The 144,179-nt window shown below is 42.1% G+C and overlaps 1 protein-coding gene and 1 long non-coding RNA gene across 4 annotated transcripts; both read left to right on the top strand.

The window, feature by feature from the left end:
* The first annotated feature begins 30,817 nt into the window (after positions 1 to 30,817).
* LYPLAL1 (lysophospholipase like 1) lies at positions 30,818 to 90,550 on the top strand. Of its 3 annotated transcripts, none has more exons than XR_013997267.1 (7): positions 30,824 to 30,949; positions 37,239 to 37,338; positions 50,890 to 51,059; positions 61,289 to 61,404; positions 62,471 to 62,587; positions 86,929 to 87,020; positions 89,901 to 90,550. XR_013997267.1 is itself a non-coding variant. In XM_081114383.1 (5 exons), the coding sequence occupies exons 1-5, from the start codon at positions 30,856 to 30,858 to the stop codon at positions 62,708 to 62,710; spliced, it is 720 nt and encodes a 239-aa protein (XP_080970509.1). In that variant the 5' UTR covers positions 30,818 to 30,855; the 3' UTR covers positions 62,711 to 62,898. The 3 variants fall into 3 exon arrangements, 1 of the variants encoding a protein (XP_080970509.1); XR_013997268.1 differs by having other exon boundaries at positions 89,155 to 90,550; XM_081114383.1 differs by lacking the exons at positions 86,929 to 87,020; positions 89,901 to 90,550 and having other exon boundaries at positions 30,818 to 30,949; positions 62,471 to 62,898.
* Positions 72,966 to 84,157, top strand: LOC308535473. The gene is made up of 3 exons (XR_013997269.1): positions 72,966 to 73,028; positions 82,334 to 82,432; positions 84,043 to 84,157. It is a non-coding gene; the product is annotated as an uncharacterized lncRNA (long non-coding RNA).
* Positions 90,551 to 144,179: the final 53,629 nt, after the last annotated feature.

Here is a 144,179-nt window from a genome sequence, read left to right as displayed (position 1 = left end):
CTTCCCAAGTCATCTCATGAAACCCAATCTGCCCAAACTTCATTCTTGTGAAAGGTTTTTCTCTCCGTATTGCATCACCTAGCCAAGACTTTGAAGTAGCCACAAATCTTTATTCTCAGTCTTCTTAGCCTCCCTGACTCAGAGCATAACTAGGCCCTTTGCTCCACCTAGGGGACCAGGAACTTGAAGCATCTACCTTATCCTTCATCCCCAATCTATTACCTGATTTCATTCATGTCAAGGAAAAGGCAACTGGTAGCTTAAGGTTCAATATCCTATCAGGAGGTCACTGTTAGGGTCACCGAAGGAGGAAGGCACAGGCCGAAAGGGGTGAAGAATTGTGAATTTATTAGGTCATCTGGAAAACCAGATGGGCTGAGCCCCAAAATGGCGCCAGCAATGAGGGACAGGGAGACAGAGATTTTAAAGGACTCTATGCGGGCTTTTTCTGGGCGGAGAATTCTCTGGGCGGGTCCTGAGGGGAAAGATATTGGTCTTAGCAAGAGGAATGTGGTCTAAGCAAAAGGGAACATTGGTTGTGAAATGATCTAAAGCAGTGGTTCTCAACCTTCCTAATGCTGCGACCCTTTAATACAGTTCCTCATGTTGTGGTGACCCCCCAACCATAAAATCATTTTCGTGGCTACTTCATAACTGTAATTTTGCTACTATTATGAATTGTAATGTAAATATCTGATATGCAGGATGTATTTTTATTGTTACAAATTGAACATAATTAAAGCATAGTGACTAATCACAAAAACAATATGTAATTATATATGTGTTTTGCAATGGTCTTAGGTGACCCCTGTGAAAGGGTTGTTCGACACCCAAAGGGGTCGCGACCCACAGGTTGAGAACCACTGATCTAAAGGTTAGTTCCCAGGGGAAGGGGGATCCAGTCAATTATTTGATCAGACCTAACAGTAACAGAGCTAAGTCTTACATTTAAAAGAAGAGAAAAAAAAGACACTAATGGCAATCAAGGGTATTTCCCAATTAATAGAAGGATTTTAATATAGGTTTAGGAGAAAGATGGATAAACATCTAAAGAATCCATCTCTCCATTTAAAGGTGAAGCTCAATGATCTGTAAAGGAACACATGTAATGCAACTGTCTTTTCAAAAAGTCTTAAACCACATCTTTTTCAAATAAAATAATTCATAAAGGAATAAATTGGTATACCCCATTTCCACCCCCAATGCCATTAACTCAATTCAACCCATTAACACGTAGCTCTTAGTAAGGCAAAAAGACTCCTGGGATTCCAAGTTTGCAAGCCCTCCATTGCACCACCAGAGTCGTCTTCCAAAAATAAGTACTATGTTTGTTCACTTCTCAAACTTCTTCAAAAATTACTAGTTGCCCAAACAATAAAGCCTAGATTTTTCATGATGGCACAGAAAACCCTTTGATTAATATCAGCACAGCCTCTTTGGCTCCTATTCAGTCACAGGTTCCAAAGATTTTTCACTCCAAAGTCTCAATCCTGCTCAGGTTTGGAAATGATCCTGCATGAGCTAGTCATATCTTTTGGGAGGATCGGGCCCTTGGGGTCTGGAACTAGCCCTGTTGCCCTAAGATTGGCAACTGGTATATGTTGGTTTAACCCTCCCCATGTTACAAGCCCACCAAGAATCAGCCTTGTCAATGACCTCCCAACATTTGTCTTATACGTATGACTGTATCTAGGCTTTAATTTCCTATTTTACCCTACACTTCTACCACCAGGACTCCAGCCTTGTTCAGAAGCTCATCCTATTTGTATCGGCCTATAAAACCCTATAAACCCAAGGCAGATGCTATATGACCAGAACCATCTTAATCATCACCTTACGAGGAACTTGGTTATCACCATCTTGAGACTCCAGTGCTAGCCAATAGGTCCAATTCTTTAGCATGTCAATGCTAACCCAGATGGCACCAAATTATCTTTTTTAAAAAAAAAAAAATTCTTTATTGGTTAAGGTATTACAAATGTGTCCTCATCCCCCCATTAACCCCCAACCTACCCCCCCCCTCCCACTCATGCTCTCATCCCCCTGTTGTTGGTGTCTATTGGTTTGGCTTATATGCATGTATACAAGTCCTTTGGTTGATCTCCTCCCCTTACCCGACCCTCCCCTACTTTCCCTCTGGGGACTCATAGTCTGATCGCTGTTTCTCTGTCTTTGGATCTGTCCCTGTTCATCAGTCTATGTTGTTCTCTCCAAATGATCTTCTGAAGCCGAAAGTATGGTGAATTTTCTGAATCCTAGCCCTACCTGCACCAGGCTGGCTCCTTAGTTTATACCTAAGAGGTCTCAACATGCTTTCTGTGTAATCCACATAAATGATGGCTCTACAGTCTAGCCCAGGGGCGGGCAAACTTTTTGACTCGAGGTCCACAATGGGTTCTTAAACTGGACCGGAGGGCCGGAACAAAAGCATGGATGGAGAGTTTGTGTGAACTAATATAAATTCAAAGTAAACATCATTACATAAAAGGGTACGGTCTTTTTTTTTTTTTTTTAGTTTTATTCATTTCAAACGGGCCGGATCCGGCCCGCGGGCTGTAGTTTGCCCACGGCTGGTCTAGCCACTGATCCTTGAAGACAACATGATGGTCTTTTACATCAACCCTGGTCCAAGTGGTTTGTTCTGCCTAGACTTTTCTTACCTTTGTCCCATCATCTGACTCCTACCAGTCTGTCACACGCCACTCCTAAGAAGTCTTCATTAAAACCCTCAAGTTTGCTCCCACTTGGCACATGCCTTGATTATAGAACTTCTCAGATAACATTGTAATTTTCTTTTTTTTGTTCTCACATATGTTTACCCCAAAAAGATTGATACCTCCTTAAGGACCAGCTTAGCCCTTAACAGCTCCTTCCTCACTCACAGCTGAGACCATATGTGCCCTGTAAAAACGTCCCTGGGACAACTCCAACTTTTCCTGGAGCATGTCCAGGGTCCGCTCCCACTCTCTTGTCCAAATCCCTTGTTCTAGGCTAGTACTCACTCGCCTCCTAGCCAAATGCCTTGTTCCTGGATAAGCGGGTGGGTTCTGCCCCTCTGGCCTTGCCTCTTGAGGCTGAGCCTTTAAACTTTCTTCCTGGCTTTGGATTTCCATTCCATCCTTGGATCTCCTTGAGCAAGTTGCTCTTCTACCCACTGGCCAGAAACACTCCAGCCTGCGTCCAGCCCAGCCTCTAGGGACTCTCACTTAGGTCCTGCTTGTCCAGGCAGAAAGTTGGAACAAAACAAATAAACATCTTTGCGGTTGGTGAAGCTCTTCCTAATGAAAGAGAACAAAGGCTTCCTTTTCATAAGAGTATTGATTTATGTCTTGAAAAGCAGAGCAGATATCTGCAAACCATGATTTCAAGCCAAACCATGGGCTAGAGGCTCCATAGATGAAACACAAGGGATATCAGGTGAAAACGAAGACCATTTCAGATATTAATTTATTCAGTGAAAAAGATGACCACAATATGAACAGTCATGGAAATACTTCATCATTTCATCCCTCATACTTCCTACCCTGCATACTGACTTTTCTAAATTCCTTGAACATGTCATGGTTTTCTCATGCTGTTGAGTCTATTAAAAACCCTCCATCAAACAGTCTTGCCTCTACCATTTTTCCCCTGTTCGTATCATTTTCATCTTTCAGGTTTCAGGTAAATACCCTCTCCTCTTAGAGTCCTTTTCGACTACTTTATTGCACACAGTACTCCTCTCATTAAATACATTCCTTGTTCATTTGTTTGCAACTCCCAATAGACTCAGGATGGGGGTGGTGAGTCTAGATACAAGAGCACCTAGCACAGGTTATGGCATTTAGCTCATGTACAATAGGTATTTGTTGGGTGAATGAATGGAGATGGACAGCAGTCATTGCTATTTCATATCGAAAGGGGCTGATCACAGGAGGAATAACACTTGTATACAGATGTAGCCAAAACAGATTGAATGTGTTCACTACAGGGGAGGAACATGGGAAGGGGAGGGAGAAAAGACAAAGGCCATTGATCAGGTGAAGACATTGAGCTGAGACTGTGATGTGTGGCACATGTCACGGCCAGAGAACGGGCTGATGTCGCCACTGATTGTATGGCTTATCTGTTTGTGGCTTTCATCTCTCTGACTTTTTGCAAAATTCTCCTCTTAACATTTATTGTTGCCCTAACTGGTTTGGCTCAGTGGATAGAGCATCGGCCTGTGGACTCAAGGGTCCCAGGTTCGATTCCGGTCAAGGGCATGTACCTTGGTTGCAGGCACATCCCCAGTGGGGAGTGTGCAGGAGGCAGCTGATCGATGTTTCTCTCTCATCAATGTTTCTAACTCTCTATCCCTCTCCCTTCCTCTCTGTAAAAAATCAATAAAGTATATTTTTTAAAAATAAAAAAAAAACATTTATTGTTGTTATTGGAGCCAGACAGAGGAAAGAGGGTATACGTAGATATATATGTCTTAGTATTTGTCCCAAATCAGGGTCTAGCTGAATCAGTTTGAGAAATTAGCCTTTGAGGCAAGCCTCAGTTTCCTCATTTGAAAAATGGGTTAGCCCTAGCAGGTTTGGCTCAGTGGCTAGAGCTTCGGCCTGCGGACCAAAGGATCCTGGGTTCAATTCCGGTCAAGGGTACGTACTTTGGTTGCAGACTCTTCCCCAGCCAGGGCCCTGGTTGGGGCTCATGAAGGAGGTAACCCAGTGGTCGGCAAACTGCGGCTCGCGAGCCACATGTGGCTCTTTGGCCCCTTGAGTGTGGCTCTTCCACAAAATACCGACTTCTGCGCATGGGCCACGAAGTTTCAATCGCACTGTACATGCGCGCCCCCACGTGGTATTTTGTGGAAGAGCCACATTGAAGAGGCCAAAGAGCCGCATGTGGCTCACGAGCCATGGTTTGCAGACCAGGGAGGTAACCAATTGATGTGTTTCTCTCACATCGATGTTTCTCTCTGTCTTTTCCTCTCTCTTCCATTCTCCTTAAATGGGAAAATAGCCTCAGGTGAGAATTAACAAAACAAAACAAACAAACAAAAAATGGGATAATTACTAACTTGCAGATAATAATGAAGATTAAATGAAATAATGTGCACAGGAGGAGAAATGATGCCATGCGATTTTTGCAGGAGTGAAAATAACAGGATAGTAGAGTAACCTCCATGGCCAATGAAATACCAGGATACTGACTTCCTTAAAGAAACGGAAGGTTTCTGTTGTTGCTTTGTTTGTTTGTTTTTTACTATGGAGATCTTTGTAGTGAAGAACAAGAATATTTTCTATAATTTTAAATTCTTTAATCATACTCTTTCTTGGCTTTCTGTTTTTCTTAGCCAGAATCTGATGCCCCATATTGTTTGGAAAGTCGTCTATAGTCATTGTTCTCCCAATTCCTTTGTGGGAATATAGTGCTTTATTTTAGCATGAGATGTTTTTTATTCATGTCTTTTTTTTTTTTAACATTTTGCCTCATTTGCTTTACCCTTTATGTATGTCTTCTTTCTTTCTTGTCCTTGTTTTCTCTCTCTTTCTCTCTCTTTCTCTCTCTCTCTCTCTCTCTCTCTCTCTCTCCTAATGTTTTTTTTTTTTCATTTTAAAATATCTATGGGATAAAAGATGAGCTCAAATATTTTTTATATAATAACATTTCAGAAAGTCATGGTAACAACTAGATTGAGAAAATACAAGAGTCCTGGTTTCAGAGGCCAAATTTTACATTATATAAAATGTATTTGAGGACAAGAAACCACAAGGAAAAACAGAAAGAAACATTCACGTATTTTATCCAACTTTCAGGAGAATGTACATAAGATGACTAAATATGAGTGCAATAGCCAGCTAAGAATATGACAGGAATCAGCAAAGAACTGGCTTTGAAAGAGAGACAAAAGCACCCTGATTAGTTTTTCTGAGAGCTCCTGGGACACATACTATAAAAAATTTTTTTAAAAAAAGAAATATAGTTAAGAAACTGCTAAAGATCCAGCCATTGAAAATGTTTAAAGTTAAAACTCACCAGAGTCGGAATAATGCAGGCCACTACAGTAAAGTGGAGAAAGGGATATAAAACTTTTATATGCAGAAAGCCTTCAAAAATATATAGAGAAATTTAGTACAAGGGGCTTGGAGGTGCCATGTGTAAAAATAAGCAGGAGAAGGAGAGATTTTAGCGTTAGCCATGAGTGAAAGGGTTATAAGCCAAACCACAGGGAAATATTTCAGTGGAAAATAATGGGCTCTTGAAATATATTTTCAGAATAAAGGAGCAAAGGTAAAAGTTATCCTCCTGACAAAGCATTAATGAGAAATTAAAGACGGGAAGAGAAATGACAGGGATACTAACCCCAGGGATTGTTACTTCCCTGAGAAGCAATAGCAAGAGGAGAGCTGGCCAGCACTGGGAATCCATTTCCTGGAACAACTGGGGAAATGTTTTAAAGTAAGAGGGTAGAAATGAAAGCAGCAGTGAAAAGGCTAGGAACTGATAAGGCCACATATACACCAGGTCTTGATAGTATATCATTGTTATTACAAGATTAACAGCACGCTGTTCCACTATATCAAAGCCTTTTGTGCTACAGGATCATATAAAAGGATCAATAAAACAACTCCTTAAAACAATAAAGCAAACATATTCCATATGTTTTAGAGGAAATGAAGAAAAAATTAGTGAAGATTTAAGCTTGTTTAGGTCTCTCTGGCCAGGTTAGATTAGTAGAAATTCAAAACAGAAGTAAACATTATTTTTCTAAAGGTTAGGAATTTAAAATCAAAGGAGGAGCCTGGGCGGTATGTACTGAAGATCGGGCAATTTTCTGGTTAATTTGTTTAATGTGGAGAGCCTCCAAATGTGTTTTTTTTTAACTGGTCCTGTTAAAATTATTTTTCCATAATATTAACAATGTATTGGCAAGTTTCCCTTTTGTTCTTCATGAATAGCACGAGCATGGATGTATAATTTAACATTTTTCAGCAATATTTGTACCAATAAATTATGATATAAATATATATTATACAAATATTCTGTATTAAATCCTGTGGATACAATATGCATGAGAGAATACTTAAACATCTAAGTCCTTTATATTTACGAATTTATTCATTCCTTAGAAAATGCCTATAAGGTAAATTTTATTATCATCCACATCTTATAAGTGAGCACACAAAAGCCCCCAAGATTAGAGTGAACTGCCCAAGATCACAGAGCCAGGAGCTTAGATTTGAATCTAGGCTGTCCGGCGTTCCTGGTCTCTTAAGGCTGTGTTATGTAGCCATCAAACAAACAGGGAGGTCTATATACTTATGAAATCGCTCTGTTAAAAATATGAAAAGCATGGCATGAGAGCAAAGGAAGGCGTATCTAACGGCATGATGGGAGGAAGGGAGGGTTGGGAAAGTCTTGCTTGAAAGATAAGTAGGAATTCTCTTAGGCAGTCAGTTGGAGAAGGACACCTCTTGTCAAGATATAAGTACATGGTGTGGAAGCGAGAGCATGCCTTTGGAGAAGGAGGGGTTACAAATGCTTCAAAGTCACTAGTACACAAAACTGAACCATGCACATTCACTAGTTTATTTTTACAAATCTGTGGCACACAAAGAGAGTTTTCAATATGCTCAACTTACCCTTCTTAATCTGAAGCCAAAAAAATGTATTCCCTTCAAGTGAAGTAGACTTTCCTGTTAACTTAGAGCAGTGATGGCGAACATATGACACGCGGACTCATTTTTTTGGTTGAGTTTTCTTTGTTAAATGGCATTTAAATATATAAAATAAATATCAAAAATATAAGTCTTTGTTTTACTATGGTTGCAAATATCAAAACATTTCTATATGTGACACGGCACCAGAGTTAAGTTAGGGTTTTTCAAAATGCTGACACGCTGAGCTCAAAAGGTTTGCCATCACTGACTTAGAGAGATGATATCGATTGGTAGGCTGAAGGTGTATGATCAGGATGATGAAGGTGACTGGCTAATCATTTTAAATCCCAAGTACTGTGATTTTCCCAAAAAGCAAAATAGATAAAACATTTGATTCAGTGTACTGGTCAGTCTAAACTGTAAAGAGACAGATCATTCCAAAAATCGGGGTTTTTACATCCTATCTATGGGATCCAGCCTTCCTATGGAACACAGCTCTTTTTGTTTCCATTAGCATGTCTGTTTTTATAGTCCCTGTTTTCAAATTATTCAAGCATTTTTATAAAAATACCACAATACATTCTATTTTTCTAACAGAAGCTTTAGTGAAATCAGAATACAAATAATGGCAACAATATTATGAAGTAACTCCCTATGATTAAGGTAGACGAGGCTGCTATATTTGAAGTCTTTCCATAAAATCATTGGGGTCTCCTTTCTTTACTTTTTAAATATTGAATCATATTCTCAATAAGATAGGCTTCTTGGAATGCTTTAAAATTTTCTCTAAGAAAAGACTTCATGTTTAATGCTCTATACGTAACTGGTGTCCCCAATAAACAGAATTGGACAGTTAATTTTGAGACTGACCAAATTTCACTTCCACTACTCACTAGCACCCCAATGCTCTACTCCCACTCCCCTCCTGTTTGAATTCTTTGATATTTTCCTGAAATGCAAGAGGACCTGAATTTTGAAGCATGACTGGGCCTCTTATTTCCTGCCACTATTTCCACCATTCCCCGCTCCCACCCCACCGCGATCATCCTTCCGCGGGCAATGACTTATTGAGGTCTTCCTCATTGACAATACCCAGCACACCCTTGTCAAAAACCAGACCTCCTTCAAGATGCTGCTGCTGTCCTTACTCAGACCCACGGGTAAGATCTCAGGTATGGACACCAGTTAAGCCAGAATCTTCATCATGCTCTTGAGAGAGCTCCCAGTTTCTGCTACACACTTCATCCCCCAACTGCCTCCAAATGTTAGTGCCATAAAGCCCTCAAATCATGCACTTTGTAGCTGAACACGTACTGATAATGAACAAAACACTCCCCCCTACTTGACTTCCTGTGCAGACTGAGAGTGCTGGGGCTCTATTCCTGCCCCCTTCAGAGTTGCCTCCCCACCCCCCACCCCCGGGGCCTGGAGTGGCTCCCTACCTCCCTACTACAACCTGCTTCAAGCCAGCAGCCACCACCTTCGGGTTTTGATGACAGCCATCCCTCCAATGCAGTGGTTCTCAACTTTCTGGCCCTTTAAACACAGCTCCTCATGTTGTGACCCAACCATAAAATTATTTTCATGGCTACTTCATCACTGTCATGTTGCTACTGTTATGAATCGTCATGTAAATATCTGAGATGCAGGATGGTCTTAGGCGACCCCTGTGAAAGGGTCGTTCGACTGCCAAAGGGGTGGAGACCCACAGGTTGAGAACTGCTGCTCTCTAATGGGATGGGACTCAATCAGATCATACAATTGCCTAGACACCAACTCATGGCAGGGGCCCGAAACTACCACAGCCCCCAAAGAGACTCAGTTTTAAGGAGTTGCCTCTATCAAAGGCCACTGGCTGATGGATACTGTCAGCCTAGGATGTTGCCTTTTCCAAGAAAAATGAAGGACGAAGGTTTGGTCTCTTCAAGACAGCTAGAGAGCCTGAAAATAATGAACAGCATGACGCCTGTATGTTGCAGCAGAGGTAAGCACTGCCGTGCATATATCCATCAGTGTAGATGAGTAATATAACTTAATGAGATTTTTTTTTTAGAGTTATCATGTATTGCTTTCTGACACTTAAAGTCTAGTTTTCCCCTACAGTCTTTTCAGTTGCTAAATTATGGTCCTTAGTGTGTTGTTGTTGTTTTTATATTGCTGTTAGAAAGTAAACAGGAAGTTAATCTGCCTTCTCTTCATTATGCATTCACTGTTCCATTATGTTCTATAGTGAAATTAGACATAGTCACTGGATGACTCCAAAATGCCAATGACAAGAATACAATCTAATTAATCCAATATTCTCTTTCACTCGGGGGAATATTAATAAAAAACCAGATTATCTTCAAGAGTTTCCAATAGAGGGTAATTCCCACCTCTTTTTAGAGTGAAAAACGATTTACTTGTGGCGTATGCTAAATTACATGACCATTAACTGCATGAATTTCTGTCATCTCTGCACATGGGTAATGGACTCTTCCCCGCTTTTATAAGAGTCACTTTACAAAGAAATCTGGTAAAATTGCTTTAAGCTGTGTAGTAAGGAAAACCATACCTCTGATTTTAGGATAATTTAGCATGGGCTGTAACAGCCTTATATATTCCTTAAGAGCATGATCCATGTCTGTTTTATTTATTTTTCAAAATGTGCCTGTCCCCAAACACGAAGGGACAGTGCCTTAAACAATGTGAATGCTGATGGAGGAGTTAAAATAATTCATGTACTTGAAAGGATTCGGTTCAATATATTATATAATTTGACTTCACCATTTCACAATTTAGCTTCTTTGTAATTGGTCCAAATTCCCTTGAGTTTTGAACATAGTTGAATCATTAGCTGAGCTAATCTTCACTACTTGGGATTAATATAAGTAAACAGATTGGTAAATTCACTGTAATATATTATTTTTATTTATGAATCACATCACCTAAAGATTTAGGTTTAAAGTAATTGAGAAAACACACTATTTGAAAAAAGAATAAACGGGAACAGACTCACCAGAAAAATGTTCAACTATTTTGGTGGATTTTGGTTTTGCTAAGTTCTTAAATATGTTTGGCCTAACACATTTCCCTTTAATTCCCTTAATATACCCTGTGGATTTCCACAGAAATGTGAACCGTATGTTTCTGATTCGGTTATACTTAACTCATCAACATGTTTGCTAGGAGTGATCTGAAGCACAGAGCCTCGTGAACAGTCTTCGTGGGCTCTTTTATTTTAGTTAGTAAACAACTGGAACCTGAACCCAGAAATCTTGGGGCTTCGTTTAATACTCAAATTCCGTAACGAATGAGAGCGTTCTTAACTGGACCCGGCACACTCTGACTTTGCCGGTGCCTCACTCCAAATCTCACAGCTGGGAGGAATTATTTTGATCGTTCACTCTATTTCTTGTCACTTTTACTTTAGAGAATATAAGCCTTTGATGGCACAAAACTTGTGAGTCAGGACTAGATGATACCTCTCCAGTTCTGTTTACATAGACCTGGGTAGGCAGGCGCTGTAACAGTCCCAGGAGCCTGTCCATCAAGGCACTCTGAAAGGGTGGCTCTCCCTTCCCAGTCGGAAATTAAGAGGATCGAGCATCCTAATTCCATAATCTCTCGAGACCCACCCTCTACAATTTGTTTATTTACTTAGAAAGACAAATGTTTACCCGACTCTCCCCAGGAAGTGAGTGAACAAGTATAAAATTATCTATTTCATGCCTACGTTCATCGAGGTAATTATGCCTTAGTTTCCTAGTCTAACCCTGGCATCTTTCACGAAGCTTAGGGACACATCCATTCCCTTTCCCTCCCAACGTGAGAAACATACATTAAGGTCTGTGCCTGAGAAATTAATGAAAGATGCTTAGTCCCAACATAATGGCTAGTTGCTCTCTGCCATTAGTCTATCAGCTCATGGGGTTTTATGTTTCTCATTGGCATGGCTGACATCTCCTCTTTTGGGAAACCAGCCACCACACCTCCCAGCAACCACACCTCCTCTTCCTCCTCCTCCTTCAAGGGCATTCCTCCAACAGCTGTCAGATGCCGGGTTTCCCTGTGGTTTGTATTTATAAAGATCCTGAACACGCTGCAAAACATTAGAGATAATCTGCTTATGTTGGTGTGGACTTTTCCCTCCACTCCCCCTGCCCCCCACTACCCCCTTCATTGCCGAACCCCACAACTTCCCTGTTATTTCTAAGGACTCCTTTGGAAACGAGATCTTAGGTCTGGAGGCATTTCTTTCCATCTGCTACTCACTGCAAATTAGAAATAAGAATCCCCTGGCTCTGAGATATATGTAATTTCTGCAGAAGAAACTCAAAAACAGAGGATTAGCCTTCTGAAATAAGAACAATCCGAAGGAAATTCCTAAAGAGAAAAACAGCTCTCTCACCGGCTCTCTCTGGAATTAAGGAGAGATGAAATAGATATGTGTGGTATTTGCAGGGGGGAAAGCATAAAAATCTACCTTCTGAGCTTCATAAACATAGGTCCTGGTTCTTTTGCTTTTATCAAACTAGAGTGGCATAACTTATCAGAAAAAAAAAATACGGTGAAAGAAATCTGTTCGGAAATGGGTCCTGAACTACTCATTTAATAAACATTCCTGGACCAAGGTGTTGTGGAAAATAAGGCTCAAGGGATGGAAGTGTGTCACCCCTCATTTATAATCATTAAGGACTTTTTATTTCCCTGTTTACATAAATCATTCCACCCTATTAAGATAAAAGTCTGAGTGGCCCTGTTCCAAAGAGGGGAGAGGAAAAACATTCCTAGGATGTCCATTTATTATTTATTTTTAACTTCATCCTTTAAATTTTTCGTTTAAAAAATCTATGGTATGACATGAACAATACACTAGTTTAGTACATGGACATGTCTTACAGGCAAATATACAGATGTTGGAAGAACAGACTCAAAATTCCGAATTTTGTTTTAAGCATGTTTTAGATTTATGTATTCAATCTCCACATTAACCCCTATGTATTAGGTTTTGTTATCTGGTCCATTTTGCGCGCGCACGCACACACACACACACACACACACAAAAGGATATGTAACTTGCCCATGGTCACACAGTTAGTAAATGGTAGAGACTGGGTTCAAGGGTAGGCAATGTGGTTCTAAAGCCCAACCACTTAACCACTAGGCTACACTGCAAAGGAGTGGTCGCCAACCAGTGGTCTGTGGACTACTGGTGGTCGGTGATGTCCAAAAGGTTGGCGACCGCCGCTGTAAAGGACAAAGGTCTAAGGCAGTGATGGCGAACCTATGACATGCGTGTCAGAGGTGACACGCGAACTCATTTTTTTGGTTGATTTTTCTTTGTTAAATGGCATTTAAATATATAAAATAAATATCAAAAATATAAGTCTTTGTTTTACTATGGTTGCAAATATCAAAAGATTTCTCTATGTGACACGGCACCAGAGTTAAGTTAGGGTTTTTCAAAATGCTGACACGCCGAGGTCAAAAGGTTCGCCATCACTGGTCTAAGGAGTTCAAGGAAGAGAGAGATCAGAGTGCTGCCATCAAAAGAAGCCTTTGAGAAAATAGCAGTGATGTGCTCTGTGTCTGTGAGTTATTAAAAGCTGTTGTGAAGATATGATTTAATAGCCTTTTTCTCAACAGTTGCTTGGCTCTTCTCACCCCCTCTACACTCCTGTCACAAATGTCATTCTTGGAGTTGGTGGCTCTGGTTGATCGTAGTATGAGTTGTCATCAAGGAGACTTGGGTTCTCAGGGTGGGGGAAGTCTAAGAGTTATAGGAATTGATATCTAAGTGGCACCTGAGGATTCCATATAGAACATAAATAAAAAGGCAATTTTAGGGGAACATAAATTAACATAGTCTTCACTGTGGACACACTAGAAAATGGGAGCAAGGCATTTATTTGCCTGGCTGCTGGACCAGGTTATGGAAGATTTATCAAAAATGCAAAAAAACATGGAAGTATAGACTCCAGACCAATTCAACCTCACCAGCCTGAAGGTTGGTGGAGAATGCAATTTCCTGGGGTTGGGAAGTCACTGTTTGGGGCTAGGGCAGTGGTCGGCAAACCGCGGCTCGCGAGCCACATGCAGCCCTTTGGCCCCTTGAGTGTGGTTCTTCCACAAAATACCAGCTCTTCCACAAAATACCGGCTCTTCCACAAAATACCGACCTCTGCGCATGGGCCACGAAGTTTCAATCACACTGTACATGTGCGCCCGCACGTGGTATTTTGTGGAAGAGCCACACTGAAGGGGCCAAAGAGCCGCATGTGGCTCGCGAGCCGCAGTTTGCCGACCACGGGTCTAGGGTAATTGCACAGCCAGAGTAGGTGCCAATAGGCCTCTAATACTTTAGTTGCCTCTGAATAGGAAGGGCTGAGATGTAGTCATTGTTTCTCAGATTAAGGCGAGACAGTTCTGGTTGTGACACCCAACTGTCATTGACAAGAGGGATATAATATCAAATACATCCTTCCAAGGCGGCTTCCTGATGCGCCGATTGCTCTTAACAAGACACGAGGGACTTTGATCTCAGTGGTCAGAGGAAATGGATCCGTTTAGAAGAGGTCTACGATAAGAATTACCTGTGTTATGGAGATCGACAAACGCTTTAAGTCAGTGGTCGGCAAACTGCGGCTCGCGAGCCACATGCGGCTCTTTGGCCCCTTGAGTGTGGCTCTTCTGCAAAATACCGACTTCTGGGCATGGGGCACAAAGTTTCAATCGCACTGTATGTGCGCGCCCGCACGTGGTATTTTGTGGAAGAGCCACACTCAAGGGGCCAAAGAGCCGCGTGTGGCTCGCGAGCCGCAGTTTGCCGACCACCGCTTTAAGTCATCAAGCATTTTTTGAAGGCCTGCCATATTCCAGGCATAACACTAGTCTCCAGTGGAAGAATGTCCTACAAGTCACATGGAAGAATATCCAATAGGGCAAGAATTGATGGGAATAAGGCAGGTTCTGGTCACTACATCTAGTCAACAAACACAGGAAAGGACATAACATACAGCATTTTTCTGAGAGATAGCCTTGAACGCTGATCAACATTTCATGGTAAGATTTATTTCTAAAAAATTATCTTTCTCTCAACAACATAGGATGATTTAAAAAAAAAAAAAAAAAGCAAATCCTAAACATAAAGTTGACAAAGGGGAAAGTTCTTGGGGAAGAAAGAATATGCACCAAAAAGTACTTTTCAGCATTTGTATTTCAGTATAATTCACCCTGCATTGAAAATGAAATGTGAATTATTCATTATCAAGAAAGTTCAAAGCCCCTTCAACTGAATTTGTTTGACCTGCTTGGCAGCAAAATAAATCCGGTGGGTGGTCTGACTCAGGCACCTGTCCAAGTGCAGTCACATTACATTTTCATAGTCTCAACATTTACAAGCCCCATCCCTACTGCATCAGTAACAGCACATGGGAATGTCTCCGGAACACACGGCACCCGAAACGTTACACAAACAAGTTGTCCAGGAGCCAGAGCCTGTAGTTTCCCAGAAAACACAAACTCAGCAAATGAAGAAGGAATTTGCATGTGACGACGCCTCGGAGCTCTACCAGTTGAAATCCATCACGTGAACTTGGGAGTGACGATTCATCTCCTTAATAGTCAGGACGCTTGGCAAGAGCCTGGACATCCTCCTCCAGCTCAAATGGCAGAGAAGAGCTTACATGCAAGTTTTCTTTCTTTCTTTTTTTCAATTATAAGAGAAAGTTTATTTAGAAAGTTACAGAGGCAGTAGAAGTGAGCCAGCTGGGCTGCGTAGGCTCAGGAAACAAGTTAAAGAAGCAAGAGAAGCCCTTTGGGAGCTTAGGAGAGGGAAAGGCAAAGGTAAGGCACCTGGGGGAGGGGACGGGATGAAGAGGGGAAGGGAAAGGTGTGCGCATGCTCCAGAGAAGGAGGGCACACCAAAATGCAAGTTTTCTGACTTTTAAATCAGTATATTTTCCATGACATGGGATGCTTCTCAGTTCAGTTTTTCATATCACGGAAGCCGGAGATAGAGTTACTGACTATCCATCAACTTTTTCTCTTTTCCTTTAATACGTGTGGTGTGGCCTGTAGGTCGGATAACCTAGACTTGGATGCATTACTCTGACATTAACTCTGTGTACCTAAACAAGTCACCTAACTTCTCTCAAATTCATTGTCTACTGACTATATCGAGGGCCTTTAAGATAGTCATAAAAAGAGTCTTACAAATTGTAAGTACCATACAGTAGTAATAATATGCATCACCTCCCTGAGGTTAAGCGTTATGTATACTTAATCCTTAAGTGTACATTTGTTCAACTAAAGTACCTTGTGTATAGTAGTACTAATTGGCCATTATTAAACGCATGCTATGTGTCAGATATTGTTCTAAATACTTGCATAGATTGATTGAATCTTTGCCACAAGTCTAAGAGGAGTTACAATTATTATTCCCATTCTACATATGAAATATTTGAGGCTTGAAGAAATCATCGAGGAACTGAGATTCTGATCCCAGAAGCCACTTCATGACCACTAAGGCATAAGGCGTATGATATAATCCATAGCATAAGCCAGCATATCTTCGCTCTGCTTCTGGTTTAGGGACCTTCTAGCAGAGCCTCCTTGTTCACACAACATTTACTGAACTTCTTACAGATGACCATCATGTTCTTTCTCAAGTCTCTGAATCCTACCTCATCCACCCACCTCACTGAGAGGAGTGAGGCGCAATGAGAACGCAGGGGTATGAGCAGTCTTTGTGAAGACACAAACGATAGCCTTGAATAGACAGCGAGTCTGGTTGGCTACACTCTAGTCTAGCACATGGTGAATTAGGCTTAGATATCAGGATAGAACTTACTGATCATGCTCCCAGAAATAGAAGAATCAGGAGACTTTGGAAGATTCACACAAGGCCAAGGATCTTGCTGTGAGTTCATCCAATAAACCCACCCTGGAACATGCAAGGCCCAAGGGATGGTTGTACTGCCAGATCACTTCCTGTGCTCTGTCCTGAGGCCTCCACAGTGTCAGGCACTCATCCCCGGAGGCCCTCCTCACTACAGCTGGTCGGGCCGATGTGAAATAAGGCAAGCATGAGACCTTATTATTCCCACGTTTAGTGGGCTGAAGATTGTCATTCCCCCCAATCTGATGTCTATCCAGAACTTCAGAATGTTACTTTATTTGAAAATGGGGTCTCTGCAGATGTAATCAGTTAAGGATTTTAGACAAAATCATCCTGGATGTAGCATGGACACTAAATCCAACTATTGGGGTCCTTAGAAAAGAAAGGAGAGGGAGAGTTGGGAACAGAGACACCTAAACACATGCCGGAAGCTGGTCCATCCTTGCTGCTTGACACAGTCGCTGCAGGGAAGAAACATCTGCACAGCATATGTTTCAAGGGACCTGGCGTCTATGGCATACTGTTCTTAATATGTTTGCTCCCCTTCTTGGCTCTATGTGTTTTAACCAAAGTCACCTCTCCGAGAAAGGTTGTTTCTCCAGGTAGGGATTTTTCCCTGAAGTTAGGGAGGGAATAAAACCCCTTAACTAAGTGCCAGGTGGGTAGTTAATCACTTTAACTACGAACTATCACACTTAAGCTACATAATCTTTACTCCCTGGAATAGAGATAAGAAATGTCCTAACCTTTGGAATAGAAATTGATAGGTTTAAAATCAACGGGTATAAATACAGATGTAACAAGACAATAAAAGACAGAACTTGGCTAGAGAACCTGGCTGGAGAACCTGGATGGAGAATCTCACTATGCTGATCAACTGAACACTGTCTCTGTGTCATTCCTTCTTCGCCAACTCCGTCCACACCTTTGGGAACCCCTGGACCTGCTGGGGCCTGACCCAACAGGAATACAGGGAAGAATGTCACATGAAAACAGAGGGAGAGATTGGAGTGATGCAGTACAAACCAAGAAAGAGCAAGGATTACCTAGAACCACCAGAAGCTCAAAGAATCAAGGAGGAATACTTCCCTAGAAGCTGAGGAGGGTCAATGGTCTTGACCACATTTGATTTTACACTTCAGTCCCTCAGAACTGTGAGCGAATAAACTTTTGCTTTTTAAGTAACCCAGTTTGTGCTAATTTATTATGGTGGCCCTCCGGAGCCAACATACCACACCTATGGCTCATTCTATAAAGAGCTAGAAAAAGTATCTCAATGACTTTAGAATTCACCAAAGAATCAGAGATCCTAAATATAGAAGTAAATGAAAAGTTCTGTAAATCACACTCTAGGTGGGGAAAAATTCTGTTAATCACACTTCTCATGGAGAAAACACAAGTCATTACTGGCAACATTTACTTTCACTTTTGATGGTTTAGTAACAAGAACAAAACCCACTTATAGTCGAGCGACCTTTTTGCTTTGTGTAGCACACTTCCACATAATTATAAAACAACATGCTCTTAAAAAGCATGTTCCATAAAAATAAACTTAAAGGAAATATTTTAGAATGAATTCCAAAAATATAATAAAATACTGTCATATTTCTGCCATCAAACAACCATTTCAAGGAATATTTTTTATTACCCTTGGTTACTACTGATCTAGCCCAGTTTGAAATCTATTACACAGTAAAGTTCATTTAAAAGAGTCACTAATTCACATTTTTCCACAACCTAAATAGCTAGGGTCCATCTAAGATCATTTTTTAAAAACATACTTAGCTGGGTCCATTTATGCACTTTTGACTATTTTGTCATGGATTATTACCCAAATGAATCATAGAAGAGACCCCAAATTTTAACTTATTAGGGAGAAAAAAAAAGCCTATAAAAATTTTATGCTTTGTAATCAAAGGTAGGGCTCCCAGCATGGTGCCTGCTACCCTGGTGCAGCTGTGACCGAAAAAAAAAAAAAATCAAGGTGTGATTAAATGGTCTTTTTCATATTATCCTCTCTTAAAGCTTTTGAAATTGGAATGAAGCCATCATTAACAGAGCCAGTTCCCCAGAAATCTCTGCTCCAAGGGACGAAAGGAGCCACCCAACTTCTTTTTTTATTTAGCTTTTTAAAAAAATATGTTATTGAATGTATTGGGGTGACATTGGTTAATAAAACTATATAGGTTTCAGGTACACCTCTTCGTGCCAGGCTAATGCCTGCTACTGTCACCTCTCCACCGTGTACTGCTCTGTCGCATGCCAGTTTTCATGAAGAAAATACCATGCTGATAAGTTCATATAATGAGTTCTTGACATCCTGTAGCTTCAGCAGATTTATTTTTTTCACATCACAAATAAGCAGCATTGGGTGGGCCCTAACCAGTCTGGCTCAGTGGATAGAGCATAGGCCTGCGGACTGAAGGGTCCCAGGTTCGATTCCGGTCAAGGGCATGTACCTTGGTTGCGGGCACATCCCCAGAAGGGGGTGTTGCAGGAGGCAGCTGATTGATGTTTCTCTCTCATCCATGTTTCTAACTCTCTATCCCTCTCCCTTCCTCTCTGTAAAAAATCAATACAATACATATTTTTTTAAAAAAAGCATTGGGTGGATCCTCTTGGGTGGAACATTTTCCCCTGGCATGTGCTACCTTACACACTCTTTTGTCCAGTGTCCTCACATCCCTCACTGGTAGCGTTATTTTCTGGAGCCCTGGCCTGATAACTTTAGAAGCGCCGTAGCTCTTCCCTTCTGTATGTACCCTGCCATCAAATGCCATCATCTCTGAACTGGTGCTGTCTCATTCACGGCATTCCTCCAGTTCTCAGACCTCCCATCTCCTGGCACCTGAGCCTTCCAGGTGACCCTCTTAGGCATGGATTCTGTCTCTCTGAAATCCCTTCCACAGTCTCCATCCAGGTAAATGTGCCTCAGACATTACTTTCTTCATGGCATTCCCCTGCTTAATATCTTTTTCTTTTTTTAAAAAAGAACATCTGTCGAAATGACGGAACTTTTTAAAATATATTTTATTGAATTTTTTTTTTTTTTTTACAGAGAGGAAGGGAGAGGGATAGAGAGTTAGAAACATGGATGTGAGAGAAACATCGATCAGCTGCCTCCTGCACACCCTCTACCTGGGGATGTGCCCGCAACCAAGGTACATGCCCTTGACCAGAATCGAACCTGGGACCCTTCAGTCCTCAGGCGGCACTCTATCCACTGAGCCAAACCAGTTAGGGCCCTGCTTAATATCTTGTTATGGTTGCCAGTGGTCCACTAGATAAGAGCCCTAATCCTATAATGGATTTTCAAACCCTTCTATAATGTAGGAGGGCTTGAAACCCTATTTAGAATCCATCTATCCATCTATCTTTTTCTCATCATCTCCACTACAACTTCTGTTCCAGACAGTTGGGTGTTCATTCTGCTCTTTCCAGCTAGACCTCCCCCTCCTGCTGGCCTCATGATTACTCTTTCAGCCTGTCCCCACTGCTTTTTTTTTTTTTTTACTTTGGACACAGAATGTCCCCTTTCTTCCCCACCATGAGAACTCTACCAGTTCTTAAAGATCCTGCTCAATCCTACTTCCTCAAGGTGTCTTCTCACACTGCCATACTCTACATGATAACAGTACATCTTGGATATGATTCACTCTCCATGTCCTTCATTGTATGTAACTTCCTGTCCTTCATCCCTCTCATTTCCTGCTTCTCACTAAATTGGCTCACAGACCCCATTAAAGGTCTGCAGGCTTTATCCTCTCATTGTCTTCCCGCTCTACCTGTCCTTTCTTGCCTTACTTCTTTCCCTCCACAGTACTGCATTCTCATCAACAATGCCCCTCACCTTGACCTTCTGTCCTGCTATCGACAATACAAAGTCAAAGAATTGTTTATTTCTGCTGTTTCGATTCAGTCGCTACTGGTACAAATTACATGACAATGTAGATGAGCTCCTTTAAAATGTCTATATGCATTTATGGCTGTTTAGCTGTTCTTCCCCATGCTTACTCGCTTCCCTTTCCTTTGTAAGTCCTTCATCTTTTTTAAAAAAAAATATATTTTATTGGTTTTTTACAGAGAGGAAGAGAGAGGGATAGAGAGATAGAAACATTGATGAGAGAGAAACATCAATCAGCTGCCTCCTGCACACCTCCTACTGGGGATGTGCCCGCAGCCAACGTACATGCCCTTGACCAGAATCAAACCTGGGACCCTTCAGTCCACAGGCCGACGCTCTATCCACTGAGCCAAACTGGTTAGGGCCGTCCTTCATCTTTTTTCCCTGAGTTGTCAGGTTAGCATGTTGCCCCTTTTTTCGTCCACACTCCTATAGCTTCTTGCAACCTACCCGATATATCATCCCTGAAGTTATTTCTATGTTGTCAGAGCTAGTCTGTGACACACGTGACCATGTCACATATATATATATATATATATATATATATATATATATATATATATATATATATATATATAAAATCAACTCTGAGCTGAGAGATGTTTCTAAAAGCTAGCCTTCTTTTGTGTCTTCCCGGGTTAAAACAGGGTGTGTACAGAAAGGCTGGTGAAGACCTGAGTATAACTTTTGCCCATGTGGCTGTTAATTGAGAGATGGTTCCTATTTTCTCCCACTGTTCAAAGCACCAGGTGCTGTCAGTGAAACCGTTTCTTCCTCTTGCCAAATGCAGTTCCCTCTGCTCCAGGTTGGGTCTCTCCATATGTCCATCGCGACTCATTTGCCTGCTGCTGCAGTTTCCTGGGACCTCACAGCCCTGATTAAAAGATGGGATTTGGGCTTCAGTGAGGTTTCTTAAAGATGCCTCACTTATTTCTACACAAAAGTCTCTTCACTTGGCAGAAAGGTTAATGTCACCTTTAGAAATGCCTGCTGAAATGTCCAGTGTCCTGGCTTTCCATCTGGGATAAGATGAGGAGTCTGAGGTTTAAAAGAACTCACCCTGTTGAAGATCGCCCTGGATTTTCAAGATTTTAGAAGACTTCATGATGGTTACTTTGCATGTGACATGTGCAAACAAAGCCATGAGGCCCATTCAAGCCACTGCTAGTTTGCTCTGAGCACACGAAGACGCTTTACCTGCTGGCAGGGCCAGCCTGGGCATTATGCAAGCCCTGGCGCATGGGTCTGGCTGGCTGAGAGAATCTGGCATATTTTCCAAGCCTTGTTCAGGATTTGGAAAGGCTCTTCCATGCTGCCTTCCAGTGTGAAGCATGGAGAAGGCTGAAAGCCTCATTGTGTGTTGACTTTTAAGCCTTTCACACAATGTAAATACGAAGAGCTTTACGTGAGTGTACGTGCCCTGTCTCACTCACAATGGATCTTGGAAAAATGCTCCGAGAATCTTCCCTTTGCTTGTCACGTGTTCGGGTGTGTGAGAGAGGCCCAAGGCAGAAGTCAAGGATTCCGTTTGTTTATCTTACAATTTTTAGCCTGTGGTCAATCGTTTCATTTGAATGAGCTACATCATGCCGTGGTAATTGTTTTAACCCATTTCCTCCCGGCAATGCCAAACCTTCTGGGGCAGCAATTTCATTCTGTATTTTTGAAACTGCTTTCCAGAAAACAAGGAGAATAAAGAACTGAAGCCAATAGATGAATAATTACATCTAAATCCAACTATTTAGGTCGATTTTGAGCTTTTATTTTTCTCTACTGGCCCAGTGTTGAGCATACTTATCAAGCAGGGCATATAAACATATCTATTTTGCAGGAAATAAAAACACTTAGATTAAATGGGTCAATTAATTCATCAAGTAATTCATTCAGTAACTTCCTGCTTCACTTTTCCCCTATTACATAGCTGTTAATAATCGTGGAGGAGAGCCAACGCCGATACACTGATAATCATTTCCATAAGGCACTAGTTCCTGTTATACAAGTTTTATGATGCAAAATCACACAATTATAATGTCCTTTAAAAGAAAAAAAAAAAAAAGGAACCCTTCCCCCACCCAAAAGAAAAGGTATAAATTTAAGCTAATATAAACTTGTCAGAGTTCTCCCTCTCAATTTCACACCAGGGCGTGGTGCGACACAGCTGGGGAGCTGAGCTAATAAGTGTTGAAAAATGAAAAATGCTGCTTTATGGCATCACATAAACTGGCAAAACGAAGACTTTTACCTCCACCCCATTTTTTGACAAACAAATGCCAAAATGTAGATGCCGTAAGAACGAAACTTTATGGTATGAGGCCCGTGGGGCAAACAGAATTGCCGTGGGGGATTTTCTTTTTATTGAGGACTATGTGCAATCAGGAGTGGCATAACATTTATAACATCTAATCACTTTTTGTTCCTTTTTGAACCTCAAAGGGGTCATTTCTAGGAAAGCTGTGGGAAACCCTGCGTAATGATCTATTTATCCAGTAGTGAAACAGGATTATCCCTTTTACAAGGAGACTGAGCTTGCCCTAACAAGATAAATACATAATATGAATGCACAAATGGAGGATTTTGAGGAACATTACGTCCCACAAATATTTATTGAATAACGATAATCGCGTTCAAAGAATGATGCAAAGTGTTCTCGTGTAACTTATATTAAATAATAGAATCGGGATCCAGCTGTTTTTCTTGGGCTGGTTGGCTTCCTAGCTGATCGCCATTCATTCCTTCTCTCACTCATCTACTCACTAGCCATTCATTAGACACTCAATCGGAAAAAACATCTATTGCAAGTTTACCATGTCCTAGTCACAGCGACCTACTAAGTCATGCAAACTACACCATTACAGCAAACTGTCATAGGTTAATCATGAGAAGAAATCTCTTTATCAGGGCCTAGATATTAACTGGATAGAGCCAGAACAAGTTTAGCAAGAGAGGCAATTGTGAATATTCTCTATCACTTGGTAGAATAAATGACTTCAATAGACTCAACCATTATATAATCAAATACTCAGAGTGTCAGATATTTATTAGAATAATAAACAAGACAAACATATAAGTGCTAATTGAGAAAGTGAAAAAGCACACCTAACATTTGGAAGAAGTGCCATTTGGGTAGTCCAAAATCCTGTGCCAATTACTAAGTAATAAGATGAAAAGGGGGAATTCTGATGAAAGCATTTAAAATGTGCAATTACTGTGAAAAGTAACCTTTTTCAAACTCCCCAAAGTATTTGAAGTGTATTTTATTGGACACAATTAAGGGCTATAATTACAGGAGCTGGGTTGTGTTACTATTTTTATCTTCCATAATTTAATAAATGCTTCACTGAAGTATTTTCCTCTTAAAGAAATGCAAATCCTACAAATGGCAGATGATTACCAGGAACAGATCTATTTCCCTATCAATAATATTACTCTAATGTTACTACTCAATTTCCCTCACAAGAAGCACTTGGTCAACTGTAATAGGTTCTAACTATGAAGCAGACAGCCTTAAGATGCATCTTTTCTCTCATCGCCCTGTGGCTATATTTATCCTCTGAGCTACAGAAAGCAAATGTACATTAAGACTTGCTGCCCTGGCCGGTTTGGCTCAGTGGATAGAGCGTCAGCCTGTGGACTGAGGGGTCCCAGGTTTGATTCCGGACAAGGGCATGTACGTTGGTTGCGGGCATATTCCCAGTAGGGGGTGTGCAGGAGGCAGCTGATTGATGTTTCTCTCTCATCGATGTTTCTGGCTCTCTGTACCTCTCCCTTCCTCTCTGTAAAAAAACAATAAAATATATATTTAAAAAAAAAAAAGACTTGTCAATTATCTTGGTTCTAGTCCTCAGGTTATAGATGGCAATCCACCAGTGCTGTTAACATTTTAACTTACTTGCTTACGCTGAATGAAAAGTTCCCCTTACCAATCCTCAGGTAGCAGTTACTAGGCTGATACCCAGTTGAACTTCTTGACTCACAACAAAAGGCCATAATACCCACATCATCTCTAGGAAGCCAATGCTAATTCCTGACTCTACTCTGTATGAGAGGGTTATCATGATTGCGTTTACAACTCGGACATTTGAGAAATAGAAATACTGGACCATAGTACGTGAACTTGAGACATCTGGATACGTGAGAAGTCACCGATTTCGTATCATTTGCCGTGAGATATCTTTTTCATCCATGTGAATTGAAATGCTGGCCATCACACAATACGGCTTCACTGGGCTAGGCACACAAACCCCAAAGACTTAAGAGAACTTATGGGAACCAACTGCCAATAGCCAAGCCAGACAGGAACACTCTTAGAGACGCAATCAAGCATTCTTTCAAACAGTGTGGGAGGTGAGCAAGAAGCTTCTGCAGAACATCTTGGAATGTAGTAACGAGGAATGTGGTGACATCTTGAAAAATGGATTTAGCCAACCACAGGCCCCAAAAGGCAATAATTATAAACAATGACAACCTCTGGGAACAACAGTCACAGCCACAAATTCAAGCTCTCTCTTCAAAGAGCTTCATTTGAAGCTTCAGATCCCCAAATAATTGCCATGATTAGCATAACCTTTGAATATAAAAGCTTTTTTTCCTAACATATGATATAGACCATTATTTAAAAAAATATATACATATAGGGTGTCCCAAAAAAATATATACACACTTTGAGTAATTATTAAGTGAGGTTTATTAAAATACATTTCACTTTTAAAATGTAATAGAAATCAGTTCTTAAAGCGGGCATACATTTCTTTGGAGACACCCTGAATATTGGTTCTTCATAGTATTGTGGGCCGTTTGTACAAGCACACACAAATCTTTTTTTTTTTTTTAATCTTTTAAATGAAATCCCTAGAGAAGGTTCTTGCATTGACCCTATTGGAAAAGCCTGAGAGATTTGGGGAACATGGTTAAGAAATGAGCGCTGTTGTGTACAAAGAGTAGGGTTGGACTTTTCATATCACACTCTATATTTTTCTTCTCTCTCTCTCTCTTTTTGTCAGAAATGAGCAAGTCCCCTTAATGATGTTATAAGGGAAACAGGGTGCTTTACACAAAGTACAACTTGTAGCGGGAAAATGCATTCACCTTGTGTTTATGGCCAAGGCCAAGGGTCAACATGAAACTCATGTCCGGTGTGAACTGAAATAATCAAGAGGTTGCATGTGCAGTGCATTTTTATGTTTTCTGGAAGTTTGTTGTAAGACAAAGAACATGTTTATTAACAGTTCGGTCTTTTCAGGGGACTAAAGAAGGGCTTAAAGACAATGATGAGATTTGTGTCTATGTGTGCGTATCAAGGGAAACACTGAATTTGCCTTCTCGACATCCGTTCTAGTATGTCTTTTGCTGAACAAGCAACAAATTGGTGGTAGCTATTACCCCGAGTGGCTTCCAGATGTTAGCCATGTGACTGAGCAGAACTAGTCCCTGACAAGAGTGGCAAGAGAGAGCAATTGTTAGTATATTCAGCGATTTTAATAACCATGAAATACTCTTTCTCGTCTATCAACTCCACCTGCACAATGTAAAAAAAAAAATAAAAAACCTACATAAATAGCAATTTTTTTAATGGGAAAGGGGAAGATTTAAATCTATATAACATATGTGAATCTACTCTTTTTTAAAAAAAATAAAAAATAAATAACTAAGTTAATGTATGCTGGTTACTATTTATTTTCTAATGTTTTCATTTTTTAGATTTTTAAATTTTATGTCTATGCTGGATAGAAAGGAATAAACATTCTTATAGTCTACGTTAAGATATTAAAAGCCCTTTTAATGTTTTACATAGTTTAGGTAAAAACTGTCATTAAATTGTTTTCAGCCTGAGTTGAACATGAGTGCATTTTTTGTGAAGTAAAACAAATAATTCATACTTTTGCAAGTAAAGGTATGTACTTTTTCTGGCTTTCTTGAAATTATATTTCAAGTGCCAACATACTTCATGGGTGGCATTCCTCACTGAGAAGCAAGACAGGAATTGATATTTTTACTACAGTCAGACCCACTTGTCTTCGTAAACAAGATATTGTTAATGTTTGTCCACTTAGACTTCAATGTTAGCAAGAAGAATACGTAAATTGTTAGAAGAGAGAAATAAATTACACAGTTTTTTAAAGATCATCATTGGTACAAACTGAAGCAAGAAGTTGAAATAGTCAATTGTGGTTCCAAAAGCTGAGGTTTCATGTGTTCTAAAAAATGTAAATTATTCAGTAGATGGTTTGTTCATCTCTTGTACTTTTCCTATTGACACAGGTGTAGTTAGTGATATTTCTGAACATCTTTTATCTATTATGCATCCTATAATGACCATGTAAATATAAACTAGTGGGAAACATGGGAGAAAAATTACGTGAAAATTATCTTCACACACACACACACACATCTGCAGTCTGCTTTCTAGTAAGAGAATACTTACTAAGGAATAAGCACAGTGGCAACATTAAAGAAAAACTCCTTATTTTTTGTTGATTGTTTTAGGCCCATTGTATGAGAGTGGGGAATGGGAAAGACAGAAAAGTAAATGATCAAATGTACAACTGTTGTAGAGCAGGTATAAAGGGCATTTGAGCCCAGATCAGGAAAATCTTTAAGATCCCAAGAACAGAGGCAATGGCTATGTTAAAGTTTATAATCTCACATAACCATTCCTTTCTAAAGCATTTAGTTCTGTTTTATACTAATTCAGGACCTTTAAGTTTTTTCCTAGTTGGTTTTCACAAATGGACAAGGGGAATGTATAAAGAAACTTACGTTGTCAATTTATAAAATTTTTAAAAATCTAATGCTGGGCATTTTACCCAATGTATACCTATTGTTTATGCACTGTCCATGTGTTTCTCTGTCCCTTTGAATAATGCAACAAATAAAAACCAATGGCCTGGCTGGCGTGGCTCAGTGGTTGAGCATTGACCTATAAACCACAAAGTCACAGATTGGTCCCCAGTCAGGGCACATGCCAGGGTTGCAGGCTGGATCCCCAGTAGGGGGCATGCAGGAGGCAGACACCTGTTGATTCTTTCTCCTCATTGATGTTTCTATTTCTCTCTCCCTCTCCCTTCCTGTCTGAAATCAATAAAAAAATATTTTTTAAAAGAACAACCAATGGAGAGGATACAATTGGATGCTCAAAAATGAGTAAAACAACTAATGGATAACTGTTCAATGTCTGCATGACTAACGTGATTTCATTTAACTGCAGTCATTTGAAAATACCAAACATTTGCTATCTAAGTGGCTAATATTTCAATAACTTTTTTAAGGCAACAAGTGTGCCCTAAAGGATTTCTAAACACATAGTATAACAGCAAACTAAACTCTGACCCTGACATTTATATGTTTAGATCCCAACAGATATTGAAACTTTTGCAAAAAGGGAGACTTTTCTGTTTTGTTTTTATTTTGTTTACTTGATTCTCTGAGTTTAGACATTCAAGTTAGCAAAAAGAAGTGCATCCATAATGGGCACACAGACTGGCTGAAAGCAAATGAGCAACAACAAAATAATTAAAAGATACACAAAGAATAAAAGAATGTACCAATAAAAACCTTCCAGGGATAATTTTCCCCCCAAGTTCAACAGGGCAAAAGATCCACTATAAAAGAAGCAAACAACCATCCTGAAACTTAATTACATTTCAAAGTACTGCAGTCACATGAAAGGAACAAAACATTTTTGTTCGATAGTTTGCCTACCAGATGGCATTTCTAAATATAGTCATCTAAAACCTTCTGTTTGTTCTATAAATAAAGATGAAAGGAATAGCAACAATAGCTAAGCATTTAAATCACTGGAAATAAAAGAGCACTTTGATTAGTTTGGAAGAATCTGGCTTGATGCTAATAATGATCCTGAACCTGGGAAGGCTCAAGTTCAAGGTGAAACTCAGAATCTCAACCTTCAGGTACTGCTCAAACAGGTGGTCTCTGTGATGCAGGAGTAAACCAGGAACTAACACCAGGAGAATTGGGGACATCTGAAGAAATACAGGAACTCTTAATCGACAGAGATTCTAAAGGGCCACAGTCCAAATTCCAGAAGCTTTGTTTTGTTTTTGTGTTTAAATAACATAGTTGGGACGTGTCTTGTCTTATTTTTGTGAGCTAATGTGTAAATGCGGGTACCAGTGAAGGACCTGAAGTCTGGAGTCAGATAGGCCCAACGTGTGGAGTCCAGACTCTACAAAGGACTGGTAGGATGACCCTCAGTCAAGTTCTTTATCTCTCTGAGCCTCACTGGCAAAAACAGATAGTGATAGTTCAGAGTTTTATGGGATTTTACTTAAAATGCTTCTTGGCACCTTGAATATGCAATGAATGTCAGTTGCTTATTATTAATACCAGCAATCATAATACACACAGCTGTGAGGGAATTGTTTCTGATTTTTTGTTGTCTCAAAGGCATGGAGTCATGCACAGCAAGGTTTGCCGGCAGTAAACAGCGTTCTAAGAGTAGAACTTAAAGCCTTACCTGGCCTGTCTCCACGTGGCCTGAGTACAGCACTACCCTCTTCTCACCTGGCTGTTGGAGGTTAACGAGATCCACGTGGGGAAGGCGGGTCTAGAGAGAGAAGAATTGTTGTAAGAATTCATCATCAGCGCTCAACCCAACCCATCCTGTCCTCCTTAATGACTTCACTCTCAAGATCTGTAGGTTTTAGTGAAAGGACTCAAAAAGCTCCTTTTTGAGCTGGGTATCAAATGGCATGTGGATTCCCATCCACAGCATTGGTATTGTAGTGGGATAGCATAGAGCTTATCTTGGCAACCCACCCAGGATGATAAGCAGTTCAGCCACTTGGGAGTAGGGTGGTCACCTTTAACCAAATAGGTAAGTTTTAACTGCTTAAATATGATGTAGATGATAATGAATGGAAGTCAGGTGTTTAATAGCACTTAAAGTTCCACTGGGTTGTTTAGAATTTTACACAAGGTAAGAGCCACCTGCTAGGCGAGGGCTACAACACTCAATATTAAAAGATGTCTGTGGTTAGATATTTACATAGAAAGTAATTCTATTTGGGGGGAAGGAGTGCTTTTATAAAATATAATAATATATACATAACATTAAATTATCCATTTGGCCCAACCATTGTGGCTCAGTGGTTGAGCCTCAACCTATGAACCAGGTGGTTATGGTTTGACTCCCAGTCAGGGCACATGCCCAGGTTGCAGGCGCAATCCTCAGAAAGGTACGTGCAGGAGGCAGCCGATCAATGATTCTCTCTCATCATTGATGTTTCTATCTCTCACTCCCTCTCTTCCTCTCTGAAATCAATAAAATATGTATTTTTAAAAATTATCCATTTGGACCATTTTTAAGTATATAGTTCAGTGGCTACAGCCATTAAAGAGTAGCTCCCCATTCTTCCCTCCCCTCAGGCCTTGGTAACCACTACCTTACTTTCAGTCTTTTATAAAACTGTCTACGCTAGGTACCTCATGTAACTGGAATCACACAATATTTGTCCTTTCGTGACTAGCTTACTTCACTTAGCGTAATGTTTTCAAGGTTCACCTACGTTGTAGCACGGATTAGAATTGCATTCCTTTTTAAGGCTGAATAATATTCCATGGTATGTCTAAACCACATTTTGTTTTCCATTAACCCATGGACGGACATTTGGGTTGGTTATTGTGAATAATGTTGCCATCAACACCGGTGTACACGTATCTGTTTGCGGCCCTGCTTTCATGTTCTTTGTGTGTGTTTTTCTTTTTGTTTTTACATCTCGAAGCGAAATAAGATCGTATGGCAATTCTGTTTAACTTTTCGAGGAGCTGCCAAACTATTTCCATAGCTGCTGCACCATTCTGCAATCCCATCAACAATGCGCAGGATTCCAAGTTTTCCACACCATGGAAATGGCCTACATTTATTTTCCATTTCTTTCAATAATCCACGGGTGTGAAATGGCCCCTCTTTAAATTAGATTTGCTTTGTAAACTATTTTTTTAAAACTATACAAAGGGTTATTATTACATGGCTATTGTATCCCGAGTATAAATAGCTAGCTAGCTTCATCTTGTTCAAGCTCCAAAGTAGAAGGTAAGATATGCGGATACCTGTTCCATTTTAAACATATGAACACCGATATATTCCCAAACAAAACAAAACACACAAAAAATCCTGAGTTTAGGATTTCAGCTTAAAATCCTACAGCCAAATATATATATATATATACATATTCCTTGCCCTCACCGAAGCTGTCTCCTTTATAAAACCATTCTTAGCCAAAAAGCGAACTCACAGCATCCACAGAACTGCTGGCTGCAGACTTGACCCAGAGGCGGGACAGCGCCAGGCCTGCCGCGCATGCGCGTTTGCTGGCGCGCCTCGCCCCCAGCCCCGGCGCGTGCGTGCGTACGTGCGCGCGCGCGGGCACGTCGGACGCCGGAGGGGCGGGGCCTGCAGGACTCGGGGCGGGGCTGCAGCCATGGCGGCCGTGTCGCGGTCAGTTCGCCTGCAGCGCTGCGTGGTGTCGCCGGCGGGGAGGCACAGCGCCTCCCTCATTTTCCTGCACGGCTCAGGTGGATCCCAGTTTTACGTCCTTGTTTCCTGCCCCTTGGGAGCACCCTCCCCGCGGTCCCCCCACCCTGCCCCCCAGTGTTGCCGCCGCCGCCGGAGCCAGCGCCGGGCCCGCTCCCCCATAGGGCCCGGCGGACTCGGAGAGGGCGGCTGCCCCTCGGTAGCCCCGCTTCCGTGGACACACGGGCAGCGTGGTCACCGGGCCCCAGGAGCCCCCCTTTGCCTTCCTTTCTTCCCTGTTGGGGATCACCGGCCCCGCGTCCTGGCTTCCGGCCTAGGCGTCCAGCCATCCGTCCGCAACACGTGTCCGCGAGGGATTGCGGGTTCCAGCAGCAGTGGGTTCCCTGCCAGGTCTCCCTCCGGCCTCCCACAGGGATGTAGGCCATTGAGAATCACAGTTTTCGTAAATAATTTTTATTCATCTCTTTCCTGCTCCCCTCCTTCCTTTCCCAGCCCCTTCACCCCCCCCCCTTGCTGTCACCAAGCACCCCAAGGTATAGCACAAAGCCAAGTCCGCCTGCCTTTGGCATCGTGTCCTTCATTCTGTAGGTTTCTGAAACTCCTGGGTAATTCACACTCATGTCTGTCCTCCCCTCTGGATGCGGAGCTTTTCGGGGAGTAAGGACCCTTGTTTTTAGTCTTTGCGTCCCTAGTGCTTGGCCCAGGGTAAGCTCTTGGGAGATGGTATTTAGTTTTGGGGTTTTGTGTTTTTTGGGGGTGTTTTTTTTGGGGGGGGGTTGTTTAAGAAATGAGATGCAGCCATGCAGGCAGTGTTCGCAGGGGGCCGCCTGCCTCAAGTTAAAAAAACAATTCAATTCGTTTGAGTCAGCTGTGAAGGTGGGAGGGGGGAGGTGGCACAAGATGGTGCGTGGTTTACTGCCCAGGGAGTTGCGAGGGGAAAGCTGCGGGTTGGCCCTTTTTTAAAGGCTTTTGGAGGGTGAAGGGCTCGTGCGATTTGGCTGGGAACGTGGCCTTGGAGCTGAGACTTGGGTCGCCTTCAGGGGGATGGTGGCTGGATGGCGGAGGCCTGGGAACAGGCCGGGGTGCGAAGGCTTGTCATTTTGGAAATGAGTCTCAGGTGGTTGAAGAGCTGGCCCCGGGTCACCTGGATGCTATCACCTTTAAGTAGTGGAGGAGCTGGGGCTCGAACAGAGAGCTGGCTGGGGCCAGGATCAGGGTACTGGAGAGGTAAGGTGAAACACACACACACAGAAATTGAACTAGGACAGTGGTCGGCAAACTCATTCGTCAACAGAGCCAAATATCAACAGTACAACAGTTGAAATTTCTTTTGAGAGCCAAGTTTTTTAAACTTAAACTATATAGGTAGGTACACTGTTCTTAACTTCACTAGGGTCCTCCTAAGGCTTAGGAAGAGCCACACTCAAGGGGCCAAAGAGCCGCATGTGGCTCGCGAGCCGCGGTTTGCCGACCACGGATAGGATGTTTCCCTTTGGAAACAGAAAAGGGCCCACGACATTTAAAGGGAAAGATTTGACTGATGGAGCATAATTAGAAGGTGAGGGGTCTCAAGGTAACAGGTGGGCGACTACTACTAATTTTGCTCAGGGCTCCAAGGGTATCCAGGGATGAGCACCCAGAAACCCCCCAGCACCGTACTCCTTTCCGTAAGTTGATTATTTTACAGTGTTTTTAGGTCACGCTCCTAAGCTTTGGTTCTGTTTTTCCTTGGGCCAGTTTGCTTAAATGAACTATTCTTAGCTTTTTTTTTTTCAGTTTCAACATTGATGACCTTTTAAAAACTTGTAGCTTTATAGCTCTGAAAACTTGTAACTATATAGCTCTGAGTTGTCCATTGTGTGTGTGTGTGTGTGTGTATGTGTGTGTGTGTTTTTCCCTTTGTACTTAAATAATTGATCCAACGAGTTCTGCCCATTTTACAACTAAAATGCAATTTCTGTACATTTCGAGCTCCATTTAGCGAATAAAACTCTTATTAGGAGTATGATTTTACATTGAACTTGGGTATTTGTGGTTATGGGATAGGAGATGTTTGGCTTCTGGTTAATCCAAATATGGGTAAACCAGTTTTAATAGCTTTACCATGCTCTTGGAATAAGGTGCTGGCTTCAAAGGGGGACTTGGCGACTGGGTGGATGGGTGTTGTTCTGTAGCATTTAGCTTTGCTTTTCAAGGTTGATGAAAAGAGTTTAGAGGCACATTTCCGGTGTTTTGTTTTGTTTTAAGAGTTGGAGGTTCTCTTCTAGAATACTTATGGCAGCCATAGAAGGAATGGGAGGGAGTGGAAGTTCTATAAAGCCAAATCAATTTAAGCCTTTCCTGCTGCTAAAATACCAAAGAAGTACTTTTTCTCAGGACGATGAAAACAAATGATAGTTTACTAGCTTTGTTCAGCTTCCCAGATGACATTAATACACTGTTATGTATTTCCTTGGGACACTGTAGTTCAGTGGTGTTCATGATATTCGTAATGACCTAATTTAATGTCTGTACTCCACACTAAGTTACAAGGTTCATGCAGGCCCAAACTGTGCATGTCTTGCTTTCCCCACATATGGTCATGTTACGTCACTGAAACCCCGGATTCTTGCCATCTCCCGGGAGAGAGAGCACCAGAAAAGAATGCAGAGCCTGGTACATTGTCTGAGAATTGAACCCAGGCCTTCCCGGTCACAGGTGAGAGTCCTACCACTCTCACGCTGGGTTCTTGTTATTGCCCAGAAGAGAAATCAGAAGAGCTCACCGGAAACCAATGTAGAGAAAGGAGGTTTACTTGTGCACAAGGAAACCAGCACCGCCAAGGGAAAGAACACGGCTGCTCCTCCTCCAACAAAGGCAGGGAGAAGTTTAAAGGGGCTTAGGTGGGGAAAGTGACGGCTAAGGATGTAGAGGCCAGGTTTGTCTGGGGCTTGTGCAATGTGACTACATGCTTCTTTATGTGTCACATGTCTCGGTACCATGTTATATCTCCACCCAGGGGTATTTTTCTTTAGCAGTTCAATGAGGGGAGGTCAGGAAAGGATAGTCTTTCTTGCTAATGTTCATGTGTGAACAAGGGGGAAAAAACTTAATTTCCGCCCCCACCCCACCCCCTGCCAAAAAAACCCCACACAAAATAAATGTTACAGGCAGCAGTGTACTTCAGTCTGGTGATGATTGGTTGCAAGGAGAAGGGAAGGTCTTGGCTTCCTGCCAGCTGGGCCCAGGGCGTACTGCCTATCTCAGTGAGCCTTGGCCAGCCGATTGGGTTGGCTCTTCAAGGTGCCAGTGTTGCTAAGTAATGGACATTTTTCAGCCTCCTCTTATTTGAACTGTCAGCAGCATTCGGCTTTCTTGAAACGCTGTCCTGGTTCTTTCTGCCTCTGTTCGCTTCTTCTGGTTTATTTTGCAGCCTCGTCCTCCTCTGGCTATTAATGTTGAGATGCCTCAATATCTGGTCCTAGGTCCTCTTCTTGTCCTACATTTTTCTCCCTGGGCTAACCTCCATGCAAGCCCACAGATTCTACTTTTACCTAAATACAGGAAGCACGGATGTGCATCTCCATTTTAGGTCACAGTTGAGCTCCAGACATGTTTCCCCAATAGCCTAGTAATCACTCGTTCGTTAATCCACTCATTCAAGAAATAGCTGTTACATGGCCACTCTGTGCAAGGACTGTTCTCAGCTCTGGGCGCACAGCAATGAACAAGGCGAACAAATCCTTGCTCCCCTGGAGTTTACAGGAGGAAATATATAGTAGGAGATAGTACGTTCTATGAAAGAAAAAAAAAGCGCAGGAATAAGGAGTAGCTGCTCCATGCTTTTCCTGTCTCTGCACTATATTGTTCACCAGGTGTCCTGGCCAAAAGCCTCACGGTCAGCCTTGAAACCTTTCACCATTGACATCCGCCCCCCCTTATCTTGCCAATTTCTGTTAATTTTAGCCCCTAATATCTCTAGTTCCTAATTCTGTATACTCCACTGCTGTTCCCCTCGTCTAAGTATCTGTCACCTGAACAGTAGCCTCTGAACTGGTCTCCCCCATCTCCTTTTGTCCTTCATTTCTGTCTTCACCGTTTCCAGGGTGATCCTTAGAGGCAAGCCACCCTCCTGCCCAAAAATATGTTAGCTTCTCTATGCGCTCAGGATTTGTCAGGTGCCTTCAACTTCTCTAGCCGCATTTATTTTCTTATAATTACAGCTTTATTATATGGTGTAAGGATACAAGTTAGAACCGGCCAAAAGAAGAGCCGTATTGGAAAAGCTTGGGAGGGTTCTAAACCTGAATCTTTTGTCATCCTCAGTAATGAATTAAATCCCAGCGCTGAGGCATGACAATACTCAAAAGAATATTGTCACAAAGGGAGCTTCACCTGAGCTTTTTATCCAGAGTTTTTATTTGGGTTTTATTGCATAGACATGATTGATTTGGCATTGAACTCAAATCTCCAGCCTCCTCTAGTCCCTGGAGGTCAGACTGATATCATATGGTTCAAAGCCCCAACCTTCTAATCACATGGTTGGTCTTTCTGGCTGGCCAGCTCCCACCCTGAGTCATCTTAGTGAAACTATCCTGTGGTTTGGGGGCCTTTCCATGAATAACAAAGACACTCTAATCGCTCAGGAAATTCTAAGGGTTTAGAGGTTACCTCTCTCTTAGGAACTGGGGACAAAGGCCAGCCAAACTCTTTATTACAGTTATTTTTAAATGGGTGTCTCTAACCTCATCTCGCATTCACTGCTCTTCCTTTCATTTCCTGCTATTCAGTGCTTAGATGTCATACTGCTCCCTCCTACAGAGGCTCTTCGCGTTGGCCTTATGCTGTATCTGAGATGCTCTTGCCACCATCCTGTAGATTTGAGTTCACACCATTCCACAACCTCCCGTGGGACGCCCGGTTTGTGTCTGTCCTGTTGTAAGCATTAAGTGAACAAATGACTCGGTGGATAAAACGCAGAATGAACCTTGCAGAGCTTGTATTCCAGCGAAGTTACTCCTGAACTCCTTAACTGGGTCATTTCTGAAGACCGTAAACCCTGGCAGCACCACAGGTCTCGTTTTTGCAGTGGTTACATGTCTTTCACATACATGTATATGATTATTGGACTAATGTCTGTTTCCAACACTGAACTTACACTCCAGGAGGACAGGGGTTCTTTCTCCCCTCACCTTCCCATCACTGCCTCTAGCAGTGAACACAGTGCCTGACACATTAATAGGTATTCAGTAGGTGTTTTTTAAATTGATGTCTTACTGAATTGATTGATTAAAAAATTAAAGTTGTTACCGTTTCAGTTTCCTCTTCAGGATAGTATAGGGTGTCCCAAAAGTCGCGCAAGAAGTAATTTTGATAGAAAACACAGGTTTATAATTAAAAATTGAAAATTTTTTATTGATTCATAAAGTATACAGTATAGGGGTATGTATGGAAAAGCACATCGGGTAAATGGCCTCCACGGCTTTGCTGGCACAGATGCAAAGCCGTGGTCTTCATTGGTCTTCATTGTCCCTGCTCCTGGGCCATCATTGGTACTTGGTCATGCTTATCAAATTGAAGGGATTGAAATCAAAGGGCAACAGATATTAGAATCTGATTCAATAAACCAAGTAAAATTAGGCTTTTATTTTTTGTTGTTGTTGTTGTTAATGCTCACGCAAAATTCAAATCTTGCGTGAATTTTGGAACACCCTATATAAGATGGGCTATATTCATTTTTTTAATGGATATACACATACATTTATTCTTGCATGAATTTTGGTGATTTTTTAGCCTTGGAACATATAATCATTATTTTAGGTCATGTAAACATGTTCTCACAATTAAATTCTGATTTCTTGAGTTTGAAAATACAAACATGCTGAATACCCCGTTTGAAGGATTTTATTATTTTAACCAAGAAAATAGTTTTAGGTTGTTCCAACTATAAAAGTTTATAAGCACTTTAGGGATTAACTATTTTTAAGAGTAAAGATAAGAAATGGCTATTTAAAGTCAGAAAAAAATAGAATTTTTATATAGAAAAATTTGTTTACTTCACTTATTTGTTCCTATTATAACCTTTAAACAAATGAGGAAACTTACAACTCAAGCTTAAATAAAGTCTTTAAAGTGATCAATGGTGAAGTTAGGAGTAATCAAAATTATTCCTACCCATTGATGCCTGATGAGTTCATATTGATAAATCAGTTTCTGCAGTTACTTTTATGGAGATTTTTTTTTTATTCCTTGTTCCATCCTCTGTATGACATGAAAGTTTTAGACAGTTTTTAAATACACCGTATTGTCAAAATGTTTTATCTTAATCTAGATGTTATTTTTATTCATCAGGTGATTCTGGACAAGGATTGAGAAAGTGGATCAAGCAGGTTTTAAATCAAGATTTAACATTCCAACACATAAAAATTATTTATCCAACAGCTCCTGCCAGGTAAGTACTAATTGATCTCGATGCTCAGGATAGCTCTTTAGCATACAACATACATATGTAGATGTACCGGCTACACATTCTTTAAGCTTAATTCTGTATTTTAAATTGGGATACATTTTTTAAAAGACTTTATTTATTTGGTAATTACACTATCAGGCCAAGTTTTGAGAGGTGAGTAATTTATTCCCTCTTTGTAAGGCATTCTCTGGAGCTCTTATCTTAAACTTTGTCGCAAGCATGGCCTATAGGACTCCACTTCTTCTGGCTCTGCAGATTGCTCCCCTGCAGCTGAGATTTCTCCAGACCTGCAGCTGTTGTGTGCAGGAGCCCAGCCACCCCTTCCCCATTGGTGCACTTCCTACCAGTCTCCTTGCGGTCTCCACTTTCCGTCCTTGGTTATCAGGTTTCTCTCCAGTGAATCTTCAGCTGAATTTTCATGGTGGTTCTTCTGTATTTTAATTGTATTTCCAGTTTGATCCTGGGAGAGTGTCAGAGTAGCTTCCACTTACTCTACCGCCATTTTGGAATATCCTAAGTTGTTTTATTAGGTACTGAAGAATGGGTATTAAAATCTCTAATTATGATTATAGATTAGTCTGTTCCTTCCCTTAGTTCTTTCTCTAGGTATGTTTTTAAGTGATATTATTAGGTGTGTGCCTGTGTGGGATTATTGTCTTCCTCATTAATAGCTACTTTTATATTATAAAATGGGAATTTTTATCCCTACTAATACCTGGACATGGCATGTACTTTGTTTAATAATAATATAGTATATATCTGCCTTCCTATGTTACACTGTTTTTCCATCCTTTTGCTTTCCTTTGAGGAGTGTTACATAGTATGTATTTCTTTGTCTTTTTACCTTTAACCTATCTCTATCATTATATTTAATGTGGGTTTCTTATAGACAATATTTATTTGGGCTTTATTTTTTTCTTTAACCAATCTAAATAGTCTCTGTCTTCTAAGTATTTGTTTAGACCATTTGCATTTAATGTAACTATTAATATGTTTGCATTTAAGTCTGTTTTTTTCTGCTTTTCTCTTTCCATTTTCTTTTTTTATTATTTGAATTTTTTTAATACTCCATGTTCATTTATGTATTCTTAATTTTTTCCTTTTTGCTTAAGGGGTATAAGATATTTATCAAAGCTTTTACCTATTTAGTGTTGTTATTTTAATCACTTTACATGAAATATAGAAACCTTACAGCCATACAGGATCCTTTATCCTCCCCTCTTTATGTTATACTTGTCATATGTATATCATCTGCAAACTGAAAACTGTATCAAACAAGGTTATGATATTTGCTTTCAACAGTGACACATACTTGAAAGAATTTAAAGAGGAGAACAGTAGCATATTATATTTACCCCGCTGTGGTCTATTGAAGCATATCAGTATGTTCTGATTAAATTGTAAAGTGCCATTTAGTTTTAATCAGCTCAGTTGGGAGCATATTAAGTAAAAGTCAGCAATTAGCTTATTGTGTTGATTTAAATGGAAAATATTGCTTCATTTTTTCATTATGTTAATTTGGACTCTATTTAACTGAAGTGCTCAATAAATATTTTTATTTCTGTGACATACTTTAATTGTATTTGTAATTAGAGTTTTTCTTGGTTTGAGTTTATTATTAGAATTTCCATTTAAAAAATAACAATTTTTTAACAAGCCATTAATAATTTATATGATGATATGTAGTTTCTCTTGGTGTTTTAAAAAATTTTTTAAGTTACAAGTTTTGCATAGTGCTTCTACTTTTTGATTCACTTTTTTTTTCACATGAATTGCATGTTTATATTTTTCATTAAACATGTTTTCCAAAACAGTGTTAGGCACTTTTGATTTAGGTCCAAAACAGCTATTTTGAAGAAATAGTTTTACTTGTTTGGTTAGTAAACAGCATATTTAAATACTTATTAGTATGTAAAAACTTGTTTTCTTAGAAACATGTTCTTTTTTGAAAAAGCAACAAAAGAAAAATTGACCTTTTCCTAGAAATTAGAATATGGATTTTAGAAGAATTAAAGGGAAAAGAAATTCAGAGCAAAATAAAAGTTTTAGATATTTTCTTATTTTTAGTTGACACAAATTATCCAAGTGACATGAATGATTATTGACATCCATTATTCAACAAAGACTTGTTCTTGGCACTGGGGATATCCCTGTCGGAAAGAAAGTCCCCACTCTTAGGGAACTCATACAGAAGTAGAAAAAAAGAGAGAGAAATTAAGTATATTAATTTCAAATAGTGATACATTCTGTACAGTTAAGTAGGATAATGGGATAGGGAGATTATATGTCTGCATTATAGGGTGGAAGGGAGATACACTGTAAATTGTAGAGTCAAAGAAGGTTCCCCTGCGGAAGTGACAGTTGGGTTGAGCCCGCCAGGCAGGGATGTGGCGAAGAGCATGCCAGCTAAGGGAAGACCAGGAACGGGCTGTCCTGTTTGAAGGACAGCAGGAGGGGAACGTGGACACTGGGCAGGCGCCGTGAAATGAGGATAGAGAGGAAAACTGAGTCAGATGACATCATCTTAAAGGTTATGAATGAACTTCTGATGTCATGACTTTTAGGGAACGCAGATCAAAACAGAACTTGGTATCAGGCTGAATGTCAACTCGTTTTCTGTTGCTGTTAACTTTGGGCATTTTATTCCACCTTAATATTTTGCCAGTGTGTAATAGTTGATTGATTGATTGATTGATTTAGGAGCCACACAGATGTTCTGTGCCTAACATATTTATTTATTGTGGTAATGTCTGAGCTCTTTTATACCAGCTAATAAAGTGATTTATTTGAGGAAGGTAAATGAGTATAACATATGTACCAGTTTGTTAGCTGTTTTAAAAAACAACCTTACTTTTATGCTTTATGTAACAGTTATTCTAACATCTTAAGAGAATTATTCTTGATTACGTTTTCACAACAGAAAAGTTCTAAAGTATTCCTTGCCTCAGTAAATTTTACCATTATCTTCTTTGAACAGAATTTTAATTTTCTTAGATAATAGAACCCAAAGCAACCATATTAGTAAAACTTACATTGGCATTTCACCTCCAAGGAGCATCAATCCCTAATTAAGTAAGGCACTGTCAGAGACAAAAAGTTAAATGAGTGTCATTTTTTCTATTAATGGCTGAGTTCCCAGAATGATTCATATCTTAGCCTATGATATCATCCTTACTTAAGTGCTTAGGCAGACAAATAAACACTTAGAGAAAGAGCAGAATAAAATGAAAAGGGAAGTAGAAATAATTCAAGCGAATAACCGTCGAATTCACCTTTAAAGTGAGTGATATGTTCAGTTTTCATTCAGAAGATCACTGTGGTTTTCAAGACAAATTGAATCCAGTCTGGAATTTCATTTTGTCTGGCAGTGACGTTAATACGAGGTGGAAAGTACCTGCCTTCATTTTCAGAGGACTTGAAAAAAGTTAATCCTGAGAAAGGGATTCTGGGATGTGAGAGGCTTGAATGTTTTTGATCTTCTCTCCCCTTCTGATTCCACTTTACTTACCTCTCTTGAACAGAGGCTTCTGAGGTCAGGAGGGTTGCAGGAGTGTGAGAGAGTTTAGGCTCCATTGGAGCCCAGTATGAGCCAGTGCAGGGTTTGATCTCTGTACCACTGAGAGCCTGGGACCGAGGCAGGAGGACCTTTAGATGAGGATCAGAATGGGCCAGTCCTGGGAGAAACTAGGCTGCAAAAATCTCCCCTCTCAGACCTATGTCATAAAATGCAAATTCCCAGGCAATCATGCAAGATTCATTAAAATCCCACAAGGATTTTTTTAAGGAGAATTATTTTAAATTATTTTAAAATTAACTAAATATTTGATAATTTTTTTAGGTGGGTAAAGAAGAATGGATGCCTGAGAATAGGCAGGACAAGTCAGGTGCTGATGGTAGGAGAGGGGATCTACATTACCCCCTCAGAGCATACTGGGAAACCACTGAAACGTAGTCAGTAGGACTCTAACGCAGTGTAGGTAGGTAGAGCAGTAGAACAGCAACAACAAGAATAGAGCCTTCTCAATTCGTGTTTTCACCTGAATCTCAGAACACAAAAAAATGATTTGAGTAACTATTTTCTTGGTTTTCCCAAGGATAGTATGGAACTAGCACCATTCTAGATGCATTAGAGAGAAGCCATTTATTATACATAGTGTATGTATTAAGCATCAGAGCTTAATTCTCTCATAGAACCTGGGTGAGAGAGACTAGCTAACTCAGAACCATAGAATTAAATAAATAGCAAAGATGGAATTTTGCCTTTGTGAGGGAAGGTGTTAGTTTTTTTCTTTAATAGTTGTACCTATAGGCCCAATTGACTATCCATATAAAAGATTAACTTGAACATTTTATGCACACATATATTCCAGAAAAATTCAACACTTAAATGTAAAAATGAAAACAATCAGAAGAAAATCTTGTGTTCCATATGCCCCCCCTCACCCCCCCGCCCACCTTCCCTTTGAGATTCCACAAGATTCCACAGTCTGTTCCATGCTTCTGTGTCTCTGGATCTGTTTTATTCATCAGTTTATTTTATTCACTAGATTCCACATATAAGTGAGATCATATGATAGTTGTCTTTCTCTGACTGGTTTATGTCACTTAGCATGATACTCTCCAGGTCCCTCCATGCTGTCTCAGAGGGTAAGAGATCCTTTTTTACTACTGCATAGTATTCCGTGGTGTAAATGTACCACAGCTTTTCTATCCACTCGTTTACTGATGGGCACTTGGGCTGTTTCCAGATCTCAGCTATTGTAAATTATGCTGCTAGGAACATAAAGGAGCATACATTCTTTCTGATTGGTGTTTTGGGTTTCTTAGGATATATTCCTAGAAGTGGGATCACTGGGTCAGATGGCAGTTCCATATTTAATTTTTTGAGGAAACTCCATACTGTCTTCCATAGTGGCTGCACCAGTCTGCATTCCCACCAGCAGTGTAGTAGGGTTCCCTTTTCTCCACATCCTTGCCAGCACTTGTCATGTGTTGATTTGTTGATGATAGTCATTCTGATGAGTATGAGGTGATATCTCATTGTCGTTTTAATTTTCATCTCTGATGATTAGTGACTTTGAGCATTTTTTTCATGTATCTTGGCCATTTTTATGGCCACTTTGGAGAAATGTCTATTTAGGTCCTTTGCCCATTTTTTAATTGGATTGTTCATTTTCCTTTTTTTTTAAGTTGTATGAGTTCCTTATATATTTTGGATATTAAACCTTTATCAGATGTATCATTCTCTCATACAGTGACGGGGCCAATCGGGGCCATCTCGCCCAGTCCCCATCCTTTCCATTTTGTTGATGGTTTCTTTTGCTGTGCAAAAGCCTTTTATTTTTATGTAGTCCCATTTCTTTACTTTCTCCTTAGTTTCCTTTGCCCTAGGACAGTGGTCGGCAAACTCATTAGTCAACAGAGCCAAATATCAACACTACAATGATTGAAATTTCTTTTGAGAGCCTAATTTTTTAAACTTAAACTATATAGGTAGGTACATTGTTATTAACTTAACTAGGGTACTCCTAAGGCTTAGGAAGAGCCACACTCAAGGGGCCAAAGAGCCGCATGTGGCTCACGAGCCGCGGTTTGCCAACCACGGCCCTAGGAGTTGTATCCATAAACATTGCTACAAGAGATGTCTGAGTTTTTGCTGCCTATGGTTTCTTCTAGGATTTTTATGGTTTCACGACTTATATTTGTCTTTTATCCATTTTGAGTTTATTCTTGTATATGGTGTAAGTTGGTGGTCTAGTTTCATTTTTCTGCATGTATCTGTCCAATTTTCCCAGCGACGTGTATTGAAGAGGCTGTCTTAACTCCATTGTATGTTTTGACTTCCTTTGTCAAATATTAATTGAGCGTAATGGCTTGGGGCCGCTTTATGTGGTCTCTGTTTTGTTCCATTGATTTATTATCTGTTTGTGTGCCAATACAATGCTATTTTGATTACAGTAGCTTTGTATCCACTCGTCTACTGATGGGCACTTGGGCTGTTTCCAGATCTCAGCTATTATAAATTATGCTGGTAGGAACATAAAGGAGCATACATTCTTTCTGATTGGTGTCTTGGGTTTCTTGATATCTGGTATTGTGTCCAACTTTGTTCTTCTTTCTCAAGATTGCTGCAGCCATTTGGGTCTTTATAGGTTCCATATAAATTTTTGGAGTATTTGTTCTAGATTGTGAAATATGCTGGTATTTTATATATTTAAGTGTCAACAATAAAGCACTCTTCTAAATCACTAAACACTTAAAAGCACAGTAGCAACAAGCAAATGATATGACCAGGTAATTCCATATATGTGGTGTTCTAGAGGAGGCAGCACTGATCTGTAGAGAGAAAATCCCCAGTGATTGCCTGGGAAGGGAATGCGAATCGCTTGCCAAGAGACATGAAGGGGTTTTCTGAGAAAAGGGAATGTTCTGTATCATTGTGGCAATGGTGGTTAAATTGTCAAGTCTTTGAACTATATACTTAAAATGTGTACTTTTATATCTTTACATTATTCCTCAATAAAGTTGATTTTAAAACGATAGTTGATACCCTTCAGAGGTAGCATTTTAAAGGGTGTTAGCACTGATTGCTGTTAGGGCTGTGGGCAAAAGGCTATTATCTTTTCCTGTTGAAAGGTTTACTTAGAGCAGTGATTCTCAACCTGTGGGTCGCGACCCTTTCACAGGGGTCGCCTAAGACCATCCTGCATATCAGATATTTACATTATGATTTATAACAGTAGCAACATTACAGTGATGAAGTAGCAACGAAAATAATTTGATGGTTGGGTCACAACATGAGGAACTGTATTTAAAGGACCAGAAGGTTGAGAACCACTGACTTAGAGCCTTTATGGAAATTACTTTAAAACACCTTTTAAGATAAAAATTATACCTTTCAATCCAGCAGACCTGTTTTTGTACTCTTTCATAGGAATAACAGTTCCAGTAGGTAAAAACACATATACAAATATATTTAATGTAGCATTATTAGTGGCTAGAACCTGAGTACCAAATCAATGCCAATTAGTAGGGGAATGGTTGACTACACTGTGGACCATCTTTATCATAAGATACTAGAGGCCCGGTGCACAAATTCATGCACAGGTGGGGTCCCTCGGCCTGGCCAGTGATCGGGGCTAATCGGGGCTATCTCGCCCAGTCCCTATCGGGGCCAATCAGGGCTATCTCGCCCAGTCCCTATCAGGGCCTGCCGGCCAGGGGGAGGGACCACAGGAGGTTGGCTGTGGGAGCGCACTGACAATCAGGGGGCAGCTCCTGCGTTGAGCATATGCCCCCTGTGGTCAGTGCACATCATAGCTACTGACTGGTCGTCTGGTCATAATGGTTGCTTAGGCTTTGCATATATAGATTACATAGCCAGTTAAAATGATGGGGTTCAACTATATGAGGTGGAAAGATTTCCATGAGGTAAAGAGAAAAGGCACATAAGAAAACCAAATAGGCTGTTTAATCTTTGAAAAGCAATAGTGTTTTAAAAAGTGTCCTGACAAGATGCTTATTTTAATGTACATACAAGAAAAACATTCAAGTATATATTTTAGATAATAAAAATGGTTTACCTAGTGCAGAGCTGGGGAATGTCCAGCCCATGGGCTGTGTACGGTCTGCAAAATCATTTGGTCTGGGCCTGACAAGGCATTAGAGGTGAATTAATTAAATATTTGATGAAATATAGCAGGCTAATTTTTTTCAAGAAAAATGATTTTAAATGTAATAATTTACATGCAATAAACAATAATTCAAGAAAAATGATTTTAAATATAATGTTACATGCAATAAACAATATTTCAAGAAAAACTATTTTAAATATAATAATATTACATGCAATAAACATTAATATTTCAAGAAAAAAAGATTTTAAATATAATATTACCAAAACTGTACTTACATAGTATAATATCACAAAAGTTGTAGGAAATATTAAAAAACTGCAAATAACAGGATTACTTCTATTATATTCTAAAATATTTCTTTTCTCTGGCTCTATTTTTGTTTATCACTTTATGTTGTTCATTATATTCCACAAATGAGTGAGATCATGTGATATTTATCTTTCTCTGACTGGCTTATTTTGCTGAGCATAATGCTCCCCAAGTCCATCCATGATATTGCAAATGGTACGAGTTCTTTCTTTTTTACCGCAGCGTAGTATTCCATTGTGTATATGTACCACCGTTTTTTAATCCACTCATCTGCTGATGGGCACTTAGGCTGTTTCCAAATCTTAGCTACTATAAATTGTGCTGCTATGAACATAGGGGTGCATATATTCTTTCTGATTGGTGTTTCTGATTTCTAGAAGTGAGATCACTGGGTCAAATGGGAGTTCCATTTTTAATTTTTTGAGGAAACTCCATACTGTTTTCCACAGTGGCTTCACCAGTCTACATTCCCACCAGCAGTGCAAGAGAGTCCCTTTTTCTCCGCATCCTCTCCAGCACTTGTCATTTTTTTATTTGTTGATGATAGCCATTCTGACAGGTGTGAGATGGTACCTCGTTGTTTTGATTTGCATCTCTTGGATGATTAGTGACTTTGAGCATGTTTTCATATGTCTTCTGTATGTCCTCTTTCTCAGAGTGCCTATTAGGTCCCTTGCCCATTTTTTGATTGGATTGTTTATCTTCCTTTTGTTGAGTTGTATGAGTTCCCTGTAAATGTTGGAGATTAAACCCTTATCAGAGATAACATTGGCAAATATGTTCTCCCATGCAGTGGGCTTTCTTGTTGTTTTGTTGATGGTTTCTTTTGCTGTGCAGAAGCTTTTTATTTGGATGTAGTCCCGTTTGTTTATTTTCTCCTTAGTTCCCATTGCCATGGTGTCTGTATTGCTAAAGATATTGCTACGACATATGTCTGATATTTTGCTGCCTATGGCTTCTTCTAAGATTTTTATGGTTTCCCATCTTACGTTTAAGTACTTTATCCATATTGAGTTTATTTTTGTGTATGGTGTAAGTTGATGATATAGTTTCATTTTTTTGCGTGCATCTGTCCAATTTTCCCAACACCATTTATTGAAGAGACTGTCATGACTCCATTGTATGCTCTTGTCACCTTTGTGAAATACTAATTGAGCATAATGGCTTGGTCGATTTCTGGGTTCTCTGTTCGGTTTCATTGATCTATATGTCTCTTCTTGTGCCAGTACCAGGCAGTTTTGAGGACAGTGGTTTTGTAATACAGCTTGATATCTGGTATTGTGATCCTTCCAACTTTGTTCTTTCTCAGGATGGCTGCAGCTATTTGGGGTCTTTTTTTTATTCCTTATGAATTTTTGGAGAGTTCTAGGTCTGTGAGATATTCCTTTAGTATCTTAATGGGGATTGCATTGAATCTATAAGTTGCTTTGGGTAGGGTAGTATGGACATTTTAATGATGTTGATTCTACCAATCCATGAACATGGTATATACTTCCATTTGTTTATGTCTTCCTCTATCTCTTTTTTCAGTGTCCTGTAGTTTTCCGAGTACAGGTCCTTTTACATCCTTAGTTTAGTTTATTCCTAGGTATCTTAATTTTTTTTGGTGCAATGATAAATTGAATTTTTTTTTTAGTTTCTCTTTCTATGAGTTCATTATCTATATATATAAAAGCCAAAGCGACTGGTCGTTATGACATGCACTGACCACCAGGAGGCAGATTTTCAATGCAGGAGCTGCCCCCTGGTGGTCAGTGCGCTCCCACAGTGGGAGCACCGCTCAGCTGACTGATGGGCACCAGACACCAGGCTCACTGCTAGTGAGCTCCCCTGAGGCGGCAGGAGCCTCTCCCGTCTCCGTGCATCACACTACCAAGCAGCAGCAGTAGGCGCATAGGGGCTGGGATGAGTGGGAGCGGCAAGAGGGCACAGGCCAGGCTGAGGAACCCCATGGTGCGCGAATCTGTGCACCAGTTCTCTAGTTGTTGTGTAAAAAAGCCATAGATTTCTGAGTGTTAATTTTGTAACCTGCTACACTGCCGAATTCATTCATTAAGTCTAGTAGTTTTTTGATGGAGTCTTTGGTGTTTTCTATGACAGGCTAATTTTTAAGTTGATCATTTTGTATGGCCCTCAAATGATGTTATAAATATACAAATGGCCCTTGGCAGAAAAATCTAGTGTGATGGGCAAGGTGTCGGGGGAGTGAGAGTGGTGAAGAGAAATGGTGCAAAAAATAAGATTTATATGAATAACATCAAAGATACACACACACACAGATTTATATATATCCTATCTAATAAAAGAGAAACATGGTAATTAGCGTACGACCACTACCCTTCCCATTGGCTAATCAGGGAAATATGCAAATTAACTGCCAGCCAAGATGGCGGCTGGCAGCCAGGCAGCTTGAAACTAACATGAGGCTTGCTTGCTTCAGTGACGGAGGACTCCAGCATTCCCCGCCTGCTGCTGCAGGCCTCTGAGCTGCAACTCTAAGCAACATGTTACAAATATAGAAGCTAAACAAAACCCCAGAAACCTGCTTTAGTCCCCAGGCTTCAGCCAGCAGGATCGCAACATTGTTTCAAATACGGAAGGTAAACAAAGGCCAGAAACCTGCTTTCAGCAGCGGTGGCCTAAGAGCTGGAGCCAAGCCTCAAAGCTAAAGCTGGCCCAGAATAAAAAGAAAAAAAAGAAAGAAAAAAAGCGGTTGGGAGCTTCAGTCACCCACCAGCCTGAAAACAGCCCTCAGCCCCTCACCCAGACTGGCCAGGCACCCCAGTGGGGACCCCCACCCTGAAGGGTGTGTGACCAGCTGCAAACAGCCATCATCCCCTCACCCAGGCTGGCCAGGCACTCCAGTGGGGACCGCCACCCTGATCCAGGACATCCTTCAGGGCAAACCAGCCAGCACCCACCCGTGCACCAGGCCTCTATCCTATATAGTGAAAGGATAATATGCCTCCCGGCACCAGGATCAGTGTGACAGGGGGCAGCGCCCAAACCCCCTGATCGCCCTGCGGCTCTGTGTGTGACGGGGGGTGGGCCACAACCTCCCTATCCACCCTGCTCTGTTTGTGACAGGGGAAGGTGCCCCAATCCCCTGATCAGCCCTGCTCTGTGCCTGATAGGGGGGAGCTCCCCAACCCCCTGATCGCCCTGAGGCCCTGTGTGTGACAGTGTGCGGCGCCCCAACCCCCTGATCGGCCCTGCTCTGTGTGTGACAGGGTAGAGCCATAACCTCCCCATCGGCCCTGCCCTTAGTGTGACAGTGGCGGCGCCCCAACCCCCTGATCGGCCCTGCTCTGTGGGTGATAGAGGGCGGTGCCCCAACCCCCACCCCACGGGCCCTGCTCTGTGTGTGATGGGGTAGAGCCATAACCTCCCCATCGGCCCTGCCCTGAGTGTGACAGTGGCGGCGCCCCAACCCCCTGATCCGCCCTGCTCTGTGTGTGACAGGGGGCGGTGCCCCAACTCCCCTATCGGCCCTACTCTGTGAGTGACAGGGGGGGAGCTCCTCAACCACCTGATCGGCCCTGCTCTGTGCTTGACAGGGGGGAGCTTCCCAACCCCCTGATGGGCCCTGCTCTGTGCGTGACAGGGTACAGAGCCCCAACCCCCTGATTGGCTCTACCCTGAGCGTGACTGAGGGTGGCATCGCAACCTCCCAATCCGCCCTGCTCTGTGCATGACAGGGGGTGGCGCCCCAACTCCTCAATCAGCCCTGCTCTGAGCCCGACCAGGGGCTGCACCTAGGGATTGGGCCTGCCCTCTGCCACCCGGGAGCAGGCCTAAGCCAGCATGTCGTTATCTCCCGAGGGGTCCCAGACTGCGAGAGGGCACAGGCCGGGCTGAGGGACCCCCCCCCCCCAGTGCACAAATTTTTGTGCACCGGGCCTCTAGTCTATATATATAAAATATCATGTATCGTCATTAAACAGAAAATGTTAGGTTTTTATATACTGTCTTATAGGGATATTCAAGATATACATTCCAGTTTTGTTTTGTTTAATGTTGTGGGGTGTTTTTTAAATAAATTTTTATTGATTTCAGAGAGGAAGGGAGAAGGAAAGAGAGATAGAAACATCAATGATGAGAGAGAATCATTGATCAGCTGCCTCCTGCACACCCCACACTGGTGATCAAGCCCACAACCTGGGCATGTGCCCTGACCAGGAATTGAACCTCAACCTCCTGGCTCATAGGTTGATGCTCAACCACTGAGCCACGCCAGATGGGCAAGATATACATTCAAGTTTTAGAAAGCATGTTGCAAAGTCATGTTTATAACATGGTTCTATTTTAGTAAATAAAAGACCCTGTATAGATGAGTTCTTATTTCCAGATTTCTTTCAGTTTGTCTGAGAAACTTTCCAAATGTCTTCCTCTTGATTTCCTGGCTCCCAAAGTGGATGCCAATGTATTTTGGTGTGGTCTGATCAATACAGAAAAATGATGGTGTCGCTCTCCCTGCCCCCTTCAGTCCTACCCACTGGTCTCAAAGCTTGGATGCTTCCCAAGGCAGATTTGCACAGATTGAGGGTCCTTTTGATACAGTGGATAAGAGAATGAGAATTCAATATTTATAGCTCCCTGGGTCGCTGAGGTTCCACTGGGTTTCACTAGAGAAGTTGAAGGGAAGCACCATCAGGGTTCAGCTGGTGTCTCGCATCCTCCAATGCTTTGCTCTGGTGTACATTTCACACTGTCTCTCTGATTCTGGAGGTGAGAGTATACAGCTAACCAAAATGGGCCGGGAGTAGAGGCAGGAAGAATTCTGCATCTGTGGTCATCACTGGTTTACATTCCTTTCACATCATGATGGATACCTTTGGCACTTTAACTTCATTCAGAGTATGAATATCCTGTGAATGGGTTAAGATTCACTAGTACTGGAACCATCCCAACTTTACAAAAATGTAAAGAATTTTATAAGAGTAACCGTGTTCAACAAGACACCAATTCAGAGCATCTTATTACATAAAATGTCTTATAAGTCCAACAAAGCACCCAATTTGAGACCCAAATTATTAGCTCACCTTTGATACTTGAGTACTGCAAATTAAGCAACTTTTAAAAGCACTTCACTGAATTATTTTTCACTCTTGGGGTATTGAATATTTTGCATGGACAAACATTCAGTTAGCTGTGTACACTAAAATATTGATTCTTACATTAAAGGGGAAAAATAATGCAGAAAAATTTAAAAACAGTAGACCTGATGAATCATTTTAAATATTGAGCAAAAAATATACACATACTATGTACATACACAATATATATGTTATATATATATAAAATTCAATTTTTGTAAGGAATTTTGGAGAATTTATGAATCTTAAAGATGGAGAAACTAAACATGTTCTGGTATTAGTAAATGTTAATGGAATCGACATACGTATAGGTGAGCTAATGCCATATACATGGGGGTGCTCTTAATAGGAATTTTTCAATTTATAAAACTTGGAGGAAATTGAAATGATTTATTCAAAATACTAGAAATTAGAAAATCTACCTTAGATTTTAGAAATTAAAACATCTACCTTAATGTCATCCCCTTTTTCTTTTCTCTGGTTTTAAACAGGCCCTATACTCCTATGAAAGGAGGACTCTCCAATGTGTGGTTTGACAGATTTAAAATATCTAACGACTGCCCAGAGCACCTTGAGTCCATCGATGTGATGTGTCAGGTGCTCACAGACTTGATTAATGATGAAGTAAAAAGTGGCATCAAGAAGAATAGAATATTAATAGGTAAGACCTTCAAATGTTGGAAATTTAATTTTTTTTTCCTTTTGTTTAAATTCTTTACGTTGAACTTTACTTGGAATATTATTTAGAAGCACTTATATATCATTTGACCTGTTTATAGTTTCAAATAAACTATGTACTAAGGGTTTCAAAGATATTAGAATTATAAACAATAACTCATGAAACTTTAATTCCCTTTCATTTTAATAATAACAGTTTGAGAGCCCCGTGTTTAATTTTAATTAGATTATTCATTTCAGTTTTTAAAACAGTTTATTTTAATTAGCTTAAGTTTTAATATATGTTTAAATTACTGTTGCCATGATTAAGATAAAGTACACAGTCAAAATATGACATCAAATTTACGAAGTTAATTAACTCTGATTCAGAGTTAGTATCACAGGAACAAGGTATTTATAAACTTTGGGTAACTAACGTGGCAACCTCCGTTCTCACGGGCTATAATGTGCCTTCACATAAACTCTTTATTCTACTTAGTGCCCTTTTTTCGGTAATCAGCAAATACATAAGCTGTAACATCTCTGTTTTTATAAAACACACGAAAATGAGATTGGATGTTTACGGTGACATCGCCTTCTATGGGTCTCTGTGTTCTCGTCTGTATTTAACTCTGAGTTCCTGTGTGTCATATGTAACAACTATGTTTAACTCTGATAGAGACAAATATATAGCATTGTGGGAGTGCTGGGCAGAGCACAGGAAGGGCACCCAACTCCGTCTAGGGCCGTGGTCGGCACACTCATTAGTCAGCAGAGCCAAATATCAACAGTACCACGATTGGAATTTCTTTTGAGAGCCAAATTTTTAAAACTTAAACTATATAGGTAGGCACATTGTTATGAACTTAATTAGGGTCCTCCTAAGGCTTAGGAAGAGCCACACTCAAGGGGCCAAAGAGCCGCATGTGGCTCGCGAGCCGCAGTTTGCTGACCAGGGGTCTAGGTCATTAGGTAACATACTTACAGGACAGAATTAAAAATGTGTGCATGTCTGACCGATTCCATCTTACTCAGTTGTTTACCAAATATTTTCTAAGTTCCTCCTGTGTGCAGGCAATGTGTCAGATGCTCAAAGGGACACATAGCTAAATAAAACAGGAGCTATCTCACAATGATTTACAACCTGGAAGAGCCCATGAGGTACTTACAATGACAACTGTAAATAAAGCAGCCGATGACGAGTGCCCTACAGCCCAATAATTGCCTGCTCCTCAAAGAGTGATCACATATATTCATTACTAGAGTCCGAGTGCACGAACTCGTGCACCAGTGGGGTCCCTCGGCCTAGCCTGCGGGATCGGGCCGGAACCGGCTCTCTGACATCCCCTGAGAGGTCCTGGATTGTGAGAGGGTGCAGGCCAGGCCGAGGGACCCTACCATTGCACGATCAGGGCCAGGGAAGGACCACGGGAGGGCTCAAGGGCATATCTGGCCTATCCGGACCCCAGCAGCTAGCTAACCTACTCGTCAGAGTGTCTTCCCCCTGGTGGTCAGTGCACATCCTAGCAACTGGTCGACGGGTCAACTGTCTGCCCCCTGGTGGTCAACGCACGTCATAGCAAGCAGTTGAACGACCTTAGCATATCATTAGCATATTACGCTTTGATTGGTTGAACGGACAACCAGACACTTAGTATATTAGGCTTTAATTATATAGGATTATTTCCCAGGATTCATTGCCATTCCTGGCACAGAGCAGGTGCCTAGGAAAATTATCACGGGTGGAATGACCTAATCAGTGAATTGTTGACTTCAGTAATTAAGTACCACCGGGATTCAGAAGAGATCATAGGTGTTTGAGGCTGAGAAGTCTAGTGGGAAGGCAGCTGGGGGTATTGGAGATTTTGAGATGTACAGATAAAATTTTATTCATAGTGTGCAGGGGTAGGCACAGAGAAGTATATGAACAGTACATACAAGCAGAAAAAGAAGTGCTTGTTTGTCTGGACATTACATGTTAGCAGAAAGTTTGTTGTTTGAATGGAAAATTACTTGTTGACTCTGGTAGCTGTACGAGGAGGCTGAAGAGCCTGTTAGTGACAAAAACGGGTTCCAGTCTAAGTCTATCGCTGCCTATTTGGGTTCTGTTGTCTCAACGGTAAAGGGGGCTAATGATACCTTTTCTGCTTACTGGAAGGTGGTGTTTATAAAACACATGGGCCCTCCAGACTATCAGTAAATTCTTTATGGTTTCCTTTGTATTCTTTTTTTATAAATATATTTTATTGATTTTTTATAGAGAGGAAGGGAGAGGGATAGAGAGTTAGAAACATCAATGAGAGAGCAACATCGATCAGCTGCCTCCTGCACACCCCCTGTTGGAGATGTGCCCACAACCAAGGTACATGACCTTGACCGGAATCGAACCGGGGACCCTTCAGTCCACAGGCCGACGCTCTATCCACTGAGCCAAACTGGTCAGGGCTCCCTTGTATTCTTTATTCTGTAGGCTAGGGATCCAGTGCACAAATTAGTGCACCTTGAAATGAACTGTGGGCTGCAAGGCTGCGGTAGGCACAGGGGCGGGTCTCGGCCCATCCTCCACGGCCCCTCCTACCGCGGCCCCCAGTTCCCTGTCTGCCAGCAGCCCGGCTCCCGCCACTCCCACGCGCTGACGGTGTTGGCCCCGCTCACACCTACTGAAGGTGCAGAGCAATTAGGGCCCGCGCCAGCCACAGGTGTGAGTGGCAGCTGCCAGCCCCGATCTCCCCTCAGGAGCAGGAGAAGGTGGAGAAGTCCTCAGAGGCAATCAGGGCTGACAGCCACCACTTGCATCTGCTGATGGCGCCGAGCCATCAGGATGGAGCCAGGCATCGGCAGCAGTTGCAAGTGTCAGCTCTGGCGCCTACTGTGGGTGCAAGCGGGGTCAGCGCTGGCAGTGGGTGCAAGCAGTGGCTCTGGCACCAGCAGCAGGTGCAAGAGGCGGCTGCTGGCCCCAATCGCCGCTCAGGAGCAGGGGGAGGTGGAGAAGCCCTGAGGGGTGATCAGGGCTGGCAGCGCCACTCACACCCACTGACAGTGCCTAGCAATCGGGGCTGGCAGTGGGTGCGAACGGTGGCTCTGGCGCCAGCAGCGGATGTGAGCGCCAGGTGGGACCATGGTGCAGAAGCAAAGAATTTTCAGTAACCACCAGAGGCTCACCGGCACCCTGCCTTGGTCTGGTGCCCCCCGCTCACCTGCTCCACCATCCTGCCATGGCCAGAGCCTGCCATGTTTCGCGCACGCCACCTGGTGGTCAGCGCACGTCATAGTGACTGGTTGTTTGGTTATTCTGCCATTCGGTCTATTTGCATATTAGCCTTTTATTATATAGGATAATTGGTGAGAGATGATTGAAGAAGGTGTTTGAGTCATATAATTAATTGCAATTAATTTAGGAAATTAATCTGGCAGGAGGGGTAAGTGATGAGATGTGAAGTTACATGTAGAAACCTCAGTTACTGAATTTATATGGTAATGCACTCCTGAAGAAATGTGGTGAGTGGGAAAAGGAAAGATTAGGATAAGAAGTTGCTTTAAAATAAAATCATACAATCTTCATTCATAACAAAGTAGAAAATATTCTAATTAGTACTCTTAATTTATATGTTAATAAGGTGTAAGTGCTATTCTTAATATTTTAATGAAGAATTCAATAGGAATTCAAATAAAAAATGCTTTGATATTCTGACCAATTTTATTAAACACACATCAGAATGATGGTAGGTCACTTTAAAAAATGAATTATGAGAGAAAAAACTAGAAAATTATGATTGAAAATGAAAATATAGAGGTAATAGGTACACAAATTATCCTTATTGCTTTTGTTTAATATGTGATAAAATTTCCAGCTTAATATCACACAACATACACTCTGTGGTTATAATTGCAACCAGTGTAACTTTGTAAACAAAACTAGTCTCTATATTTGAGTAGGTGGGAGCCCATTCTTTCTCCGTGGTTTTATTTTGATTAGTGGCATTTTATTAAACTTAGTGTTTTAAGAACAATTTTTTATAGTATGTGATATCCAGCCTTCTCTCTGTCAACTAAAAAATGGTACTTCTCATACTAAATTCAGTCTCCAAATTGTTAATAAAAATTTTAAGCCCTGGAGTACTAAAAAAACACAAAATATCAAAAATGTTACAGTCTAATGAGGGAGATACAGAAGTCAAGTGTTCTAATACGATACAAGTGTTATTGTAAAAATGTGTTCAAGGTACAGGGTGAGCAGTGAGGAAAGAAGTATTGAACCTTTTAGGGAGTTAAGAACTGCTTCTCAGAGATGATTCCAACTGAGTTACAAAGAATGAGTCAGAATATGACTGATAAACGGGAGGGAAACATTCATGAAAGAAAGCGAGAGGCATGTCAGACTCTCTCTGGAAATACTAGTTTGGTGCACGCCCCGACCCCTAGGGATTTTGAATTATATGCAGAGAGTGACATGAAGAGTGTGCATTTTAGAAAGACTGTGCTTAACAACACCATGGAGGGCGGCCAGTGTGAAGCCAGGAGGATAGCAAGAAGGCAGATGTGTGGAGCCACTCGAGCAGTGGTGCTCAACCTTCCTAACGCCGCGACCCTTTAATACAGTTCCTCATGTTGTGGTGACCCCCAACCATAAAATTATTTTCGTTGCTACTTCATAACTGTAATTTTGCTACTGTTATGAGTTGTAGTGTAAATATCTGATATGCAGGATGTATTTTCATTGTTAAAAATTGAACATAAAGCATAGTGATTAATCACAAAAACAATATATAATTATATGTGTGTTTTTGATGGTCTTAGGCGACCCCTGTGAAAGGGTCATTCGACTCCCAAAGAGGTCGCGACCCACAGGTTGAGAACCGCTGCACTAGAGGGGTGAGAGACGAATGCATGCGTTGTGTCAGGTTTTGGAAACAAGGATTATTAGGAGGATACGTAAGGACAGTCGACTGCAGGTGTTAGCAGTGAAAATACACTCTTTGTTTTTAGTTTTTATCAATGGAAATATATTACCTTCCTGGTGGAAAAGATAAACTATGGCCTGATACGAAGAGCTGGGCCAAGGCTCACCACCTAGCTCAGTGTCTGAGAAGAGCGCTGGATTTTCAGTGCAATGTGCTTCTCGGAGACATTTGTGAGTCCTCGCTCTCTACATAAGAAGTGTGTGTATTTAATTTCATATATTTATACCAAACGTGATTCTACAAAAGGTATAAGAAAAGGGGAAGCACAGGCAATAAAATAGTGACTTTTGAATTTTGTTCTCAATGTTGGCAATATAGTCATAAATAAAACCTGGGACAAGTCCTGTATTCTGAGAAAATTATTAATGACATTACGTTATCCTAGGGGTGGGGAACCGTTTTTCTGCCAAGGGCCATTTGGATATTTACATCATTATTCTCGGGCCATACAAAAGTATCAATTTAAAAATGACCCTGCTGTATTTGGTCATTTAACTCACCCCTGATGCCTTGGCAGGGCCAGACCAATTGATTTTGAGGGCACCACACGGCCCGCGGGCCGGATGTTCCCCACCCCTGCATAATCGGTCTCTGGTTTGATTAACAAGGTGAGGTGTCCAGTGTGCAGAATGTAAGTGTATTTCATAGTACAGTCTGCTTCCCTGTTACCGTCTTGAACGCTTCCTTTCCTTCTGATGTGCTCCTGTATAATGTGAGAAATCAAAGTGGAAAAGGTGTACCAATTTCCTTTTGTGTACTTTTGTGCTTAGAAAATATATATGGTAGTAATATGACTAAAATAGTTGACATTTACATTATAATTGACAGGTTTAAAATTGCCATTATATATCATAATGTTTCATATTTAGTATTTAAATTATACAGGTTGTTTTCATATATCTCTCTTGGGCCTTATAATAGGTTGAGTGGGAACTTACTCTCATTTCAGTTATGATGAAACTAAACATCCAAGAGGTTGCTGGCTAATGCAAAATAGCATTGGGACTAGAACCCAGACCCATGCACTCAGGCAAGAACTTTGTACAGAATGAGATTCCTTTTTTGGCCACTAGGTGGTGATGATTTGTTATTAAGAGAAAATTGATGTAATTTAGGTTTAACTTTGATCTGGGATGTATAGATCTTGGCAAATGCTATGACCAGATTATAAGAATTTTGATAATGTGAGCATACTATGAGAATTTTGAAACAGGGAGAAGTGCTTCTGGAATTATACCTAAGTAGAATTCTAAGTATCCATTATGAGGGTAATGGTTAAGGGAGTTTTGGTCTGTTAATACAGATGAATATTATGTAACCATTAAATACTATGTATACTGTCACATAGAAGACATTTATTAAGTATGCGTTCAATGAATAAAAGTATAATTAGGGAGTTTTGTGATCTTTTGAAAGACTTTCAAATCAGTATTACATTAAAAAGGTATGAAATTATACATTTAGTATGTTTAACTATTAACATGAATTTTTTAAAAATGTCAAAATTATGTAGGAGTAGTGATATTTTAGATATTTGTATGATGGAAACACTTTACATGATGGGTGTATACTAATATATCGATTTTATAAGATTTAAAATAAAAATGAAGGGATAGTTGGAATTACCAAGATGAAGCCTGCCACCAGCATTTCCAGGATCCCTTGTCCTGACTTAATACAAGTATCTTCTGCAGCTCTTTCTTGGAGCTAAAACTTAAGAATGACAGCATCCTACCTGCTTTTAACTCATGCATGTCTTAATTAAGCAACTTACGTTTCTTTAACAGCTATTATCAGGATTTTCAAGCAGTGGAACTGCTGTTCTAACAGTTTTGCATAGATGATGATAAATATTTTGGTTATCCTATAAATTTTGTGTGAGAAAATATACAAATATATACATATATATAGTCTCAAGTCTTTTGAGACTTTATCACAGTTCAGTCTGAAGCATAACATATAATTAAATAGAAGAATTGTTGAAATTTGGAGGGAAGGCAGATTTTATTACATTTTAAAAATCCTATTCAATTGATAGTAAACTTGACTTGTAAGTATTTTTTTCCTCTGGATTTTGTTTCAGATAGATTAACTTATTTTTCCCAGTACAGTTTTTTTATATATTGTTTCTGTTTTATTTTATTTAAGGAGTTCATAAAAACTAGGTTTATTATTTTTTAACATGTTTTATTCAGCTCGTTAATCTTAAATGTATGTTGAAATGTTAACTCTTGACATTTTAATACTTTGCCAGCAACTATAAATATACATTATAACCATTACCTACAATGAGTTTACTATTTGGTATTTACTTATTGGACAGTATATTTTATATTGCATTTTAGACATTTAGATGGAAATTGAATTCAAATAACTAGTCCTTTGTGTTAAATGTTTTTCTATTCTAAAAAAATACACAAAGTCCCTTTTCATAGCAGTGTCCGATGCTAAAGGTGACTGCATTGTCAGAGATGGCTGGTGAGAAATTGCAGATTACCTCCCGAGAGTATAAATGGGTAAGGGACATACATTACATTTTTAAATAATAAGATTTCAGTCAGTACATTTGTCTCCCTTGTAAATTATGAAAATTGAACTTGAGGTTAAATGCTTTCGGGATGCATTTATGTTTGTTTGTAATTACATTTCCTACGTGGCAAAAGTTTTCTGTTTGTGGTTGTTGTTGGGCTGCATGTCCTGATGATGTAAATTCGTCACCTTGCAGAAATATCCTGATGGGAACTGCAATTGACTGTTCATTTATTCACTATGTGCTAGGCACTGTTCTGTGCCTCAGGAGGGCACATCAGTGAATAAAATATACAAAAATCCCTGCTCACATGACCCTGATAGTCTAGTGGGGGTTGTCTTCTGCCCTGGACGGTTATAGAGTCAGAGCAGAAGTGGCTGCGTGTAAAAGGTCTGATAGTAAAGGTCTGCTTGATAAATCCCACCCAGTGATTCAGTGCTCGGAAGTTTCCAGTACAACTTGGTATGCTTTCTTCTGTGAAGGAGTATTGCCTTGCTAGAGGGAAGCAGTTAGATGTCCCGTCTTACCCCTAATTATGCTGCCCCTCCCTTTCTCTTTTGTTCTTCTTGGCCTCTTGGTCTCTCCCCAGCCCTCCTCATCTTCCCTTCATTTTAGAGATGTAATTGTATTGTTAACAATGTGTTTGATAAGCAACTTTGAATTCATTTTGTCAGTAAATGGTGAAAAGGGGAGATAAGAGAAGGAAGTAGAAGCTGAGCATTTGCTAAGATCAATTTTGTGAACTTTAAAGAAAGGCTAAAAGTATATTCTAAGAGGTATGGAGTCTTATTCCCAAACTGAAAGTAAAGTTCTGTAATTATAATAACTGTAAATTTTGAAGGTCCTTGCTGTTTGAACTTTTACAAGTGCTTATTAAGCATTTATAGAATAGGTTTTAAAATGTGATGGAAACCCTAGAGATCTTCTTGTTCAACTAACTTTACTGGAAATGAAATAATCTTGTATACAGTAAGCTCTTCATGTTTTAATGGGACAGGGCAAAGATGTTTCAATGCACAAATTTGTAGGTAATGGTGCCCGTGGCTTTTAACATTGTTTGTAATGTGATGCACAAATGCAAAGTTTACATACAATTCTAAGACATTTATGCTCCCTACTCCCCCACCAGGCTTACTCGTGAGCCTCTAATTAGATGTATCTGCATCTGGGAGTGGTTTTGAAAGAGCCTTTCAAGTTATTCCCATCCATGGTGAGCTGCTGCTACTGGTGAGCCCCTTTTATTTCCTTCTGATTCTCTGCTGAAAGCCACAGGTGTAATATGTATCATACTGCGCCCTTTGTAAAAATCTGAACTTCCCAAGGCTGGTGATCTTTACTCATAGATTTGTATCCTGGGTCCAGAATACTATTACCAGCCTGCCCCAGATAAAGTAGTTCTACTTTAATAAATATCAGCACGAAATCTGGGTTTCACAAGTCCTAGTTTTACAGCTGAAATTAGGGGTGCAGCCTTACCCAGGTCATCTGATCTCCTGTGGCTAAAGCTCCCTTCATCTCTAAAGGAGATTGCAGTAAATTCAAATGTACAGTCTCTAAGGGCTCAGCTTTATACTTCGTTAATTGAAATAAAGCAGGAAGCTGGAAATTAAGAGCTCTGAATTCTATACCAAAGTATATAGTATATTTTCATATTTCCACAGTGTGCAGCTTACTTTTTGTATTTCTCATGAAATAACTCTGACTCAGGACAGAGAATATCATACCAAGCCTCTCACCTGAGGTTGGGTCACCCTCTGCTGTGTCTCCATGATGATGTCTGTTTCCCCCTCGAACATGAGGTCCATGTATTTTCACACACGTGCTGCCCAAGGGAGCGCTAGGTTTGTGTGTATTAATCTGGGTACTTCAGTGTGCAGCACAGTGCTTGGCACGTAAAAGACAATAAGGTTTGTCAAATGAGTACATTGTTTTTTAAACTTGTTTAACGTTTGTGTGTGTGTGTGTATATATATATGTATGTGTATGAAATATATATATATTTCAATATACCATTGTCAGGCAGTTTTCAAAATAATATTGTAATCCAAAAATGTTTTAACTAGCTCACCCAGTCTTTTGAGTGTCTTTCCTAGTTCAGAGGTCACTAAGCACATATTGGTGGCAGGCACTAGAGCAGTGATGGCGAACATATGACATGCATGTCAGAGGTGACACGCAAATTCATTTCTTTGGTTGATTTTGTTAAATGGTATTTAAATATATAAAATAAATATCAAAAATATAAATCTCTGTTTTACTATGGTTGCAAAGATCAAAAAATTTCTATATGTGACACGGCACCAGAGTTAAGTTAGGGTTTTTCAAAATGCTGACACGCCGAGCTCAAAAGGTTCGCCATCACTGCACTAGAGGTATAGCTTCTAACTTGGCAAAAGATGCATGTGATTAATTCTAGTGGCACTGTGAGGACTTACAAGTATAAATAATGCACTATGACTCATATTTTGAATTATAAATCTTTTTACTTGAACATGGTTGCTTTGTTCAATTCCAGCTCTTTTTTTTTTTTAATTAAATATCCTTCCCAGTGATGACATGGACGGGACTCGTAGCTGGTCTTTATCTGTGAGAATTGAAGTAGACTAAATTAGTGCCACGTCTTTAAAGGTCTGTCTTCATCTGCTTTTATAAAATGTTTGCGGAAGACGGGCACAGATGGATCTTGTTGTGAAGTATGGCTGCACTTGCTCTGTTCTGAGAGTGAACTCTTGCTTCTCCTAGGCGGCTTTTCCATGGGAGGGTGCATGGCGATGCATGTGGCGTATAGGAATCACCAAGATGTGGCGGGAGTGTTTGCTCTTTCCAGTTTCCTGAATAAAACCTCTGCTGTTTACCAGGTAAGTTCCAGCTTTAAAAATAAAAACAGGAAAATACATGAAATATTCACACGTTGAAACTAAAACAATTAACATGGTGATAGGCCAAGTTAGTCATATGGTTTATTCAGCCAGTAATTAACCAAATGTCCTATACAAAGAATATGGTTAAGCCAGGTGTCAAAGGGGAAGGATAAAAACAATGCATCTGTGGTACATGTGGACCCTTCCTGTGCAGCAGCGGTTCTCAACCTTCCTGATGCTGCGACCCTTTCATACAGTTCCTCATGTTGTGGGGACCCCCAACCATAACATTATTTTCGTTGCTACTTCATAACTGTCATTTTGCTACTGTTATGAATCGTCATGTAAATATCTGATATGCAGGATGGATTTTCATTGTTACAAATTGAACATAATGAAAGCATAGTGATGAATCACAAAAACAATATGTAATTATAGATGTGTTTTCCGATGGTCTTAGGCGACCCCAGTGAGAGGGTCATTCGACCCCCCAAAGGGGTCGCGACCCACAGGTTGAGAACCGCTGCTATACAGGGTTTCCCAAAAAATGTGTACAGACTTTGAATAATTATATCGGCAGTGTTTTATTTTCAAAATTGAGCTATCGGCTAGTAAAGCGAGTGCACATTTTTGGGGGACATCCTCGATGATTCTAGCTGGCTGCTTATTTCATGAACAGAATCAAAACGACCTACTGCATTGTTGACAGCTGTTTCACAGCAGCGTCCCCTTAAGACTGTGGTCGTGTTGCAGCTTTTTTACCCACAGCAGAAATGGCAGATGGAGAGATGAGAACTAGAACGTATTTTTTCCCCGTGATTGCCTCCCTCTCCAAGGAGGTCTGTCTTCCCAAGTCTCCTTGGGAAATGCGTGGACCGCGTCTGAGACAGCCCTCTGTGGAGTGAATGCAGGTCACACACAACAGCCCGGTGCCAGGCCACCGGTGGGTACCTGGGACAGCACAATCTCCTTTTTCCCTTTCAATATTGGAGTTTTCCCCGCTTTCTCTGACTTCCAAGAATGCTGTCCTTTAACCTCTCCACCGGTCCGTCCTCTTCTCTAGGCTCTGCAGAAGCGTGCTGGGGCGCTCCCCGAGCTGTTCCAGTGCCACGGAACTGCTGACGAGCTCGTCCTTCATTCTTGGGGGGAAGAGACAAACTCGGCCTTACAGTCTCTAGGGGTGAGCACCAAGTTCCATAGCTTCCCAGGGCTTTTCCATGAGCTAAGCACAGGGGAGCTAGAGAAACTGAAGGCATGGATTCTTGCAAAGCTGCCAGGAGAAATGGAGAGACACAAGGAGTAAATAGAGACTCACTTGTTGCCTTGGCTGTTGTGGCTCAGTGGTTAAGCGTTGACCCACGAACCAGATTGAGATTCGACTCCGGTCAGGGCACATGCCCAGGTTGTGGGCTTCATCCCCAGGAAGGGGCTTGCAGGAGGCAGCCGATCGATGATTCTCTCTCATCAATAAAAACATGTTTTAAAAAAGGATTAAGTTGTTAACATATGTCATGCCTTCATGAAAAGTGAATTTTACTGCCAAATTTTATGGTTAATGGTAATTAAAATATTAATAAATATCAACAGTTTACCAACTTGTTATTGTAATGCCTAGCACCATAGAGAATAGTACAGTGTTATTATGGCAAACATTAATTTAGACAAATGTATATTATTTTTAGTCATTTTTTGTAAATACAGTGTATCCCCCCAAAATGTATACACACTTTAACAGCTGATTTCTATTACATTTTGAAAATGAAATGTGTTTTAATAAACACTGCCTTTATTCAAAGTGTGTATACATTTTGGGGGGACATCTTGTATTTGTAGACCTTTTAAGTAAATATTAAAATTTTTTAAAGTATTCAAAATAGTTTAAGGGCAATAAGGAAATATGAAAAGACCTAACATGGTATTATTTATCTTTCCTATTACTTTCTTTAAATTACCTTTCCAGAGAGACTCATGTCTCTATAGTTTTTGACAGAATAACCTTTATTCCAAGTTTACAAAGTGGCTGCACAGGGTCTCCCTTGACCATCACAAAAGCTTCGTAAAGCAGACTGAGTAGCTGTCACTGGTCTTTGGCAGTAGGGGTAGGAGAATGAAAGACTTCCCCGAAGCCTCCAGAGTCTCAGCGGAGCTCTCTCTGTTAGAAGCCGCTGTTCTAGTCCTAGAGGCCCAGGTATGTTCCATCTTTTCTGTTTTATCCATCTAGTCGGTGTATCACATGGCGCATCCTCCTAAAGACATTTCACAGTTTTATGTGCCCACTTATAATCTGCATACATTTTTTGATTATATATCTAATCAAATCCTTTGCCCATTTTTATTAGGCTGCTTGTCTGGATGCTCTGTAAGAGATTTTCCATACTTGCCAGGCACCAACTATTTTGGGGGGAAATGAATCCTTGGTTAGATGTTTTATAAAATTTAGTCTATGGCTTGCATTTTTTTTTCTTGCCAGTGTAATCCAAAGAACAAAAGCTTATTAATATTTTAATTTATATTATGTGCTTTTAATGTCATGGTTAAGAAAGCCAAGGTCACTAAGATTTGTCTCCTATATTTTCTACTGGAAGTTTTATAGCTTTAGATCTTAGATGTAGTCTGTGGTCAATTTCAGGTAAACTTCTATATATGGTAAGAGTTAAGTATCAGGGGTCATTTTTTGCATATCCAATTATTCCAGCACCACTTGTTGGAAGGACTGTCATTTCTCCGCCCACTGGCCTTTTGCAGCGGTGTTGAAAGTTCAGTTGTTGAAGCACATGTAGATTACTTTCTGGACTCTTATGTTCCATGGATTTACTGTCTGTCTTGATGCTAAGACCACCTGACTTGATTACTGTAGCATTGTAATAAGTCTGGAGAACAGACTGCAGTGTTATTCCTCTTTTATCAAGTCTTTGATATTTACCCACTGATTTACCTACCTTTTCCATTGCTCTTCATTCCTTAATGTAGTTTCAGATTTCCACACGGTCCCGTTCTCCTTCTGCCTGAGATAGTAGATAACAGTTATGATAGTGCAGGTCTCTGCTGCTGAGTTTACTCAACTTCTGCATGTCTGGAAAAATAGTATTTTTCTTTTTAAACGCTATATAGAATTCTAGGTTGATAAGGGTTTTTTTCTTCCATTCCTTTAAAGACCTTACACTGTTGTCTTCTTAGATGGTCCCAAAGCAGTTTTGCTCAGGACTAACTGTGTCCCACTATCAGGCACCACGTCTCTGAGGACTCGAGCTGCTGCTCGCTGCAGTATGAGGTTTCGTTCTGGCTGGTGGGAGCTTACCCTTTCCCAACCCCTCTGTGAGCCCACTGACTGTTCCTTTCGGTGGCTCCTGCTTCCCTCACACACACCTGATGGTCTGTACTTTGCTGAAGTGTGGCAGGGACCCTCTGCGGCTCTGGAACATCCTGGTCTGTAAGCTCTGGGCTCTCCCTCCACACACTGGCTGGGCCTTGCAGCGCTCACCTCATTTGTTTCTCCGTAAGGGATGGCGGTCCTGTGCTGCCAGAGTCCAACATCTGGAAACATGCATGTGGTCCAGCTTGTTAGCTGTTTCAGGTCGAGTAAGTCTGGTCCCTGTTTCTCCATCTTGGTCCCAAGCAGGAGCCTCTTCAGTTCTTTTATTTAAAGTTATAAACTTTACATTTAGAGGAAGGGACAGAGAGAGGGGAGGGGAGAGAGACAGAATTTAATAAAAATCCAAGAGAGATTCCTTCTGTGCAGAGTTTTAATTATCTTAAGCTTTTAATAACCTTCAACTTCTTCACGTTTTAAATGCATTGGATTGAGTATACGTGGGTTACAAATGTTTAAAACCCTTAGGGCTACAGTTTGTTCTAAGAGTAACATATATGCATGTCATAGATAAGGGTGTCAGGCCTATAAGTGTGGAGTGTATACAAACCAAATATAGTATAAGGGAAAGGAATCCAGATTTTTTTTAATGAATACTTGTCCTGCCACTTAATAATCACATATTCCAGAGTAAATCTCAGTCTCTGCTACAGTGTACTCCTTGGTTAAATTTTTGTGTGAGGATCAAGGTATACGGCATGTATAAATGCTTTCAATAAAATGTAAACTTAAACAAATTTAAGGTATTACTCATTTTGCCAGAGAGGGAGGGGCGTGTGCATGTAATAGTTACAAATCTTTCTCCACAAACTAATCTGTGTGTAGAATATATATCTAAATATTTTACATAGATAATCTTCAATCCAATTCTGGTCCCCTAACCACTGGGCTCAGAGTGTACTAGTATCTGTTCTCAGTTATCCTGAGCTCTTTTACCTCTTTCCAAATCATGCAAGACCTGGGCCCCTTGCACATACAGTTGCCTCCCTAATTTCCCCTCATGAAGAGGAAATAAGGTGGAAAGCCATTGATTCCCCAGCTGACCATATAGTTTGGCCAACGTGCTCACTACCACTTCCCATGGTCTCCCCTCAGATTCTGTTGATCAGCCTGCAAAGCCTCTATTCTTTCCTGTCTAGTCCTTGAGTACATTACAACGTGAGTGTGCAATTTCTTTGGAGATATTGAGTGGACTTTTATAAAAATGTAAAACATTATTTCAAGATATATTTTCTTCGTACTACCCCCAAATTATCATGTACATTGCATTTGTGATTTTATTTTGTTTTCAATGGGTTGTGAAACCTATATGTGATTTTTATATTAGGAATTGAATTAATGGTTCTATGAAGAATAGTGGACATCCTGTTTTGAAGAAATCATATTTTGGGCAAAATGCCCATTAGTGACTTATGTTTTTGCCAATAGTTTAGTTCAGAGCCTCTGGGATCTTTCTCTCTCTTTTTTTGTTTTGTTAGGAAGTGATGAGAAAGTTTGATTCTTTTGCATTCTATTTTAAATTCCTGTAGCAGTGATTTCAAAATAGCTTGTTACTTCGTTTTTTGTTAGTGCAGCTAATTCATCAGTGTTTCTTTGTTTTGGTGCTTCACTCCCTACTTGTAAGAGCATAGTACTACTTTTAAAATCACTGTTTTCATTTTGTTTCCCTCTTCCCATCCCAATTTTTCTAGTCAGTTGTTGGCTTGTCCAATTGAAGCTAGAGACACACTTGACATATTAGTTCATTGACGTATTAATTTTGGCAAGTCTTGGTATGCTCTCTTTTGCCAATAAAATTATTGAAATTGAAAAATTGGGTGGGGATGTCCACGAAAGACAGAAGTGTTTCCCTTGGGCATTAACTATTAAGCCAGTTTCTCTATGACATAAGAGAGAAGTATTAAACCAATGTTCACGGCATGCAACTGGTGGAAGCAAATATATGGTTCTCTTTAAAAATTTCACTTCAACAGCAATCATCTCAAGTCTAAAACCAGAACTTTTCAATAGCAAATGAAAAATATAGCAATTTCCAGTAGTAACTGAAATGCGTTTTGTTTTTTTCTGCTTGTTTTTTTAGGTTTCTTAATTATTCTGTGAAATGTCAGGAAGAGTCAGGACAGCTGGTTAGCATTGCCTTAGTTCTGCCATAGAATCAAAATCTTTCCATTGCTGGAGGGAATTCAGAGATTGCCATTCCACACAGGGAAACTGAGGCCTGGAGAAGTGACGTGGTGAACACTAGCTCCTGGGAAACAATCTCCCTTCTCACACTGCTCACTGGGCCACCCTGCCATCGCGGCAGCATTCAGAAAGTGTGGCTAAACATTCACTGAATTGCAAGCGTTTTCGATTCACAGCTGTTTCCTTTCCTTTGTAGACATCTTACATTCCTGCTTCTTTTGTTCTGTTTTCTAAAGCAGCGTCGCCAACCGGTGGCCCGTGGACCACTGGTGGTCTGTGAGGTCCGAAAGGTTGGCAACTGCTGGTTTAAGGAAACCTTTGGAGCAGCGGTCGCCAACCGGTGGTCCGTGAGGTCCAAAAGGTTGGCGACCGCTGTTCTAAAGGAATGTAGCGGTCTCTCCCTCTGCCTCAATGTAACAGCAGGCCTAATCTATTTTCAAGAGAAAGGGAGGAAGGGGAGAGAGTGAGCAAGGGAGAGACAGAGAGTGAGAGACAGCTATGAGTTCTATGTATTTATGCGTTCATTGGTTGATTCTTGTATGTGCCCCGACTGGGGATCAAACCTGCAGCCTTGAAGTATTAGGATGATGCTCTAATTAGGCTTGGCCAGAGCAGCAAGCCTAACATTTAAGTCAGAGTTTTAAGAGATTACGAATCATTTCTATCAGTTTCAATTTCTGAATTCCATAGCCTATTACAGTCCTTACCTTACTTGACATCTTTATAGGATTTGGCACTTTGCTTATTAACCCCTGATTCTAGACACTGATGCCTTCTGCTCTAGTTTTTCTAGGTTCTCTGGACCATGACTGCTCTGCCAGTGGCTCCTTCCCTGTTAGTCCCTTCATGTGGAGGCTCCTCCTTTTGGCTCTGTTTTTTCTGTTCTCTCTCTAGGTGGTCTTCCACCTCTGTGGTTCAGATTACTGGCCTCAAGACTACACCTCGGGCCCATGCTCACACTTTAGCTCCCCATCTGTGTTTCAGACTCCCTGCTGAGTCTCCCCACCTGGCTGTCAGACAACCACTATACATGCACTATATTCAAAACAATGCAAAATCTTCACTCTTATCAAATGTGTGATTTAGGTTAAAGCCACATATAATCTCTCCAACTCTGTTCCCTCACCTGTAAAATGGGCTTGTTGTGAAATTGAATATGAAGAGCCCCGCACAGCTGAGAATTATTACCCCTCTTTCCTGACCCTGCTTCACCTGTTGTGTGACCTGTTTTAAATGACTTTCCCCCCACATAACAATGTCTTTGTATCCTGCCCTACCCTTCCCCGTCTTATTTTTCCATCGTGTCGGTCAACAAATCCTTTTGATGTTCTCTCAAAGAAACATCTTTCCGTTTTGCCCTCTAATCCATCCTCGTCGGCTCTGCCTTAGTTGTGGTCTCATTGTACCTTTGGGTGGGTCTCCCCGCCTCTGGTCTCTCGGTCTGCTCCTTCTCCAACATGCCACCAGTGTCACTGGCCTGCCCCACTTCCTAACAACCCCCTGCCGGGTCCTCTGCCTTCAGAATGAATTAGAATTCTTCAGCTAAAGAGAAAATCCCTTCAAAATCTAGCCCTGCCAAATTTTGAACTCAGGGACAAGGGCTACCTATTTTTTTCTCCTCAGTGCCTAGGACAGTGATTGGCGCACAATAAAAATGCAACAAATGGATCATAACATACTTATGTCCTGCTGGCTTCTTTAACAAATTTGAAAGAAAATCCAATGGCATCTATTTTATAAGAATCCAGGGATATGGTCCTTTCTTTCACCTTAGTTCCCCCTCAGTTTAGATTTAATTTTTATGAAGACAACACTTTGCAGTTAAAATGTTGGCAAATAACAGCAAAAGAAACCATCAACAAAACAAAAAGGCAGCGAACCAAATGGTAAGAGATATTTGCAAACAATACCCTCAATAGGGTTAATATCCAAAATATATAAAGAGCTCATACAACTCAACAACAACAAAACAATCCTAGTAAAAATGGGCAGAGGACCTAAACAAACACTTCACCAAGACATGCAAATGGCCAACAGATGTATGAAAAGATGCTCACCTTCACTAGCTATTGGGGAAATGCACATCACAAAAACCACAATGCAACACCATCTCACACCTGTTCGAATGACATTATCAGCAAGACAGGTAAGTGCTGGAGAGGCTGTGGAGAAAAAGAAACCTTCATTCACTGCTGGTGGGAATGTAAAATTAAGAATAGAGTTACCATATGATCTAGCAATCCCCCTTCTGGATATTTACCCAAAAAACTTGAATACATTTGTCTGTGAACATATATGCACTCCTATATTCATTGCAGCATTATACACAAAAGCCAAAACAAACAATCCACATGTCCTTCAGCGGATGACTGGATAGAGATGTTCATATCCAGTGGTTCTCAACCTTCCTAATGCCGCGACCCTTTAATACAGGTCCTCATGTTGTGGTGACCCCCAACCATAACATTATTTTTGTTGCTACTTCATAACTGTCATTTTGCTACTGTTATGAATCGTTATGTAAATATCTGATATGCAGGATGTATTTTCAGGGGTTGTGACCCACAGGTTGAGACCCGCTGATTACTGGAATACTACTTGGCCATAACAAAAAATGAAATACTGCCATTTGCAACCACATGGATGAATCTTGAGAGTATCACGCTAAGGAAAATAAGTCAAATGGAAAAGGCAGAACCTTCTGATTTCACTTATAATACGGAATATAAACCAGAAAGCAACAAACTAACAAACTCATAGACACAGAAAACAAAGGTGTTACCAGAAGGGAAGGTGGGGGAGGATGAAGATGGTAAAAGAAGTAAAATATATGGTGATGAAAGGAGACTAGACTTTGGGTGATGAGCACACAATGCAATGTGTAGGTGATACATTATAGAACTGTACACTTTAAACTTACATAGTTATTAACTAGTTACCCAATAAATTTAAAAAAACTTTTATAAAACTATGGTGACCTTCCAGGCAAGATGACAAAGTGGGTAAACGCAATACTCGCCTCTGCCCACAACCACATCAGAATTACAGCTCAACTACAGAACAACCATCATTGAAAACCAACTGAAGTCTAGCTGAACAGGTAAGTCCTATAACCAAGGATATACAGAAGCCACGACAAGGCTGGTAGCAAGAGCAGAAACACGAATAGGCAGGTCCCAGGCCCACATGTGGCATCTAAAAAGTGGGAGGGATATCTCAGCAGTGGAGGTCACCCCTGAGGAGCCATTTGCCACAACATGGGTACCCCCCAGCCCAGGGGTCCAGGGCCAAGAAGAGAAATTCCCATAATTTATGTCTGAAAACCAACAGGGACTGTGGCTGAGTGAGACAGGCTGCTGGAGTCCCAGGCATTCCTTGTGAAGGCCTCACAGACTTAATCTGGTAAAGGCCTTTCTCTCAGCTCCAGCGCTGGGAAGAACCTCAAAATGCACCAAAAACATGCAGGGAGGAAAGGAGCCGCATTGTCCAGCAAGAGCTGGGGGGAAGGAGGTGTGGGGGGGGGAGCGGGGGTGCAGCTTTCTCCCAGACAGCACTGCTGGCAGAAGCCATTACTCTCTTGCTGAGCCCTCCCCCTGCAGGCACAGGTGTGAGCCACATCCCAGTCCCCATCCACCTGGCTAATGCTGTTGGCCTTGCCCTGGTGATTCCGAGACCACCCCACCCAACTTGTGGGCCCATCCAGGCTGTATCCAATGGCTTTTCCGTACAAATGGCCTGTCTTGGTTCATGCTGTGGGCTTTCCTAAAATCTCTCGAGTCCACAAACCCTAAACAAGCAGCACCTTGCCTTGGTGTGCCCCGGACCTCTGGCTAAGCAGCCCAGCAGCAGCCGCGCTGTGCTCCATTAGAACAGTGGTTCTCAACCTTCCTGATGCCACAACCCTTTAACACAGTTCCTCATGTTGTGACCCCCAATTTCATTGTTACAAATTGAACATAATTAAAGCATAGTGATTAATCACAAAAACAGTATGTAATTATAGATGTGTTTTCCGATGGTCTTAGGCGACCCCTGTGAAAGGGTCGTTCGACCCCCAAAGGGGTCGCGACCCACATGTTGAGAACCGCTGCTTTAGAAGCTTAACCTCTCCCAGGCACCTTCAAGCCCAGCGCAGGTGCTAACCATCTGCAGGTGACTTTGTAGCTCATACCAGCTGGCCCAGGCAGGGCACAGGTAGCAGGTGACCTAGGCCTGACCTCTCAAGAGGCCTCAGAACCAACACACCCAGTGGCCGCTTCAGACCAGGCCAGAGCACCACCCAGCCACCTCCCCAAGTGACACCCTCAAAGGGCAGGCTCAGCAGGCAGCAGGGCCCCGCAGAAGCGAATCCTATGCTCCATAGGGTCAGGCCCTGCACAGCAGCTCCTCCACTGTGGTCACGGCCAGTCCTCACAGCCAATCAGCCTGCGGGTCAATCCCTCACAACCAATCAGCATGAGGATCAATCCCTCACAGCCAATCAGCATGAGGTCAGTCCCTCCCAGTGAAGTGCCAACATCAGTGAGGCTCAATTACAACAGGAGGGCACACCTCCACACACAAGGGACTCTCCTTGAGAACCCAGATCAGGTGACCATGAGACTGTGCCACTGGCCCCCACAGGACACCTACTCCGTAAGGCCACTTTACCAAGACTGGGAGACGTAGAAAAAAAATAGAATCCAAAAGACATGAGGATAGTTTAAGGGGCTTCTGGGACAACATCAAGCTTACCAACTTTCGCAGCATAGGGAGGTCAGAAGAGAGAAAAAGGGGTTGAAAACCTGTATGAAGACTATGGCAGTATCTAATGCCTCATCAAAATTTTACTGATTTACTCATATCAGAATCAACTTCCTATCCAATGGGTTGCAACATGTCATTGTCACTTTTTTTCTGTTTTGGATTCTGAGGCCCCTCAGAATTGGCCAGTTGGAGTCTGAGTTGGCTCCAGTCTCCTCCTCACATGTTCCTTTTATTCTCTGAACATTGCGTTATTTTATAGCTCGGAGAGATGTATCAGGCTCATCTTGTACTTCTCTTGCCCTAGCCACTGAAGCAATCATTTCTCCAAGGCCTGCTGGTTCTAATTTCATGGAACATGAAATTTAGAAATCAAGATCTGGACAGTAAGTAGACTCATTCTATCAGGGTGTTGCTGTTACCAGGCCCTCAGTGGAAAGAACTGGGGGAAAATGTATCTACACACATGCACACATTTAAAACTATTTGTGTGCATGTATATGTATATTTTCTATGTATACTATATACATATACAATATAAATACATATATTTGTATATGTAATGAGTTCATGCATGTATCTCCAATTTCAATAATAGTGATTATTCTACTTCTTAGTTGTTTTAGAGCCAGCTATTGCTGGATCCCAACTGTAAATTTTTCAGAAATTTTGCAAGCTGATACCTTGAAATTGGCCATGATGGGAGTCTTTACATCATGGAAAGCATCAAACACTCCCCTCTATGTGTCTAGCTCACATATTTGCAACTGAAACTAATCTTGCTTCTGAACACCAGACCCACTCTTCCTTGCTGGGTATCTACCTTGAGTCCATCTGTGAAATGGTTCTTATATATCCCCTTTTTAAATCCCTACTACCGTTGGCATAGCCTTATTTTAGCCTTTTCCTTTTTCCTTGTCTGGTCAACTGAATTCATAAACTTCTTACCTTGCATGAAAGATATATGATAATAAAATACCTCTGACTCTTCTGAAACATTAAAAGTTAAAATGATCAGAACAGAGTGATTATGGCTGTAGAAATTCTGATCGACTCTGACCTAAACAGTGAAAACAGTTACTAATCTCACATCGTGCAATTGGAGAGGTGTTCTTAGGTTTGGTGTAGCTGCCCAACACTGTCATTCAAGACCCAGCCTTTTCTATCTGTTCATTCTGCCATTCCCTGCAGATTGGCCTTTTTCTTGACAGTTGTCATCAAATGGCTGCCAGAGGGCCATTTGCATTCTCACCCCCCAGAATTCGGTGCAAGAAGAAAGAGAAGGTGTGACACGAGAAAGGTATCCTCTCTTCTCCTTTTTCAGGTAACATACTCTTTCCCAGAAATCTCCCAGCTGTCTTCCCCTTTCATCCTAGTTTTCAGAACTGTTACCCAGCACCATCTTCTCGAAGATGAAGTCATACTTAGCCAAAGTTCTCTGCCTGTGTGAACAATATGTTTATATGTATTTTAGATATATTTGTATTGATTTCAGGGAGGAAAGGAGAGGGAGAGAGAGATAGACACATCAATGATGAGAATCATTGATCGGCTGCCTCCTGCACGCCCCCTACTGGGGACCAAGCCCTTAACCTGACCGGGAATTGAACCATGACCTCTGGGTTCATAGTCAACCAGGCTATGAAGGATAAGGAGTAAATAAAAACAATTCTATCATTCAACCACTGAGCCACACCGGTCAGGCTCTATGTATTTTAGTTTGAAACTTAGGCCAACTCTTCTTTCTGCTGGGGCAGTGATATATGGAGAAGACCACATTGGTTCTTTCTAAACTATCCAAATCCCTGTGGTGGGGCCCGATTCCACCAAGATTACAGAATATGTATTTATTAATCACTGAGCTCTCACAGTCGGAAACCCCTGCCCTGAGGGAGCTTACACCCTAATGTGGCACGTCCGTGCCCCCTTAGAGGAGATTTCCATCTGATCAGAAGGGATCAGATCTTTTCAGAATGACCTCCACTTGCTTCCTGGCACTCTGTCGTCCTCTTTCAAAAACAGGAGTTGGGTGTTGATTTCTGGTGTGTTTGGACTCTGACCTAAATTATATTTTTCCTGGCTAATATTTCTTAGTTTGTGATGAACTTGGGTCCCTTCCGACTTTTAAGTACTAACATTTGCAATGCTTTTTTTTTTTTTTTTGCATCTTTTTGTTCATTTGGCGCAGTTGCAGTGTTTGAGAATTTTCTTGTCCTGCACGTTCAACAGCCCCCTCTTCCTTAAATTTACTGTGTCCCATCTGAGAAGGAAAACATAGTCTTTAAATGGAAACTTTTGCTGTACAAATGGTTTTGGAAAAGTGCCACAGGAATGTTTTTAGATTGTATAGGACTTGGCTATGAAAATAATTGGTTGAAGGATGACATTAAAAAATAATCCTGGGATTTTGACACCTTATAGAAGCAAAGGGGGAATGTTATTGTATCACTCTTTCTCCACAATGTGGTTTTCTTAAAGGAGAATAGTATATGTTTAAATAACAACACATTCCTTGATGTCTATTTTTAAAGGACATTTTATCAGTTTGGATGCTTTGGAACAACATGAAATAGAAAACATAGACTCTGTCTTAGGTCCTTTAAGCTGCTGTAACAAAATACTACAGATTGGGTGGATAATAAACAACGGAAATTTATTTCTCACATTCCTGGAGTCTGGAAGTTTAAGATCAAGGTGCCAGCATGGTCGGGTTCTGGCAGAAATCCTTGTCTAGGTGGCAGACTGACAACCTGTGACTGAGTCCTCTCATGGTGACGGGGGAGAGGGATTGCTCAAGGGCCTCTTCTATGAAGACACTAATCCCATTCACCAGGGCTCCTCCCTCATGACCTGTTCACCTATTCATGACCTAATCACCTATGCATGACCTAATCACCTATTCATGACCTAATCACCTATGCATGACCTAATCACCTATTCATGACCTAATCACCTATGCATGACCTAATCACCTATTCATGACCTAATTACCAAAGGCCCTCATCTCCTTCTCTCATCCCATTGGGCATTAGGATTGTCACATATGAATTTGAGGAGGGCGACACAAATAGCCTATAGCAGTCCATTCTTCCTTTTGGTTAATATTTTAATCTGTGTTTCTCCTAATTTTTCCAAGTTTGCTCTCATGGACTGTCATGAACCATTGTGTATGGAGGCCATTTTGAAAACAAGAACAAAAGACCTGAGTTAGTTCCACTGTTCAACCACTTAATAACTGCCAGGTCGGTTCTTGCTGCTATTTGATTGGTTTAACAATGTCAATCCATTAGTCAAAAGAAAATTAGTTTAGCTAGGATTGTATTGTCCTTACCATCTATTTCAATAGCATGGAAAAGCAAAATACAGGTAAAATACATACAAAGTTAATCTCACGTCATTAAAAATCTTAGGTGTAATTGTAATCAAAATTTAGCGGGCAACTTTCAATCCCCAAGTGAGTACCTCCATCTATGTCTCCTTTAACCTAATTCTATTACCTCAGTTGGTTCTTAATACTTGAAAAGTTATCTAAGTGCTCAGCTAGGAGCTATATTTGGTTTAAATCCCCAGAGATTGGTACAGAGAAGCCTTTTAGGGTGCTGGTGGGAGGTTGTTTTAATAAGGGCACTTCTAGATGAAGAGCTGAATTCTGTAGGAGAACCACGCCAGGGCAAATCCCAATTCAGTCATTATGCTGGATTCGCAGAATCCCACTCGGCCACCCACCCAAGTGGACGTGGTTCAGATGCAGAAGTCATTTTTAGGGGCCCTTTCAAAAAATCACTTGTCAAAATTTGGTTATAGTAATTCTTGAAAATAGCTAATGAAACCGCCAACTATGAACTTGTATGGAGCATTTCTAAAGAAATAGGATTCTACTTTAAATTAGTCTCTCTCTTGCCAGAATATTGAAATGCTTGGAATTTTAAGTAAGTCATCCTTAAGATCCCCTAACAATTTTGTACAGATGGAGGGCCACGTGGGTGAATATCTTGCATGCCTGGGGATGAGATCCAGATGACAAGAATGTATGCAGGGTCGTTTGAAACATGTTACAGGAGAACACTGCAAACATCAAACACTGCAATTATAAGCAGTGGCGAAAACTGTCCTAAGCTCTAAAACAATGCATGAATATGAAGACATCAAAACCTATGGTATCTATCTCCATTTAGTCTTCCTCTGCCCTAAAAATATTTGTATTTTCTCTCAGGAAGAGATTAGCTTGACATAAAAATATATGGATACATGCATACAAGCATGCATATTAATAAACACACATAGTATAGAATGTGTTACATGTATGACATACATTGCATATATGTGTGCATATAGATGTGTAATTTTTAAAGGACAAATGTCACTAGTAAATGATAGAAAATGTTCATTATTATACCTTTACTTTCTATTTTTTTAAATAATACCACCCAAACTAGGAAACATGAAAATAAAAAAGATCTTCATTTTTTGCCTAGCCTGTGTTGTTCAGTGGTTGGGCGTTGACCTAAGACCCAAGAGATCATGGTTTGATTCCTGGTGGGACACATGTCCAAGTTGCAGGCTCAATCCCCAGTAGGGGGCATGCAGGAGGCAGCTGATCGATGAGTCTCTCTCATCATTGATGTTTCTATCTCTCTCTCCCTCTTCCTTCCTGTCTGAAATCAATAAAAATATAGTTACCAAAAACAAAAACAAAAAACCAGGATCTTCATTTTTTAACTAGATGGGAAAACACTGGAAAAGTACTATCAATCTCTACTGGCAGCTACATATATGTTCTCATAAGGGTAAAAGCTATGCCAAACAACTACCAGTGTGTATATGTAATTATTTCTATGTGGCAGGTACTAGCTGTCTTATTTTCACTAAATACTAAGTGCTTTAAGAAAGAGAGCTTTCTCCCTTTGTCCCCCATGACACACAGATAGAGAATACTTAGTACAGCATTTTCACTATAGAATCTGTCAATATATGTGTATTTCAAATTACATATTTCTACCATAGGTATTTTTCTTCCATAAAAATGGCCGTCTGGTTTCAGGAAACAAAGATTACTCTTGAAATTCTAAATTTTGATGTCTTAGCTGTCATAAGGTGTTGGTTTCAGAAACAAATACTTTTCCTTGTAAATAAACAGGTATCACCTCTGTCACCCAAAGCCTGTGGGTTCTAGGCAGATATTTATTACACAGATTTGGATAAAGTGGTATTCTCTCCTCTAGCTGACTCAGCTCGTCTGTAAATCAACAGAATGCCCAATCCCAGACAGCCCACCACAGTTTATTTAAACATGTGTGCGTGCACACGTGCACACACACACACACATTTTTTAAAAGCAGTGTAACATCAAGTTGGACTCTTACATTACGTCATATACAAAAACTAACGCAAATGGATCCAATACCTAAACATAAGAGCTAAGCTATAAAATTCTTAAGAGGAAAACACAGGAGAAAGCTTACTAACTTTTTTTTGGCATTGATTTCTTGGGTATGACACCAAAAAACATAGGCCGCAAAAGTAAATATAAATTGGACTATATCAAAAGCAAAAACTTCTGTACATCAAATGACACAAGCCACATAGTGAAAGGCAGCCTACACAATGGGAGAAAATATTTGCAAATCATACATCTGATGGGTGGGGTAACATCCAGACTGTATAAAGAACTACAACCCAACAACAACAAAAAGATTCAAAAGTGGACAAAGGACTTGAGGAGACATTTCTCCTCCAAAGAAGATGTGTACATGGCCAGTAAGCATGTGAAAAGATGCTCAGCGTCACTAGTCATTAGGGAAATGCAAACCAAAACCGCAGTGAACAACAGGACCTCACAACCATTAGGATGGCTATTATCAAAAACAGAAAGCAGCCCTAACCGGTTTGGCTCAGTGGATACAGCGTTGGCCTGCGGACTTAAAGGTCCCAGGTTCGATTCCAGTCAAGGGCATGTACCTTGGTTTCAGGCACATCCCCAGTAGGGGGTGTGCAGGAGGCAGCTGATCGATGTTTCTCTCTCATCGATGTTTCTAACTCTCTATCCCTCTCCCTTCCTCTCTTTAAAAAATCAACAAAATATATATTTAAAAAAAGAAGAAAGCAAGTGTTGGCGAGGATGTGGAGAAATTGGAACCTTTGTGCACTGTTGGTGTACATGTCCAATGGTGCAGCTGCTCTGGAACAGTACACTTCCTGAGAAAATTAGAAATGGAGTTACTTTATGACCAAGCCATTCCCCTTCTGGCTGTTTATCCAAAAAAGAAAAAAATGAAAGCAGGGTCTCAGAGATATTTGTACACCCGTGTACGTAGCAGCATTAGTCACAATAGCCAAAAGGTGAAGCAACCCACAATGATTGTCAAAGTATTCATTTTTCACCTTGGCTTTCTTTGCAATTCTTACATAGTGAAATGCAAGATCTCTCATTTGTGTACATCATAATCCACTTTGACCAAGATGTCTGGAGAAAAAGAAAAGATTAATTCAATTAAAATATTGTTGGGACTTGACTTTTTTTTAAATATAATTTTACTGATTTCAGAGAAGAAGGGAGAGGGAGACAGAGAAAGAAACTGCCTCCTGCATGCCCCACACTGGGGATTGAGCCCGCAACCGGGCATGTGCCCTGACCAGGAATCAAACCCTGGCCTCCTGGTTCTAGGTCCACACTTAACCACTGAGCCACACCGGCCGGGCTGAACATATGGTTTCTGATGACTGACAAGACACTTTGCAGAAGTGGAAGAAATAACCACACCATTAAATCACACGCTAACTGATATATTTGCTCACAACGACATCTGTAAGCAAGAATGTAAACATCTGCAACATAAAGGTGACATTCTTGAAACAGAGAACTCCTTTCACTGAGAGCTTACGCCTTCTAACCTTAACCCTGAGGCATCTGTGATTACCAACAGACCAAGCAGAATGAGACGACAAGGAGGTTGTCAAGCCAAGCCTTTGTTTACAGCACAAAATCTAATTACCTGAGGATCAGTGTGGGGAAACAGGCCAGGATCTGACTTGGCGTTTTTAATGTTTCAGACCATCTATTTTACGTTCAGCCTTGAGCGGGTGACTGGACCCACAATGAGTGTGCATAGTAGCTCAGAAATCGAGCTTGCCATTTCTACTACACACACACACACACACACACACACACACACACACACACACACACGGGGCATTCACAAATAAAATGGCCTGCTTCCTACACAGCTTTCTAAGACATATTCATTATGTATGTGAGTTTTAAATCCAAGTGTAGTCTTGGCATCACGAAGAAGTCTCGGCGCCAACATGGAGATTAAGCACCCCGTGCTTGTTTTATATGCGAATTGCCAGCGTTCAATAAAGTTCCTGTCCACCTTTGGCACATGTGCACAGGGAGCCAAAGGAATAGGTTGACCCTGGGGGCCTCCATGATGAGGGAAAGGACCAAAGGCATAGCTCGGAGGTTCGACATTTATTTGTAGTTCCAACAATATTGTTTTCATTAGAGCGTAAATAGCATCAGCAGCCTCTCTATCAAAGAAATTAGTCCTTGTGTGAATGGCCTGTAAATGAAATGGCTCTACAGTGGAATAATAGGAGCATGTAATGAAACTTGACTTCCAACCAAACAAACACATGGACATTAGAAAATTAAAAAAAAAAAAAGGCAAATGTGAACTACAGGGATCCCATGTGGGATGACTTTAGTCATCCACTAACACGTGTGTCTGGATTCTATCCATGTGAGAGTTCAGGATTCTCTCAGACGGGGGACTGCTCTTACTGTCTAGGGGTGTTCAATGTGAAAAGATGTGGTTTCCTGTGGGGAGAAGAAAGGGTGAGGCAAAGATTTCAACAGCTACCCCAGTTGTGCTCAACACATTTCATTGGATAATGGGATACTAGGACTCACAGGCAGCCTTAGCAATTAGAGCATCCGCAATTATCTTGAAGCAAGTAACAATGCTTATATTTTGTATGAAGGCTTATCTTACATGTACCTGCAAGGTTTTCATTGTGCACATCAGACCTCATGCTAATTTCATACATTCACTTATGGTTTTAGACATTCATTCATTCGAAACCTTCATCGAACACCTATTGATTAGACAATCTAACAAACAAAAAAGTATCATCACCTTACCTATCTCTACCGATACGTATCTCTCCATTCATTTATATAATCCTACAAACAATACTTTTCAAATACCTCAAAGCTTCCCTAGTCTTCTGTGATAGTGTAAAGTACCAAAACAATGGACTGAATTGTCGTTGAATAATCTACTTGAATTTTTTGTGAAATTTTTAATAAGTGAAAGGCCAGTTGAATGTAAGAGAACGCATTTTTAAGGTCTTTTGTTGTTGTCACTCCTAAAACTGGGTACATAGAAAACTCTAATGCTGTTAACTGAGTATTTCCATAATAGAGGAAATTGATGGTTAAAGCGACATTTAAAAAGTCAGCACAGATAAATATACATATTCGGAAATTCCCTACTACACATTGAGGTTGAGAAAATTTTGAGTGTGCTGAATAAATCATGAATAAAAGTGCACATTATATAAGGTACAAATGTCACTGTTTAAATGTCTTGTATTTCCTCCCTAGTACAATAGAAAATGATCATTTTTTTCCGAATAACATTACTTTGGAAATCATATTGTCCAAACTATGGCTCTTAACAATGATTTCAGACCCTGTGTGTGGGAGGGGGAAAAAAGTGGTAGGGAGAAATTTCCAATAGTTCCCAAATATTTTATCCACACATTTTATTGGATAATGTGATGCTAAGCTTCATGTCTTAGGCAGGATTGATAATGATAACATCTGGCATTATCTCAGAGCAGTAATGACATCTCCACTTTCTATAAAGAAACATGTTAGTTATATTACTGCTGTGCCCAGTACAACTGTAAACTTCCCACTGGTTTTATCTACTTGCCTCTTCCCTTTGTCTGGTTTCCATCTTTTTAAAGATTTCATCTGCCCTAACCGGTTTGGCTCAGTGGATAGAGCGTTGGCCTGCAGACTGAAGGGTCCCAGGTTTGATTCTGGTCAAGGGCATGTACCTTGGTTGGGGGCACATCCCCAGTAGGGGGTGTGCAGGAGGCAGCTGATCAATGTTTCTAACTATCGCTCTCCCTTCCTCTCTGTAAAAATCGATAAAATATATATATAATTTTTTAAAATTCATCTTAGATGTCTCTTGCTTCAGGAAGTTTTCTAGGAGTATCATCAAGACTGACTTGGGCTTCTCCGGGGTGTTCTCATAGCACCCTGTACTTACTCTTTCATTTTAGTGGCATTTCCTTGTATAATATTCTAGCCACCTCCTCCCCAGTGTATGCTCGCCCCAGCATCTAGCACCATCCCTGGAACATAAAAGTTGCCTAGTGTACACTTACTGAATGAATGAATGAAATAGAGTGAATGAAAAGTGAATGGCTCAATCTATGAATGAAAATATATCTGTAGTCTGGCTTCCAGACCTTGCCACGAACTGTTTGTAGGGCTTCTGGCAAATCACTCATCTCTCTCTCTCTCTCTCTCTCTCTCTCTCTCTCTCTCTCTCTCTCCTCTCTCTCTCTCGTCTCTGCCTTAGTTCCCTCAAGTTCAATATGAGAGGTGTGGGCAAGATGATTCCTAAAGACATTACAGATCTCAGGGTATATGGTGAACACCTTCAGAATAACCCTTCCTTGAGAGAACCATTGTTTGCCTGAGGAGTGTTTCTGAACTTTGTATGCCATGTTGAGGGAGAATTGCCTCCATGAACAAATTTGTACTTAATAACCCCAATTATAGAGCATTTCTTTAGCTTTTGAGGCAAGGTCTGGACCAGTGATGGCGAACCTGTGACACGCATGTCAGAGGTGACACGCGAACTCATTTTTTTGGTTGAGTTTTCTTTGTTAAGTGGCATTTAAATATATAAAATAAATATCAAAAATATAAGTCTTTGTTTTACTATGGTTGCAAAGATCAAAAAATTTCTGTATGTGACACGGCACCAGAGTTAAGTTAGGGTTTTTCAAAATGCTGACACGCCGAGCTCAAAAGGTTCGCCATCACTGGTCTAGAACTATTGCAAACTTTGTATGTACTATCTGGTCTTACCATGTTGAGACTATCACATAAAATCAAATAGTAGACCATAAAATAATAGAGCCCTATTTTACCTATACCAGCACAGATTAATAACAATATAAATATCATCTCATGTAATAATTTTATTAGCCATTTAAAATATAAGCTTAATATAAAATAAGGCTATTGGGTTATGAAGATGAATATATAACCTTAGTATTATTTAAACAAATATATCTTGGCCATTGTCCATGTGAATTCAACCAGAAATGAGAAGAAGAACATGGCAGATGTTACCTTGCATGTAGAGTGAATGACCTTGAGAAGGTGTTCAAATGTGTGTGGAGTATGTACTGAGGAGGGTTTGCCCAGGACTTCTGTACATCAGGAGAAATTACTTTCATTATCTTTTGATTTGTCTGTCTTAGCCATGCTGTCCCTGGCCTAGCCAGGGAGCCTGTCAGATAGGAACTGTGAGCCTTCACTCCGAGTTTACATATGGCAGGCACTGTGACCGGAAACGTATTATTTCCTGTTTACAGGTTAGGAAATTATAAAATAAACAGGAGCGCTGAGACTTGCATGCTGCCGCTGCTGCCTGCTGGCTCTGGTTGTGTTCCCACCAGAGCTCCTGGGACACAGTAAGTGCGCAGTGTGTTTGTCGAATTAATAAATGAGTAAATAGATGAAGAGAGGGGGTTGCAGAAGGAGACGGGGAGGCTGGAAATGTGAAGATGGTTTAGGGAGATCCCCTTTAACAAAGAAGCACCATCTTGCGATAGGATTTTGTTACAGAAGTGTGTTTGTGACTTTCACTATGTGTTTGTGACTTGCAGTGTGTGTGTGTGTGTGTGTGTGTGTGTGTGTTCGTGTGTTAGCACATATAATCGTTTTAAAATGATAAGGTCTCAACTGAAAAGTGAGATTGAGGTATTATATTCCGATTTATAGCCAAACTAAATGTGACAGAATGTAAACTCCTGACATGAAAGGATTATAATGGAAATCTTGGCAGCCCCTCAAGTATGCTCCCAGAATACATCGTGATATGTTAACTCTTTCTATTTAGTCCTGGAGTGAAATCACCACATTTTCCCTACTGGCATTTAATCCAATTACTGTAATTGAATCTGCTTGCTTGCTCATTGTCATGTGATCATTGCACTTTTCCCTACTCAGACAGGAATCAATAGATTCACAAAAGATTCATTAAGGGGGCAGAGCTGTTAACTGGGTCACGGTCTTTCCACTACCATGAAACCCTTGTCCAACAATGACTCCAAATGGTACAATGTCATGTGAAATCCAAAAAGTTCCTGGTAGAGTCAGTAAATGAACTGGCAAACCAGCTTGAAGACTGAACATTAATTATTAGGTGACCTTGGTGGTGACACAGTGTGGCAAGGGGGGCGGGGGCGGGGCTGCAGTTGGGGCGCATGCCTGGAAAGAACATGCCCAGCGAGAAATATAAGGGAAGACACAGGGAGGTGGAAGTTCCTGCAGGAAAGCCAGGCGGGACAATGATGAACAGGGTGGGTCTGGGTTCGACGTTGGTCTGGTGGGAGGAATAGGTGTTAACAAGAGAGATCCCAGAAACAACAGCAGCTCTATCAGTGAGAAATGGGCCAAAGGGGAGCATACCACCTGGGTAGAATCCCCCCACTCCCGCCATTGGTATAGCACACACTATTTAAGGGCTGAAAAATTCCAAAGTAGAGGAAGGAGTCTGCTTGGTGGAGCACATGATGGAGGAATAGGTCTTAACAAGCAAGACCCCAGAAGCAGCAACAGCAATACCAGTGAAAGATGAGCCAAATGGAAAAATGTACCTGAGTTGCAATTGTTCCTACAATTCCATAGGCAGAGGCCGCAGTAGTAACCATGGTATAGGTCTTAAGAGGCCTACTTGTCATGAATGTACCATTCATTCCTTTATTCGCTTCGGTTTAGGTCTTTAGAGAGAGCTCATGTTCAGGATACCTTAGTTTCAGAATCATAGGGACCAAAGAGGAAATGCAATTACAACTGGGAAGCATTTGAGTCCTCTGGGGAGGGAGACCGGCATCTCGGGGTGTTGACACTGCTCAACCTCCACGTCCCAAAGGAACTTCATCCACTCTCACCTGCAGTTACTGAAGGAGTCTCAACTCTGCCCAGGCATTGGAGTGACCATCCAAATTGGGGAGCATGCTGTCCGATTTTAATGATTATGAACTGATGTTTCACTGCATTTTTACTTTATTCCCTGCAGATCTGGTCATGAAAGGGACTCCACAATCAAATTTGAGACATCTCTTATCCTGACTCGCTCTGTGCAATGGAAGGATTCGTGTCGTGTCATTTTCTTTTATGCATTTGCTCTGATAATAGAGCTGTGTGTCTCGACATAATCTGAAATAGGAACTAGAGTGAGGACAGAATTTGCATCCTAGGCTAGAACTGGGCTTGGCATTAACTTGATCGGTTTAAAATTGGACCCATCTCAGTGCTTTCTGATGACAAAATCTAAGCAGCACACTATGGATTAGGTGTAGAGTGGGTAGGGTTTCATGAGGACAGGAGTTGGACTCCCAAGGGGATTCCCTGTGTGTGTATGTGTTAGGGGGAGCAGCTAATCATACACTGAGTTTATTTCAGGTTAAATGGTTAAGAAAAGAAAGTGCTGCCCTAACCAGTTTGGCTCAGTGGATAGAGCATCGGCCTGCGGACTGAAGGGTCCCAGGTTCGATTCTGGTCAAGGGCATGTACCTTGGTTGTGGGCATATCCCCAGTGGGGGATGTGCAGGAGGCGGCTGATCGATGTTTCTCTCTCATCGATGTTTCTAACTCTCTATCCCTCTCCCTTCCTCTCTGTAAAAAAACCAATAAAATATATTTTAGAAAAAAAAATAAAGTGCTGGATGATGTTAAGAGAAAATTGCCCTTCAGTTTGCCCCCCGAGTTCTCTAAAAAACTTGTGCCAGCCTAGCAGTCCTGGCTGCTCACCCCATCTCTTACTTGTACCAGAAGATAACTGAGTGATCTGATTGGGAGGTTGCATGCATGGTCCATATTTCTCACTTACCTGAGTACAAGACACAAGCCCAGACCAATGTGAGGCAGGAATCCTATTCCCTAGTTCTGAAGGTGCCCGTAGGCAGGCCGGCCAGGATCTAGACCTGAAATGGACTAGCAAGGCCCTGTCACCAACACATCTAAAGTCACGTTATCCAATTCTCCTTATCAGTAATAAAGCTGACATTTTCATCTCCATCTGGGTCTGATTTCTCAAGTGGATCTGAGCACGAGAGGAGAAGAAAAGGCTATTACTTACTGCTACTCTGAACACCCGGACACCTCCCCATGCATGCTGGGGTGTTACCCCACGTGGCCAACTCCCTCCCTTTATGACAAACAAATGCCTAACATATCAGTAGACGTAACCTTAATTTAAATTTTCCATAAAATAAAGAAAATGGGTAGTGGGAAGGCCAGAAACTTATAGAGAGGAACTCCTAGGTTAGAACCCTGGGTCCATGAGGAATGAGCCTGGCATAATACACCATCTTCTATGAACTTGCATTCTAACTTAACACTGAATATTAAGTGAGACACAGTAAAGAAGCATCTAGCATTACGCCCAATATGCTAGTTTTTCTCAACAATATATATCATTCTTTTCCGTATTAGTAATGCCTTCTTACGCAAAAGCAAACGCTCGAGGTAACGGGTCACAGTTCTTTCGTACCTTATAGTCCATATATGTCCATTCACTGTAGTTTAGTCTTTGCCCCTGAAGCATGAGTAACAGAATCCAAACTAAAGAAGGTTGGCTTTATTTGTTATATTAAAAAAGTGCAAGGAAAAAAAAATCCGTAAAGAAACATCTGTCTAGTGAAAGTCAGAAGTTTCTTCACTTGGGAAAGTTCTGGTTTGTGCTGCGCTATTTACAGTCCAGGGTTAAGATCTCATTGGGTGGCCCAGCTGCTGCCCCTATGCATTTGCTTTTCCCCCCACGATCCTGCTCAAGATGTAGCTCGACTTCGTGGGACCAAAGGTTGAGTAGGGTCCTAAACCAAGGCTAGGCCTTGCCTCTTCCAGGTTGCCTGCTTTTTGTGGTTTATATGTGATCAGTAACCAGGAAAGCTCAATACACCCAGCTCATTGCATCTGGGGGGAAATGCGCGCAGAATTACAAACACTGGCAACAGGAGAGGCACTGTGTTTATTCAAGAACATGGCACCGTCAGCCAGCCCCTGGCATATGATTTATTTCTTAAGGCCCCCAAATCAAATAACCCACCTTCGAAGTCCTTTATTAAAGCCTCGGGCATGTGGTACTCATTTGATTTCTAGAAGGAATCCATAAGATATATAGGTGAGTAAAAAAGGGGGAAAGAGTAGAGAGGGTTAAAAAAAAAAAACACACAAGCTCTTGTTAACATGAAGTCAATGTTAGAGATTTTTTTTTTTTAAATCTTTGAAAGAGTGATTTTACTGGAGCAAAGGATAGTCTCTCTATAAAGAAAAACACTATACCACTTCTCAAAGTATTTCTTAATATGCATCTAAAGTTTCATTGTTAAAGAGTCACATTTTCCAAATCAGAGAAAAGTATTACTTCATGGTCCCCGAGTTTCCAATCGCACCGCGTATGAAACGTTGAGGTTTAAGAGGCCAAGGCTCCGAGTGGAAAGCATCTGTTTGATGTCGGCGAGGTCTCTGACAAATTCAGTGTTAAAAGACTCCGTGCTGCTCTTTGAAAATATATCACTTTCTAATAAATCTCTGAGCTCTGACACACTCAGCGACGAGGTTTGCTTTATGGACTCAGGCAAGAGCATCTGTGAGCCGCACCTGGCCCTCCCTGAGCTGAGAGAGGCAGATTTTAAAATTGCCATGAGCCTGGCCGGCGAGGCTCAGGTTTTGAGTGCCGAGCTATGAACCAGGAGGTCAGGAGGTCATGGTCAGACCCCCCATGAGGGCACTCCCCAGTAGTGAGCATGTAGGGGGCAACCAATCAATGATTCTCTCTCATGGTTGATGTTTCTCTCTCTCCCTTTCTCTCTGAAAAAAAATAAATTTTTTTTTAATCAAAATGAATGGACAGCTTCAGGTTCAGGTGCTGACCTAGTACCTTTCTTTTCTTTACTTCCAGATCATACAGTGTCAGGATTGGTGTATTCGCCTGACTTAGCTAACATCCTTTTTATTTACATTTTCCATAAAATAAAGAAAATGGCAAAGAAGGTAAGTTGGAGAAGATGCAAGGAATTAAAGCTGAACTATTCATTATGGTCTTTGCTGGGGCTGTGTCATCATGGCACATGGGTTTCAAGGTTGTTGGTACCATTATCTCAGCCACCGTGGGGACTGGTGGATTTTCACAGACGACACATTCAGTGTAAAATGTTCTATTGTGTAGCTGCTTCAGGGCATGAAGACTGTAGTGAAAATGGATCTCTTACTCAACATTGCGGAAGAGCAGGATGATGAATTAGACACCTAAAAGTAGCACACTTATTTAAGAACATTGTACTGTACCTTCACTATAGAATCTTTAGATACCACAGGTAAGTACAAAGGAAATGAATCCCACATCTAGAAATAGCCACTTTGGCATACACTGCTTTCTCTCATACACACAAATTCACAAACGCACACAAATGTGTACACGTGTATCTTTTTTAAAAAATAACATGGACCCCTTCACAAATTATACAAGAGAGTGGTTTTGTTATGTAATATAACAGGAACGTCATTCAAAAGCAGTTTCTCTGTGATGTGTGTGTTTCTACACACACACATATATCCATTTTAATGGTTGCAGAACGTTCCATTATATGGATATGGATAAGGATGGGTGCCATCTTTTAATGTAAGAAAAGCCAGACCTGTCTTCCCTGCACTGCTTTCAACAATCACAATCTATTAAGCCAGCAACTCCCCCCACAAAGCATGAGCCAGACGAGGCTGGAGTCTGGAGGGGGGCACTTCTCACAGTTAAAGAAAGACACCGAAGTGAAAATTCAAAAAGAAACCAACACCCAGCCAAATCCTTAGGAAACTGTTATCAGAAGGTTTTGGGGTTTCTCTAGCATTCTCTTCCTTTTTAAGAAAAAACAAACTATACACACACACACACACACACATACATACATGAGCAACAGCAGGTGTGATATGTGGCTTATTTTTTTCTGGTGTTCAGCCTTGTTGAAAATGGGATCATCTTGTGTGTGGCCTTCTTTCTTTTATCACTGAACATCATGCTTTTTAGTATTCAACCACATCACTGAATGTCATTCATTCCTGTTAAAATATCCTTATTTCTCCATTCTGATGTTGGAAGACATTTGAGTTGTTAGAGATGTGTGTGTATGTGTTACCCTTATGAACACCGCTAATATGAATATTCTCATGCGTGTCTCCTCACACACTTGTAGGTGTGAAAACACTGGATCATATAGATCATGTTAATATTTGGCTGCCCAATAAAATGTCAAATTATTTCCCAAAGATACCAATTTACACTCCCACCCAAACTACGGGAACCTGCATGAAAGGATTAGTTGCTCCCTATTCTTACTCACCCTGGGTATTTCCTATACTTCCCCCTTCAGCACTCTTGCGGGGGGTAGTGGTATGGACTGTACTTCTAGGAGCATTTCCCGAGCACCTGTCCACATGTTTGTTAGACATCCGGGTGTTTTCTTTGGAAAGTATCTGCTTACATCTCTTATCCATATCCCATGTCTTCTTTTGTTTTCTAATTGCAAAAAATTTAAAGAACACATTGTGAGTTTGTCATGGAATAAATTGTTGGGGATATTTTCTCTTGTTCTCTGACTCAACCTTTTTATTCTATAGCATCTTTTTTTGAACACAAACTAGTTTATCTCAAGAATGTTTTTTATTTGTTTTTAGTTTTTAATGTAGAGGTCATTTACATCTTTTATTTATTCAGGGATGTCTGCTTTTTTGATGGTGTTGTAAACAGAGTTTTTAAATTTAATATTCTATTTGTTTATGGCTAGTATACAGAAATACAATTTATCAATCTGGGATGAGACAAACTTCCTAAATTCACTTAATAATTCTAATCGTTTGGCTGTAAATCATTTGGATTTTTTTATGTTTGAAATCATTTTGTCTCCAAGTAATACAATTTTATTTCTTTCTCTCCAATTCTGATGCCTTTCATTTTTTTCTTGCCTTGTGCACTAATAGGATCTCTAGTATGATATTGATTAGAAGTGACAAGAGGGACAATGCTGCTTCAATCCCAGTATTAAGGAGAAATCTTTCAATAAGTGACAACTAAATATGATAGAGATATTTTGTAGATGCCCTTCATTAAATTAAGGAAGTTTCCTTCTATTCCTAGAGTCTAAGAGTGTCTACCATTAATGGATATTGAAATTGTTTGGCATCTGCAGAGAAGATATAAAAGAAAGGAAATCCGCATGATTTTTCTCTCCTTTTTCCTTATTGTGATAAATGCATTGATCAAGTTTTGAATTTGAAAGCCCATTTGGTCATGATGTACTATTCTTTTTATGTATTGCTGGATTTTGTTTGATAATATTTTATTTAAAATTTCTCATCTATTTTCATAAGATAAATTTGCCTGTAATTTTCCTTTCTGTAATGCTCTTATCAGGTTTTTCTATCAAAGTTTAATTGCATCATAAAATGAGTTGGGAAGTGTTCCTTTTTTCCTATTCTCTAGGAGAGTTTTTATAATATTGGTTTTATTGCTTCCTTAAATGTTGAGAGAATTCACAAGTGAAACCATCTGGGCTTGGCGTTTTCTTTGTGGGGAGGTTATTTAATAACTAATTCAATTCCTTAATAAGAAAAGGACTATTTTGATTTTCCCTTTATTCTTGTGTTATTGTTGGTAAGGGGTGTCTTTCAAGAAATGTGTACATTCTATTTTAGTAATTATAGACAATTTAAAAGTGTTTTAAATTTTCAGATTTATTGGCACATAACTATAATTTTCTTTGATTCAATTTGAATATCTATACAAAATGTAGTGATGGCCCCTTTTATCAGAAGGCTAATTTTCTTTCTCTCTCTCTCTCTCTCTCTCTCTCTCTCTCTCTTTCGCTCTCTCTGTCTTGTCAGTCTTGCTAATTTTCCTTTTGAAATAACCAACTTTCTGCTTCATTAATCCTTTGATCACACACTTGTTTTCAAGTCTCATTAAGTGCTGCTTATTATTTCCTACCTTTTTCTTTGGGTTTTACTTGTTGAAATCTGTCTATTTCTTTAAAATAGATATTAAATTACTGGCTAAGCCTTTCTGCTTTTCAATATATGTGTTTATACTACATGCTTCCCTCTGTGCATGACTTTAGCTACATTCCACGTTGTCATATTTTAATTACCATTTAATTTAAATTGTTTTTTAATTTCCACAGTAGTTATTCTTGATTCATAAGTTAGAAGGAAGTATGTTCCTTATTTTTGACACATTTAGAGATTTTTCTGGCTATCTTTTCTTTTTTGTCACTCCAAGCCCATGGTGGTCAGAGACTATACTGCATGATGTCAGCTTTTGAAACTGATTGAGGCTTTCCTGAAGGCCCGACATTCTGTTGATTTTAGTAAATGTCCCTCGTGCACTTTACATCAAGTGTGCATTTTATTATTATAGTTTGTCAAATAGATCAAGTTTCTTAATTGTCTTTTTCAAATGCCCTATATTGTTACCTACTTTTTTGGTCTCCTGTTCTATCTTTTTAAAAAAATTAAATATTTAAGTCTTTTGCTGCTATGAGTGTTGATTTCTCTTTTTCTCAACTTACTTTCGTTAATTTTTTTTTTAATATATTTTATTGATTTTTGACAGAGAGGAAGGGAGAGAGATAGAGAGTTAGAAACATCGATGAGAGAGAAACATCGATCAGCTGCCTCATGCACATCTCCCACTGGAGATGTGCCCGCAACCCAGGTACATGCCCTTGACCGGAATCGAACCTGGGACCCTTCAGTCCGCAAGTCGACGCTCTATCCACTGAGCCAAACCGGTTTCGGCTCGTTAATTTTTTTTAAAATACTTTATTGATTTTTTTACAGAGAGGAAGGGAGAGGGATAGAGAGTTAGAAACATCGATGAGAGAGAAGCATCCATCAGCTGCCTCCTGCACACCCCCTACTGGGGATGAGCCTGCAGCCAAGGTACATGCCCTTGACCGGAATCGAACCCGGGACCTTCCAGTCGCCAGGCCGACGCTATATCCAGTGAGCCAAACTGGCCAGGGCACTCTCATTAATTTTTAAGCATTGAGGCTACAGGCTAATAGATGTATACATGTGGGTGGGATTAGGAAGGACCCTGGGCGTCTAGATGCTCTTTTCTCCCATTAGGTTTTTCAAGGGCCCGTCTGTGGATCACTTCAATGCCTCCCACTGTTTTCCTTTGCATTTTACAATGCCTGTGTGAGCGCGGGAGGGAGCAGGTTTATTGCGCATGCCATTCACTTTAGATTCTACTAGAGCAAATGATTGCAACAACCCAGAGGGAAAAAACTGGAAAATAAGTCCCTCATGTAAAAGTGGTCACAGGGCCAAAACAGTAGTGCCAATTATGATTTCAGGGCCTTGCGCACGTCGCTTTGCCAGCAGCCTTTTAAACAATATATAATTTATTGTTGGTTTGGGCGGGCGCATTGAGCAATATTTTTTCTTTAAGCCGCCAGTTGACTTCGGATTAAAAGTCAATACTGAATGTTTCAGTTCGCTTTGGCTAATTTTACTTGTTTTGTTTTGTAAGGAAGGGTGTTAATGGCCATCAACCGAGAGAGAGAGAGAGAGAGAGAGAGAGAGAGAGAGAGAGAGAGGAGGCCTAGAGGGCTGACTCGGCATGGGTGTGGCCCTGGGTGTGTGTGTCATTTTCTGTAATCTTCTAGCTTCGTTTTCCTTTCCCGGATGACGTGGATTATAAGTGACAAGCCAGTCACTGGAGCAATAAAGGCCCACTGCCTTCTTCCAAGGCTGAAGTTGGGGATCCTGGCCTGGGGAAGCCTTGAAATGCAGGACACAGGACCTGCTCCTACACCAACACGTTTTCCAGCAGGTGGATCCTAGCTGAGTAGATGTTAAGACATGATAGACGGTGAGTGGCCCATTCCGTCACGATAGGTAACCATTTGCAAAGAAGCGCCTGATTGTTCGATCAACTAGGTGGGCAGGTACTGGGACAGGACTGAAAGGATGTGGAAGGTGGGTAACCCTGCGAAGACGGTTCTTGTTATTCACAGAAGAATCCAATGGAATTCATGGATGCATTCCTTCATGCGGGAAAGTACCACCCCAATTAATCTTTGAAATATAAGCTTCAACATTGCAGGAAAACTACGTTTTGTGCGGTCGACCCTAAGAGCATGCCTAAATCCTGCCATTTCTTATGGATCCGGCACGTGGATTCTCTTTTCATGCCCTCGGACCCTCAGAGGCAGTCTTCTGGAGTGACACAATCACGGTCAAGAGCATAGAGGGTCATTCCCAACACAGCCGCTCATTGATAGCCCAGCAACATACCACTCCCTTCCTTGTCTCAAAACATACCCGCTGTGAAACTTCAGACACTTTCCAAAGAGCTAATGACATGGAACTTCCGGCCAAAGTCAACAACAACAACAAAATAATGTACCATCCTCAGCCAGGCCTTATTTGCTGCAGTGCAGAGATTAAGTCCCAGCCTGGATAAAGCCCAGGATGCTGGGCCCTTGCCAAATCAAGAAAGCTGAAAGGTGGGCAAGCTATGCCTCTGCTTATTTGTGAAATGCAACTGACTGGAGAAGGGGCTGGGCACCTGGGTGCTACCTGCTCTACTTGTATGTCATTCCTGGAATGTCCCTTGGAGGGCCTCTGACCCCTTCCTCCCTCCCTCCCTCCCTTCCTCTCTTCCTTCCTTCCCTAAATATCTGTTCCCATTCACAGAGGAGGGAACAGGCTCCTAGAGAATAAGCTTCAGGAAGTAATTGGCCGAAGGTTACCCAGTTGGTAAATAAACCATAGAGAAGAAGAGGTTTGAATCTAGATGGCTCTGACTTCAGTCATGTCCTTTCCACAATGTAGGGGCTCCATCAGAATCATCTGGGGCCCCCACATATGTATATTTCTGAACCCCAGTGTGGAGCATTTCAACTGCATTTTTGGGTTCCATGTGAATTTCATGTGTAACCAGGTTGAGGAATAACTAAAATGCAATACACTCGTTTTCCAACTCCTAATACCGTAACTGGTCCGAAACACTGAAGTAACAATAATTCATTTGACAACCATTTACTGAGCACCTATGTCACTAGAATTGTTACAGGCATGGCGGTGAGCAAAACGTGCTGCCCGAGGAAACTTACATTCTAGTGTGGGGGTGGGAGGGTCACATGGGACAGATAAAAACATGATACATGAGCAAGTTATGCATTATATTATGAGATGGTAGGTGCTAAGGAAAAAAACAGAAGTTGAAGTCCAAAAGATAAGAAGGGAAGGACCAGGTAAGCTCATGGTGGGTCTTAGAGGCTATTGTATTTTTACTTTTACTCTCAATGAAATGGAAAACCATTGTCACATCTTGGAGCAAAAAAGTTACGTGAACCAATAAATTAAAAAACAAAAAAAATTCCATTGACAAAGACCAGAAGACCGATTTTGAAAAACTTCTCATCCAGACTCCAAAAAAATAAAAAAATAAAGGCAGGTGTTTTTCTACATGATTCCAGGAAAACTGTTACAATTTCACATGGAAGCAGGCTTCCTTAGTTAGTCACCCATCCACTCTTTTCAACCATTTGTCAACCAAGTATTCATTAAGTCCACAGCCTCGCCTGTGTCAGGTACTGTGCTAAGTGCAGAGGGCTTGCTAGGATTTATGACCTGGCTTCCAAAGAGCTCAGGGGCCTCAGGAGCAGTGTATGCGGTCCAGGCTGCCTGTGAAGCAATTGCTTATTCCCAATCTAATCACTTCCACTGCAATTAAAGCCCCTTTCCTTTGGCTGGTTGTCAATGGGAGATGTAGTTGGTCAAAGTGCTCTTCCGGCTCCAGGCCTATGACAAGCTCTGGTTGGCTGTCTCTCCCAGAGTTTTACTGGGAGGGAAAGGGTCTGCACAGTTTATGTGATTGGGAGGACTGGAGATTCTTGGCAAAGAAGAAAGAGCATTAGAAGTTGGAGGGATCTCAGCTGGTGTGGCTCAGCCTTTGAGCTTTGACCTATTGAACCAAGAGGTCACAGTTCGATTCCTGGTCAGGCACATGCCTGGGTTTAGGGTTTGATCCCTAGTGTGGGGCATGCAGGAGGCAGCCAATCAATGATTCTCTCTCATCACCAATGTTTCTCTCTCTCCCTCTCCTTCCCTGTCTGAAATCAATAAAAATATTAAAAGAAGAAGAAGTTGGAGAGCATGGGCAGTAGAGGTTGAAAAATAGCTCTTGATTCCTTGGGTTGAAGGTAGGGGAGAGGTTGAAGGTGCTGCAGTTTAGGGCATTTGGAGTATAGGAGGGAAGCACGAATCAAACTAGCTGCTTTGTTCTATACAGTATATAGTTTGAGCTGATTTCACTGCCACTGAATACGAGAATGCTTGAGAGGAACAGCAAAATATAGAATGCAGACTTGCCAAAGGAAAAAAGTCTTAACATAGTGACGAATTCTTTTAAAATGATTCAGCTTGCAGACTGCGCAGGTAGTGGAAACAGTGTGGTAATGGGCACGGTAACAGAATAATAGCCACCTCCGTTTTCTTACTCAAAAGCAATAAATGCAGACCCAGAAAAACTGATTAATATCTTAACTATGCTTTAGTACAACAATAGTTCAGTGGCCACATTTGAAAGGCTTTTCTTAGTGCTTTACCTCAGCCCAATCAATCTATGCTCACTTTATGGAATGATTTCCTTTTATAAATATGTCGGCCTAAGGGAGGGCTGGAGCTCATCCCACCGCCCCCATTCAGTCTTTTTACAAGGCATCTTGATTATAAATATATCATAAATCATACTTATAAACAAATCCTACTATGAAGCAGAAAAATCTCTCTGATAAAGAAGGCATCATTTCCCAATGTCCTTGCCATCTTATTTTCAAGAGTAAAAATAGCCGAAACCGGTTTGGCTCAGTGGATAGAGCGTCGGCCTGCGGACTGAAGGGTCCCAGGTTCGATTCCGGTCAAGGGCATGTACCTGGGTTGCGGGCACATCCCCCATGGGGGGCGTGCAGGAGGCAGCTGATCGATGTTTCTCTCTCATCGATGTTTCTAACTATCTCTCTCCCTTCTTCTCTATAAAAAATCAATAAAATATATTTTTAAAAAAAAAGAGTAAAAATAGAAATGCCACTAGCAATCATAAAGGTACCAAACTATTGTCTCCCTGAAGTGGCAAAAGTGTGCATGATTTTTTAAAAAATTACTTAGATGGGATATGAATCTTGGTTGAGGGTTCACTTCTGATAGAGTAGGAATATCAAGGTTAGATTTTGCTGATGGAAAATGGAACACAGACGCTAACTTCAGACCTCCCTCAAGTCACGAACGGAGTCCAGATGGGAGAAGAATCACGTAAAACCAAAGGGTCCACTTTGACTCCGTCAGAGACGCTTAGCGGAACCACAGTAGCGGAAACAAATGAGAAAAAAAGTAGCTCACCCTGTCTTGTATAGACTTGGTGCTGCTATTTTTTCACTTATTAGACCCTTTTAAATGCCATTTTGTAAAGATTTGGTTGACTTTTCAAAAAAAAAAAAAAAAAGCAACAACAATGGGACCAGGAGGAATTTTCTCTAGAGAGCTAACCTGGGCCCATCCCCCAGCAGGAATGGAGTTGAACGTATGTCCACTGATTCGTGCTTGTTAAAGTGTTTCTCTCCTGAAGGCATTTCATAATATTCCTAACCAGGAGACCAGCTCCGTGAGATTAAAAGATGAGAGCCTTTTTCTATTGACTTTCTAACGCTACATTAAAAAGCATTCGGGAAACACTGTCAATTAAAAGACCATGCAGGTAATTGAGGGATTCGGAATTAAGTAGCTAACATTTTATAAAACTGAAATGCTAAGTCCTTTTCTGCCTTTACCAGGCTCAGATTAAGAGCGTACTGGCCTGATAGCTGACCATTTTTCCAGTGCAGTAACAGGTGGCCACCTGTCAAGAAATGATGCTCAGTGTCACAGGGAAAAGGTAAGCCTTTCAAATCTCTAAAAAAGAACATGATTCTAGCATCAGGAATGAGGTAGAACTTCCGGTCTGGAGGACTAAAGAGATCGGCAAATTCTCTCTCCCCCAAACCACTATAAAGCTGAATGAATTGCACAAAATTAGTCACTCCAGTGATCTGGAACCCTACCAAAGCAGTTGTGAAAACGAGAGCTTTCCTAATGAGACTAGAGGCCCTATGCACAAAATGCGTGCAAGAATAGGCCTTCCTTCCCCCGGCTGCCGGCTGCCGGCACGGGCTTCCCTCTGGCATCAGGGACTCAGGCTTCCCTCACACCCCAGCTTCGTCTGGAAGGTCATCCTGAAGGATGTCCGGTCTAATTAGCATATTACACTCTTATTATTATAGATAGTCACTAAGGCTTGACAAGCACTCATTTGTCCCTGCCGGTCTGGAAGCCTGTGTGCTAATGAAGTAGAGACCTGAGAGGCTCCTCTCTAAGAAGTGGAAAGTAGGAAAGTAGAAGCCGGGCGGGCTTGAAAAATGCCCAGACTTGGAATGTACTCCCCAAACCAAACACAGACACAATGACAGAGAGTGGAAGTCTCACAGACTTGAAGTGTATGAGCACAATTTGTGACCAGTCATTGGCTGACCACTAAGCTATCCAGACACATGGAATATCTCTAGAAAGCAAGGCTAAAAAATAATTTAAAAAAAAAAATCTAAGCAGAGAAAGTAGGCACCCACTACAGGGACAATAGGTTCTACCAGCTAAGTCTAGGCTAGTTAATTTTTTAAAATATAAAATAGGAAGAAAAAAAAGAGGAAGTAAACAAAATCCAGCAAGAACAAAAACCCTCAGAAGGAGAGAAAAAAAAAATTTAGAACCCAGAGTTGTTATAATATATTATCTAAAATGTCCAGTTTTCGCCGAAACCGGTTTGGCTCAGTGGATAGAGCATCGGCCTGCAGACTGAGAGGTCCCAGGTTCGATTCCGGTCAAGGGCATGTACCTGGGTTGCGGGCATATCCCCAGTGGGAGATGTGCAGGAGGCAGCTGATCGATGATTCTCTCTCATCGATGTTTCTGACTCTCTATCTCTCTCCCTTCCTCTCTGTAAAAAATCAATAAAATATATATTTAAAAAAAATAAAATGTCCAGTTTTCAATAAAAAATTATGAGACATTCAAAAAGTGTGAAAAAGTATGACCCCTATTTGGGGGGGAGAAAAGGCAGTTAATGAAAACAGACTCTGAGAGGCCCTATAAATTGGACTTAGCAGATCAAGACCTCAAAGCATCTATTACTAACATTTTCAAATAATACATCTTAGAACAGAGAATATGCTGACAATGACTCAGTCTACAGGGAACATCAACAAAGGAATCAAATCTATTAGAAAGTACCAGATGAAAATTCTAGCATTTCAATCAAAATGAAATTTTCACCAGATGGGCTCAACAACAGATCTGAGACGAATGAAGAAAGACTCAATGAACTTAATGATGAATCAATAGAATTTATCCAATCTGAAGAGTAGGAAAGAAAAAAAGCTGACGTTAAGTTGAACAAATCCTCAGAGACCCAGAGGCCACCACCAAGCATATCAACCTATATGTAAGGGGGAGTTCCAGTGGGAGAAGAGAGAGATAAAGGGACAGAACAAATATTTGAAGAAACAATGACTGAAAACATCCCAAACTTGATGAAAAATATTTATCAATAGATCTAAGAAGGTCAAGGTATTCCAAATAGGGTAAACATAAAGAGATCCTCACCAGACTCACCACAGTCAAAACATTGAAAAACAAACAAACAAAAAGAACATCTTGGAAACATCAAGAGAAAAACAAGTGTCAGGATCTTAGATGCCTAACAGATGCATCATGGGTCAAGGAGGCTGGAATGGAGCTCACCCAGGAATCCGGGAACCTGTTATCCAGATTCCTAAGACTTATGCTAAATACAAGTGAAGACTTGTCCTAGCTTTTATCCTGATGCTCTGGTGCACATCTTTGAGTAAAGCTTCTATTTGTATCCTTAGATGTCTTTTAAAAATAGGTTAATGAAAGAGAATCCATTAATGAAAGAGGCTATGCCTGACTTGACCTTGATCAAGTAATCTGATCAATAATCAGCAGCACTGATTGTTCTTAAGGGTGAAAACTCTACCAAGAGTGGTGATAGAATCCTAGGGATTCGCCCTAGGATTCTATCCACAGGCATCCCCTTCACCACAGGCATCCCCTTCCCCAAGGAATGACAACAGAGACAAAAATCGATTCTGGATGGTCTACACAGGTGACAAAAACATAGCCACGCCTTTTCCCATATTGCTAGAGTGTCATGGCCCTGACAATTGAAATTTATCCATATGGGTGGATGGCTTATGAGAGCAAAGTGTACAGCTGTTCTCAAATAAATAGAGCAGCTCTGTAATTCACAAAATGCTCAAGGTCAAGTCTGTACCGCCACACTCAATATTAACAAGCAAACAAACCAAAAACAAAATTCTCTGCTGTTTAACACCATGTGCTCGGATTATTTAGTATATTTCGCTTTCCCTATGAGCTCACTTTCTGGATAATTGGAAAGCTAAGTAATTGCCTAGAAAAGGTAAACATTTGTTAAAATCCTTAAGAGGAGGCTTAACTTACTTGATAGGACTGCAATAAAATAGTGCTTTGTATCAACAGAAAGTCCTTCGTCTATCTATCATATGACATCATCTGGAACTGCCAACACACACTTTTTGACGTGAGACTTTTTCAATACACTTCATTCATAATCAGAACCCCCGTTGTGATATCATTTCCCCCCCCTAAACGCTGAAGAAATAAATAAAAGTGTGTTGACTTTGATTTATGGGTGTTTTCCTTAGGCACCTGATGACGTCACTTCGGAAGATTCAATTTACTGGTGCAATAGAATGAAAGAACTGATGACTGAGTACGTGGGGCATTTTCCATTCTCAGGGAACAAGTTTAATTCCTTCAGTATTTATGCTCTTCCTTTGGGTTCATGGCCTGAAGTCTAAAGTATTCTTCCCTTTGTTCCCAGACATTACGGTTTCTGGGAGCCTGAACCATACATGTTCCCCCAGTTTCAGTGCCCCAATGGTGCTTCTTAAATATGTATACAGACATTTTGTATTGACTTCAGAGAGGAAGGGAGAGGGAGAGAGAGAAACATCAATGATGAGAGAGATTCATTAATCCTGCATGCTCCCTACCGGGCATATGATCCCTGACTGGAAACTGAACTGTGACCTCCTGGTTCATAGGTCGATGCTCAACCACTGGGCCACACTGGTCCAGCACCCTACGGTGCTTTTTGAATGTGTTTTATAAGTATCCCCTGACAGACTCGCTGAAAAGCAATGGGAAGGACCCAAGGCAGAGAATGGGAGTGAGATCTTGAAAATGGAAGGATGCGGAATGGAAATGGAAGGAAGTGGGAGGGTGGAGTCAGTCGCTTCAGGCACTGAAAGCAGCACACCTGAATACCTGTAAGACAAGTGCACAGCTCTCATAGGGGACCAGCAGCCTCACGCATTTAAGAAGAAAAGTGCACAGCTCACGGTGAGGGGAGGGGTGCAGGAGACCCAGAAGTTATAAAATAGAAAAACGTGGGCCTTGCCATTTACCCCGGAAAACAGGGAGCATGCGGGGTAATTTCCTACCAAGGGGCCTCTCACTCAGTCATCATCCTTCAGCTGGGCCCTCCTGAAGGAACAGAACCTTAATTGAACTTGCCATTGTGTCTTGGACTATTTTGGCGACAATTTTCTGTGACAGGGAAAAAGAGTTGCTAATTCATTGCTTCAGGAAATGAGGGCCTAATGGCCTCACATCTGTTAAATTACAGCCTTCCTGTTCCTTGCCTCGGCAGCAGGACACGCAGCATTATTTGGAATAGAAAAAAAAAAAAAAAAAAAAGGAGCGAAGGAAATCAATTTTTATATTTGCAGTGGACTCTTTAAAAAAACCCAAAAACCAATCTACAAGCCAAGAACATTTTCTGTATAAAAGCATCCATTGTCTGAGACGTGGACTCGAGTCAGCCAGAGGATAAATTAAGCAAAAAGCCGTCCAGTATCTTGATGGAAATTCTGAGAGGTCGCTGTGGACCTTGGTCACGTGGCATTGCTTCTTGCCCCTGGGGGTGGGACCTGCGTAAATTACCACTTTTGCGCAAATAAAATGATACCGTGGGCAAGGCGTCTGGGGGAAATAACAAATGAAGATTGATTTTGCTTTGAGTGGGGATCGTGGCGTGGATATTGGGGATATTGGGTGGGAAGTTCCGTTCAGCCCTACTGTGACACATCACCCAGACTGATCACTATTCAAAAGAAATAAAAGATGGGGGGGGGGGCAATCCCCCAAAGGACATGTACAAGACATGGCAGCCTCTGCTCTGAAGAATCACTCTGAAGGTCAGATATAGAGACAGAGGCGTCTCACCCCAGTTATTGTCCTGATGCTCTGATGACGGACTTGGGGGTGAATGCCTTTCATCATCATATCAACACCAAGTTGTACCAGGGACGTGTGAAATCACCCCCAACGACTGTCACATCTGCTCCTATTCAGTTCCCAAGGGAAGGTGAACTATGACGAGCAAACAGGCAACCTGGAGGCCGTCCACGGCGCCTAGAAGAGAGGTCTGGTGGGAATGAACCTGACATCTGAGGACTCACTGGCCCGTGGAGGCAGGGCACTTCCTGTCCTGGCAGAACAGGGACAGCCAAGCACAGCACAGACCTCGCTCCTGCCTAATCCTCTGTAATCCCCAATTGGAACAATTACTTTTACACGGGGTCACGCTCCCTTTCTCTGGTATTTCTATTGAGAGCTTTACGAGGTGGACATGTGTCCATTCTGATGTATTTCGACAGCTCCTTTCACCTGGAGCTGAGACTCTCCGTTGACTTGGGTCAGTAAATTTTGGTGTCAACGGAGTGGAGGGGAAGTACCCCCTTGATCACAGATGCACAGAAACAGCATGTGCTCAGGGAGGGAGGAGGGGGGCAGGGAGGGAAGGAAGGAGGGGATTTAGAAGTCACCATGCTTGGCTAAGCCTGAGCCCTCTCCAAGCAGTTGACACAAACAGGAAGCGAGGTTAGAAGGGCAGTGAGTTCAAGTCAGGATATCACACTGCCATCAGCAGTTCCAGGGAAAACCAAGAGATTTAGGGGAAGCACCATATTTTCGGCTCAGAAATGAGCAAACGGAAGAACAGAGCCTCACACGCTGTCTGGATGGTATTTTTCAGTCGCTAGGAATGTCACTTACTCAATACACAGGTTCAGATGACTATTCACCCGAAGGCATTTAACAAATCAGTTTAAATAATTGATGTACTTTATGTAGCCTTCTCTTAACACGGGAAAATTATCATTGTGATTTTTTTAAAAAAATTCCCTAGCAAAGCTTTGAAAATGAAGTCAATTCACTAGCCTATATCCAGGAACAAATCTGGGGACTTCAACTGAGTGAACCTTCTAGTCTCACTGTTTTCAAGGAGATGGATCATTTTTTTTAGTTTTTAGTGTTGGAAATTCAGGGATGCAGGAAGATGTAAAATGCACAACATGAAATATTATCCCCGAAAGTTCCAACCCGTGATCATCATTTTTCAAATTGTTTTCCCATTTATTATCTCATTGTATCTTCCGGGTGACCTTACGACTTGGCAGGCCCAACACCCCCATTTTTCACACAAGGACATACAGGTCTGGATTGTGTAAGTTGCTCTGCCAAGGCTCCTAGCAAAGTCAGAACCAGAACATAACACCACCCCAGGCTCTTGTCCATGCACCACTCTCCTGCCAGGTCTCACCCCTTTTGGAGGGGACCCAGGCCTCTCTTTGTCCAAGGGACTCCTAATGTGTCCTAATCATCTTCAGCAGTAGGAAGAGAGAGAGAGAGAGAGAGAGAAAGAGAGAGAGAGAGAGAGAGAAGAGAGAGAGAGAGAGAGAGAGAGAGAGAGAGAGAGAGAGAGAGAGAGAGAGAGAGAGAGAGAGAGAGAGAGAGAGAGAGAGAGATGAAGGAGGCCTGGTCAAAGCCCCTTTATTGTTATAATTCATTGAATCAACCCAACAAGCTTATAATGTACATACTCTCATTTGGGATATTTGACAGGTGAGAAAATGATGCTCATAGAGGCTATGGAATTGCCAAAGCGCACACAACTCCTAAGTGACAGGGCGGGGATTTGAACCCAGGGAGTCTGGCACCTGGGTCAGTGGGTACCAAGCTCCCTGACTCCCACCACACTTTACTCCCTCCCTAAATTCAATGCAGTGTCTTTTTATCTCCCTTGATATTGTGAGCACGAACTTCACCATGTCAAAAGCATTTAATAAATAGCTGGTGAGCTGGGAGAAAGATGAAACCGTACCATTCTATTTGCCTCAGGGCGTTCTTTGGTGGTGGTGGTGGGGGTTCCAACTTCTTTATTGATGCTGGGGCCAGTTAATCCCTTAATGTGGGGGGCTGTTTTGTTTAGCAGCATCCCTGACCTCTACTCACTAAATCCCAGTAGTGTCCCCACTATTGTGAGCATCAAAAATGTCTCCAGACATTGTCAAATACCCAGAGAGGTAGAGGTGTGTGTGTGTGTGTGTGTGTGTGTGTGTGTGTGTTGGGGGTGGGAGGAGGAAGGGAAGGAAGGATTGGAAAATCACAGGTTTGAGAAGTCCTGATCTAGGGCACAAAAAGGAGATACATTCTTGAAGGGGTCTGGCTGGTAGGACCCCCTGACTGAGGGAAGGGTTTGTACACGGTTGCGGTTGCCTCCCCTCCTGGCATCTGGGAGGTACCACTTGCTGGAATCTAGCAATCCCCTCTAGTAGAGAGACAATGGTGGGTTGGGGGGTGGTCCTGATGAGGAGAGGGCTAGGCAGTGGCACTGATGTTCCTGTATCACCACATGCTGGTCCATCCCCCATATTCCCTAAAAGAAGAGAAATAAATGAGACTCCCTATAAGGTAAGGGATCCAATGACCAGATGAACTGAAAGGTAGAGAATTTTCCCCAGTCAGGAGCCAACTTCAAGATGATGTTGCTTTGACCTAGAGCCGTAAGGGATGCTGGATGGAGAAAACCCGAAACCTGCCTATCTTTCAGCACAGGAGATGCCTGTGTGTCTTCTGACTCATCTGACACAGAACGTGGAGGACTTTCCTGGTGGATAAGGAAACCCGATGTTCTCATTAATCATAACAATGAGGTCATCGGAAGACCCACAGAGCCGAAGTCTGCTATCCAAGTTCAGATCTAGTTTGTTATTCAGATCCTGGCTCCAAGCTTATTTAACAAGTCCATTTTGACAGGTTGAATTTCTTTATAGGATGTTTGTTTAATTGTAGTGTAGCCATCCTATTATAAACAGCATTTCCAACTGTGTAGAGAAAACCAAAGTTAAGAGCATTTTTTGGAGTGAGCTGTATTCTTTCTTCAATGGAAGAGTTTCTAAGTCAGATTTTCATCAGAGATGTGAGAAAGGACTCCAAAATCTGTCTGAATGTTTCTAAAATTCATGTCAGGGGAAAAAAAAAACGGTGGAGAAGAAATTACCAATAGCCTTGCATTAAGAGAGCCCAAGATATTTGAAAATCTGATTATAAATACACCAAACATCTTTACTTCCTTCCCTGAGATGAGGTGGCAGAATCGAATGAACGCTATGGGGACAGATGATTTCCAAGAAAAGTCACCAATGATTTTTTAAAAAACGTTATGAATGAATGTCATTTTCATCACCGCCTACCGCAATATGGAGTAGATGGGCTTTAGAGACGATCAGACTGTTGTCCAAATCCCTCCTGGGCCTTCCCTGAGCCTCATAACTTTCCACATTTCCAAGTAAAAATGTAGATAACACCTATTACATAAGGCTTTTGATACTTGAAAAATATATGTATAAAGTTCAGTGAAATACTTGAACTGGTCACTCAATAAATAGAAGCTATTATAATACTAGAGGCCTGGTCCACGAAATTCGTGCACGGATAGGGTCCCTAGGACTGGCTGGCGATCAGGGCCGATCGGGGCCTTCCAGCTGCTGGCTGGGGCCTTCCTTTGTTCCGTGTCACCCCCTGGTGGTTCAGCGCACATCATAGCAAGACTGGGATTGAACTCCCAGTCTCCTGGTTGAACTCCAGAAGGGAGACTTTACATATTAGCCTTTTATATATATAGATTAGTATCTCTAATATTTTTATGACAGTTCATTGGTTCGTTTAGACAAGCGGATATCTACCTGTCCAGAATTTGAAGCAGCATCTTACTCTTCCTGTCAAGCTACTGCTTTGCCTGTTTCCCTGAGATGGAGTGGGGAGGAGGAGGAAAGATGACTCTGTGTTTTTGTTTTTACAGTATTGGAATCACGTTTACAAGTTGCTTATTACTGTTACACATTCTGAACAAAGCATCTGTTTAATCTAGAAAAAGCACCCTGTTGATTTTCATAGCATCAAACCACAAATAATGACTGAAAACAATCCATCAAATCCTTGCCAACTGGACAAATCATCATGTTGAGGACTCTCTCTGCACAGAGACTCCAACATTTAAAACAGTCAAATAATGAAGAGCGTGAATGAGACTCTGAATTAATTTAGCAGGACCCACCCAGGGCTGGTGAGAGGACTTCCCACTGGGAATCCCTGATCACCATGGGCCTGGCAGTTGGACTCCTAGGACGTCCTTCATAGCACACACCTGGCATCTTTACCTTTTGTCATGCAGCCAGATACACAAGCACATAGACACATGCCTTTGACACCATCCCCTTCCTCCCCACTGAGGCCCCCCAGTGATAGTAAAATAAAAAGAAAACGTAAATATTAGCCCATAATGATCAAGAGAACTGGGGGAACAAGACAACAGTGGGTAAAAGAGCTTGCTGCATTTTTTCGAAATTGAAAAACAGTAGATGAAAATAGAGAGGGATCCCAGAAATTCTAAGTGCCTGTTAGGAAAATGAAATGAAGTGAATGAATTCTGCCTGCAAAACCCCAGGAAGGCTCAGAAGGTGGAGGCTATGGGTTCAGCAGAAGGTGGAGGCTACGGGAAGGTCTGCTCTAAGTCTCTGCCTACACTGCATACAACCATGTGCCTACCATAAAATCACCCTCCCCACCTGGAGAGTGTCACGCTAAGCGAAATAAGTCAGTCAGAGAAAGACAAGTATCACATGATCTCATTCCTCTGAGGAATCTAATGAACAACATAAACTGATGAACAGAGTGGATCCAGAGACACAGACGCATGGAACAGAGTTGGGAATCTCAGAGGGAAGGTGGGAGAGAGTGGGTGGGAGGTAATCAACCAAAGACCTTGTATGCATATAGGCATAACCCATGGCCACAGACAATAGGGTGGTGAAGGCCTGGGGTGGGGATGAGGCGGGCTAGAAGAGGTCAATGGGGGGGAAGAAAAGGGGGGACATTTGTAATACTTTCAAAAACAAAGATAAACTAGAAAAAAGTATATATTTTGAAAGAAAAAATATCAGTGTATGCTTTCTAAATATTGCATTTGTCATACAATGCCATTTAGGCATAGCCTCATTTACATCCTTTTGCTTGGATTGGGTCACAAAATATTCACATCTCAAAGAATCTGGACGATCAACTTGGGCTGTTTTCCTCCGAGGGAAAGAGTTCGAGACCGCTGGCACGTGTCCTCTCTGGGTTTTCTTTGGCTGCTTGAACCCTCTTTTGGAGGTACAGGCCCCGAGGGGGTGTAACTGAGCTACATTTTCAGGGCGCAAGGTTGAGGAGGAGGAGGAGGTGGCGAAGAAAAAAAAGTCGATAAGAATCAAAGGACATGCTTAATGCTGAAACCCGATCACTGCTTACTCTGCCCACGGCCCAATCCCAGCGATCTGAGAACCAAGAAGGCCCAGGAGAGGTGTGGCAAGATCAGACGAGGTGAGGCATGTGAGACTGTTTTGTCCATTGGACAGCACAGGACCTAGTGCTGTAAATCGTCCAGGGCCATATCTGTGCATTCTGATCACAGAATGCAAGCTCTGAGGAGAGAGTTTATTAGGTACAGTGGGAACAGAATAGAAAAGAAAGAGAATTCACAGTCCTGACACTGGAGGATCTTACAAATTAAGAGCAGAGAAAACGAGGCAAGAAAGCCAGTTTCAGAAAATATTGTATCACATGCATGAAAAATCTGTAAGCCATGAGGGCAGACCCCTGAGGTCTCTATGCGTCTCTATGGGTCTGCCCTGAAGTCTCCCAGCAGCCATTGCGACCCTGTGAGAATCTGATGCTCAGCAATGATGAGGTGAGGCATGTATAAACTGGTGGCACCCTTAGGGTACTCGAGGAGCACCTGAGATGAGCTGTGTACTGGACCAGACACAGCGGCTACAACCTTGAACAAGTTACCTCCTCTCCTCCTCATGTCCCAGGGGAGCCAGAAAGGGGATATTATAAAAAGGTGGGTTTTATCGTTGGTGTGTTGAGAGGGAGAGAGAGGCGAGGGTTCCTGGCATCCATAGAAGGACTACTGACCTAGACTGGGAGGTGGGGTTTCAGACTCACCCAATCTTCTCTGACTCCACCCCAAAGACCCAGATTGTTACTGTCTTGTTAATATTCAGGTGGGCCCACTTGCTGCAGACCAAGATCAACAGTAATTGATAGAAATGTGAGGAGTCTGGCAGAAGGCTGACTAGGACTCCTTTTGATATTCACAGGGTGAATATCTACATTTTATTACCTGCTGCTGACTCAAGGCCTAAAGCAAACTCCCCCCAGACCTGACAATCTTACTGTTTGCTAAATATTACCATTGATATGTCTGTTTGCATTCCTAAAGGCAATTGTGTATTCTAGCTAATAAAAGCAGCTGGGAAAGGAGCAACAGGGAGAACTTGACTTCTTTAGTTGGGTTGTCCTCTGGTTCCCCCGGTAATTATAAAAATTAATATTCTATCTTGTGTATCATTTGCACATCAGCCCTCCCTCCAAGCCTTTGAACCCGCGAAAGCCACACTGGCCATGGACTCTTGCACCCACTGAATGGGGTCGGGGAGGCTCTTGAGACCTCTGTCATCTTGGAGCTATGGCTCCCAGTAACTTCCACATGGTAAACCCAGTGATGAGGAAGCCTAGGCCCATTGCCTCCGACTATTTCTTTCTGGGAATATAAAAATATCAGCCTCTTCCTCTACAACTGCGGTTGGACAGCTCACAGGACACAAGTTCCTCTAGGACAGTGGTTCTCAACCTTCCTAATGCCGCGACCCTTTAATACAGTTCCTCATGTTGTGACCCAACCATAAAATTATTTTTGTTGCTTCTTCATAACTGTCATGTTGCTACCGTTATGAATTGTAATGTAAATATCTGATATGCAGGATGTATTTTTATTGTTACAAATTGAACATAATTAAAGCATAGGGATTAATCACAAAAACAATATGTAATTATATATATGTTTTCTGATGGTCTTAGGCAACCCCTGTGAAAGGGTTGTTCGACCGCCAAAGGGGTCGCGACCCACAGGTTGAGAACCGCTGCTCTAGGGCATTCTGAGCACTTCCTCAGCAGGGGAGCCAGGAAGGCGGACAGCTGTTCTGCACAGAGCTTTGACACTTCTGCTCGGAGCAAACTATACAAACGCTGAAAATAAAAAATAAAGGAGGTGGGGGAGACGGTAAAAATGAGAAGGTATAGGGTATTCCCCCCCCCCCAAAATGAGTTGATTATGACATTATATAAAGCCCTGCTACCCAAACATTTTAATTATTACACCTCTGGCTCACAGTTGAAAATAAATCTCCCCCCTCCACCTCTCTCCCCTCCCACAATTCTGCATTTTAGTGCAATCAGATCATTGGGGTCCTTGTTTTTTCTCCATCTGTCACATTTTTTGTTATTTTATTTAAACATGGAATCAGGAAATTCACATTGAAATAAAACATCTTGCTTCCTATGACTGAAAGCCAGGAAGAACTTGTCTTTGGAAAGCTGTTTACAAAACACAGAGCAGTGTTTTGTGTAATGTCTTTGCTGCTTGAGTTCACCAAGCGATGAGTAACTGACTATGACAGCTACTAGGCTGGTGCATACACAGAAACTAAAGGCTGGGGTATCTTAATGCACAACATATCCAGGATAAAACTAGTATCTATTGGAACAGCTTGCATTTAACTATGGCCCCCGAGGTCAATAAGAAACCAAGGTTTAAAGTAGAGGAACGATGCCTTTGGATAAGGGGATGCAAGCTTGGCTTGCGTTTCAGGAGGCACAATTTCTCTGTCTTATCAGCCATGTGTGTCCGTCTCCATGTGTCACATGCTGAGCACAGAGCTGTGTACTCTCTGACACTGATTCTGGGAAAAACACACAAACTGCAGATTATTCCCCAAATAACTCTCTTGTTGTCTCATTGTCTTCTTCTTAAGGCCACCATCAAAATGGAGAATTTTCTGGAGAAGGTTAACCAAGTAACATTTCATGCAAGAGAATTGTGATAAAGACTGTGTTCGGAGGGACGCGTCCTAAACTCAGCCATTGCTGCCCCTATTAACTCTGCCATGAGGATGCCCCAGGGAGGGCCAACATGTCACAGCTCTCCGGGAGAACCCCTGCCTTTCTCCCTTTCACCCCACCTCAAAACTTTCCAGGACCCCCCCTTATCCTTGGCTAACCTTATTCAATTAGCCAGCAACTCTTATGCATTATTTTAAATATATTGTTATTGATTTCAGAGAGGAAGGGAGAGGGAAAGATAGAAACATCAATGATGAGAGAGAATCATGGATTGGCTGCCTCCTGCAGGCCCCACACTGGGGATCGAGCCCACAACCTGGGCATGTGCCCTGACTGAACATAGAACCGTGACCTTCCGGTTCATAGGTCAACGCTCAACCACTGAGCCACGCTGGCTGTGTGAATTGGGCTTTTTAATATTTAATATGCCTTATCCTGTTGCTTTCAAAATCTAACTATGGCCCTGACTGGTTTGGCTCAGTGGATAGAGCGTCGGCCTGCGGACTGAAAGGTCCAAGGTTTGATTCCGGTCAAGGGCATGTACCTTGGTTGCAGGCACATCCCCAGTAGGAGGTGTGCAGGAGGCGACTGATCAACGTTTCTCTCTCATCGACGTTTCTGACTCTGTCCCTCTCCCTTCCTCTCTGTAAAAAGTCAATAAAATATATTTAAAAATCTAACTATGGCTCAGCTCACACAATTGTTCACAACACATAATCCTTGAGAACCATTGAACTGGCCTAGGAAATCTCCAAGGACAGAGATGGTACCATCCCCTTCCTCCCCACAAGAACATGTATTGTGCATTTGCTTGATTTGATATGGTTTAGGTTTAGCTCTGAAGTAATGCATCAGTAAAGAGAGATACAAGACAAATCCCCCGTATTTAAAAGGGATTCCCAGCCCCAGCTTTGAAGCCTTTTGTTTAAGCTGCATTCATTACCATGCAATAGGTCCACTCCAGGAGAGTTATGCCATGAGGTCATGTTGATTTAATCTCTCTTACGTTTCCTAATATGTCCCATTCTTTCTTCAACTTCTCATTACGGCCTAAACTTGGGGGCTCCACATTGCCCGAGCCCTTCTACTGGCTTCTTTGCCATTGGCCTGTCCCCAACTCTAGTTATTCTCTAAACCCCCAGCTAACATTAACGTTCCCCATCACAAATACCACGTGCTTTAGTTCTTTTGATGAATAGAATTAAGTTCAACATCCATGGCATTTGGAAGGTCTTTGCAATGGTTCTTCTTAGCATACACACACACACACACACACACACACACACACACACACACCCAGTGAGTCCTCAGTCCCCAGTGAATGGAAGCTAAGCTCCTGCCCCATTCACCTATTCACCTTCTGCAATATATCACGTGGCCTTTTTTGCCCTTAAAATTGTTTTTTTTTTCTCTTTTTCAGGGTGTCCTTTCCGTCACTTTTCCACTTGGCATATAGTTGGTGTTAAATCAACATCTGATCAATAATAGATGCATGTATCCATGTTGAAAATTTAAGCTGTACAGTTTTGTGTCCATGGCATACAAGAGAGGTGGCATCTGGCATTCTAAAAATATGTGAATCAATGAATGAATCCATCATAAAGAAATAACATCTATGAATCCAGTCCATATAGACAGCTATTTATAGAACAACTGAGCTTCCACAGGCTGGACCAGGAAGAGGCCTTTGGTGGATAGGGGACATGTAGGTTTCTGGTTCATGTCCCAGCCATGACTCCGTTCAGAGCCCCTGGGAGTTTGCACCTGGGTAAACGATGCAGCCTTCCATCTTGGTGTGAATAGGCCTCTGGTTGGCAGACACAACTCGGGGAAAGGGTGAGGAAGGTGAGAGTCTTGAGGCACAGTGGTTGGTTTTCTTGGGCACTTAACCAAAGGGGTACTCGGGGTCTTGGAGACACCTCAGAGGGAATGATCCATCAACCAGGCACATAAGTGAAGGGGACAAGCTCACGAAAGAAAAACATCACTCCGAAGACTGAAGACAGGTAGCTTGCAGGAGGTGAGGGAAGCCAACCAAACACCCTTGCTTTCTGAGTCACTTTTTTTTTTCAGGTCCTGCTTCAATTTTTTGTTTGAAAAAATTGTGATTTAAAAGGTTCAAACAGACGAGGGAAGTCAATCCATGCATACTTCCAACATTAGTTAATATTTACTGAGAAATCATGGGTTACAACAAATTAAACTTCTTGGCTCTCTGGCTGAGTTTTTCTGGCCAGCCATGTTCGTGAGTGTTCCTACAGATAGTTTATAACTTTTTTTTTTTTTTACCCCTTTAGAGTAACTAAAGTGCAAGGAGTCAGGAGAACTCTAGGTTCATGTGGTCCTTAAGCCAGGGTCTTAGGAAAATGGATTTGAGGTTGGGGAATGGACTGATGTGAACAGGCAAACACTAGACATGCCCACTACTAACTAATAACCGGGAAAAGTGAGTTAGATTTCTCCTTGTCCGAGGCAGAATTCCTTCATATAAACCTGGGCACCCTCAGAGAGAAATGGTTTCTAGTCCAAACTCATGTTTATTTTGGACTCCGCTTCCCTTTCAGCTCTCAGTGTGACCGTAGCAATGAGCTCACAATTGGAAGCCCATCCGTCTTCTGTTTCTACTGTTAAAGAATTACCTACCCACTGAAAAACCACATAGGCTTAACAATGGCCTTGTCCCAAATATAAGCCTTCTGGAATTGTACAAATTGTATTTCTGATGCTAGCAGAATTCAGTGCAACTGCTGCAATATTTCAGTAAGAGTGATCGGATCCTTAGTAACAGGGAGGCTCCTCCTGTTCAGTCTAGTTCTGTTGAATGCTGGGTGTTTGGTGGGTCTGACCCATTCATTACACAGCTCTGGGATCAGTGGTTCTCAACCTTCTGGCCCTTTAAACACAGTTCTTCATGTTGTGACCCAACCATAAAACTATTTTCGTTGCTACTTCATCACTGTCATGTTGCAACTGTTATGAATCATCATGTAAATATCTGATATGCAGGATGGTCTTAGGCGACCCCTGTGAAAGGGTCGTTCGACCGCCAAAGGGGTCGCGACTCACAGGTTGAGAACCGCTGTCTGGGATGCTAGCAACGGCAGGCCATTTGGTTGTGATACGATGCATGTGTTTGGCAGCATCTCAGATTGAAGTCCTATGAATAAAAATGGTCCTTAAACGTTATTCTTAGCTTCCTAGGAACAGGCTCCTATTCTTGAGAAATGCATAGGGGCTCAGAATGCCTGCTCTCGCTGTACAAATCCTGACTTGGCATTTCTCTTTTGTGCATTTTAGTTGGTATTCAAAACTATCTAGTGACTTCAATGTTTAGAATCACCGAAGAGATAGCTAGTGTCTTTGTACTTCATTGATTTTGTCCTTGAGTGGGTTCCAAGTTATCCACATTGGATTAATATCCCCAATTCTCTGGACAGGATGGAGAGGGTAGAAAGAAGCAATATTTATTTCTTTTTTTTCCCCAACAAAATTTTATTGGGTGCTAACCCAACGCTGAGCTGAATGATTTGCATATATTGTCGAGTTGACTCCTAGCAACTCTCTGAAGCCCATTTTATAGATATGGAGACTGAGGCTCGGAGAGGTTAAGTCACTTGTAAATGGAGGAGCTAGGAAATGGAGGACCTGAGGTTTCCCTTGGGGTCTGTCATTAAAAATACCCAAAGCTTTCCCATGAAGCATGCTGCCTCATGAAAGTGTCTGGCATGGCAAACACAGCTAAAGGAGGGGTGTGGGGTCTGATTTAGGAACAACTAATCCCTCTAGCCACTAGGAGAATATATCGCTGTATAAAAACACCTATCTCCTCTTTGCCCAGTAGCTGAACCTCTCTCTCCCCCATATTTCCTCCTCCTGTCCTCCTCTTTCCCACCACCCAAGACGTGTCAGGAACTCCCACAGCAGGCCAATGAGGGAACCTCATTTTGAGAGCTTTCTTCAAGCATCCCCCTGCTTTGACCAGCTCCAAAACCTTTCAAAAGAGAGGATTACACGGGAGTTTTCAGAAGAAACAGACCTGGAGTTGCACAGAGGCAGCTAAGACATCTTCGAGGTCATTCTTCCTTTCTCCCCTGATGTGTTCTCTCCAGAGTGATAATAATCTTTTTTGAAATGCAGGTCTAAGACGGAAGGAATTTTTATCTGGAAGAGTAATATAAATGAGCTTGGCCTGCCAGTTTCCAATGAGGATTACTTTCCAGGCGGAATTCCTACAAATTCTTGAGACATGACCTCCAATGAAAAAATAAAACCCCTTTAAAAACTTGAGAAATTCCAGATAACTTTCACAAGAGATTTAATTTTAGAGCATTAACACAGCCTTGGTCGGGAAGATAAAACGACAATGCAGTGATTTGGTCAAAGTCATTACTTCACAATGAAGTCATTGCAGAATATTTTACTGTGCTTATCTGTTGTCCCCCCCCCCCCCCGCATTTTTTTTCCTTTTAAACTTGGTTCCTTTCTCCCCAAACTAATTTTATTACGCATTACTCAGTGCACTCTGGATTCACCCTTATAAAAGAATAAAGTGTTTCAACAGATAGCCTGCTGGAGGCATCCAACTCAAGAGTCAACCCACCAGGGTGAGCAAAGCTGTTATAGGTTATTACATTTTAGTAGATGTACTATGTGCATTATTGCATACATGTGGTTTTGGAAACCAAAGATGAAAGTTTTGGTCCTTTTTTTTTTAGAGCATTATATGAAGTAACTAGAGGCCCAGTGTACGAAATTCGTGCATGGGCAGGGTCCCTAGCGGCTGCCAGCTGTTGGCCAGGGCCTCCCTTCCCATGGTTGGCCAACCAGCCCTGCCCCCAAACAGGGGGGGAGGTTGGGGGAGGGGCTGGCCAGGGGGAGGGACTGCAGGCGGTTGGCCAGCCGGCCCCGCCCCCCTGGTTGAACTCCTGGTTGAATTCCCAGTCAAACTCCCAGTGGAGGGGACAATTTTCATATTAGCCTTTTATTATATAGGATGGATTCAAAGATAGTTTTGAAAGAGATTTAGGTGTGGGGAAGTGAGAGCATACCCAGGAGTAGTCACTAAAGGCTTAACAGGTGATAGGTGTGGAGGTTTGGGGGGAATCCCATGGGACAGATGGCGAAAGTGCAGATGAGAAAGGTGAAGTGATATGTCCAAGGACTCATGGCCTCATGAAGCAGGTGCAACTCAAGTCCAGGAATATCTGACTGTCAAGTTGGCTCTCTTCCCATTGTGTGTGCTGCTCTTTCTTCAGCTGGCCTGGATGGAGATGGGAAAACATGAGGCCTGGAGCCCCATGTGCAAAACGCATCAGGGGGCAGTGGGCCCACAGGCAAAGGCTCTCGCTACCTGGCATATTTCCTGAAATTTTCATTTACGTCCATTGATATTTTCATGGAAGTAATATTATGAAATGTTGCTATACAATCAAGATAGGCCAGCTGCAAGTAAAAGAACTAATAGATAAAACTATATTGATATAGCATACAGATATACTATATATAATGGATATCTTTATCCTCTGGTATGTATATAAGTATAATCATAGAAGAAAATGGAAATGTCCTAGCCGGTTTGGCTCAGTGGATAGAGCATTGGCCTGCAGACTGAAGGGTCTAGGGGTTCGATTCCGGTCAAGGGCACATGCCTGAGTTGCAGGCTCAATCCCTATTAGGGGGGTGCAAGAGGCAGCCAATCAATGATTCACTTTCATTATTGATGTTTCTCTCCCTCTCCCTTCCTCTCTGAAATCAATATAATTATATATTTTTTAAAAAGAAAATGTGCATTATTTTTATCTTTCAGTGCATTTAGTTGAAGGTGTATGATTACTCTGTATGTATAATGGCTATTTATTAACATAAAATTTCCATTTTCCTATGTAAACATTTAAAAAGTATTTTTACTTGCTACCCATGAACAGGTAAAAAAAAGAGATTTATAAAATGAGAAATAAAAAAGGGCTTTTGTGAATCTATGAGATTTTTTAATTTTATTCCTAAATGCAATTTCTCTGAGAATAAGCCAGCGGTGGAAATCATCTTTTAGATATTAAATGTCTGTTTCCTCTTTCCAAGAATATTTATATTTTACTGGCTGTTTTTACAAGAAGTCAAAATGGGTTGTCTTTTTAAGAGTAATTCAACATTGCTGTTTATTAAGCAATGAAATCTCACAGCATGATTTACATTATACTAGTATAAATCTATTCAGTCATTAACCTCATTTAGTGAGCATCTTACCCCTTCAAGGCACCAGGGACACAAAAATAAAAAAAAAACACATCCTTCCCCAACGCATTCAGAGACCTAAGAAAAGGGGTCCAAAGGCACCTAATCAGGGTACAGGGTAGTGAGGATTTTGTCTGATATACAAACATATGGGCGAGCACAACCAGCTCTCTAAATTCGTACGTGTCCAGAAATAAGAATGATCCTCAATGAAAATTACACTAGAATGAACAGGGTAGGTGAGATGATAGAGTGTGAGGAAAAATACAAGTTCATTTGTCTCCCCTTCAGACCACACTCCCTTCTTTTAAAAGGTGCTTCAGGAAATATTTAGCCTTCCAAAAGCTAAAGCTGTTTCATATACATTATGCCCCTTAACCCTGTAGTATTTCAAGGAAGTAGGAAGAGGTAGTTTTATAATTTCTAATTTATACACGAAATGTCCATCATAACTTCAGATAACAGAACCCTGTCCAGTAAAATCCCATCATGTTTCACAGCAGTCCAAAAATCTCCTCAGCACCCTTCCCTCTAATTATGGAACAGCACTCTTTTCTATTAAGATATACAATTTAGCTCTTTTATTTGCCACTAGAGGCCCAGTGCACAAAATTCATGCACAGGTAGGGTCCCTAGCGGCTGCCGGCTGCTAGCCAGGGCCTCTCTTCATTTCATGCCACCCCCTGGTGGTCAGTGCACATCATAGCAAATGATCCAAATCCCGGTTGGTCGAACTCCGGAGGGGACACTTTGCATATTAGGCTTTTATACATATAGATTTTTGGTGTCTTATAAATGACTCTCTTTACTGTTTTACATTTGAAAAAAAAGTGCCTGGTCACTAACTCTCCCTTTAAATTTTAATTGTAAAATAATCTATATTTATTTTGGAGAAAAATCTACAAAATACAGATAAACAAAGCATAGAATGTGTGTGTGTGTGTGTGTGTGTGTGTGAGTGTGTGTGTTGATATAGGGACTCTAATCAGAAGAAGGCACCACAGTAAGACAAAAGAGACGCAGGAATGGCAAACAGAAAGGCCAGCAGCATAAAGGCTGTGTGTTTCTCCTCATGTTGTCCCCTTGATGATCCAATAATGCTCTCATTCCTAAACTCAGGTGCCCTGTGCTCCCAATGCTTCCCACTTCATATGCGTTACTCTCTGCTCAGAGATGTTACAGTAACTGTTAACTCCTCACCCTATTTCTGTCTCTCCTTCAATCTATTCAGATTAAATGTTCTAAATCAACACTTTCAAAGAGTCACTTCCCTGGGTAAGAATTTTTAATATCTTCACTGGTCTTACTGTGTAGAACACCATCCAGGGCCCTTAGCCTATTCTAACACGTTAACTGCAGCCTACTTCTTACCATTCCCTTTCACACACCTCTGTTTCCCACAGGCCACAGGCTCCTCCCCATGGTGGCCAGGTATAGGACAAACCTGGTCCCAGGAATCAAAGGGACCTGGGTTCAAATCCCGACTCCACGTCACTAACACTTGGGAATCTAGGCAAGTTCTCTACTTCTCAGAGTCTACGTTTCCTCGTCTGTAGAGTAGAGGTAATAGCATTTGCCTTTCAAGACTGTGATGGAAGATAAAGGAGAAAAGCATCTGAAAACACGTGATCTAGTGCCTGGTACACAGTAGGCTTTCAACAAGAGTCAGTTTGCCTTATCTTCTACAGAAGAAAGCACGCTGTGTAGAGGAACTGTGTCTTAATCCTGGCGGTGCCCACTGAAGACAGGGCCTTGGATGACAGTGGGTGCTAGATATCACCCATTCAGTAAGGGTCACGGGTTCTGACACACAGAGAGAGGTATTGAGAGATTGTGTTGAGTATTGATAACCTCATTGGCACGTGTGGGTAGCCCCTACCCCCCAGCTGGCTGCCTTGCTAGTGAAGGCATTCATTTGGATGTGTAAGACCTGGCATGTCATCCATCATAAGCCATTCATTCATATGACCTCCTCAGCCATGGCACCTATTCAGCGGGGGATGCGTAGGTCATTCAGATGGGAAATGAAGTGGTTTGAGTGGGAATCAGAAGAAGCATAAAACGCAGCCCAGACCTTTAGCAAATTAGCAGTTTAGACTGCGAAACAAACGCCCAAAAATATAAAGTCCTACATAATGAAGCTCTAAATTGGGTAGTGAAAGTGTGAGTGAGGCAGGAGGGCAGGTACCAGACCCTGGATTGCCGGTACCAAGCCACCTGCACAGACCTCTAAGGGAATTACAGCCTGGTCTACACAAGGTCACGGTCTACACAAGGTCACCATACAATGGAGCAGTCAGAAGAACTACACAGAGAATTGCCTTTCATTTTTCCTATCGGGCAAGAGGCTTGGCTTGACACAGTGCCCCAGGTTTCAGGAATTCCAGTGTCGGACGCTGTTCCTAAAGGAGAAACATTCTGAGAACTTGTGGGAATGCAAAGTTGTCCTTGAACATGAGGAAGTCAGCCAAGGAGTTCCCAGACATTACTCACTAGCTCGGCAGATCCCAAAACCTGCCACTGACTCGGGCCATGTCACCGCGGGGACTGCGGCTTGTTTCTCACATGCACGCTGGCTGAATAAATTGGGAATGGCAAGGGGCAAGATTTCTGATAGGCAGATGCGAGGTACACGCCTCATAAGGAGAGATTACAGAAGACAAATGTTAGAGGACCAGGAATGCCACGTGATGAGATCTGACTTGTATCAGGAGTCATCAATCAGACCATCCAGGGCTCTGGACACACACATGCTCTCTTCTGGAATAAGAATGCTCCCTGGCTGGGACAGGAACCATAGAAGGCATTGTTCATGGACCTTTCGCCTGAGGCAGAGAGTCAGGCCGACGTTACACAAGAGATGTGCTCATGGCACAAAACTGCTGAAGATGCTGCTTTCCCCAAGCATCTCCAAGAAAAGAGGTTTGGACACAAAACTGGGTGGTACCTCCAGGGGCAAAAATTGGGAGAGGCTCTATGTCACCTGAAGAAACGGTCATGCGTGAACACACCGGGACCGTGTTGGATGCTGAAACCATAGATCCCAGGTTGACCAGCAGTCTACTCTCCTGGAATGACCTTGATGAGGAGCACCAATGTTCTAGAACAGTGGTTCTCAACCTTCCCAATGCCGCGACCCTTTAATACAGTTCCTCATGTTGTGGTGACCCCCAGCCATAAAATTAGTTTCCTTGCTACTTCATAACTGTCATGTTGCTACTGTTATGAATCATAATGTAAATATCTGATATGCACGATGTATTTTCATTGTTACAAATTGAACATCATTAAAGCATAGTGATTCATCACAAAAACAATAAGTAATTATATATGTGTTTTCTGATGGTCTTAGGCGACCCCTGTGAAAGGGTCATTCAACCCCCAAAGGGGTCTCGACCCACAGGTTGAGAACCATTGTTCTAGATCGGGGTGGGCAAACTTTTTGACTCGAGGTCCACAATGGGTTCTTAAACTGGACCGGAGGGCTGGAACAAAAGCATGGATGGAGTGTTTGTGTGAACTAATATAAATTCAAAGTAAACATCATTACATAAAAGGGTACAGTCTTTTTTTTTTTTAGTTTTATTCATTTCAAACGGGCCGGATCCGGCCCTCGGGCCGTAGTTTGCCCACGGCTGTTCTAGATGGAAACCAGGAGGCTGGCAAATTCCAAGATCAGCACAATATCAGCAGTCCTGTCCCCACCCCCACACCAATCCTGATCTTGGGGTTCATTTACACATGGGGATCGCCTTGCCTACCTTACGATGTCATAAGGTCCTTTCACTGTGGGCACCAGGGTACACAACACAGATTTTAAATGTGATAAAAGGCCTCAGTAAATTTAATCTGACTTATGGTTACAGAGACGCATCACTATTATCCTGTCAGGTCATTAGATGTCAATGGTAAGAGACTGAATAAACACATAAACCAGCAAACATTTCTTGGGCACCTGCTCCCTGCCTGGCACTGTGCATTTTTCCTCACCTGTATTTCATCGAACCCCTAACTGAAAACAGAATTGGCTAAATAAATGTTTAATAGGCAATTTCCTGCTGAAAAACTCCTATTCTGAAATATCTTTGACTTCTATATATTAAAATAGATGTTTTTTGTGAACCAGGAAAACCTCTTGGAAGGTTACGGTGGACTCATCCACAGTTCTGACTTTAGTGCAATGTAGTTAAATCCTTTTGCTTCCAAAAAAAAAATGATTGCTATGCAGCCGTGAGATGGCTGCCTCCCTTCCAAGTTCAAGCAGAAGGGGAAGGGCTACATGAAAAAGGCTACACAGAATAAAATGCCTTCTCTTTCAACCAGCATCCCCAGAAACCCTACCCAGGGACCCCTCAACAGCCATCAAGAAGTGGGCCTGAACTGTGTAACCGGGCCCTGCTGACCAGTGAGGGAGCCCAGGAAATGTCACCACTGAGGCTATGCATCAAGAAGAAGGAAATAATACTGAGTAGGCCAGCCCTGGCCGTGTGGCTCAGTGGTTAAAGCATTGGCCCGCGGAGGAGAGATACTGAGTAAGCCACCAGTTCTCTTTGTCACACTCCCCATTTGTCAAACTGAAACAGTAACACCTACCCTATCATGATTTGGGCCATTGAAAGCAAATAGTGCATTTATATGTCATGCCAGGCTCTCGGTAACATGTGTTTTCCCTATTTCCTTGCATTTAAGCATTAGTCAAGAGAGTGAATTTTGATAGCATCTTCTGGTTTTCAGAGAGCTGACATGAGCATTATTTCATTTGATGATATATTGTCAACCTTGGCCTAGGGCAGTGGTCAGCAAACTCATTAGTCAACAGAGCCAAATATCAACAGCACAACGATTGAAACTTCTTTTGAGAGCCAAATTTTTTAAACGTAAACTCTATAGGTAGGTACATTGTTATTAACTTAATTAGGGTCCTCCTAAGCCTTAGAAAGAGCCACACTCAAGGGGCCGAAGAGCCGCATGTGGCTCGCAAGCCGCAGTTTGCCGACCACGGGACTAGGGTATCCTTATTGATCCATTGAAGTAGAGATTTTGACTCTGTAAGCCTTGAACGAAGACTTCGACTCTTAATTTTTAACAAATCCTGTAGATAAAAGACTCACTAAAAGCTGTCTAAACAACAGTGTCTTAAGAGAAGTATCTGAGTTGTGTTTTTCTGTTTTGTTTGTGGGTTTGTTGTTATTGTTGTTGTTCTGCTTTGTTTTGAGGGGGATGGATCTTATGAACTTAATTGGTGGTACAAAAGCAAATCGCAGCCTAAATAAAAATATAGAAATTTTGAATATTATCAGGAATCTCAAACTTAAATTCAACTGAAAATGTTTTGTTTTGCTTAAGAAGTGTGACAATATTATTATAGAAATTAGTACCTTGCAAGAATAGTTAAGATGATGTGCAAAAGCAAAGAAAAACTATTTATGTTAACGTCACCAGGATTCATATAAATTTCAACACGTCAAAATTTGTATGAAATTCAGGTCGTTTTTTCTAATTAGGCATTTTACAGTTGGCAAAAGGTACACTTTAGTCAATCCTCACCTAGCAAATCTGACTTTCTGTTTCGCAGAAAAAAAAAAATTCCTCTTAAAAAAAACCTCATAAAGTAACTCCCAAGGCTTTTTTTGCACATCGAAAGCTGTTATGGAACCAAATTTTGATGAGGTAAGTGTAAGGAATTTAGTAACATATGGATTAAATTTCCCTTAAAATAGACATCATTTTCAAATTGAGGCAGAATAAAGCTCTTGGTAAAATATGAAAATATGTTTTGGTTTTCCTTGAACCCTAAACACAATTTGAAAAATAGTTCAAGATGTTCACCAAACCCTTAGCCCAGCTGCTTTCACCATCTCTAGTTCCAAGATCTGAACTGTTGGGAGTTCTGGTAGTTACAAATATTACACAATTATTAGCAGATATTGGAAAAATGTCAGAGAGAAATACAGAAAGAGCACACATTTAGAAATAAACAAATTTAAAGTCATAGTTTCTGCCTTTAAAAGCTTAGGGATAGGCATTCTGACCCCTAATAGCTGATGAAATCATTTAAATTCCTTCTTCTATTTCCGAAGAAAATATTTAATAACAAATATGGATGGATAAATATTTTACGATAATGTATGATAATAATAAAATGGGGGAGGGAAGCTTTATTACAAGAGAGAATTAGGTGACGAGCTATATCCAAAATACCCTTAAGGACAGGGCTACCTCAAAAATGCCATAAGATTCTTCTTTATGGGCAAGTATTCTTGCACATTTTAAACATAACCAGTGGCTCAGTTGATGGAGCCTCATGCTAACAAAATTAAATTATGATCCAATTGACGGTTAAATTTTTCCAAGCATGCCCCCTTCTACAATGAGTCCTCCTCACATGTGCCAGAGCCATTTTTCTAAGATTCAAATCGTTCTTGTCACTTCATTGAAATCCTTCAGGGATTCTCCACTGCCTTCAGCAGCATGGCACCACGGTCCCTCCCGTGCACCTGTCACCACATCTGTCGCTCTCTCATGCTTGACTATAACCTGCTCCCCGCCCCCAACTCTATAGTCCATTCACATGAACTGTTTTCAGTCCTGTGATGTTTCCATGGTGGGATGTCCTGCTGAATACTTCACTTGGATTTTGTCTATTGAAAGTAACACTGGGAAGTCACCTTGATGATCTGGAGAAGATTGAAGGATATTTAGGCACTGAATGTAATGCTTCAATCCCAAGAGGGGGGTGTCTCTCTCTCTCTTTCTCTCTCTCAATGATGTGCTGGCCATCAGGAAGTGGGCAGCTATTCTGATTGGCCAGGGAAGAGTAGGGGACAAAAGAACTTATTATTTTTAACCCTTTGCGGTCCAATTTTATTATTGGAATTCAAACAGTCTGGTCCAAATTAATTGACGGGATTGAATGTCGAACCGGTTTGCGGTGTCGACCTCAGCCTCGACGTTGGACCTGCTCCTAGCGCCTGGTCTGTCGAGTCAGCCTCGACGTTGGACCGAAAAGGGTTAAGATTGAACAAGAAAAGCTGCCTGATCCCTGGTGGTATGAGTCCTTAGAGAAGGGAAAGAGATCAGACATTCAAGGTCTGCAGGGGATGAATGCCCCATTCATTCCTGATAACTCGCTCCTGCAGGAGCTACCACCTCCAAGAAGAACGCTTTATGATGCCTGAACACCAAAGACTAAGAGCTTTGTGCCTACACATCCATCATCCATCGATTCCGAGGGGGTGGATCCTCCAACCTCCCCCATCCACAGCAACAGGTCAGTGGTCCATCATCATCACCTTTTGACAACTGTGCAGGTCCAACTGTCAACAGAGTCACCCAGTGGCAGCAAGAGGCAAAGCAATCACACACAGCCCAGACCCTGGGCTCTTCACTCTTGGGTGTTAAAGTCAGACTGATGACCCCTGTCAGGCTGTGTAAGCCTTTGGAGTTTCAGCAAACTCCAAAAAATGAGGAACTTCAAAGCAGAGATAGTGAGATAGTGAATGCTTGGCTACTCTGGTGTGTGTGGACTTGAGTAGTTTTCTACAGAGTTAAAAAATAAATAAATAAAAGTGGGTTCCCTCCTTCCCTTTGTCCAATTCTGTACAGCAATTAAAACCTGTCATAGTTCTCGGGTTTTCCATCACCTCGAGAGTCGTCTGCCCAAGTATCGCTGCACTAGCAAGTCCTACCTCAGCGACAAGAGGGTCCCCTCAGCACCCCATGCAGACATCAGAGCTGCTGTCCTAAACATTGCAACCAGAACCATGTTAAAATGCCCAATATGCTCTTTTTTGTCCCATTCCAACCTCTCCTCACTCAGCTGTGAGGTTGTCTGAAATGAGGACTCCATGGAATTCACTAATGCATCCCCTCAGCCCAGCATATACTCAATAAACACTTGCTCATCATGGGAGAACCAAGGTCTCTGGTTAGAACAGAGAACTGTCGGTGCCAAATTCCAGGCTCAAGGACGATGACCCACAATAGCCCTGGCTTTGCTTACTGACCCTTGACCTGAGCCGACAAAACAGACTGAAGTCTGACCAAGGCCATCAGGGAATTGTGTGTTTAGAGAAAGACAAAGCTCATGAAGGAAGTCCCAGGGCTGCTCATGAAATTCCCTCATGAAATCACCATGTCCTCAGTCACCAAGAGGAAGTCCAGAACCCCCAATGCATCCCTGGGAAAGGGGCAGGGATGCATTCCCAGAGGGCAGGCTTGAAGAATGACAGGTGGATTGGCCAATGAACGCTTCCCACTGCCTGCATAGGGGGCCCTGGTTTCCTTTCCATGGGGACACAGCATGTGCTTTGAGCCAATGGCCTCTCGAGGGTGCGTCCCATTCTGTCCTTTTTCAAATGGAAGACTTCACAGCAGGTATCTTTTGTTTTCCAGACAGGGTCCAACCAGGAAAACAGAATCCCTTTCTCGGCAGAGGTAATACATATGGGCAGGTGTTGGAGAACAAAAAAGCTCAAGGAGACCACAGAGGTAACACACACAGAATCATGGCAGAAAGCAGGGCATAGAGAAAGACAGGAAGAGGTCAGTAGTTGGAACCTAGAAATTCAGAGAAGGCCGAAACCGGTTTGGCTCAGTGGATAGAGCATCGGCCTGCGGACTGAAGGGTCCCAGGTTCGATTCCGGTCAAGGGCATGTACCTGGGTTGTGGGCACATCCCCAGTAGGGAGTGTGCAGGAGGCAGCTGATCAATGTTTCTCTCTCATCGATGTTTCTAACTCTCTATTTCTCTCCCTTCCTCTCTGTAAAAAATCAATAAAATATATTTTAAAAAAAGAAAGAAATTCAGAGAAGGTCTCTGAGGAGCTGCACTCAGACCAGAGGAGGGCTTGCGTGGACCCTTGAGGACTCAGAGGCAAGTGCTCACAAAGCTGGGATGCAGGCCCCTGAGGAGGGCGGCCACTCATTTGGGGCTAGAGGGAGGGTCCCCATGGAGCTGGGGCTCAGACCTGTGAGATGGGGTTGCTACATTGGGACTATTATATGGGGACCCCGTGAGACTTCTGGAGTCTGCAACCCACCATTGCTGCCTGGGGGCCAATTCTGGGGATGCTGCAGGGACAGGAAGGAGCCAATTATTCCGAAATCTGTTGTTTCTGATCTTTTATGAGCATGGATACGTCTTCAAATTTCAAGTCAAATGCATAAATACTACAGCAAAGGAAACATGGAAAATCCAAAGTTAGCTTCAGGTTTATATTGTGACGCTACCTTCTAAATCAGTGATGGCGAACCTAAGACACGCGTGTCAGAGGTGACACGCGAACTGATTTTTTTGGTTGATTTTTCTTTGTTAAATGGCATTTAAATATATAAAATAAATACCAAAAATATAAGTCGTTGTTTTACTATGGTTGCAAAGATCAAAAAATTTCTATCTGTGACACGGCACCAGAGTTAAGTTAGGGTTTTTCAAAATGCTGACACGCCGAGCTCAAAAGGTTCGCCATCACTGGTCTAAATGCTAGTTTGTCTAGGTAATGCTTTTTCCCTCGATGCTAGGTGTTAAAATGGGAACATTGTATGTGAAATCGACTCCTGGTGTGAAAAGCAAGGCTTGACATTCAAGGACACAAGTGAAACCCAGACCTTGTTAATTCCTAGAAGCCAGCACAACCATTTAGCTAAACAACCTTGACCTAGCTTGACTGCTCCATGCATAAACAGAAGGCCGATTGTCCTCTCTTGAAATGCAGCGGCATTTGGGCTGGGGAGGTGGGAGTCAGGAAGTGTATTGTCTAAGCCAGTGGTTCTCAACCTTTCTAATGCTGCGACCCTTTAATACAGTTCCTCATGTTGGGGTGACCCCCAACCATAACATTATTTTCGTTGCTACTTCATAACTGTCATTTTGCTGCTGTTATGTAGCATGTACAGTGCGATTGAAACTTGGTGGCCCATGCACAGAAGTCAGTATTTTGTGGAAGAGCCACACTTAAGGGGCCAAAGAGCCGTATGTGGCTCACGAGCTGCAGTTTGCCGACCACTGTCCTAGAGGAACTGGTCGGGTCACCAAACAGAACCTCCCATTGTTTTATTCTGCAAAAAACAAAAAACACAATAAAACCCCGCCTTGCCTTAACCATTCCACATCTACCCAGATATAACCAACAGAAGGTAGAGACCCAGGCCGTCTCTGTCATCCCTTCCCCCTCCCCACTCCTGCTCTCTGCGTTTCAGAAAGGCGGCAGCTACAGTTTAACAGCGTTTGTGAAACCATGAAGCCATCTCCTGGAGTGAGGCGGCATGTTTTACATGACAGAGCCGGGAGTAAGGACGGAGGGGAGTAGATTCCGCACCCTTGCTCCAGAAACTGGCTTGTTGTTGTTGTTGTTGTTGATTCTCACCCAAGGATCTTTTTTCCATTAATTTTCAGAGAGAGTGGAAGGTGGGGAGAGCATGAGAGAGAGAGAGAGAGAGAGAGAGAGAGAGAGAGAGAGAGAGGGAGAGAGAGAGGTATGGGGGGAGAGGAGAAAGAGAAACATTGATGTGAGAGACACATTGATTGGTTGCCTCCTGCATGCGCCCCATCAAACATGCAAGCCAGGCACATGCCCTTTACCAGGAATTGAACCTGAGACCCTTTGACCCTTTGGTGTGCAGGATGACGCTAACCACCGAGCAACCCAGCAGGGCCAAAAACTTGTTTCTGGACATCAGGTTGATATAGGTGGTGACTGAAATAGAGGATGGGGCCAAAAAGTGTGCGGGGGGTGGGGGATATGGGGTCTGGGGCTGGGGTGGGAGCAAAAGAGTTGTAAAGCAGAAAGGTCAACAAATATGATTTTTGCTCTCATGGCGAAATGACGCTTTACCGAGTTACCTAGAGGCACATACAGGCAGTAAACTCCCTAAACACGAGAGAATTCGTTGCAGCCACAGTACTCAAGGCAAAGCTCGCTGGCTTTCTTCAAGTGAGGTGTTTTCCGGTTGACCTGCTCTTCATTGCGTTTGCGCACCCGGGAGATCTGTTCCCAGATACACCAACCTCATTGAGCACCAACGGAGTCAGGCTATCTCCGCGGAGAAATACAACACTTCGTGTTTTTGATAAAACATATGGGCCAAATTAGAAAGTAAATAAATGAATGGCGCTCCAGGATCCACGATAACACTTGCCGAGCGGCGGGTCAGGCCAGATTGCATCTGACATCGCTCTGCAGCGTGTAAATGGTTATGTCATAGCATTTGTCTTTAATTACTCATCTCTTTCCAAAGGCTTGACTCATGATGTGCGCCTCGGTTAACCACAAACGCTTGTACGACACGAGCTGTCATATAGACCCGCTCGCCCCGGTCCCCACCCCGCCGTTTCTCCTCTTTGCAACAACATGGCTAAGTCAGAGCCCCTGAAACACAAGATCTGAGACAGGGCCCTCTACGCCCCTTCTCCTGGATATTCTGAAGATCGTCATGCTAAGAAAAACAGCACCCTATTCTTGACTCGTGAAGACCATCAGGACATCGCAATATTATATCATCCTGGCCTTTGCACTTCTGTGGCACGCTTCCTCTGAGGATATCTGCACACACGTTCGAGAACATATGAAAAGAATAAAAACAATGGGTTGTAGCTTGGAAAAGCGTACGAGTCGATTAAGCGACCACATACACAGTTTCTCCTTCATCGCTTCGCGTCTCACCTCACCTCTCCTGTGAGAAACAGAATAAATTGTAATTTAATTCTGAATGAATTCAATCAGCCAGCCCCTCCGCACACGGTTAATCCACCACGTCTTAGCAGAGGTGTTGGCTCCCAGTGGCCATCGCTTTGGTTTAATCCGGTGTGAAGTTGGGGGTTAAAGAATTCGGGGGAACTGTGGGAAGTGATGCAATCCTAGAGCTATGTCCATCAGGATTGGGGGATTTGTAGGTACAGTAAGAAGCACCTCAATGGTGGAATTTGGAGATTTTAAAGGCTTCTGGACCCCAATCTGAATCCTACAGATCTGAAACCCCTACTATGTAAGTTTAGTTTTATTTTCTCTTTTTTTGTGTGTGTGTGGGGGGGGAGAGTATTCTTAAAATGAAAAGGCCCTTGTTAAAGACAGAAATAGGCAGTAAATTTTTCTTTGGGCTAAAGTGAAAATTCCCTAGTTCAATGCCCATGCTAGCAGGGACTGGCAACTTTGTCAATTATGTCACCAATTCTGAGCTTCAGTAGCACCGTTCTCTCTGTATACCTGCTATCTTTACCCCGTTGGCTACCTGCTGGGAGAATTGTCATTTTCTCCTCATAAACACTTCTGGTTTCTTTTTACTCTACCCAAATGAGTCACCACTTAGGCCATAACCCACATCACAAAAATCCCTTTTTAGATTTGATAAGGAAGTAAATTATGATGTAATATCCCTGCGCTTATAAATGGAGCCAGCCTTAACTTGGGGCACCAGCCCCATGGGAATAAGCCCCTGGAAAAAACCTCCATCAAAATTGCACCACCCACGGGCCCCTGGCGTGAATGTCATCATTTGTCAGCAACAAAAGTATTCTCTGCTGTTTCCCTCTTTGCACCATCCCAGATGGAACTGACTGCAAAACACTTTCTAGGTTGTATGGTTTTCACTCATCAATAAGCATCTTGTCCAAGCCTAATTTACAATAGATTTTTTTTCTTACTACTAATGAATTCATTGTATTTCTTTCTACCACGTGCATCTTCACAAGTTACCTTGAAATCCTTTTTGGAACAAGGCAGACGTATTTGGTAAACTTATTAACGTGAACAGGCTTTTATTTGCCTGTCTTTTTTTTCCTTTTCCCTTTCTAGGGTTCAACATACTTAATCAGTCTTGACCTCTTTATCGGACCATCACCATCCTGTATAATAAAGCGCTAATTAGACCAAACAGCCAGACAACCTTCTGGACATCATTCTGGACGACCTTCTGGATGAAGCCAGGGCTGCGAGGGACAAGCCCCTTGCACAAATTTCATGCACCAGGCCTCTAGTAACCTATAACTGGAATAAATAAATCTGGGTACAGGTCCCAATTCCGTACTTAACTGCTGCAACCCTGTGACCCAGAAAGTTCCTTAACGATACTTACTTAAATGAGGACAGTGTGACAAACATAAAATCCTGCATAGGAAAGCTCCTAGCATAATACCCATTCCAAACTGTATCCTTAATAAATATTCCTTGTTTCATGAATTATAAAATGTAATTGTCACCATCATGACCTAATTTATTTTCTTTTTTAAAAAATGTTTTGATTTTTTTTAGTAGACTGTGAGAGAGAGAGAGAGAGAGAGAGAGCGAGTGACAGAGAGAAACACAGATTGGTTGCCTCCTGCAAGCACCCTAACTGGGGTAGAATCCACAACCCAGGCATGTGCCCTTGCTGGGAATCGAACCGGCGACCTTTTGGTGTATGGGACAACACTCAGCCAATTCAAACACACCAGCCAGGGCATGACCTGATCTTTGTCAAGTATGTAGCAATAACAATGCATGTATGACAAGTGGGATTTCTGAGAAAGTTCTTTCTGGCTTCCACATGTTCCCAGGGTCCTAAGTCTGATGTCCCTCATTAAGTAGGTTTGTAAAAAACGCTAGATGGGGGACAAATGATTTCATTAAAGTCCTTTTCTTCTTGAGCAGATGAAGCATTCTGAACAGGCGAACCTCTAGTTTGCCTTTTTATTATGCATTCCCCCCAGGACATGGCTGGGTTTGGAAGCTAGCATGTCGCCCATTTTTCCCCCACCAACTCTGATGATGCTTCGTGGGAGTGTGAGGAAGCGATGGGTGTCACAGGGAAATCCAGTGTCCAATTTTCTCCCTCAGTCAGTTATAATAGCACATAATAAGAACTTGAACTTCAAAGGTTTTGACTACCACAGGAAACTACAGAGCCTGTGGCATTCAAGTGGGTCAACTATCTCCCCCCAAAACATTCTGGTAATCTCCCCTTCATCCTCACGGCCACTGATTTATTGCAGTGTCTTCTGACCTTTCTTCTCTCTCCATAAAAAGCATCAAGTTGCCATTTCTCTGGCAGACACCAGCAGATAAATGTGAGCATGGACTGGAGGCCCCCGCTTGGGAACGGACTTAGATTTCTCAGGCACAAAGTGCCACAAAAGCATGTGGGGTGTGATCTCCTTCGGTTGTGGAAGGAGAGATGATAAAAGGCCCAAATCCTAAGAGAAAAATTAAACTTTCCATAGACAGAGCATAGCTGCATTTTAAGTAACCACTTTAAAGACATGACTGCTGTTTTGGCAAAAGCTAGGAAGCCACACAAAATTAATTTCATGTTTCATTGACATTGCTTTCAGGAATTTCATGTTGACATAACCTATAGAGTCCGGGTAAGATACTGCAGACAGTATACTTAATGCTGCTGCACCAACACAAAATATTTTAAATCGGAACAGAGACACAGCTTCGTAAAATAATCATGTCCAGTGTAAAAATAAAAGAGAACGAAACTGTAATTTTCACATCAATTATCTAAATGCTACTTGCTTCTAATGCAAATGTTTAAATCAAATAGTGGCCTGTTTCATTGCATTGAATACGAGATCCATTTCAACCTGTTTCTGATTTTGTCTTCCATGTCGATATGGATGCTTTTGTGTGATTAATGTTAAAAATATCAACTAATGTGTGATTAGGTTGGATGACAAGCTAACAAGAGGCATCTAGAGACACACACTTCTATATACAGAGTTTCTCCAAAACAATATACACACCCATTTCTGTAGACCTTTTCAAATTTTGAAAATGAGCTGTATGTTAATAACCACTAACTTTATAATCAATTATGCAAAGTGTATACATTTCGGGGGACACCCTATACACTCGACAAAATAGTTGATTTTCTGTAAAATAAAGATTCCACTGACTCACCAGTTGAGGGGAAGGGAAGTTGTTGGCTTTGGCCACTGAGATACCTGTGTGTCCCATAACAGTTATATGTCCCCATTCTTTGCATTAGCATCTGCCATCATGGATCCATGTTCCATGACCACTGCATGACCCAGGGGCAACAAGCATTGCTTTTCTGATACACAGTTTATGTTTCTACCTCTTGGTTTCCAAATCTGCTCCAAGAGACCTAACAGTAACAGGCAGGAGTTGGGCCAACATCACTGCCATGGTAAAGGTATCACAGCTCCTGTCCATCAACCAAAGTTACGCATCACCACATCTGTCAAGAGTTATTCTCATCCTCTTGGCTTATAATTTGCATCCTTTCAAGTCTACCATAGAGTTGGGCACTCATTTGGTTGGGCAGAATTTGGAGGCCACGTGGTGATACAGGAATCCCAGTGTTGGCGAGGTGGTTGGATTTCTTGGATTTTATGATTTCAAAATTTCACAGTAACAACTGTTACTTGAAGACATGGGGAAAGTTTCCTCTTTTGATTTGGTCTGGCCATATGTGTTTGCCAATTATTGCCAGAATCATACGTTATAAAGACACCCCAAATTCAGTGTCTTTAACCAACAATGGTTACTCTTGCTCACACATGTGCTGGTCAGCTGGGGGTCAGCGGACCTAAGCTGGCCTCCACCACACGCACCCCCATTTTTAGGTTGGATCTGGGTCTACTCCACTTGTTTCTCATCACCTGATGGGTGGACTAGCCAGAATATGGTTATCCCATGGCAAAGGCTAGTAGAAACACACATGCCTCTTAAGGCCTGTCCTCAGAATAGGCAACTGGACTTCTCCCTACATCCCATTGGCCAAATCCAGTCAACTGGCTGAACCCAAAGTTAAAGATTGAGAAAATATATTTCGCTTCTAATGAGAACTACGAAGTCATATGGCAAAGGGCTGGACGCAGTGAGGGGTTAAGTATCAGGGCCAACAATTCTATCTACCCAGCTAACATCAAGAAAGCCATACTAGCCAGCCTGGGAAGCCATAATTCAAGGAATTAAAGGTTACACATTTGAGGGGGCATTTCCCTTAGCAATGAAGAAGGCTGTGCCCCATCTTCAACTTGAATTTTACCTTGGACTTGTCATGCTAGAATCTCAGTGTCTGAGGGCTTAGTACGTGGTTCCAAAGTGGGATGCCAACTCTTTGTTGGTCAATGCCAGGTGACATAGAATGTTGATGGTTACTGTCAATGGTGTGTCTAGCCATAGGTTGACCAATACAGAAAAAGAACATTTTGTAAAGATTTATAAGTTTCTTTAGCAAGAAGACTCTGATGCTATGCAAGTTCATAAAATGGTGCCAAGTAAAGCCGGTAGCTTCTTCTCTCTCTTTCTTGGAGCCCAGCTACCTACCATCCAAGTAACCCTGTGGCTGGAGACAACACATGGAAGACCAACGGGGGGTAGGGGGAGGTTGTGGGATGAGGCAGAGTCTCCATAGAGGATGGCGAGAAACCCAGCCAACAGCAAAAGCCTGGACCCAGACTTATCACCCTTCTGGAATCATCTCATCTAGTTCCCAGTGTTCAAATCATCCTAGCTGAATTGCCATGGACCTAAGTGAAAGGAAATCTTGAATATTTCATCCCCAGCAGACATCACACAAAGCAGAGATGAGCCACTCCTGTCTACCTCATCTGAATTCCTGATCCACAGAATTTTGAGAAATAGTAAACCTGCTATTGTTTTAAGCCCCTAAGTTTGGGGTAGTTTGTTGGGCAACAACAGAGAATTGAAACAGTGACCTTTGTGAGATTTTCCCCAAAAGATAGAATTCTTACTTGGTCCGTATCAGTTTGCCACCTTGGACACTCTTTCTAGGGAACATGACAGTGAAAGGATTCAAGTCTTATTATCGGGTGAGTTAGAAGAGGGAAGAGCTAGGTTATTCTTTTGTGACGGAGTGTTATTGAAAGTTCAGGCCTAAAACCTACAACTGGATTACCTAAAGCAGTGCTTCTCAACCTTCCTAATGCCGTGACCCTTTAATACAGTTCTTCATGTTGTGCTGACCCCCAATTTCATTGTCACAAATTGAACATAGTTAAAGCATAGTGATCAATCACAAACACAATATGTAATTATATATGTGTTTTCTGATAGTCTTAGGCGACCCCTGTGAAAGGGTCGTTCGACCCCCAAAGGGGTCGTGACCCACAGGTTGAGAACCTCTGTCCTAAAGGAAGGAATTAGATAAATGAATGTGACAGTTCATTAAGGAAAGGCATCTGGAACCCACATGAAGGTAAGAGATATTCTGGGAAGAGAGGGTGGTCATTAACAGGACCCTTAGCAACATTCATATTGAGTTATATACACTGCATCGCACACACGGCCATAATATCACCTGGTGTGAGCCATGAGAACACACAGACATCGCTACTTATCCAAAGAGCTTTAGCCAGGAGGAGTTGGGGCCAGGCCCTCTGCTGCCACCACATCCCTATGTGATATACGGAAGGTGACTTGATTTCCCTGGGCCTCAGGTTCCTCAAGTATACAATGGGGGCGACCATACCTGTCTTGCCTGTAGGATTATGATGAGAAGCAAGGATGATAATAACTATTAGAAAGCTTTAGGGAAAAGTAAAATGCAATGTCATTTTATTAGTCAGTATTAAGGATGGAATCCTTTTTCACAGATTTTCAGAAAACTAAAATCGCTTAGCATCCACAATGGACACCAGTAATAGCCAATTGTTTTTCATTCTGTTTGAGTCAGCAGCTGAATGGTGACTCTAGTTTGCCAAGTTTAAAAATAGATGCTGGTCTTCTACTCGACACTCTGTTCGAGAAAATTTCGGTTTGGCAATGGGTACCACTCGCATCTACCCATTTCTAGTTTAGGGACCTTCTTAAGACTGTTTAGAAAAACTCGGGGCAGAGAACAGTCTTACAAAACAACATTTGATGAGTTGGAGTAAATGAATTAGAAACATATGGATCAAATTTCCCTGCAAATACATCAGGGTTGAAAAATTAAGGAGAGGAAAAAAAAAGGCGCTCCGCTTAATCCAAATATGTAAAGGCTAGCTTGGGAAACTTGACCAACCCAAAACCCCACTGCATTTTTGCACCATGTATTGGCAGAGTCTTGGGCTTCCTCGCCATTGACTTTTTGTTTTGTTAACCAATTTCTCCCTTTCCAGTGCAGGAATTTACAACTCTAGCATTTCTTTCTCTAGAATTCTCAGAACATACACGAGAAATCTAGCCCACCTATCAGGAATATTATGTTCGTTGTAAATATAGCATGAAACTATCCTACCACTCAAATTCATACAATTCAGTGAACAAAATGCATAGCTTACCACAAAATGCATAGCTTACCACAATCTGCACAGACTATCCTGTAACCAATAACCATAGTGCTGGGTATCAACAAAGTGATGGAAAATAGTGATAATGTTCAGTTCAGCTAAGTCTTTCTGTGACAGTGTTAGTAGTTCCACTGTTCATTTGAAAGTCCCAGAAGTAGGTCGATTCAATATTCCAGTGTCGAATCTCTTCCAGATTTAACCGAGACTCAAGCCATTGTAAGTTACCTGGACCTCCCCTCTGTTCTTTTATATATATACTAGAGGCCCGGTGCACAAATTCGTGCACGGATGGGGTCCCTCCGCCTGGCTGGCGATCAGGGGCTGGCTGGAGGGAGGGACCATGGGAGGTTGGCTATGGGAGCGCACTGACCACCAGGGGGCAGCTCCTGCGTTGAACGTCTGCCCCTGGTGGTCAGTTCACGTCATAGCTACCACCAGCCAGCCGGTCATAACAGTCACTTAGGCTTTTATATATATATATGTTTTTATTGATTTTTAGAGGGAGAGGAAGGGAGTAGGATAGAGAGAAAAACATAGATCGACTACCTCCTGCACACCACCTACTGGGGATCAAGCCCACAACCAGGCATGTGCCCTGTCCAGGAATCAACCATGACCTCCTGGTTCATATGTCAACACTCAACCACTGAGCCACACCAGCCAGGCTTTCCTCTGTCCTTATACAAGAATCAATAAAGAAGCTGGCAGAGTAAGTCAACACTGTGCTCGCATCCTGCCACAACCACATCAAAATTACAACTAAACTACAGAACAACCACCATTTGGAACTGCCTGAAGTCTAGCTGAACAAAAGATCTGTCACTAAGGATGTACAGAAGCAGCCACAACAAGACTGGTAGGAGGGGCGGAGATGAGAAGAGAACTGGTCCCACACCCCTGCATGGCAGTTTAAACTTGGGAGGGATATCTCAGCTGTGGAGGTCCCTCCTGAGGGGTGAGAGGCTCATCCTCACACCAGGCCCCCCCAACCCAGGGTCCCAGGCCAGAAAAAGAAGTCCCCATACCTTCTGACTGAAAATTAATTGGGATAGTGACTGAGTGAGATCAGGGGCTGTTGGAGCCCCAGGGTTCCTCTTAAAGGGCCCCCACAGACTTACCAATTCTCACAGCAGCTCCAAAGGTGCTGGGAACATACAGAGAGGAACTGAATTATACAGTGAGGGATTGGGGGGGGGGGGGGTGCAGCCTTCTCTCAGACAGAAGTGCTGACATAAGCCATTGTCCCTTTGCTGAGCCCTCCCGCTGCAGGCACAGGTGTGAGCCACATCCCAGTCCCCATCCACCTAGTTAATGCCGTTGGCCTCGCCCTGGTGATTCCCTGAGACCACCCCACCCAACTTTGGGGCCCACCAGACTCACATACTTCACAGAAAGAATAAAGTCAATAATTGCAATACACATTCCCAGATTCCACTGCTTTAACAACATATTATATATGCTAGTTCTAGAATACACATCCTTGAGATATGCCCCCACTCAGAAATTCCTTCAACTTTGACCTTTTGCAAACTTTCTTCCTCCTTAGATGGCACCGGTGTGGGGTGTCCCCTAAGCAACATGACTCTCTTTTCAAAGAGGGTCTAATTTTCTTTTCTTTTTTCCCCTCAAAGTAAGGTTTATTATTTTGGGTCAACTTGATGAATTGTCAGATTCAGTACTAGACAGCTGTGTGATGTATGTTTTATTCTGTTTTAATGTGCTGCATTTATTATACCTCTCAAGTGGCCTTTTTATTATTAAAAATCTAATGAAAACAAAGCCCACAAAGGACCATTGTTAAAGAATACACTTATCATTTCTTTTCCTTTTTTTCTCCTATTAGGTGAACTTACAAGAGCCTGTTTTTATAGGTCTGAGCATGAATGACACGCCGTTCACTTTAGATTTATGGCAAATTTATAATAAAAATGAATCAAATTTATTTTAAAACAAAATCCGAATTAAGTGGATTCATAAGCCGCTGCAATAAAAAGTTGACTGAAATCTGAACCTTGACAATTTCTCTGTAAGAAACATTTTCCATCCTCCTAGTAGAATGCCTTGCTGAAGCAAAATTTTAAATTAAGGTCAGGCAGGGAGGAAAATAACAGGGCTATTTTTAATGCTTTTTGTTTAAAAATGCCTTCTACTTACATCATATATGTTTCAATTTATTTCAGTGCATTTTTTTCTTAAAGCAGTCACCAATCACCACTGACCCCACAGCCTTCTTCTATTTATCAAATCTGGTGCTATTTATTAGGTCTCATTCTTCCCTTTGAGTCTAAATATCAAGAACGGATCATCTTAAACTTCATCTCAGCCCTGTTGATAGAGCTGCCTCATCTCCCTTCTCTCTGGCCTTTGCCATCCCCTCTTCCTTCCACAATGGAAACTGATCACTCTCGTTTTTAAAGCTAACTCCATCTCCACGGGTCATTCTATTTCCACCCATACTTGGCCTTTCTCTGCTTCTCCTTTATCAGTGATTCCCTGAAAATTCTACAGCCTCTTAAATTCTCTCTTCCTGCAGAAAACTTCTCCTCTACTTGCTCAAGTCAGCCCTAGCCGGTTTGGCTCAGTGGATAGAGCATCGGCCTGTGGACGGAAAGGTCCCGCGTTCGATTCCGGTCAAGGGCACGTACCTGTGTTGTGGGCTCGATCCCCTGTAGGGGGCGAGCAGGAGGCAGCCGATCAATGATTCTCTCTCATCATTGATGATTCTATCTCTCTCTCCCTCTCCCTTCCTCTCTGAAATTAATAAAAATGTATTTAAAAAAACCATTTGCTCAAGTCAGTCTAGAGCAGTATTTCTTGAAATCTGCTACCTCCTCCAAATATGCACCCATCATTCTTCTTCTCCTAATTTTCAAACTTCTAACAGCACAGGCTCTGTCTTCTGCTGCACTTTGTACTCATGAGTGAACTCACCCAGCTGGTCTTCCCAACTAAACCACCTGCCGGAAGCTGTTCCCCCAAAGGGAACAGTGGGCCCCTGGTTTTTTCTCAGTCTACATCCGGTGTTACCTCTTCATGGTCTTGGGAACTGTCAATGGCCTCGCCTTCTAAAACGGTTCCTCCTCTGACTTCCGGGGAGTGACCCTACTCTGAACCTGTTCTCTTTCCACCTTCATCACTCTCCCCTCTACTAGCTGTGTGCCCTCTTCCATTCACAACTGGTCTTCCCCCAGTTTAAACTTCACCTCTATTTCAATGCCCTTGATCAGAATCCTTGCCGTTACGGCTTTCAACAGAGCCACTGCCCAGCCTTAACATCTTCTCAGCATCAGTCCCAGACTTCCAACACCTCAGTGTCCCATCCTAATCTTCACCTCTACGTCTACGACCGAATTCATCCTGTTTGTCTCCTCCACCAAGTCTCTTCCTGCCCTTGCCAGACCTCGTAACGTCAAGTTAGCTTCCAGAATAAAATCCCTGGCATCCTCCTGGACCCCTATGTTACTTGCCCTGAGGAATTGATGAACAAACCCAGTCGATCCTTCCTTTGACCGATTCTGAAAAATCCCTCCTTTATTTCCAAGCCCACTGCGTTCTTTACAGTGCAACCTTTCCTCCTCGATGTCTCTTATTACTGGGCCTTCTCCCTGAGATGACCTGTCCTTAACATCTGCTATCCATGGGAATCCAACCCATATTTACCCTGAATGTAAGTTTATTTTTTAAAATATATTTTATTGATTTTTTACAGAGAGGAAGGGAGAGGGATAGAGAGTTAGAAACATGGATGAGAGAGAAACATTGATCAGTGGCCTCCTGCACACCCGCTACTGGAGATGTGCCCGCAACCAAGGTACATGCCCTTGACTTGCCAGAAGCCGGTCCATCCTTGCTGCTTGACACAGTCGCTGCAGGAAAGAAACATCTGCACAGCATATGTTTCAAGGGACCTGGCGTATATAGCATACTGTTCTTAATATGTTTGCTCCCCTTAGCGCTGTGTGTTTTAACCAAGGTCACCTCTCCGAGAAAGGTTGTTTCCCCAGGTAGGAATTTTTCCCTGAAGTCAGGGAGGGGATGCCTCTCCTAGAAAGGTTGTTTACCCAGGTAGGAATTTTTCCCTGAAGTCAGGGAGGGGATGAAACTCCTTAACTAAGTGCCAGGCGGGTAGTTAATCACTACAACAATCATGCTTAAGCTACATAATCTTTACTCCCTGGAATGGAGATAAGAAACGCCCTAACCTTTGTAATAGAAATTGACAGGATTAAAATCAACTGGGATAAATACGGATGTAACAAGACAATAAACAGCAGAACCTCTCTGGAGATCGAGACCAGAACTTGGCTGGAGATCCTGGCTAGGCTGCTGATCAACTGAACGCTGTCTCCGTGTCATTCCTTCTTCGCTGACTCCGTCTATGCCTTTGGGAACCCCTGGACCTGCTGGGGTTGGACCCCGGCATTGACTGGAATTGAACCTGGGACCCTTGAGTCCGCAGGCTGACACTCCATCCACTGAGCCAAACCGGTTAGGGCTGAATATAAGTTTAAATGAGAACCCCCACGGAGACTAGCTGGATGTCCTGTACTAGGTGAGCACTCCTAGGTTAGGAGGGGGACCAGTGGGATGGAATGGAGAGCAGGCCCATTCATGTGCCTTCACCTGCCCTATTTCTGCATCCTTCCTTCCTCACAGCATGGTCACTCCTGCTCAGGACAAAAGAGAAGAGGGAATGGAGCACAGCATTGAAAGGACACGAACTTCAGAAATAAATGTTGGCCCCTTTATGACAACACTGTCCCTGTCTTTGTTCTCCCACATCACGTATTTATTCTCCGTCATCATCATGAAAGTTAGTCAACCTGGTCTATATTTGTCAGTTGCCCTGGACTCTGGGTCCAGGGAGCTAGGGTGCTGGGGTAGTGAGCAAAGTCTAAAACACAGGGCTGGACACAAAAAAAAAAGAGGGTCTAATGCCCAGTTGGTGTGGCTCAGTGGTTGAGAACTGAACTATGAACCAGGAGATCAGGGTTCGATTCCCAGTCAGGGCATGTGCCCGGGGGTGTGGGCTCAATCCACAGTAAGGGGCATTCAGGAAGCAGCCGATAATTCCCTTTTATCATTGATGTTTCTATCTCTCTCTCTCCATCTCCCTTCCTTTCTCTGAAACCAATAAAAACATTAAAAAAAAAAAATAGAGGGTCTAGGAAGGTTTGGTGCTGAGCAGCCATGTGGTCCACAAACATGTAAGCAAGAAGTGAATAAAAAATGGTACGGCTGACATCAGAGAAAGACCTCTTGTTGGACCCCAACCCTCTAGGATAGCCCCTAGGAGACCCAGGAGTGGGAGTGGGGGCGGGGGAGGAGGAATCCTGTGAAGCAGGCAGAGGGGGAAACTCAGAGATTAATGTATATGTGACCTTATTGCAGGGGTGGGCAAACTTTTTGACTCGAGGGCCACAATGGGTTCTTAAACTGGACCGGAGGGCCGGAACAAACGCATGGATGGAGTGTTTGTGTGAGCTAATATAAATTCAAAGTAAACATCATTACATAAAAGGGTACGGTCTTTTTTTTTTTTTTTAGTTTTATTCATTTCAAAAGGGCCGGATTCGGCCCAAGGGCTGTAGTTTGCCCACGGCTGCCTTATTGGTTCACCAAAGCTCACAGTCCCAATAGCGGAAGGCCAGAAAGAGAAGCTGTAGATTGGAAACTAAAGGACTAGAAACTGCAGCCCCAGGAAATCAAACTCAAAGTGCCTGGTGACAAGGGAGGCAGAGCAACCAGGTGAGGCCGGGCAGAGAACGGAGTGGGCCTGGGGAGGGAAGCTGGGGACATATTTTAGCAAACACCAGGGGCTCTTCCTTAGTTTATACAGTTTGATGTTTCATTTTTGTTGTTTTGTTGTTGTTAATCCTCACCCAAGGATATTTTCCCATTGATTTTTAGAGAGAGTAGAAGGGAGAGGGAAAGACAGAGTAGAAGAGAGAGGGAAAGAAACATCGATGTGAGAGAAACACATCAATTGGTTGCCTCCTGCATGAGCCCAACCTGGGCCTGGGCCGGGGAGGAGCCTGCAACCGAGGTACGTGCCCTTGACCTGAATGAAACCTGGGACCCTTTGGTCTGCTAGCCGATGCTCTATCCACTGAACCAAACCGGCTGGGGCCAGTTTGATAATTTTTTTTGATTTTAGCTAACATGTTCTGAAACTACAGAAAACGGCTAGATGATACTTTAATTTTTGCTCCTTGTTAATCATTTTCCCTCTCTTCTGTCTTCCTTTATATCTTTCATTCACGCTTAAATTGACATCATCGTTTTCATTCTTATGCATCATGATTTCCCACAAATCTCTCTCAGTATTTGACTTTGCTCCTACTTCTTCCTTTTTCTCCTCCCTGTGTCTGGCAAGCTTGGATGCCCAGACTTTTCAATTCACTCCCTCTTTGGCCTTTGCTGAACACAAAACAAAATCCGATAGAGGGACGGTTCAAGTCAGCATCCTTGCTCCTCCACTCGTGGTCCCTGGCATCTGTGAAGGGTGAGAGTAGATCCTCGTGCTTCCATCATCCCCAGGGCCTGGCCCCGAGACCAGGCCATGGACCCCACCTTTGCTCCTCGGGGGAGCTGACCAAAACCCCCACCTCCAGGAATCTGCCAGCTTTTGTTTTCCCCTCTTATTGACAATGAAAAAGGTCTGGCTGCCAAGAGATGTTGCGATCCACAAACTATTTGCACAGCATCATTGATTTTTTTTTTCTAAAGAGGAGGTGTGGCTAAGAATGATTCAAAGAACCCATTACTCTGTCCTCTCAGATGTCCTGCCACCCCCACGGAGACATTAATGGATTAAACGTTCCCCTCACAGCCCAGCTCCCTGGAGGAGGCAGGTTAATTAGGTGCATGCCGTATTTTTTCCCTTCCTTTTTTATTTTCCAAACAAAAGGGCCCAACTTCCCCTTGATGCTTAGCAAAAAAAAAAAAAAGCCTCCCAGAGCAGCCAAAAGCAAATCCTAAAATATGTCCTTTGGCAGAGAAGTACTCTTATCCCCAAGGAAAAAAAAAATAAGAAATCTGGATTATTGCTCATCTGAGGTCCCTGTGGGTCTCCCGAGAGACTTTGTAGCAAATATGTGCTTCCTGTGATCTGGCGTGACCACCGTTAAACTGGCCCCGTCAGCGAAGAGGGGAAGGTCAAAGGTCCAATTTCACCCGGGAGGCCCATCCAGAAAACCAACTTGGCGCTGCCCACGTTGTGCTGCGTGTTGCCCAGCTGTTGCCTTTAAGTACAAGCCGGGCACATCCCACCTCCACGGTGCCAGCCACTCCCTGGAGGCCATGGGCCAGGGATGGGGGTGGGGAGGAGGGGGAGGGGGGGGTAATTTCCCGCAGGGGAGGAATGGGGGCAGGATGGGTTTGGAAGCAGCTGCCACAGGGATTGAAGCGAGAAGATTGGCCCCCAGTCGGGGACAGAGCAGCAAGCCAAGGGGTGGCTGGGGGTCAGTTCGCGTGGGTCTGTAAATCCCCTTCGTGGGTTGTGAGTGTTGAAAGGAGCCTCTGGGGGCCACTTAGCATCTTCCTTTGCTTCCCCGGGGTCACTTCAACGCATGGTTTTCTTCCAGGTCTGAAAGGTTTTCCAGCAAGAACATGCCTCTCGCTGCCTTTTCTTTTTTTTTAGAAATGTTTTTTTTTTTAATTATTATTTTTAAATTTATTTTTATTGATTTCAGAGAGGAAGGGAGAGGGAGAGAGATAGAAACATCAATGATGAGAGAGAATCATTGATCGGCTGCCTTCTGCACACCCCCTACTGGGGTTCGAGCCCACAACCCAGGCATGTGCCCTTGACCGGAATCAAAGCCGGGACCCTTCAGTCCACAGGCCGATGCTCTATCCACTGAGCCAAACCAGCTAGGGCACCACCTTCGTTTTTTAAAATCCCCTCCCTACTCCATTTCATGCTTCTGGAGTACTGAGAAAAACCTACCAATCAGGTCAAGGGGCCAAAAATTTCAGGGAAGGAAACCATTTGCTTCGGTCACCACACAGTCCATGGCATTGTGGGAAGCATCCAACCAGCTATCCTACCGATGTTCACAAGAGCCAGAGGGTGTACGTGAAGGTGCACAACCTATCACTACTCTTGGGAAAAGAGCCTGTAGTCACCTATGTCGCCAGCAAATAGTCACTGAGGTCCTGCTATGCCAGGCCCTTCCTAGGCACTGTCTCTAACGGCTGGGAATAAAAAAAAAAAACAACGAAAAACCCTCACTCTGTGGAATTCTCATACCCTGGCAATGACACAAAAACAGCATCTCTAAACACAAGATCAACTTCTGCTAGTACCATCTCAGCTACTATTGAATGCTACTGTGTGAGTTATTTCATTTAACTTCACAATAATTTGTTAGGTAATATTTTATGTATGCGAAAACTGGTGTGCAAAGAGGTTAAGTGGACTTGTCTAAGGCTGTACCAAGCTTCAAAGAGGCCTGCCTGACTCATTACCACTATGCTGAATACACACACACACAAATTAACCTCGAGAGCACCCCAGTAGTGACCCTAGTTCTCCTGAAAGTGTTTCCAAAAAAATTGTTCTTAGAATGGTTGTAGTTTTATAGTTCAGTCAGTTCAGCGCTTACTGAAAACCTGCTATGTGTTCGGAGCTAAGCTAGGAGTAGGTAACACAGTAAGATGCAGTCCCTGGCTTCACGAAACCTTTAATACTGGGAGGAGACAGACACATGGGCAATGGTGATGGTGTAAATGCTACAAAGGAAGCATGAACAGAATGTTAATGAAGCACAAAATAGGATCAGCTAAGCTCCTTAGTGATTGTCAGGGTTAGGTCCTGAAAGATGACATCAGTGAAGGGGAGAGAGAGAGAGAGAGAGAGAGAGAGAGAGAGAGAGAGAGAGAGAGAGGGGAAGGAAGGAGAGAGAGAGAGAGAGAGAGAGAGAGAGAGAGAGAGAGAATATGTAGGAGGGGGCAGCATGACAAGTACCTGAGGAACTTCAAGTGGCATCTTTTAAACCTTCCATATATAACCTAGGAAAAGCCCTCCACACACAATCTCTCTTTTTTAAAAAATATATTTTATTGATTTTTCACAGAGAGGACGGGAGAGGGATAGAGAGCTAGAAACATCGATGAGAGAGAAACATCGATCAACTGCCTCCTGCACACTCCCTACTGGGGATGTGCCCGCAACCCAGGTACATGCCCTTGGCCGGAATCGAACCTGGGACCTTTCAGTCCGCAGGCCGACGCTCCATCCACTGAGCCACACCGGTTAGGGCCACACACAATCTTATTCTTCTCATTGTTTTTCTTCAAACCTTTCACTGTGAAGGTTTGTTTTGCTTTAATCTCTAAACACGTGGGATACCATGCTCTTAGAAACACCTGTACCTCCATTTCATTTACACCACAAGAAGATCATCTTGGGGGAAAAGATACAATTAGTCATGACATTAGCCCAGGATGCCTTCAGTGCCATGACCAAGACTACAGTAAGAGTGGGGTTCTATTCCACATTAAAAACAGAGGGTTTTCCAATAGCAGAGTTTTTACATGCAAGCTGACGACCCTGCAGACTAATATGTGTGGACAGCGATAGCTTCTACCTGCTGCTGTAGAGGAATTAAGAGAGGCCTCTCTTTTTAAAGCAACTTTTAGTAGCATCCATTGCTGATGTTTTCTCTTTAAAGTGATGAAGCCACAGGCCGAGAGCCACATGCAAACGCTGCCACACTGGGTATGTTTTCAATCAGTTCTACAAGGTTGTTATTTTTTTTCTCAATGTCAAAACTCAACCCACACACGGTCTCACGAGGCCCGGAGATGCTGAAGCCACGATGCTGGGTTGTAGGGCCTAATATCCGTGTAATGATGGGATTGGCTGCAGGGCACATTTGGAATCAATCTTTGGGCTTTGGGATCAAGAGCGAGGCCAGGAAATAATAAAACCGTGTGAAGCTGCAGTGCCTCCTCCCTTCGCTCCCAGCATTCTGCACTTTGGGTAGAGAATGTCAACATTCCACTGGACTCAAGGAAATGTTGGGAGTTGCCAAAAGATAGTGGAGCGGAGAGTTGAGTAGAGGGAGTAAGCACCTTGAAGTCGGACCAGAGCCAAGAGAAGGGCATTTGGCCACAGTGGGCCAGGGAAAGGCGGGCTGCGACCAAAAGGCAGATGTTGGAGGTCTCCAAACATCTCATCGAGCAAATAGACCAAAGGAAATGCTTTCCTAAGTAGCATGCACTTAACCCAGGGAACTCGATGACACATGATTTTTATTGAGCCAAGGAACTCTGTAGCTTTTGTCAAAGGGCTGGACACTGTGGTGAATATGAATAACATCTGTCGCGCAGCTAAGTGGGGTGAAAGGGATGAGCCTGACCCTTCTTCTGGCATTTGCTGTGGAAACTGACTCCTGGCAAGACTTCTTCAAGAGGGTGAAGAGCCCAGTGGGTCAGGGGCCGTTTCCCAAGGTCTTTATCTTGCTCAGCAATGTCACACAAAGCATAGGTAGGAACAAAAGCAATCGGAACCCCCTTCAACCTCCATTGTGCCTACTGCTTAGGGCCCTCGAGGTATTCCCTGTGCACTAGTAATGCAAGTTCTGTAATACAACAGCCAGTGATCTGCTTTGTTATCTAGTAGTTACCAAGGCCTCTGGTTCATACTCTCAGACACCATAGCTGACAGTGATTAGATTAGACAAGACATATGTAATAGACAGCCTCACGCACATTCACATTTTCTCTCAGGACCTTCCATTTGCAGCTCTCCAGCTGTCGAAAGAACTTGCCATCAGTAGCTCATGGTTGGGGTGAGGAGGCCCATTCTGACCCAGCAGTACAAATGATGTCGAAGAAAGGAAAGGGGGTATCAGAGAAGAGAGAGCAACGTAGTCACTGAGACAAGTCCATCTTCACAGATTATCACTAAGCCACTCTGGTGAGGATCAATCTAATTACTGGTCCAGTGTTGAACTAGAAGGATCAATAAGGCTACTGGTTTATGTCTGATAATAACCAATGACTTCACAGAGAATGCCCATGTTGGCCATATTAACCCCAGCCTATCTGTTTCTTTGATGGTTCAAGTTCTTATAAAGAAATACAGACATATCAAAAAAAATTGTTGCTGAGTCTGGTGAAATAGCAAATCTATTTTGTCTTTTCTTCCCAAAGTCATTCTGGGGCTTTTAAAAACAAAAACAGAAGATGGTTTTGATAGACTAAGAACGCCTAGTAATAGCACAGACCAT

The sequence above is a fragment of the Myotis nattereri genome (assembly GCF_964212035.1).
Source record: "Myotis nattereri genome assembly, chromosome: 20".
Taxonomy (NCBI): domain Eukaryota; kingdom Metazoa; phylum Chordata; class Mammalia; order Chiroptera; family Vespertilionidae; genus Myotis; species Myotis nattereri.
The sequence above is the reverse complement of the archived record's forward strand: the minus strand, read 5'-3'. Positions and strand labels throughout refer to the sequence as shown.

Coding starts and splice junctions, on each gene's coding strand:
- LYPLAL1 (XM_081114383.1), top strand. CDS start 30,856: ATGGCGGCCGTGTCGCGGTCAGTTCGCCTGCAGCGCTGCGTGGTGTCG. Junction 51,060..61,288: donor GAAGAATAGAATATTAATAG/GTAAGACCTTCA, acceptor TGCTTCTCCTAG/GCGGCTTTTCCATGGGAGGG. Junction 61,405..62,470: donor AAACCTCTGCTGTTTACCAG/GTAAGTTCCAGC, acceptor CCTCTTCTCTAG/GCTCTGCAGAAGCGTGCTGG.